Below are 144,179 nucleotides of genomic sequence, written 5' to 3'. Positions count from 1 at the left end.
AATATCGGTAGCTTAAAACTCAAAAAGCCACTACGATAGCATCTGAGTGGAAGGCACCTCTCTTCCACACAGCTGTTTAAGAACCCAGGTTGACAGTGGCCCTGCCAACTTCAACATGTGATCTCTGGGAGTCATCCAAAACCTTGCCATGTCAGTCAGCCAGTAGGGAGAAAGGGCATAGAGGGACAAGAGTGAGAGGCTTTTATGGGCCATGCTTGGAAGTGGCATGTATCACTTTAATAATATTCCACTGAAGAGAACTTAGTCACTTCTCTTCTGGGGTTGTTGAGAAGCGAAGTCTAGCTGTGTGCCCGGAAAGAAGGGGAGAATGGATTTTGGTAGACCTCTAGTAATCTCTATCACAATTAGCCCTTTTGGTCACCATCATCCCTTACATAAAACATGCATACTCTTTAGGGGAGAAAACCCAAAATTTCATCCAGTTATTATATCTGTCTCAAAGTCTAGGATCTCCATGTGATGCTCAGACCACTCCTTCAGATCCAGATATGGTCCCTCAAGGTCAGGCACCCTCTGTACCAAAAGATAAGTTACCTGTGCTCTATCTGCTCACTTAACATACAAAAGTGGACAGGATAACCATAATAAAAACCCTCAAAGCAATCCACAGCAATGATGGTCCACAGCTGGTCCACAGCAATGATGGTCCACAGCTGGTCCACAGCAATGATAGAAAAAGAACCCCAACCCTTAGAAGGAAATGTCTTTTAGACTCTGCATCTGTCCTTTGCAAGGAGCTTTCTTGTCCTTGTTCTTGGTGGCCCTAGTTTTTGCCCGCCTGGAGAATATTCTTGTCCACTGTGCTCATGGTCACCTATGGGGTGGATATCGGGGAGTATGTTATAAGCTGTACATCTTTCAAAGCCCACTTTCTGCTACTGTATGAGGGTAATTTTACAGACCCAAACTTGTAGTTTCTGGGTAGTACAGTTTGCTCAAAAACATGACAGGCTTCTGACCTACTTGCTTCCAGTCAGTTTCATGTAGAAGTAAATAAGCTCCAAATTCTTTTCTAGATCTGTTCTAAAGTCTGTTCTTTTGGTTTTTTTTGCTCAGCCCATCCACTTTGCCCTCATGGAATCTACACTGACCTCTGAAGCAATCGTCTTAGGTGGTAAGGCAACATCCTTGATATCATCTTTGCCACTGGGCTGGGTCTCCCCCCTTTTTTTATGACATACAAATCTTATCTTCTAGTATTTGAGGTACAGAAACCATCAGTTTTCTCAGCCCTAGGAAACCCTGAAGTTTAAAAGTCTTGTTATTTAATTCCACTTCAGCTGTCAAACTAGACAATTTTTGCCTGAGTTCATCTCTTTCTTGTAATACTTTGCTAACAGTGATAAATAGGAGCCAACACACAATAATATTCTTGCTTTTCCAATTGCTTTCCCTTGAGCTACAGGCTTAATAGGCTCTTGGTCTTCCTTCCAAGTCATCATAGATGATAATTTTATTAAGTTTTTTTCCCCCATGGATAACACGGGGCTCTAGCTTTCCAGTCTTTGATACCCATTTTCTTCCTTCCTTCGTTCTGAACACTCAGCTAATTCCATACATTTTAGGTGTTTACTATGGCGCTCACTTTCAGGTAATGATTTCAGGAAACTGAGTAGGGAGTATGGTAAACAAATAAACCCTTAAAGTTCAGTGGGTTAAATAGAAATGTGTCCCTCTCTCACTGAGGGAGTTTAAGTCAGCGGCAGCAGTGGCATAGTTTCTCAGGGATCCAGGTGTGATGGTGAGTCTGCCGTTCTCCGCACATGGCCACCAAGGCTTCCTATGGTCACCTTCCCAGTCACCCAGAAAGAGGAAAGCACGCGGAGGAGCACGAGTTGGGGGGAGGTTTCATGAGCCCTGGAGGGTGCATATTATTGCTGTTCACATTCCAACGGTGAGAACCAAGTCACCTAAAACAACTGCGAAGGAAATCGGGAAATCTACTCCAGCCATGGGTCCAGGAAGGAGGACAGAATGGATTTAGGTGGCCAGCTTGTGGTATCTGTTACACACAATAATCAGAGTGAGAACAAATAAATGGGACTAATTCTTCCTATAGGACGCCTTAATGTCTTTGAAGTGTCATGACTTCATGGGAAGAATTAGAAGAGGTTATAAGATTTCTAGAAGAAAACAAGGGTTAAATGAAGGGATTTTTAAAAAAATCAATGACAGGAATTCATTAAAACAAGTGCCTAATAAAGATAAAACTTTTTGATTTGATCTGGTTTGCAGAAACAGAGATGGATGGGAAAACTATCTTTTGAAAGTGGTTGGTTTTTCCATTTCTAGAAGTTGAGATTTCCTTTGTTTTGAAAAAAACCCTAAGAGAAGATTTGAGAATAAAAACCACAGCAAGGTAGCTCATTTTAAAGGAGAAAACAGGGCACCATACACCTCAATTATATTTCAGAATAAAATGACAATGCTTTGCTTATGACATGAATTAAGGTCAGCCTTAAACAGAGTATGCTTTGAACAGCTAAAGAAATGATTTTTTGAGACTTCCCTGGTGGTCCAATGGTTAAGACTTTGCTTTCCAATGCAGGGGGTGCAGTTTCCATCCCCCGTTGGAGAGCTAAGACCTCACATGCCTTGAGGCCAAAAATCTGAAACATAAAACAGAAGCAACATTGTGACAAATTAAACAAAGACTTTAAAAGTGGTCCACATCAAAAAAATCTTAAGACAAAAAAAAATTTTTCTTTTAACTGTATAACTGGACTCAAATGGTGGCATCCCCCAGGTGGTGTTATTTTATTGAATAACCCAGACTTTGAGAAATATACTAACAGTCATTATAATTCCTTTGCTGCCCTGAGGTCAGGTTACACCCTGTGAGTGGAGGTGAGAGAGCTTATGAAAGGAAACTGATGTTTCCACTGCCAGTCATTCTGGGGATAAGGATGAATGAATAGACTGGGGAAGGGTCTTATTGATGTGAAAGGGTGGGGAGAAGGTTAAAGAGGCTTACTACATATTTGGCCACGTTGGATTTGAACTAGTTTGCTCCCCTGAAACCCAGCAGGAGCTAGACAGGAATGCAAAGGTTAGATTTTGGCTTGCGATCCTCCAAAGTGATGAGTTTTAGGAACACTTAATCATATTTTGAAAGCTTATCCCCTAAGCAACCAATAAAGATAAAAAAAGTTTTTCACTGTTAAATGAAAACTTAGATACAAAAAACTCCATGATACAAAATTATACTTTAATGAATGATTAAAAGGCAAATAACTCTTGTAACCACTGCCAAGTCAAGAAATAGAACTTTGTCAGCTACCTCAGAAGCCCTCCACATACTGGATCCCTCTTCCCTAAAAGTAACCACTCTCTTGATTTTTATTGTAATCACTTTTGTTTAAGAGATCATTTTTTTTTCACCCAGTCTTGCAGCCATCAATGCTATAGTTTATTTTTTTCTATTTTTAGATTTGTCTTTTAATCTAATGTTTCTCCCCAGTTCCCACTTTATCCCTTGTAAAGCATTTGTTGAAGAATCTAGGTTGTTTGACCTGTAGAGACTCCCATAAGATGATTATGTCATCATGGTGTAGTTTAAGAGGTTCTTCTGTCCTCTGTATTTGCTATAAATTGATAATTGCATCAGATTTGGGTTTGTTTGTTTGTTTACTTGTTTTGGCAAGAGTATAGGGGTTTTGTGTCCTTTCATCAGGGGGCACAGATTGTCTGGTTTCGTCTCTTTTTGTGAAATTAGCAGCTATTTCTGATCAATGCCTAGATCAGTGAATTAAGTAGGGGCTGCAAAAGGGGAATTTCACTTCTTCTTAATTTATTGACTGGAATCTTCCTTTGAAGAGTCACTTCTCCTGATCTGCTATTTAGGTACAGAGATACAATTCATATAGGAAAGACAGGATGAGTGCTTGAGGCTTTCCCCTTGATTAGTTTTCAAGATAATAAGTTGGTTTCCCAAATCCTTCTCTAAGTATGACTAACCCTAAAAACTCATATATTTATTTAAGCACATTTGATATGTACTAATCTATTGTAGTTAATATCTTTATTAAAACTCAAATAGCCCCATATTTGGCCTTGAGGAGCTTCTTCAAGTTGGTTCCATTTAACATGACCCTTATGGGCTAAGAACATGGTCCAGGATCATCTTGTGTATTTCCTGCCACTGTCCTGAAATTAGTCACATCTCCAAGAAACCCTCATTTCAAATCATATTGTGGGTGTTATGCAGGCTCAGTGCTACTGGGTTGTGTCCTTGTTTCCAGAAATTTTCAGTGGATAGATTTAGGATCAGCCCATTGACACAGAGCATCCTTTGCACCCAGACCATGATCTTGAAATGAGAGCTTCTTAAATACATATATATATATACATACATACATATATATTCATAAATATAAATTTGAATTCTACTAATATACACTCATTCAATTCAAATTCAGGACAATTGAGTTTTTACTTACTCTCTTCTAGCTTACATCTGTCTCTTCTTTTTTCCATACTAAGAATCCTGGTTCTCCAGAACAGAGGGAATAATAGAATTAGAATAGGTCGTAATTACTAATTTGTTTTATCCTATGTCATACACAGTGTTGTCCCATAATACTGATATTAATACTATCCATCAGAGGATTATGAAAACAATTAAAAGCTTTTTTGTGATGCTCCCCCCAGGCATTTTTTAGTTAGACTGTGATTACATCGTCAAAACATATAACTATTACACACTATAATCTTGTCTTTTTACACTCATTTCAACTTAGTTCTATAAATAACTACATGCCAGTATTTATGACAAAGTCCTAGACATGTTGTGTGTCTGAAGGTTGATCTCTGGTAGATTCAGGAAAGGGTTAAGTATTGAATATTTAGATGTTGATACTAAGTTTAGAGCTTTTGATATTGAAAGTCAATTTGGCTGGTTATACAACCCTTAGAGCACATTCTTTTTCTTTGAGTGTCTTAAATATATTTTCATTTTCTTCTGGAACGTTGTTTTTGAAAATCTGATGACAAATTTTCTTTCCGTTATAAGTCACTTGATCATCTCCTCTAGGTGCTCACAAATAAGTTTTGTTAAATAGTTTGGGAATTATGAGAGGGGATCATGTCCAAGCTTAGAGGAATCTGATAAGGATGTGGAATGCTCTATGAGGTGGTGAGAGGGGCTATGCCTGCCTTTGGAGAAGCAGTGGTTCAGAGCATGGGCTGCAGGAACAAGTGGATGACTCCACCAACAGAGAACCATTTATGTAGATACATTCCTTAGAGCTTCTCCAAAATCTATTGGAAAGTGAAACCCTGGAGAAAAATAGATTTCTAGTAGTCCATGCAATAGGCCTAGTACTCTTTGTATCTTGAATACCAAAGAAAATAAAATATTATTTTGCAGTCACAGACTGCTGACTGATAATATGCTGGATACATTTTAAAGAGCTTAGCAAAGTGATTAGAACTGAATGCAAGTATGCCTCCTATATACCAGTATTAACTAGCAAGAATAGATAATAAAATAGAGATCTCATTTTACAATAGTAAGCAAAACAAAATTTTTTTTTATAAGTTTATTTTATTTATTTTTGGCTGCTTTGGGTCTTCGTTGCTGTGCTCAGGCTTTTCTCTGGTTGCCGCGTCTTTGTTGCGGTGCGCGGGCTTCTCACTGCAAGTGGCTTCTCTTGTTGCGGAGCACGGGCTCTAGGCGTGCAAACTTCAGTAGTTGTTCAGCACGCAGGCTTTAGCTGTGCGACACGCCGGCTTAGTTGTTCCGTGGCATGTGGGATCTTCCCAGACCAGGGCTCGAACCCGTGTCCCGTGCAGTGGCAGGTGGATTCTTAACCACTGCACTACCAGCGAAGCCCAGCAAAAAAAATTTTTAAAGGACTAATCCAAGACTTCTGATTTTAGAAAGCTGGTGGATCACGTTAATACAAAAACTTGCATAACATGTAGAAATTCAGGATACTATATATAATATATAGAAATTTTTAAAACGTGTGCTTCCCGGGCTTCCCTGGTGGCGCAGTGGTTGAGAGTCCGCCTGCTGATGCAGGGGACGCGGGTTTGTGCCCCGGTCCGGGAAGATCCCACATGGCGCGGAGCGGCTGGGCCCGTGAGCCATGGCCGCTGAGCCTGCGCGTCAGGAGCCTGTGCGCCGCAACGGGAGAGGCCACAGCAGTGAGAGGCCCGCGTACCGCCAAAAAAAAAAAAAAAAAAAAAGTGTGCTTCCCAGTTTCACATGATAGAAAGAAAATCGCAGAAGTGAGAAATAAATAAGGAATGAAAAAACAAGCATAGGTCCAGATGATGTTATAGGCAAATTCCAACAGTTCTTCCAAAACCAATTCTTATCTTATACAAACTGGTCTAGAAAATAGAAAAAGAGGGAAAATATTCCATCTCATTTTATGACATATGGTAATCTCTGCAAATTCAGAGAAAGCATTCATAATGCTAATACTAATTTATAATACGAACTTATAACAAATTTTTTAACCTGAGAAAGGAAATCACAAAGAAAGCCAAGAGCAAATATTACACTTAATAGTAAAATCTGACAAGGATGTCTGTTATGCCAGTTTTAATCAACATTATTATGAAGGACCTAGTTAGCAGAATAATATATGAAAATAGATAAAAGTTAAAATGATAGGTAAAGAAAAATCAAATTGTCATTATTTGTGAGCAAAATATTAATTTCTACATAGGGAACTAAAGGAATTGAAAGGCAAAAACTAGAGCTACTAAGAGACTTCATCAAAGTTGCTAGATACTAGATTACCTTATGAAAAATGAATTCATTCTTGTGCATCAACCACAAACCACAACCAATGAAAGGATACATTTTTAAAAATGCCATTTGCAGTATCAAAAACTTGTAATAAAATCTAGAAGTGACCTAGCAATAAATCTAATATAGATGTCTAAGATCTTTATGGAGAATATTATAAAACTTTATTGAAAGCCATAAAAGATTTACACAAAATAGAAACATATGCTAACTTCCTGATTGAGAAGTCATAAATATGTAAAATGTCCCAAAATATACCTGTAAAATTCAATGCAATTCTAACGAGCATTTCAACAGAGTCTCCTCACAGAACTTGATAAATTGGTCCAAAAAGCCCAATGGAAGTGAAATGGGCCAAGAACAAAAAAATTCTTGAAGAACAATTAGTCAAGAGGGGGAGAGTCTCCTTACCAGATATAAAGATTTATTATAAAGCTATATGGTAATTAACGCAGTGTGGTGATGGTATAAAAATAGGCACAAAAGTTCAGTGAAAGAGGAGAGAGTGTAGATACAGACTTAGGTTCACACCAGAATTAAGAAATACGGGAAAAGTGGCATTGTGTCATACAGGAGGGATGGCCATTCAATTAACAGTGCCAAAAAATCGGCTCCCCATGTGAAAAAAATAAAGATATTTTAACTTTTATACACACACTACTCATTGAACTAAAGTTTCAGATAGGCTTCTAAGTAATAATCATAGACTCCGCAACCGAAGAAAGTGGCATCCTTATCCAACTACGTGATGATTTATAACTAGGAACATGAAGAAATGGAGCAAAGATGGTCCCAGGCTGAAGGACCAGCATTTGCCCTGATGCAGAAAGGAGCAAGGCGAAAAGCAGGAGGCCAGTGCGATGGAAGCTTGGAAAGGGGATAAGTGGCCAGAGTTGAGATCTGATATATCGTTAGGACTGTGTCAGACCACAAAGCTCTTGTGGACCATGTTATGAGTTTTAGAATCTGCCCTAAGAGCAGTAAAAGCCAAGAGAGTTTTCAGTGGGTTGAGTCCCGATCAGACTTCTTAGAAGATCCCTCTAGCTGCTGTATGAAGAATGGATGAGAAGACGCAGGAAAGACCACGCTGGAGGTTCTACCAGTTGTCCAGGGGCTTGAATTATGGAGGGGGCAGTATTATGAGAGAGACATTTTAGAAGGATATACCTAAAATGGGAAAAAGGTCACATGAACAAAAATGTATTCTGTTACAGTTCTTCCCATAATTTCACACAGGGAGTCTAAAGCCGCAAATGAAATGAACCTTTCAAACACCGCTAAGGTCAACAAAAATGTCCTGCTTCTCTATGTTTAGAGCTAAAGGACCAAAGAAGGAGAGAGGCCTCATGTTTGGGTGGGGGAGTGGAGAGATGGAGAGAATGCTAGAATCACATGGAGAGCTTTGTTCAAGTTATATACATCCTGGCCACGCCAACCTTCCAATTCAGACATCAGAAATTCTAATAGGGAGACACAATTAGGTGAATCATTGAGAATTTAATATGACAGCATATGAAAATTCAAACATATTGTTGTCTTACTACTTCTAAGGAAAGTTATGCTGACCATTCTTGGGCGATGGGACAGAGATTGTTGCTCTGGTACAGACTGAGCTCTTCACAACCCTCAGAAAAATATTTGCTCCACCGTGAGAGCTCCAGTAGTCCACAAGGAAGTAAAGGGCAGAGGGAAAGAAGGTATCAATATAAACTTCAAGTCAGGGACAGCTGCAAGGGTGCAAGAGAGGACTAAGCAGGCGTGGAGACACACATCCCTGGACACCACAGCTGAGCACAGGAGCATCATGGCTGGACACTCATGTGAGTGGATAGCAGCATCGCGTGGAGACTCAGGGCCTGGGCCCCTCAGCCTTTTCCCAGCGTCGTGTAACCTTCAACAGAGTAAGAAAAGGAGCCCTAGGAATGAGTAAACCTTTCTCAAACTAAGCATCTCGTTATCTCTACCCCCAGGCCCACAGAGAATAACGGCTGTAAAACTTCAGGAGCCTCATTGTTAAGAAGGGGTCTTTCCTAAGGAGGGCCCTTTTTGTACATTCCAAGTTCTCCAAGGTTTTCTCCAGTCACTTTGGAATGGCTTACATTTATTTTCGTGCAGTTATCCAGATACGCCTAGATTCAAACTGGAAGAGACCTGCAAGAGCATCTAAGCCCCACTTTACAGATGAGACAACTAGGCATTTGGCCAAGGTCACACAGCAAGAGTATGTATCACTGGGACAAGAATTCAGGTCTCTTGCCTCCCGCTCCAAAGCTACATCATCACACTCTCTCCACTTCAGTAAAGGTGACTTGACCCAGAAGCACAAGCTGTTTCTCACCTCCCGCTCATAAATGTGAACTGCTTCTTGGTTTGCAGTCGACTTGTGGAGTCACATCATGAACGTACGATAGGAAAACATTCAGCGGGATGAATTCTTTACTTTCGGGCTCCCTACTGTTCTCACGTATATTACTTCAGCTCTCAACAGGGAGTTGCAGTTTCAAGGAGTCAGTGAAATAACTATGCAGAGCCATTACCTCATGTACAACCAATGGGGGATAAGCAACCGTGGAATACACAATGCCTCGTGCAGGATAACAGCTTGTTTTTTGTTTTGTTTTGTTATTTTTTCCTTGGACAAACATCTTTATTTAGGATATCAAATAAATATGGTAAAAAATTATGCTAACAGCTTCACACAAAGATACAAGACCAAACTTAGAATTACTTGCTCAGGTTACTCAGAATGGAACAAACTTCTTTCTGTGCTCGCAATTAGCACAGAAAATACCCAGTTATATTACTTGCTTTTCAATGGACATTTACTGGTTTACTGTAAGATCCCACGCCATTACAGTACAAAAGAAGTCACTCCCGCCCCCTCCGGTATGATATACAGCCTAAACAACCAAGAGCGCAAGGGTTAATGTGATGCAAGCTTTTCCTTATTTACAATTCTAAAACTGCCGTACAACTTTTTCCTAGTACAGCTATCAACGGGTTCACTTCATCTTTAGTTTACTGTCTGAGGAAAGGAAACATAAGAACATAACCTGTCACTTTGGTCCTAGCCTCCCACTTGACAAACATGGATCCAGGATTCTAGGATTACAGGAGGATCGCCGTTCCCAGTCTCCGACAGGGGCAGGCCTGTGGCATTTGGCACCGCAAGGCTGTCTGCTCTGGCTTCTTAGTGTACATATACTACTTCTATGTATTCTACCTATACGTTTTCATAACATCTCAGATGTATAGATGAGCCCCTGTATGTGCTATCAACTTCATCCCCTACTGCAGAAGCTTTTGGGTTTAAATCTGCCTACCAAATCTTGACCATGACATTTGGAACGAGATCAAGCTATCTGAATGAGGAAATTCAAAAGTTTATTCTCAATTTTTAAAATAGAAATATTTCAAGATTACCGATAAAGAACGCTTCATAAATAACACTGTTCACAAGCAAATATCAATCTGTTGATAATCGTAAGAAACTGAATATACTATGTTTAAATATGAAAGCAATTGCATTAGGTTTCGATAAATTGAGACTACAACTAAAACTTTTCCATGCTGTTTAATCAAGTTACTTACAATGTACACATTCCTGAGTATACCCTATTGTAGTGACACTGTTTACTTCCAAATTTTTTGCATTCAGCATAAAAGGTGTTTCTTCCCAAGAAACTGAACTTTTCTGTCAAATGTGCTTGACCAAATAGGAGAATTGGGTTCATAAAATGGATTCATTTCAAGTTTTATGTATAAATCATAGACATCGATAAAGGAGTTTTTTATTCCGGCTTCTTGCCTGACGTCATGCAACATAATAAATCTCATATGACCCGCAGTGACGAATGCTGAAACAAACCATTCACTGAACTCGGCCCCCGTCTTCAGGTACATGTTGTTTGACAGCCACATGTTCTGTCTACGAGGTCGATAGCAGTGTGAGCTACGAACTCGTTCAGATGGCGGTGATCGTCTTTGGATTCTGCTTTTCCAGCTGGCAGAAACTCCATTTCAAAAACTGGATTATCATGGTGACCAACAATGACAACGTAGAAGCTTCCAGACATTGTCTTCAATAGATAGGCCCTGTGGCAAGACACCAGTAACGGAAATGCCCAGTGAATTCCCGTGGCCTAACAGTTTGTTTTGATGAAGGCTTATTTCTAGAAAAATGAAAAACAACTTACTTTTGTTTCTGATTTAAAAAGAAGACAAATTTAAAATGTACAAGTGCATGTACTTATATCTTTTTGTCTCTGTTCATTTCTTGCAAAAATATCTATTTGTCATCAGTCATTCATACATAGGCCTGTAGGAATGTTTCCCAAAATGACTCTCAGGGAATTGGGGTCTTTGAGGTATTTCATGAGAACATGCAGGAGAGCTGCAGTCTTGTTTCCCCTCTTGGACCCTCACCAGGCTCATTTAGCAAACTAAAGGCTTTGGAAGACCTTTCATTTAGCCCTTCTGACCGACGTCTTTGATCGGGAAACCTTGTATATTTTTTTCATTTAACGTCCGTAGAACTCCAGTTCCACAGAACACCCTTTGGGAGGTGCTGGTTCATGATTACTCTCAAGAGCTTAGCACCCTGGAGGGGCATTTTTGGTCCCACTGGCTCTCTGTGGAGCCTCATAAGTGTAGCACTAGCTGTGAGCCCATCATCAAGGTGATCTCCTGACATCAGCAGGTTCTTTTCTGTCACAATGGGACAGACAGCATCTTTCAACTTCTTTTTGCAACTCCTGAATGTCTAAAATTACTCTCAGTGAATATTAGCTCTTATCACATTGAGACATAGACCTTGGGAGAGACATTCCTGACCATCCAGCTCCTGTTTTCATACTGACCATATCACCTGGGCAGAAACCTTAACACTTACTATGTCAACAAGGTGTCCTAATCCCAAGCGCTGGGAGTTGAGTCGTGGAAGATCTGGAGGCTCACAGCAGGCTACTTTGTGCTTTATTCTTTCCTGTCCCTCTTCCTTACATTCTCTTTCCCAGTCCCACAAAGGCCATCCAATTCCTCTCCTTGTCATATGCCTGCGATTTTTGGAAACAGTTTTGTTTTGAACATGCCCTTGGGAGGACTCACCTTTTACCCCAAGCAACAAATATACGTATTTCTACCAAACTGTTGGCATGTTCCTTCAAGAAGAAATCTTTCCCATATCACTGTTATTGAAACTGCATATATATATATATATATATATATATATATATAAAAAGGGAAGATGCCAATGGTAGTGCTTGCTCAATGAATATAAGTCACCCTCCACCCTCCCCTCTCTGTTGGTCTGGAAGTGCTGTCATCAACCCTGGCTGCACATTACAACCATGCGAGGAGCTTTTAAAAACACAGATATCTGGGCCCCGCTTTTAGACATTCTGATTTAAATGATGGAGTCCATATATGCATTGATTTTTTTTTAAGCACTGAGGCAATTCAGTTGTACACATCAGGGTAGAGTTTCACTGATTTAGAGCATGGAATCAATGAAGGTGGAAAATGCCATCAGTTACCGAATCATCAGAAAGAAGAAATGCTGAAATATTTCACAGGGAACGAAGACACCTGAGCACCCACAGCACCTATTCAGCTATCCCCCTGATCACCAACCGCTTTCCTTCCATATGTTCAGAAAAGTGTGACAACATAGTAATTTATCCCACTGCACTCCCAGCTTGTGAGAATGGGAAAATGAATCTAGAACATTTAGGCACTTTCTTTATAGCTGTCACTGGTGTGATGTCACAGTTAAAATTCTGCAACCTGGATGAATATTCAACCAACTCTGATGCACCCAGTGCAGGGTAATAGTAACTACCACTAGTAATCTAATTTGAAAATCCCATTCTTATGGTTTGACTTCTAGGGTCACTCCTGATGCCAACCATTTAGCCTGGGCTCCCTTGGAAGCACAGCTTAAAGGCTTGAGAATAATCCCAGAGATCAGGGCAAGGGGAAAGTAGATGTAAGGAGAGCCAACGTGAGGATTCGTTAGCAAGCAGGCTGCCACTAGGTGTGACTGATCGCTCAGTTCTGTGTGTCCATCCCCTGAGAAGACATAAAAGCTGCATCTTAGACCTGTCCGTTAGTCAAGGGAGAGATAGGACATTACTCAGTAAGAAAGTGATGAACAGCAAGCTTGGTTACCCATTTTGTAAGGATGATTGATTGGCCTTGCGTCTGGAAGGAAAAGGACTGGAAAACTAGGGACAAGCAAGTCTGGGGAAGAGGTATGTACACTCGCCTATAGGAATGGGCACAAAGTGTGCAGATATTACTGTCCCCCAGGGAACATCCACTGCAGAGGGGTCTCTCAACGACCAGTGGGGAAGGATGATTCTGTGCTGCACAAAAGGCGCAAGAACAGAGTGGGTGTGTGGCAGAGGCTTGATGGGTCCCCACTGATCTAGCTAATGCTGCTCTTGAATGCCCAACCTGCCAGCAGCGGAGACCAAGGAGATCAGCCAGCCTTTTGGTAGCAGGCTGTTTACAACAGACATCTTCCACTCTGGGGAGACAGAAATTTGTCCTTACAGGAATTGATGTTTCATTTGAATATGGGTTTTCTGTATGTAGAATTTAAACATAGCTGTATTGCAACATCTATGGCCCAACAAAGGCAAGGAAAACAAGGGCTCAGCTTCCTCAGAGGTGAAGGTCAGTGTCACTGCACCACCACGCCAACCCAGACCAGTGTCCTCTGGGACCTGGAGTCAAGAGTAATCATCTTCCTAAAGCACAAATTTGATCGTGTCATTCACTGGCTTAAAAATTTTAATAGCTACTTATTGACCTTAATAGAAAAGTCCAAATTATTTAACGGAGCTAAGAGACTCTCAAGATTTAGCTTCTGCTTCTTTCCATTCTTTATCTTTTGCCACTTCCTCCCTCACAGTGCCAACAACGCTGAACTACTTTCATTTCCTTAAAATGGAGCCAGGCTTTTGTCTGTGTTGCACCTCAGCCTGAAACACCCTCCCCCAGCTTGATTAAGGCCTACTCAGCCGTTAGATCTCAAAGGAGACAGCAAGTGTTCTTGGACGTTTTCCTAGACCCTCTGAGACTGAGTCAGTTGTGGTCATGCCCACTCACCCTTCTTACTTAACTCTTACTGTAATACTCACTATATTACATTGCTTGTCCCTGGATCCCCTATTAGACTAGACGTTTCCCAGTACTCCTGGAACCCAGCAAAAATTAAGCACTTGACAAAAATTCATTAAAAGAATTAATAAATGAGTTGAGTGTTTTTCTTTTCTTTCTATTAAACTGTTCACTATCTCTTATATCATTTAAAAAGATGAGTGTTCATTTTTTCTCATATACTTCTCCAATGTGCTTAAGAAGTAAAAAGAAATGGAATATGGACAGCGTGAAATTGATGGGGAGATTCGGCAAGGTAGAGTTTATATCATTGGGCTTAACCTCTTAGAGCCGTCATTTAGGAAAAATAGATTAAGTTCCATATATAGATTCTCAGTCACTGAGCATTCTCCTACATTTTTTACATTAAAAAAAATCCTGGGCTTCCCTGGTGGTGCAGTGGTTGAGAGTCCGCCTGCCGATGCAGGGGACACGGGTTCGTGCCCCAGTCCAGGAAGATCCCACATGCCGTGGAGCGGCTGGGCCCGTGAACCATGGCCGCTGAGCCTGCGCGTCTGGAGCCTGTGCTCCGCAACGGGAGAGGCCACAACAGCGAGAGGCCCGCGTACCGCAAAAAAAAAAAAAAAAAAATCCTGTGTTATGTTTTTACCACAATAGTATATTGCAAAACTGAGCACTCTGGCTTTTGACCATTTGTCTTGCAGATGGCCTTGAATTGTGATATCGCAATAATTAGAATCTAGACTTCATGGTGACTAACAGAGAACAGCAACTCAATACAGCTATTCCCGTCTCTGCTGTTAACATAGGGTCCTCAGGGGATAGTGGCTGTCCCTTTCCCAAAAAAGTATCAGTGATGTATCTGCAATGGGTACGTAAGTGTCTTCTGAAATGAGAAGAATAAAACTCCCTCTGCATCTTGACCCAAGTAAGACCCATTCTTCTATGAGGATCAATCGGATTTTACTATAAGAGAGAAAGAACAACATGGAAACAGATAGGCTATAAAGTATGGTGGTTAGGGTCACAGGCTTTGGACTCAGACATTTGGATTCAAATTCTTCTGCTGTAAGCCTCTCTAAGCTTCAGTCCTTTCACAATGGAGATAATAACACCTACTTCATATGATATTGGGGAGATTAAGTAAAGTATTGGATGTAGAGTTCTTAACACATAGTATACTCTCAGTGCACCCCTGGAAGCTGTCACTGATGAGTTCTCATGAAACTGGGACAATAAGGGAATCTGATCAAAAGAGTCTTAGGAACCAGGATATTCATAGAGGGATGGGGGTTAAGAAAAAAGGGGGGAGGTAAGAGGGGATGAGGGGAGTGTTTCCATTTTCTCCAAAGCAGTTTTTATCAAACCACAGCTTCCAATCTGGGGTTTGAAAATCTAGGCAATTGTCCTAGGAGCCAGCAGTGCAGAAATACATTGTGATAAGCCTAGTTATATTATGGAAAATATCCTCAGCAAGCTGCAGGGGAGAGTTAGCCGGAAGATCCATGGCTAATGTACAGTTTTTAAAGGACTCGCAGAACTCACTGGGACACAAGGATGTTTTGTGCTTTTGTCTACTCATAAACAGATAATAAGCACAGTGGCTCACTTGTCAGGCAGAAAACTTGATTAACCTTGTTTATTTTTCCCCCAGCAATAAGCAGAATCCCAGTAAATCATCTCCTCAATGCAATCCTGGAGTAAACTGGAGGTTAATTCCTCATTAATTCATTTCAAATTTCACATGGTTAAAACATACTGCCACATATAGAATGCATGAAATGCACTTTAGAACTTTTCCTGATGTAAGAATTACCAAACTGCATAGCCATAAATAAAACATATTATATTACCTATGCTCACATACAAAGGCTGAAATGATCAATATGAAATTTGTACTTTGTCATTCCCCATACACTTTTTTTTTTTTTTGCGGTACGCGGGCCCCTCACTGCTGTGGGCTCTCCCGTTGCGCGGAGCACAGGCTCCGGACGCACAGGCTCAGCGGCCATGGCTCACGGGCCCAGCTGCTCCGCGGCATGTGGGATCTGTGGGATCTTCCCAGACCGGGGCACGAACCCGTGTCCCCTGCATCGGCAGGCGGACTCTCAACCACTGCGCCACCAGGGAAGCCCTCCCCATACACTTTTATATCTAATATTTCATTTGTACTGAATGACAGATACCATCAGATGGGTAAGGGAAATATTATCTTCATATTGAAGATGAGGAAACTCTGTCTCTGAGAGATTATCTGGCTTTTTCAAGGCCACAAAGCTAGCAAACAAAGGAACAAACACTCGAGCAAGTCTTATGACCCCAAACCAAAATGAAGCCCCAGTGGGCCTCACTGTGGCGTTGTCATGTATGTTCACAATCCCACATGTTTCAAAGGATTTCAATTATAGATGTTTAGCGGGCAATGCTGCAGTATAGGAATTTAGACAAGGGCATACAGTCAGACATCTCATGGCCCATGATAGAGTGCACATGTAACTGAGAAAGTGAATACTGTCTGTTCCTCCTCTGGACCCAATCTTGATCCTTGTCTGTCCAGCATTGTGCTCTGAGAGGCTGACCTTATGATCCACAATGATGAGATTCCTGCTTCTGGCCTTCTGATGTGTCACCCAATAGAGACCTTCTACAGAAAATTTGATGGAGGGAGGAGAGGAAGGTTTGGGAATTTGTTGTTTCCCCAGCTCCCATTTTGAGGCTGTATCCTCACTAAAGATCACAGCTTCAGTCCAGTTGCCCTCTCCAAACAGTCCTCTGTGCCTCCTAGTTTAGGGGTCACCCCCTCCTCTTGCCCCTTCAGGGCCAGGGGGGTCAGGGAACCCAGACGTTACTACCCTCCAGGTACTGCACCATCTTTGTACCTCCCCTACACCCTTTGCTTTTGTAAATATCTCTTTATTAAACTCTCTTAGATTATCTGAATTGGAGTGAGCCCCTGTTGCCTGCCAGGATCCTTCCTGACATTACCTTCCAGAGTGAACGTTGTGCAAGGTGTCTATTCTCTATAAAAAGAAGACCATTTTCTCCCCTTTCATAAGATTAAATAAACTAACCTTCCTTTCAATTGAGAATAATACAAGGTGTGTGTCTGATGTCACAGGTGTATCTGGACCACACAGCCTAGAAGGATGCTGTCATAGAAACAGACTCTTTTCCCTCCTCCTTTTGGTAACAATATTCTGATTTTCCATTGAGAAGCCACTCTCTCTTCTCCTTTCAGTCTCTGAGCTTAGGGTGTGACTGTCTTATACTCCAGGAGCATGTGTCATCTATGAGAGAAACTCTAACCACAGTGACTGGTTTAAAGCAGTGAACAAAGGCAGGGGAACCAGCATCTTGAGTCAGGAAAGAGACTCTCTCTTCCCACTGGATTTTCTAAGTTGTGGAACCTTAGGCTGGAGGTGCCAGTAGCCATCTTTGACATGACATAAAAGCCAAAATAGCAAAAGGTGGAAAGGAATGATGGTGAAATATGTCTTCCTTGCAAACTGAGTTGAGCATTTGAATTCAGCCATACCCGAAATTGCCCCTGGACTTTACTTCTCTGGGCCAATAATTTTTTTCCCCCTCTGACAGTTTGATTTGTTGCTTGCATCCAGAGGAGTCTGCAGTAAAGGAAAAACCTGACCTGGGAGGCTTGAAAATTATTCCAGTCTCTGTCATTTAGAAGTTGTGTAAATTATTTTACCTTTGTGAGCTCAGGTTCCTCACCCATAATAGGAGGATTTTGTTCTAGATGTTCTTCACATGCCTCTCTAGAGCAGAATATGGAGAAGGAGAAAAAGAGGCCAACCTACCAACTCAGTTGGAACTAAGAGGAAAGTCATGTCTCAAAGCGAGCTCATTCTCTGTTCCCAGCGCATCTAGGACAGCAGACAGGTAGCCCTGCTCTCCATCCAACAGCAGCTACTACAAAGCATGACCATACCCAGCCCTTGTCAGCTCCATGGATATTCCTAGGAGCTCTCATCTTGTCTTCCCTTCTTTAAATCAACCAAGTACACCACGTAATTTTCATGATATCTCTCTTCAAATCTAATTAGCACATCGAATGACCAAATAAATCTTCAATGCCTACTGTAAGTAAGCTGAGGTGCTAGGTATTGTGGTTATTAGCATTCTATCTTTGTGTGTATCCTCCTTGGGAGGGGCAATTCATTTCAACAGATGAATGCCAGAGGGGGGGAAAATGAGTTTTGAAGTAAAGAGGAAGGAAACTTTTGAAGAGTAGGTCATCCTCCTTATTATCTATCCATCCATTCTTGCCACACACAGTGTCCTGGATACTGTTTCTGGGCTGTTCCCAATAGCTCCATTTTCTGCTATTATTTTCCAGTGGAAGAAACTTCAGCTTAAATAAACTAGGCTTATACAAAATGAATGTAACAGCAAAATCCTACACACTTTGTCACATTTTTGTTGAGTTTCAAGGACACATTTTTACATGGACATTTGGATGTAGAGAAGAAACTATTATTATCTTCTTTCTCCCCCCATTCCCACTGAAGGTGGGGAAAAAACTGAAATTTTCACATTGAGGATATTTCAGGCTCTGCTGCTTAAACAGTCTTTTAGAGATTTGTTTAGTATCTTTTGGATAAATACTCAAAGTCAAGATTCCTGTTTCCTCTTAGGACTCACCTTAGATATCCACAAGATGACTCCAGGGTGGAAGGGAAGCTTAGCTGTCCTCTTTGTGGTGAGGAAAGGGGTGATGTCCACCTACGGGTCCTGATGCTGTCCCCTGGTCCCCTCTAGCCTTTGAGATGATGTCCTGTCCATCCACTGGGGATCCTCCTGGTAGAAACTGCTGACAGTGCAGTCAGCATGACTTGCGATGTGGTGGCCTACTGGGGTCCAGGATTTCTCCGTCACCTTGGTCCTCACTAAAGCTGCAGATTCTCTGGGTCTCAGCCACCTCCCTCCATCCTGGGTCTATGGTTTTCCACCATATAGCTTCTGCCACAGGGTCAGTTTCCCCCTGCTCTTCCCACCGCCCTCCTCACTCTTCCACACCTTTCCACCTCTGGGAGCATGTCAGAGTGTTTGGATACCTACCCTGCCCCACATGAGCTGACCGTTCCCAGATACCTTTTTTTTGCACCCTCATGGCATACTACCATGTCTATTTTTCTCTTCTGTTGCCATTTTCTCTTTCTATTTTTTGCAGGAGTTCTCTGAAGGTGGTCTCCTCCTCAGGCCCCAAACAGGAAAGTCCCCTCTGCTTCTGCCTTTCCTCCTTGACCTCTCTTGATTTGACCCCAGGGGCATGTCCTCTCTCTTGCTCTAGCTTTCTCTACCTCATGGCTTCCTCCTAGAATCAGAAGGTATATCTGCTTCAGCTTTCTACCCAGTGGGACATCACTTAGTAATATCTTCTTTCATGAACTATGACTCTTTGATACCTCCCTCTTTTTTCCTGGGCAGTAAACTGAGCTTTAATGATGGATGGGCTTTGAGAGAACATCAGTCATATGAGAATAGAAAGTGTATCTGTTTAATATCTTCTAAATGTGATTCCTGTTACATCTAGAATGTGCAAAACTTTATGTTCATTTCTAGCAAGGGAGCTGAGCACGGGCTTGGAAGAGATACAGAGGTGAATAAAATGTGGTTTCTACTCTCCAACAGCTTCTGACCTGGTGGAAGAGATACAGGAGATCACTATTGGCAAAAGAACCAAATGTAGCCTCCACTTCAGTGCCATGAGACCAGAGAGGTGAAAGGCTATACAGCCCTTAAAACCCGGCAGCTTTCAGTCTAATTGCTTCTGTTCAATTCTGCGAGTTAGAAACCACAGCCAGAAACCTACCTGGACACAGTTTTTGAAACATAATGATTTCTGTCTCTTAGTAAACTGCAGGTAGGGACTGGCCTTGGGAGTGGGAGGGACCCACAGATATACTCCCTGCCTGCAGGCTGTATACATTTGTACCTTCACTGTGGGAGAGGCAGTACTTTTTCTCTGGTAGGTGGTAATTGACAAAGAAGATCCTGGGAGAGAGTGGCATGAGATTAGAGCTGGGGTCTCAGTGTGTAGCTCGCCCACATCAGGGTTACTGGGAAACTTGTCAGAAATGCAAATTCTCAGGCCCCACCCTAGCCCTCCTGGATCCGAAGCTCTGGGAATTGGGGCTTTAAAGAAAAAACATACCCAGTTTTTCCTTTACTATGTGTGTTCCATGTGTCTTCTTTAGCACTCACACAAAACACCACTTCTGACACTTCTGGTCACCAAATGTGTGGAGGTTTTTCCCCACACCAAGCAAATCCCGGCAACACCAGCTGGGTGTCCTCCAGTTTAACTCAATTCTGATACTATCTACGTGGAGAGGGAGTCAGATCCCACACGTTAAGGGGTCAGTCCCAGAAGACGGCTCCTGCCTCACTTCAGAGGCCAGTCACAAGTAGCAGGAGCCCAGGTTACCCACAGCTTCTGTCCAGTTGGACTTCAGATCAGAGGTTCCTATAACCCTTCTTCAGGTTTGATTAATTTGCTAGAGTGGCTCACAGAACTCAGGGCAACACTTAGGTTTACCAGTTTACTAAAGGATATGAAGAAGGATACAGATGAACACAGGTGAAGAGACACACAGGGCGAGGTCTGGGAGGGTCCTGAGCGCAAGAGCTTCTGTCCCTGTGGAGTAGGGGTGTGTCACCCTCCTGACATGGATGTATTGCCCAACTTGGAAGCTCCACACCCCATACTTCGGGGATTTTTATGGAGGCTTCCTCATGTAAGCATGATGAACTATGAACCCCATTTTCAGCCCTTCTCCCTTCTCAAGAGAAAGGAGGGTGGGGTTGAAAGTTCCAAGCTTCTAATCATGGCTTGTTCTTTCAGGTGACCAACCTTCATCCAGGAGCCATTCAGGAGCCCACCCAGTCACTTCATTAAAATTCCTATCACCAAGGAAATTTCAAGGGTTTCAGGAGCCCTGGTTCAGGGATGGGGTCAAACGCCAAATATTAGAACACGAGATGCTCCTGGTGCTCTTGTCACTTAGGAAATCACAAGAGTTTTAGGAGCTCTGTGCTAGAAATGAGGATGAAGACCAGATATTTCTTACTATAAATCACAATACCACAGGGGCCCAGCACTCTGTTTCAACAAGCCCTCAGGGTGGTTCTGTTGCACGTGAAAGTCCGAGAACCACTTTCTAGACTCTAAAACTGTGCAACTCAACACCCGGACCCAGGGCCTGGCAGCATTGGCATTACCTAGGAATTTGTTAGAAATGCAGTATCTCACAGTCCACCTAAGATTTACTGAATAAAAATCTTTTAAACCAAGATTCCCAGGTGATTCTTATAAACATGAAAGTTTGAGAACCATTGCACTTGTGATTGGACCTGTAGTCAACCTGACTTGTAGGTCACAGGTAGACAGGATTATTTTAAAGAAAGGTATGTTCTCCTCTCTCTCTGTTCCAGTGGGCCCCCTTTAGTCAAAACCTGGGCATCTGAGAGACAATGATCACGCTGGTCTGAATCACCAACTTGCTGGATAGCAGGGAGCAAAAAATTATTTTCCTTGTGAATTAAAGATATATCCACTTCTTCCTGCTTAAACTGTCTCATTGGGTTAACTCAGTTACTTTGGAGTAGATGTTCAATCTTTCAAATATACTCCACCTCTCCTAGCTCCTCCCATGAAGGCTGTGTGAAATGGAAGATGCTTATATAATCTTGTGGTGCCAGGGGAAAGGCAGGGTTAAGCTACTCACATGGCATTCTGTGCAAATTAGAAAAAAATGAGTCTTCCTTAAGACACTCTCCTTCCAGTGTTGGGACATTGTCACACTGATTTTGTTAGAACTTGTTGCTGCCATATGCTCTAAAACTGCCATAATAAATGTATGAATCTATGATGTCTGTGAAATGAGTGTTGCCCTACAGACATGGATTTCTTGTGCAGTGCTCAACCTGCACAACTGTAGGCTGATCTCTAGTTTTGTACCACATTGCTGTGTATCAGGATGCATACGGGACTTCTCCCAGAGACTTGCAGCTCCCTGCAGGGAAAGCAGATTATTAGCATTGACTATTCTCCCCTACACACTCTGAAGTTTCTGCTGCTCCTCAGGCCATGAGGTTCCACATTTGCCTCTGATGTCCTCATTGTAATTTTTACTACCTCCTCCCTACAGTCCACTGGAGTCAGGCGGCCAGGCTTTTCCATTTTCTTGCAAAACAGGAACTTTTGTTTACATCATGACTGCATCATCACTTCCCTTGGCTTAAAGAAAAATCCAAATTTAAGTCATCCAGGCCTGGTTCTTGGTATGAAATGGGAGCCCAAGGGATTTTAAAAATTCTTTTCTTTCTCCATAATGTCTAGCTTTTGAGACTCTGCTCTCGAGTGACTCACAATTAATATTAGCTTCCCTTTTCTAGCTAAAATTCCCCCTTTTCCTGAAGCGTGAAAACATATTGCTCCAGGGGATAGGCCCCTAGGGCAGCAATATTTTCTAGATTTGAAAATATATCAGGAAAGGTCTCACAAAAAATTGTGTTATTGTACCTTTCTCTTGTGGGACCTTATTGAGGGCTATAAAAAGAAGCCCAAAGACTCCAGTGTCTTGAGTTTTTCCTAACAATTCCCTAATGGGAGAGCCTTGGTAGGCATTTTCTGAGTCCCAGGACATAGCAGAAAACAGTTGATGAAGCAGTTATTTTGCTACCATTTAGTAACAAGGGCTGCCAACATCGTTCTCAATGGTGAAAAATTGAAACCATTTCCAGTAAGATCAGGAACAAGACAAAGAAGTCCACTCTCACCACTTTTATTCAACATAGTTTTGGAAGTTTTAGCCACAGCAATCAGAGAAGAAAAAGAAATAAAAGGAATCCAAATTGGAAAAGAAGAAGTAAAACTGTCACTGTTTGCAGATGACATGATACTATACATAGAGAATCCTAAAGATGCTACCAGAAAACTGCTAGAGCTCATCAATGAATTTGGCAAAGTAGCAGGATACAAAAGTAATGCACAGAAATATCTTGCATTCCTATACATTAATGATGAAAAATCTGAAAGAGAAATTAAGGAAACACTCTCATTTACCATTGCAACAAAAAGAATAAAATACCTAGGAATAAACCTACCTAAGGAGACAAAAGACCTGTATGCAGAAAACTATGACACTGATGAAAGAAATTAAAGATGATACAAATAGATGGAGAGATATACCGTGATCTTGGATTGGAAGAATCAACACTGTGAAAATGACTATACTACCCAAAGCAACCTGCAAATTCAATGCAATCCCTATCAAACTACCAACAAACTAGTTCTGTTTGTTCTACAGAACTAGGACAAAAAATTTCACAATTTGTATGGAAACACAAAAGACCCCGAATAGCCAAAACAATCTTGAGAAAGAAAAATGGAGCTGGAAGAATCAGGCCCCTGGACTTCAGACTATACTACAAAGCTACAGTAATTAAGACAGCATGGTACTGGCACAAAAGTAGATATATAGATCAATGGAACATGATAGAAAACCCAGAGATAAACCCACACACATATGGTCAACCTTATCTTTGACAATGGAGGCGAGAATGTACAATGGAGAAAAGACAGCCTCTTCAGTGAGTGGTGCTGGGAAAACTGCACAGCTACATGTAAAAGAATGAAATTAGAACACTCCCTAACACCATACACAACAATAAACTCAAAATGGATTAAAGACCTAACTGTAAGGCCAAACACTATAAAACTCTTAGAGGAAAACATAGGCAGAACACTCCATGACATAAATTACAGCGAGATCCTTTTTGACCCACCTCCTAGAGAAATGGACATAAAAACAAAAATAAACAAATGGGACCTAATGAAACTTAAAAGCTTTTGCACAGCAAAAGGAACCATAAACAAGATGAAAAGACAACCCTCAGAATGGGAGAAAGTATTTGCAAATGAAACAACTGACAAATGATTAATCTCCAAAATATACAAGCAGCTCATGAAGCTCAATATCAAAAAACAAACCACCCTATCCAAAAATGGGCAGAAGACCTAAATAGACATTTCTCCAAAGAAGATATACAGATTGCCAACAAACACATGAAAGGATGCTCAACATCCCTAATCATTAGAGATATGCAAATCAAAACTACAATGAGGTATCACCTCACACCTGTCAGAATGGCCATCATCAAAAAATCTACAAACAATAAATGCTGGAGAGGGTGTGGAGAGAAGGAACCCTCTTGCACTGTTTGTGGGAATGTAAATTGATACAGCCACTGTGGAGAATAGTATGGAGGTTCCTCAGAAAACTAAAAATAGAAGTACCATACGATCCAGCAATTCCACTACTGGGCATATACCCTGAGAAAACCATAATTCAAAAAGAGTCATGTACCAAAATGTTCATTGCAGCTCTATTTACAATAGCCAGGACATGGAAGTCACCTAAGTGTCCATCGACAGGTGAATGGATAAAGAAGATGTGGCACATATATACAATGGAATTTTACTCAGCCATAAAAAGAAACGAAACTGAGCTATTTGTAGTGAGGTGGATGGACCAGAGACTGTCATTCAGAGTGAAGTAAGTCAGAAAGAGAAAAACAAATACTGTATGCTAACACATATATATGGAATCTTCAAAAAACAAAAAATGGTTCTGAAGTAGCTAGGGGCAGGAGAGGAATGAAGACGCAGACATAGAGAATGGACTTGAGGACACAGGGAGGGGGAAGGGTAAGCTGGGATGAAGTGAGAGAGTGGCATGGACATATATACACTACCAAATGTAAAATACATAGCTAGTGGGAAGCAGCTGCATAGCACAGGGAGATCAGCTTGGTGTTTTGTGTCCACCTAGAGGGGTGGGATAGGGAGGGTGGGAGGGAGATGCAAGAAGGAGGAGATGTGAGGATGTATGTGTATGTATAGCTGATTCACTTTGTTATACAGCAGAAACTAACACACCATTGTAAGGCAATTATACTCCAATAAAGATGTTAAAAAAAAAGTAACAAGGGCTGCTAATTTCATAAGCTAGAGCTGTCCCCATTGTCCTTTCCTTCAGACCTCTTCAGTCCTATTTCTTCAACAATCTTAGTCTGTAACTTACATCACCTTCACCTTCACTTCCATGTGCACTTCCACATTCCATTAGGACCCTAATGGAACCCTTTGGGGTTCAAGAAAGGAAAAAAATCTGACTCAGACTGATTTACAGAATAAGGAGGCTGATGTGGTTCACATAATTGCCATGTGTGGAGAATCATTGTCTCAGAAGAACCAGCTCCAGTGCTCTGACTCCCTGAGATCTTTCTTCCGTATGTTGGCTATTTCATGACCACAAAATGGCCACGGAGATTCCAGGAAGCTCATCGTCATTTGACATCATCCAGAGTGAAACAAAGAGCCTTTGTCCCAGCATTCTAAGCAGGTTAAGCCACCTGGACACCACTGAACCAATCATAGTTCCAGGGAATTGATCTATTTTGATTGGCTTAACTTAAGTACATGCTCCACTCCTAAGAAACCACGTGGATTTTGAAGAGAATGTCGACCTGATGCACAGAACTCTGGGTCATTAGCTGGCTTCTAGTCAGTCTTGTCAATGAGCCCTGGTCCCAGGATAATCAGGGAGGCAGCAAAGAATAACTGAGGTTCAAAGAACCACTGAAAGCTTAGATAATGTCATTGTCAACTGTGATCATTAGAGACTGGAAATCAAAGGTCCCTCCTCCATTTTCTTAACATCATGTAAACCTCCCTGATTCTGGTGTGAACCTGAAAAAGGACAGCCCAGTAATGACTGAGATGGAATTTCCTATAGCTTGGTGGTATGTGGGCTGGGAGTTACATATTTTTTTTGTAGCACTGAGTCAGTGAATGGAGGCAGTCATGTCATTGTATAGTCTGCAACAAAATTTAGTCCATATATGAACAGCTGACTAAAAATTTAAGGGAAGAACAACCTAAAAAACAATTTTCATGAGCACAGAATGATAGATGTTAATCAATATAATACCTATTTTTACCAATTTAAAATGAATGTCATTGAATATATTTGTTTCTATTTTACTTTAACAAATGTAAGAAATATTAATAAAATCTTTCTTAAAACTATTTCTCCATAACCTCATTTTCCCATATAATCTTAAAGTTTTTCAACTGGAAGTACAAATAGTTCCAAGGGTTTCAGAAACTGAACTCTGGGGTTAGGACAAAGGGTGAAATTGTACCATTTTTAGTTCATTCCGTTAAAGAACTTTATTCACTTAACAAACAATTCCGATTACCAGTGAGAACACCCTTAATAATAGTCCTTTTAGGAGTCAGAACAAGATTTGTAGAGCAAGAATCTCTGCTTATTCCAGACCCTGATTTGGCTTGGCAATTCTTTCATCCAAGGGGAACTGGATGAGTGTTGAAAAGCATTAGGTCTTTCTGTCCCATCATCTTTTTTTCTTTTTTCAAAAAATAAATTTATTTAATTTTGGCTGCGTTGGGTCTTTGCTGCTGCGCGTGGGCTTTCTCCAGTTGTCTCGAGTGGGGGCTACTCTTTGTTGCGGTGTGTGGGCTCTAGGCCACTGGCTCAGCAGTTGTGGCTCGCGGGCTCTAGAGCGCAGGCTCAGCAGTGTGGCACACGGGCTCAGTTGCTCCGTGGCATGTGGGATCTTCCTGGACCAGGACTTGAACCCATGTCTGCTGCATTGGCAGGTGGATTCTTAACCACTGCGCCACCAAGGAAGTCCCTGTCCCATACTCTTTTTGAACATAGGGTGTCACATGCTCCTTTCTTGGGTGAACTGCCAGAGAAGCACAGAAGGCATTGCCCCAAAGATTCAAAACAGATTTCCTTAGCATCAGCGAGTGTCACTTCCATGAATGGGTGAGTGGTATGACAGAGGATTTTTTTTTGTTATTTATATATATATATATATATATATATATATATAAACATCTTTAATGGAGTATAATTGCTTTACAATGGTGTGTTAGTTTCTGCTTTATAACAAAGTGAATCAGCTATACATATATCCCTGGATCTCCTCCCTCTTGTGTCTCCCTCCCACCTTCCCTGTCCCACCCCTGTTATATATATTTTTAAAACACTAATAAAGCTTAACAGAGCTGGCACTTATCATGCACACGCTTCTAAGGTTGCCGGTACGCCGCTCTGTGGCATTCCTACAGAGGCACTTTTTAGTCCATTATCTCAATTCTTTGATTTGATCCATTTAACTATCAAAAGAAAACAGGGTTTCCAAGTTAATCTATTTGTTAGTAAGTGTCAGTAGTCTTAGAAGCAAGATCAGAAATTTTACAATAATTTTGAAAAGGACTCTTTTAGAAGGATGTTTACAAGTTCAATCACATTTGCAAGAAGGATTGATGAAATGCTGAGAACTGAAGTTAATATTTTTCATATCATGGGCAAGTCCAGTCATTGCAGAACAAGATTTCTTGATTGTATTTGATTTTGAAATTAACTGAACACACATTTCCTAGATAATGAAATTTGTATTTTTATTTAAAAGTTTGCACTGAACAATGACATGCAGACTTCCCTAGCCCATTTCTGTATTGGCTTGCTTTTTGAACACCTAATTACAACATTATTTGAGGAATCATAACCTATTTTTTAAATGTGTAAAAACCCACTGGTGCTTCATAAAGAGCTTAAGAAAATTATAGGCAGAAGAAAAGTAGATTATAAGCCATTAATGTGTTTAATGATATGCAAATGGTGTTAAACTAGAAGATGATTGTATTACTGTTCTTTGGGGAAGAACAGATTTAAACAATTCAAAATAACAGACGTAAGTTTTTAGTGCTGAGATCTAACAGTAATAAATTAGAAATGAAAGTCATACGTGTATTGAATTACATCTTGACTTTCATAGATTATAATTTCATCACAGTAGACAAAATTGCAAACCGCTTACAGCTCATATGTTTTATGTTTCTCTTCATGTGAAAGGTGGCCAGTACTTTCTTCTGTGGGTAAGTTAGCTGAATTAGAACAAGTCATCAGTGTTATACCCACGATCCTGCAGAAATGATATGATTTAGCCTACGTTCTCTCACATGTAGACTGACCAATTTAACCAACTGGAAAAAAAAAAATTAGAATGACATAGGGAGTTTAAACCAAGTGAAATTATCTGATGGTTACTGAGCTTTCTAGAAAGCAGAGAAATAAATAATGCAAACTGAATTTCAGCAGTTGCCCCTATTCATTTCCAATTCATAGGGAATCTTTCTTGTTTCTTGGATGGAAAAATGTCATTCTAAGCTCCTCTTTGCTTCTGGGGGGTGGCAGCTAGCCGTGAATTACAGGGTCCTGAATAGAACACGATCAACACCTAGTGGCCACAGACAAGTCTTGAGTGTGATTTTTCTTGGCCAGCAACAAGTGATGTCGTAAGAAAAGGATCTTTGGAAAAGAAGAGGAATCTTAGCTCCCACATCACTTTTCCCTCACCCAGGTTTGACCCGATGCTGCCATTGCCACCTTATTCCTGCAAACAAGGGGCATTCAACTAACGCAACTAACAAATGCTACCATCACACTGTCGTGATGGGTAAGCTGTATGAAATGTGAAAGAATAAAAGAAATAATAGGGGTCAAAAAATTTTTTTTTAACTTGAATTGAATCAAGTGTTTATACCATGAACGAAGAATAAAACAGGACATCCCTGCTTTCGTTTAAATTAACCTTATGTTATTTTCCCCCCAGGACATGTAAATAAAACATCTCAGTCAGAACTAGATTTTTCCAGAATAGTAGAGCAATGGAAACAATGCAGATACAAGTTTTCTTACCATGGCTTCCTTGGCAGCCACTTCTGGTTGAAGGAGAAAGAAGGGAGGAGGGAAGGGGAGGGAAGAATCTCAACAGTGTCTCCCAGCTGCTGACTCAGTAAACAAGAAAATAAAACACTCATGCGTGCATTATTTCAGAAGGCAAAGAGGTCATATGTGTTCTACTTGTTGCTATTAGACATCTTGCAAAAGAGTACAAACATAGGTTAAAAGGTCCCAAGGAATTTTTGTTTGTTTGTTTTTGTGAGGTGAGGCAGGTTGTTGGAGTCTATGAGTATGTGTTCTTTGTGTGTTGTAGCATCTATTGGATGAACAGACTTCTGATTCACAGCAGAGTCACCTGATGGACCTAGACAAAGAAGTCTCTAATCACAAAGGCCTTCACAGGTCAGGGTGTTATTGTAGCTGCTGTGTTTCCATAGCAACCTGTGGATGGGTTTCACCAGAAGAGAGGCCCACGTGTAAATGACAGAATGATGACAGTGATGTCTGGGCAAAAAAGAAGCCCAGGGCAAGATAAACATGTTTTAAACAGAAATGCCTACAAGCTATGTATCACAAATTCTATTTAAAAGTAGGTACTGTCTAGTTAAAAACAGGCGAAGTCAACAGAAGCAATTGGTAAATAATTATGTATTTGATCATAACATTAAGGATTGGAAATATAATTTCTTGGGGAGAACATTTAGCTTAAATTAAAAAGAGAAAAGGGAATAAATCAGGTCGGAGAGACAAATTTTCTCAGGATGCTCCTAGAGAAGTGATGCTATGTAATTTGAACAAAATGAGGTGATTTTTTTTATGTCTTTTAACTTCTTCACCCATGAACCTTCTCCCAGACTAGGTAGAGAAAAGGGAGGTTTTAAAAAGCTCTTCTCAGTCTCTTCACTGACCTATGCAAGATGTCTAATTGAGTTCATTCAAATAAAAAATAACATTCTGAATAAAGAACAAAAGGTCAAAAACTTAAATTAAAAATGGATCTCTACCTGTTTATGGTGACGTACATAGCATGTGTCTCCTCAGAAATGTGAACTCCTAGAAGAAGGCACTATTGAGAATGTGGAAGCAACAATAAAGGCCCTTAAGTTACCATAATGGACTTGTTGAACCATCTGGGAGAAGTAACCATAGCAGTGGTGTGTGAGAGCCAGCCCCTACTAGCTCACGCTGCTATATTCCTGCGCTCAGAGTGCCTCCAGGGACTGTTCTATCTTGTGGGTAGCTATCCACTAATCATGATGAAGATGAAAATAACTGATAATAAGAAACATTTAGAAAACTCATCATAGTTTACAAAGTGTTTTCACATCTACTTGTTAAAGGCAAGTGATGCTACTCTCCCTGCTGTTTATAGAAACTGAGCCTTAGGGAGAGCTGAACATTTTTTGAGATCAAACGGTTCATAAGTGGATAACTGCTGGTGTTCTAATCTAGGTCTTCTGACAAAGGCGTCCCAGGTAATAATAGCTACAAGGTCTTATTCCTTCCAGAAATCCTTTTAGTTTAATGGAGAACTGTAATCAGGAACCTATAAAGCCGTTCAAGACTAAAGGATTAACTTCCCAATGTTGGGATTGTCCATAATTTTAGATCATGTCTAGAGTGCTTTACCCTAAATCATATGAGCATCCTCCTAATGTGGGTTCTCCATGGTTGGCCCTGCTTATAGATTTTGGCGGCCTGGTTCATTTTGGAACTTACATGTTAGATCAATGGTTTTGCTGTTACTTATTAAATAGAACGTTCTTACTAAGGGGGCCACAAATTTGTATCTGCCACATCTCTTGATATAACCAACTGAGAGGTCAAGTTCTAACCAGTTCTCTGTAACAGATCAGCTTAATTGCTATCTATGACTTATTTTATTTCCAGAGGTATTAATTTATGAAATAACTCTCCTTTTCCTCCTTATTCTTATCTTAAATCCAATGACTATCTTGAACAACTCTCCATGTATATATGCCTTTTGCATCCCTAAAGAAAGAAATGGTAGAAATGTCAAAAAAAAAAAACCCCAAAACATAAATGCATGAAGGAGGAATAGCAACTCTGGAGGGAAGTCGGGGTTTCTGGGCTCAAGATGTGGCTCTGCTTCCAACGAACTGTGTGATCTCAGACAAGACAATCTGCATCTGAGTTTCCAATGTGGGCAAAATTGTTCCTGGATCTTTTACTTTCACACGTATTCAATGTAAGTGCTGCCAATAATTTATCAGGAAAGAATCGAACAGCCCAAACTATTTTAGTTCCTTTTCATTTCATTGGTGTATCTTTAGCCTTTAAGTATGTATAAGTGTATCTCAGGGTGCCCAGACTCAATCTATTAATTCTCCAGAAACTTTATGATGAGAAAAGTGCAAAGAGCAGAGAAAGCACATAGGGCCTCAAAGCAAGGTGGTTTTCTCTTGTGCACCCAAACTGTCATGGACAACTTTAATAGAAAATGGAGTCAGTTTGTGCACTAACTGAGTTTTTTCAGCGTATATCTAGAAATTCATTATTTGTCTTTTTTGTTATCAGATTTTTGTTTTCTAATATGAGGGCACAAATGATACCAAGACATTTACTATCTGATCAATTTGGGGGACTGGAAGGAACAGATAGTAAAGAGAAGGGAGAGAAGGAGAAAAGGAGAATAGGAGGATAAAAACATCTTCGAAAATCTTAAAAAATACTTTGGTTAAGAAAAATGTTTACCTGATGCCTACTTAAAACTAGGCGGAGTAATTTCTGTAATGAGAAAATATAAATATAAAAGAATATATTATATCAAGATTCTCTAAATACTCTAAACCCCCAAAGAAGTCTCTGAATGTAAGATTTAATATAATAAATGTCTTTTTTGTTTATAGTATATCTTTTTGTCTAAACATTAAACTTCTAATACTGTACTCAACAGCAAATTTTGAAAGAATCAAAATTTTAAAAATTGTGATTTTAAAGAAAGTAAAAAGTTCTCTGATTAACTGAAAGAACTTTCACAAAGCTCATGTCCTTTATATCATGGATGAGGCCTTCAGACTCTCACTCAGAGACTATTTACTTTTATTTTATAAAGAACACTTACAAGCTCAGTGGCTATGTTTCCAAACTGATATAAGCTTCAAAAGGCTTATGAGATCATTTCTGTTGTAACCCCAGTACTTACCACAAAACCTAGCACGTGGAGGGGGCTCAATAAGTGTTTGTTATCTAATGAGAAGATTAGAAGCAGTATTTAGTAGTTGGTGTTGTTGGCTGGGAGAAATGATAGCCTGAGATCCATAGAAAGAGTGAGAAAAATCACAACAACCAGACACGAAGCTCACCAATTTAAAAACACACGGTCTAGTACATCTTACTGGACTGAGCGATTAGAGCACAGATGCAAAAGCAATTGCCATTCTACAGTGATGACCCTGAGTCATTAGGAATATATTCAATTTTGTTTCATTCTTGTTTAATAAAAGTCAGGGAGCTATAGAGCACACGTTTGAAATATTTCCATCGGAGAGGATTAAAATAGTCCCTCAGTGGGAACATTTACTCCCCTCTCATGCTGAGATTTCCTTTTGAAAATATAATCTTGATGGTATAATATTGCATATCTTTAAAAAATTAGACCGTGGTTCTATTCCAGGATGTCTAATTCCACAGTATCTTTTGTAGACATAGAAAGTATGCTTTTTCCTTGTCCTTTTGATTTATTAAGCTTCTTAGTAAAGACTCTGAATACATTCCACATATCCGATCTTCCTGTTTCAGTTATGAAACAGTACAGAATTGGATCAGCAACACAATTTAAACTTGTTAATGCAACTGTGATTCTATAGATTTTATAACTCTGCTTCCCAGGCTTGTTATGGTCAAACATACGTTCATCTAAGCTCACATCATGCTCTAAAACGCTGCGAATCAGCAACATCACATGAAAGGGGGTAAAACACAAGATAAAAGTCAACGTGATACTAACAAGTAGTTTTATGATTCTCTTCTTTTCACTGTTTTCTGTAGCTTGATTTTGCTGCACAGCTTTGTAGACTTTCTGGTTGCAAGCCATTATGATGACCAAAGGTATCATATAGCCTACACACGTCCTAGCAAAGTTAAACCGGATTTGCCATTTCTCCAAAGGATATTTGTCATAGCATAAAGTAAAGTTAGACTTTGTGGCATCACAATATTCAACAGCTGTTTCATCTTCCCACAGAATGACAGCATTGAAGATGGTTTCCAATATCCAGATGAAAAGGCTCACCATGAACGCACATCTTCTTGACCTAAGAAAAGAAAACTTCAAAGGGTAGACAACTGCTAAATACCGATCAATCGCGATGCAGGTGAGGAAAGCTGTGCTACTGTAAAAGTTCATGTACATGAAGAAGGCACTCCCTTTGCACAGGGCAGGAGAGAATGTCCAGTTGTCTTTATTCCAAGTATAATCAATCCATAGAGGGAGAGTTAAGGCATACAACAGATCCGATAAGGATAAACTGAAGAGGTAAATGCCTAATTCATTTTCCTTCTTTGCTTGCAGAAAAGACACACATAGAGAACCGATGTTGGCTGGAATGCTGACTATTGTCACAAAGATGTAAACAACTGGAAACAAATAGTGATCCAAGTCATGCTGTTCTTCAATACATGTGCTGTTCATGTTTTCTTTTTTAGGTGCTGATTATATGCGTTCTTAGATGATAAGTACCAAGATAAGTCTTGTCTCTTGGTAGTTTGTTTTCAACACCTAACTCTCTTTCACTAAGATTTCTTCAGTTGTCCTTTGCTTTCAAAAGTTCTGATGGATTCATCAATGGTCTTAAAGGATGAGTGGAGATCAAGTTTCACACAGGTATCGATGGCTGGAAGTCAGGATCCAGGTTCCCGGCAGTTACTAAAGTGATCAGGGATTTTAATGTGCAGAAGTCCATGTGCTTATTCTCACAGCCTGCTGATGAAGAACCCTGGAGGATTCGCCACATTATCCATCAGTTTTCATAGAATGCTGTCTTCAGTTTGGTTTTCTTCGTGAAACTCAGAGGAGATTGGGGCGAACGTGAATATAGAAGGCTTTATTTTCACAAAGGTTGACATCTCTTTTTAAAATGGCTTCGTTTCTGTAATGAAAGACAAACTAGAATAGTTTGGGTGCTTAAAAGAGACATCATGAGTTTTGAAACAATCTTATTTTATTTCATTTATTGAGGATATCAAAATGCATGAAATTGCATACAATGAAGGTGTTTAAAAAGGGAAAATTGTCTAATTGACTTCAGTAAATGAAATCAGGCTGAGATATTTGACCTTTTTCAAATAAGAATTATCCAAGGGATGCCAGGTTAGAGGGAATTATATTGCTCACTAAACACAATCTAAGCACGCAAAACTAAAGTTAAAAGTCATTTTAGAAGCTAATTTAAAAAAAAGATGGTGGATTCAATTATTTGTTTGTAATCAGTAAATGCATTTGAGTGTATGGTAAACTGTATGATTATAGGATTTCAATTTTTTTATTTCGTGTGCAATCTATGTATAAGGCACTTATTTGCAAAATATGCTTATTAGCCAAGAAAAAATTGTCACAAGAAGTTTGATAAAGTGAAGCACTTGAAAATATAGCAGTTTGCTGAAACTTCGTAAATAATTAGACAACACTACCTCATTTGTTTCTCCTTTGCTTTCTTTGTGGGCTGATTTACGTTATCTTTCTCGTACTCTTGTGAAAGAGAGGGCAGAATGTGCTCCATTCTGGGTAAAATCTGTGGTCATCAGTTTCTACATTTATACCTGATTGTTTACTAGGTTAGCTTTTTAAAAATGTCTGATGTACATCCACGTAGGAACAGAGAATCCATCCTTCTCTCCATATTGGAATAGAGAGCTACTAGCTTTATTCCTCTGCTAGTGAGTCCTGTTGGTGCTTTGGATGATTTATCTGAGGGGAATCTTCACAGAAAGCTTTGTAGAGTCACCATGTAGGGGGAGGAAGACATGTCCTCTTCCTGTGTGCTGTGAGGCCTACAGGACCTCAAAACCGTCCCTTTCCAAGTGTCGACGCGCCCTTAGCACAAAAGAGACCTGCCACCACAAGGCACCAGTATTCTGCTGGGAGAGTAAACCATATCCAGAGCCCATAGGATATGTCACTCTTAACACAAAATGGAGCACTAAAATTCCTGAAATCACCTAATTTTTCCACACCTAAAAATATGAATAAACAGTCTTTTATTTTTTAAATTTTTATTGGAATATGGTTGATTTACAAATGTTGTGTTAGTTTCAGGTGTACAGCAAAGTGAATCAGTTATACGCATACATATAGCCACTCTTTTTTTTTTTTAAGATTCTTTTCCCATATAGGCCATTACAGAGTATTGAGTGGAGTTCCCTGTGCTATACAGCAGGTTTTTATTAGTTATCTATTTTATATATAGTAGTGTTTATATGTCAATCCCAATCTCCCAATTTATCTCTCCCCCTCTTAAACAGCCTTTAAATAAATAGGGAAACCTTCCAGAGAGGAAAAAAAGGAAGCAGGAGCTAAGATCAGAGAGGTAAGTGAGCAGTAAAGCTCTGGGTACCCTAAGGCATACGTGGATCTGGAGGAACTAACTAGAGCTTTCACTGCAGAGAACAAGTGACAGAGCATGGACCAGTGACAGAGCATGGGCCAGTGGCAGGGCATGGGCCAGTGGCAGGGCATGGACCAGTGACAGGGCATGGACCAGTGGCAGGGCATGGGCCAGTGGCAGAGCATGGACCAGTGACAGAGCATGGGCCAGTGACAGGGCATGGGCCAGTGACAGAGCATGGGCCAGTGACAGGGCATGGGCCAGTGGCAGAGCATGGGCCAGTGACAGAGCATGGACCAGTGGCAGGGCATGGGCCAGTGGCAGGGCATGGGCCCACACAGGTAGCATGGGGTCCTCGACATCCCACTCATGCTGGGATCCAGGAGCCTCAGCCATCAAAATAAACAAAATAACAAACTTTACAGATATTTGCAGACAGACAGCAGGGAACGTTGGCAAATTCCCTGTCTTACCTTTGTTTCTGTGAGGAGCTATCATAAAAAAAACAATCCCTGAGTACTCATGGCCTCTGGCTGGTCCTCACTTGGGAATGGGGTCTGAGTCTATACTATTAATCTGGTTCCATAAACTTCAGGCCAATAGTGAATTAATATTGGATCTATGTGCTCAACTTCACTAGTCGTCAGAAATCTACAAACTAAAACCACAGAGGGATACAACTACACACCCACCAGAATAAACGGAATGAAAAAAGATAGCAAATACCAAGTCTTAGTGAGGATGTAGAACACCTGGAACTCTCATATACGTTGGCTAGAAAACTGTTTGGCTCTTATGCAAATCATATGGTTCAGCAACTCTACTTCTAGGTATATGCTCAATAGAAATACATCCATGTGGTTCCCAAAAGACGTGTGGTAGAATTAGAATGTTCACAGTAGCACTATTTGTAATATCCCCCAACTGGAATGCCTATTAGCGTTAAGAGAGGTAAATAGATTGTGCTATATTAACACAATGAAATCTATACATTAATGAAAATGAACAAATTATTGTTACATGCAATAACATGGTTGAGGCTCAGAAACAATGCAGAGGGATAGAAAAAGGCAGGCAGAAAGGGTACATATTATCTGATGAAGAACCAGGTAGTGTTAATCTATGCTGTCAGAAATCAGGGTAGCAATCCATTTACTGAGGGCTTTCTGTGTGCTGGACTCCATATAAAATGGCGTGCATATTTATTATAATTTATGTTTTATTGTAACTCTGTGCTGTTTATTACAATCCTATATTACAAAGAAGAATTGAGCCACATATTAGGCAATTAGCCCCATATTGCCTGTCTAATCTTGGTAGAACTTGGCTGCAATCCTAGGTTTAACTCTAAAGCCTCTTGACTCAACTATTTTGTCTTCTGCCTTTTACATAAAAATGCCTTAGATGTCTGAGGTATTTTTGCTACGGCACAGACTAGCTTTGTTGAAAAGGAAGAGAATATTTTCTACTTTCCTCCTAAATAGTAGCACTGATGGATTCGTACAGGTCTTTCAACTCTAATGGCTCTTCTAATTAAAGAAAACAACGTGAATGAAAATTTCTGCAAACTAGATATAAAATAATCAGCCCTACATTTTCTAAAAGATGTCACTTTTATGTTCTCTATTAAACTGTGTGGACTTCAAATAAACTTGTGAGAATCATCACCTTACATCATGTTTCACACTCTGACAATGTGTCCTTATGTTTCCGTATATCTGTCAACACATTTTCTTTGGAAGGTTAAACACGTTCCTTTTCAGTAATTTATACAATGGATAAGGCAACATTTTATTTAGGCTTTTATTTTTCCTGTACTTGATTTTAGAAACAGATGGCTAAAAAGGAGCAAATATCCTGCTACCACGGGGAGGGCGGGAGCGGGGTGGGAGTGGGGGGAAGATCTCCCAGTTTTTTGAGTCAGGAGGCTGAATTTTGAAGGGTCTATTGTTTAGATCAGGAATCATCTGTGAATTGGTTTAAAGCCGAAATTAATTATCTTTCACCACTCACAATGTGGTAATAAAAAAATGTAAATAAGACCAACTGGAAGTGGGAAAACCATCATGCATTCCCGTTCTTCTCAACAAAGCCCACCTACATTGTTGCAAACAACTATGTAGAATGTCATATTAAATATTTAGTTATAAAAAACAGAGAAAGAGGGCTTCCCTGGTGGTGCAGTGGTTGAGAGTCCGCCTGCCGATGCAGGGGACACGGGTTCGTGCCCTGGTCCGGGGGGATCCCACATACCGCGGGGCGGCTGGGCCCGTGAGCCATGGCCGCTGAGCCTGCGCGTCCGGAGCCTGTGCTCCGCAACGGGAGAGGCCACAACAGTGAGAGGCCTGCGTACCGCAAAAAAACAAAAACAAACAAACAAACAAAAAAAACAGAGAAAGAGGAGTCAGATGGCTGTTATCTTTGGCGGGGGTGGTGGTGGTGGTGGTGGTGGTGGGTGAGTAATGACAGGAAGAGGGCACCAGCAGGATTTCTGAGACTTGGGTAATGTTTTGTTTCTTGATATGAGTGTTGATTCCATGAACAAGTTCAGTTTGTAAAAATGAATCATGCTGTACACCTAGGATATGTTCCTTTTTGCTGCATGCAGATTATATTGCAATTAAGGTTAAAAAGTGAAATCAAAAGGCTATGTGAGATGAGATGTAAAGAATCTTGACAACTAACATCTGAATAACCTGCAGATACAGCATATATGTCTTCCTAAGAAATGGTATGATTTCACTTCTTTCCTCACATATAAAAAGTAATTTATAGAAACACAACAAAACAAACAATAAACAACTTAAATAATCTGAAAATAAATTCACCCATAATAAATGTTTACCATATGAAAGAATAAGTATTCTAGGCACGTGGAAGAAGTAAATACAAACCATGCCTTGAGGGAAGCTCCCTCAACCCAGGCTTTAAAGAGTTCTCACAGATCTTGTTCTAACAAATATAGACTGATTAAAACCCCCCAACCCCAAACACACTCGATTTTAAAAATAGATGGATAAAAAGAACAAATATCCTGCTACCACACTAGAAGAAAACACACACACTTACACACATACAGAAATTAGCTTCTATGTGTGAGATTCAGCAAAAGCAAGAAAGAAGAGTACTAGAACCACAAAAGCTTTAGAGATAAAATTAATAGATATATAACACAAAACAAGTATGTTTAATACATTTAAAGAAATAAGAGAAGGAATCTGAACACATGAGTAAGGCTCAAGAGACTATAAAAGATGACTGGGCATATTTTTTAAAAGATTGAAATAGACCTTTCAGAAATTAAAAAATACAGTAATATAAAATTAAAAATTAACACAGGGACTAACCGACTGCCTAGCTCCAGCTGAAGAGAAAATTAGTATGTTGTAAGACAGAGCTAAAGAAATAACACAAAATTATCAGAGTGCTAAAGAGACAGGAAAATACCACAGAGACATGGAGGATAAAGTGAAAAGGTCAGCGTATGTATAATTAAAGTTCACAAGGACAGAAGACAGAAAGTAGGGGAGAGGCAATGTTAGAAAATATGCTGACTGAGAGATGTCTGAAAGTGATGAAGGACATGGCATCCTCAGATTTATGAAGCTCAGCAAACCCCAAATAAGATTAGAAACAAACAGAGCTGGAAATCTATACTTAGCCGACATTGCAATCAAGCTGCAGATCACCAAAGACTAAGAAAAAAAAGAGCCAGAGAGAAAAAATGGACTACCTACAAAGGATGAAATTTTGACCGACAATGACATTTTCAACAACAATGATAACATAAACCAGAAGACAGTGGATTGATATTTCCAAATTGTTATGAAAATATATGTCATCCTATAACTGAATACCCAACAGAACTAAATTTCAAAATGAGAGCACAAATGAGGATATTTTAAGATAAACTACCACTGAGAACATTGGCCCCCAAAATCCTCATTAAAGAGACTTCTAAAGAACATAAGTGAAGAAGGAAAATGACACTCGAAAAATGTCTGAGATGCACAAAATTTAATAAGATACAGAGGATGGAACTCTGACGGTTACGCAACATCATGTCTATCACTAGACTCATGCGTCTGGGGAAGAACACTTAAACCATGAAAATATTCTTCCTTAGAAGAAGGACTTGGGAGAACTGGGTGATGAGCAGGAAGGTGCCCCTTCCTGCTTTGTCCATGTTACTCAACAAATGCTCGTCTTAAAAAAAAAAAAGATAGGAAGGGTCAAATGGAAAAATAGTTTTGAGAGGACTTACAAAATTCTCAGTGGAATAAATTCCTTTCTCTGTAGAAATATTTCCTGCCTTAACTAAAACAACCATAAGACTGAATGGTTTAATGAAGCAGATACTGGGTGTCTTCTGGGTTGGGCAACAGAGGCAGTGTTTCTGGGGGCTTGTGGTTACATGTGTGAGGGCTCTGGAGACTCAAAGGTTCTCAGCAGCTCTTGGGGGATTTGTGACCATGTGTGTTCCGTCACCTCTCTAAGTTTCAATTTTCACAGGCGTAAGATAGCAACCATTTCACAGAATTCTTGTGAGGATTAAATGAGATAACACATGAAACTCAGTACTGAGCACATGGTAAGCCTTCATGACATGTTAACTGATATTGTTCTAATGACAACACTGGTAGCCTGTGTTGTCCCCTACATTTCCTGAAAGCAGATCATCTTTGGCCACCTATCCAGAGCATTTCACATATGATACCAAACGCTGCAGAGGAGAGCTGTTAAATTAATTTGTGTGAATCTGAGATTTTAACAGAATATATAATTCTTATTATTCATACATCTTTTCAGATATTATTTTGATCGCTTTAATCATATTTTGAGAAAACTGTTTTTAGATCCAGTGCTGAGAAATTTGGATAAGTTTTTAATTCTGATTTTAATTTTTACCTGATGCCCAAAGAAGATAATCCACAGCTCCTAAAACAGTACCAACCATTGATGGTTGGTAAAAATCAGAATTAAAACAGTACCAACCATTGATGACAATGATCAGAAGATAAAATGTTATAGGAAACATTTGCCTTCATTTATCAGTTGAATAGCTACTTATTAACACTCTACTGTGTGTCAATGTGATAGTCATCTCTTAAGAATTATTAATTAATTAATACATACTAGAAATATTAATTAATGCTGGAAATATTATTTTCAAATTTCACATAGTTTCTGATGGTATAAAAACATATCACTAGACCTTTATACTGCTGAGGAAGTGGTGCTAGATAGCTCTACAGCCAGGAGTTGGTACATTTCTTCCCTAACCACTTAATTTTCATTTTGCCAATATACTGTTTCCTGTAGAGGAAATGGAGCATAAGCATTCCTTTTTTATATTTTGATAGTGTTACCTATTTCTAAATGTAAATTTTGACATCCTTTACTACTGCTCAAAGTAGAGAAGCCATGTGTCATCCTCATTTCTCCCCGTCTTATAATGCTTTGCATGACCACATTTATACAGCCCAAACTAGAAAAAATGTTGCAAATATTACTGACAATCATTCAAAAGTATGTTATCTACTTAAAGTCTTATTTTTTAATCTTACACTTACCCATGTTTCTTGGGATGATGATTTTGTTGACCGAGGAGCCAGATAAATCTGCTTGCACCCAGAAGAGAAACCAATATTATTGAGGGGACAGGAAATTGCACTCATATTTCATCACAAACCAATGAGGAAGCAGCATATTAATGAGAAGGATGTACATTATCCAAGTTTGAGCAACAGAAGTCTCCTAAGTATTTTAAAAGATGTTTTATGTATTATTTACTGTAGTATAATTTTTATTACTCACTTTTCTCTTTGCATCTTAATTACAATTGTATATTGATACTATATGTGCTTTATTTGATAGAATATGTACTAGAATCTCATTCATTCATTCACTCCCTCCCTCACTCATTTGTCTGTCAACACATATATCTATCCTCCTCTCCTAAGAGACCACTGTGCTGGCAGATATATAGGACCTGACCCTAACCCATAAGGAGCTTATCACTTAGGGAAGGAGAAAGCGCTAATAACCGCAATGGTAAAAATAGTAAAAATGGATAAATACTCCAAGAGAGGTACAAAAAGATAGGATGAGTCGTTGGATGTATAGAATAGGAGAGGCTGTTGTAGATGGAATCAGGGTGATCAAGATCCTGGGAGAAAAACAACAGAGAGAGAATGAGGATGTGTGTATAAAGAGCATGTTCATTGCTTAATGGCATGATGGTGGGGTCAAGGTAGCCAACTAGGTAAAGTTTTTGTTTTTTTTTTCAAAGGGATTATATATTAGCTATACAGTATTTTATTGTAGAACCATTTTCTCCTTTGATTTTCCTCTTGGAAGAGAAGATTCCATCAGAAATTGCTAAACCATGCTAAAGCCACTTGAACTAACTGGCTTAGGCAAATCAATAATTTTATGAGACTTGAAACTTTATTTGAGAAAGACATGGGATGTTATAATGAAAATTTACTTAGTATAGTAACACCTTGACAGTTGTTGCCAAATCTGTAAGTGATCTTTTTTTTTTTTTTCGGTACGCGGGCCTCTCACTGCTGTGGCCTCTCCCCTTGCGGAGCACAGACTCCGGACGCGCAGGCTCAGCGGCTATGGCTCACGGGCCCGGCCGCTCCGCAGCATGTGGGATCTTCCCGGACTGGAGCACGAACCCGCGTCCCCTGCATCGGCAGGCGGACTCTCTACCACTGCGCCACCAGGGAAGCCCTGTAAGTGATTTAATGTGAAGTGAAATTAGCTCCTGGAACTTCTGAGATATAAAAAAGCCAGAGACTTCACTTTTGAACCTTGCTTTAATAAACTTTTATTACACACGAAGAGGAAATTTTTACTTTATAAGGACAGAATTAATTTGGGATGGAAAAATTTAACTTCATTTTAAAAACTGTAATCATGACAATTTGAGCCTGCCTTTGTAAAAGGACATTAGAAGTTCCTGTTGGTAGGGTTTTTAAAATTTCTCCCCAGAACTGGAAAAGATGATCTTGTGATATAACCAAGATTTTTAACCTTGAGGTTATTCAGGATGTAACAAGAGTATAATGGGTTTCCTATACTTCCTTTGTAGGTCTTTTATTGAAAATAATAAAAGTAATCATTTAGGTTTATAAAGTACATTTGCAAAGTAATTTAGCATATAGGAACTTAAAATTTCAGAATACTTTCTATTTTTACTGAAATAATAAAAAATTTAAGTACAATGTAGAAAATTAATAGTAAGACAAGCCTTTAAAAAAAAAATGAAAGTAATGATTTCAGTTTACTTGTCACTCTAATCCAAAATTCTCATTTTTGTTCGGTTTTGCACATCCACTTATCTGTGGCTTCTATACATGGGTATCTCATGACACTCACAATTTCTTATTTTACCTAAATAGACTATACTTCTGCTTTTAGGGAAATGGCATCTTAATATCCACATCAGATTTTTATGTATTTTGCTATTCAAAAGAAAAAAAGGATGTTGTTACAAAGCACAGGAAACGCAAACTTTCACTTCTGATTAATTAGGAGAAAAACTGTGGCTGCCCTATGCTGAAACTTTGTCAGTTCCACATAATAGGACATTTAAGAACCTGTAATAACTCTGCTTCTTATTTAGTCCAGAATATTTGACAATACTGTATTTTCAACTACAGTGCTAGCTGATGAAGAGATGGAAATTCCAGAGCTGTTGAGTCTCTGACATTTAAACAACTCCAAGGTGAGAAAAAGCCAATTAGAAGCATTCAGAATACTACCTTGAGGGGTTTGGTGTTCCTGGCATGTTGGTATCTGGTTTCCTGAGGCCACAGAATGGACACCCAACACTGGCCCGTGCAGGGCACTTGGGCTGCCCATGGGGAAAAGGGGAAGTGAATGTGGTCTTGCTTGGCTCCAACTTCTCCGTGGGGCAGACAGTGGAAGAATCTAATCTGCTGATGAAGGGTCCTTTGCATCCACATTTTCCACTTGCTGCAATTTCACTAGTTCAAGTAGCAGCTAAACATGGCAGGGAACATTCTGAAATACTGATTTATTTCCCCAGCCTTACTTCCTTTTACCCCATCCCTATTCCCCCCCCCCCCACACTCAATTAGCCATTTTGCATTTATTGCCTCAAGAGAAGGAATTCTTGGCAGAAAAATACGAGGTTGGGAGGAGAAGACAATCCTAGGTTTAGAGTTTCAAAGGATTCATGCAACTCAGGAGAATGAAAAGGACTGAGGTGCAGACAATCTGCTTGGAAGAATATCTGTTGAGCTAAAGCAAATCTTCCGGCCCCCAAGAACAGATAAAAGGTTTTTCCTGCCGGTGGGGCTGGGGCTTAGGGTTGTGAGAAGGGAAGTCATGAGAATTCAGATGTGGTTGCCTGATACAGGGACACTGCATCCTGACTGTTTGTACCCTCTCCCCTGCAATCCCTGAGGTGGGGGTGGGGTGACAGTTACTCTGATGAACTGCATGATGTGGGGAGGAGAGTGATCCTGTCTCTCATGTCCAGGGTGAAGTCCAGATAGGAGGCTATCTCAGGACTACATGTGTGAGAGGCCTGAGACAAACTTACCACATTCCCCTGTGCCCAGCACAGCGCTGGTCAGGGCACACGAGGGGTGCACAGAAGTGATGCAAGGCCTCAGCCCACCTCATGGCGCTTCCAATGGTCCAGTGTGTCACAGAAGAAGCCTTGTCCGCATTGATGGGGGACAACCCAGGTGAGTCCTGCATGGGCTAACTACTGAGGACCAGAAGGGAATGAGGACATCTCACGAGAGGCCAGCATGCACAGAGGGCAGCCTTGAGAATTGGGGCTTGAGGTAAACCTCTCCAGCCTTACCTACATACAAACTCCCTGGATCCTAGATGGTGTTATGGGCTGACTTGCATCCCCTTACCTCTCTGCCAAAATCCATATGTTGAGGTCCTAATCCCTAGTATGTCATAATGTGACTGTACTTGGAGTTAGGCTCTTTAAATAGATGACTAAGTTAAAATAAAACTGTTAGCATGGGTCCTAATCCAATCTGATCGGTGGTGTCCTTATAAGAAGAGGAGATTTGGACACACAAAGAGACACCAGGTATGCGCATGCACAGAGGAAAGACCAGGTGAGGACAGAGAGAGTAGGTAGACATCTGTAAGCCAAGGAGAGAGACCTCAGAAGAAACCAACCCTACTGACACCTTGATTTTGGACTTCCAGCCCTAGAACCGTGAGAAAATAAATTTCTGCTGGTTACACCACCCAGTCTGTGGTGTTTTGTAATGGCAGTCCTAGCAAAGTAAACACAGGCAGAATCCAGAGGAAGAAGACGTAGGATCCTGAATTGACTGTGATTAAGTGTCCACCAGTTTGGTAGAATGGGGTATTGAAATGGAATTTTAGTTGAGTTACAGAAAGATAAAGAATATTTTATTTCTGGCATCTCTGATTATGGCCTGAGATTGGAATCCACTTCATGTGTTTGATTTAAAATGTGTAATTCAACAAACATTTATTAAGCCTTTGAATAGGACTACTGAGCAAAAATATTTTTCTCATTACTTGTCAAGGAGCCTAAAATGTAACTATTAGATGACTTTTATTGGGGGGGGGGGGGTCTTGAAACTTTTACCAGCAGGCTTCCTTTCTAAGGATGCAAATATATTCCTTGTGTTCGGGCGGGGGGGGGTGTGGCGGAATATTAAGTTGTCAGATAAAACCTTACTTGGCTTCTACATTATGGCAAAGCTGCCTGAGATCCATTTACATCAATGGTTCTCCAAGTATGCTTCTTGGATTAGCAGCATCAATGTCACCTCTGAACATTGGAGAATTAAAATTCTCAGTCTCACCCCAGGCCCAGGGAATCAGAAGCTCTGGGGCTGGAGTTCAGTGATGTGTGTTATAAAAAACACTCCAAGTAGTTTTGATGCCCAAAGTTTTGTTTATTTAAGGAACAAAGTTATTTTTTAAAATAAACAAATAAATTTATTTATTTATTTATTTATTTATGGCTGTGTTGGGTCTTCGCTGCTGCGTGAGGGCTTTCCCTAGTTGCTGCGAGCGAGGGCTACTCTTCCTTGCGGTGCGCAGGCTTCTCATTGCAGTGGCTTCTCTTGTTGTGGAGCACAGGCTCTAGGCACGCGGGCTTCAGTAGTTGTGGCACGTTGGCTCAGTTGCCCCAAGGTTTGAGAACAACTGGTGTACAGGATGGTTGCCTGGGTAAGAGACTGTTGGGGTGGGTGGTGGAGAGGCAGGGAGAACAGAACCTCTAAAAAGGGAAGAGTATGGAAACACTTTATGTTCAAATTCTTGCTTGCTTTTGGTACTTTAACCCTGTCAGAAAGGAAGAAATTTTTCTCTACCCTTCTGTGTTCCTCTGGCTGGTCCAAGAATGAAATTGACATGAGACAGATTAACAGGAGAAAATAAAACAAAAGTTTAATAGCATGTATGCACTGGAGAGGCCCAGGAAAACTGAGTAACTCACTAAAATGGCTGAAATCCTCACCTTAAGTATTATCTTCAGCTAAAGACAAAAGAGGATGTTGGGGGTAGTTGTTCAGGACTGCAAAGAGGAGGAAGGCAATTCATATGGAGATGAAAAAGCAAATGTTTGGTAAACAAATGTTTGCTGGGTCGTGCAGAGACAATGGGGCACACAGAGGACTCTGATCTCTAGGCTCTGCTGAGTTTCCCCCATCACAGTCCACATTTGCAGATATCTCTGGTGATAGCTCTAATCTGGGAACAGGCCCTTTATCCAAATTCTCTTAGAATTTGGAGGTTAAGGGGGGAGGTAGCAAGAAAAACTTCCCAAGTCTTCTGTTTCTTAAAAATAATCAGTCTAAATCAATTCTCATACCAAAGAGACACATTTTGGGGTGGCAGATTTTGTTCCCCTACAGCCCTATTATCCCTTCATCAGTATTTAAATTCCATTCTGCATCATTGTACCATTAGTTCACTTGGCTCTGCCCTTTTCAAAACAGTTGAGCTAATACAGCCTCTCATTTCAGACTTGTAAATGATTTTAACTTAAAGCTTAAGTCTGAACGTAAGTATAGTAACAGTTAAAATGGAGATATGTTATCAAACTAAGGACTAGAGTCTTTAATATCTTAAATACCTTTTCAGAACATCTAATATGTATTTCATGATGTCTGTAAATTGCATAAATGCCTTTTAATTCCTTTGTTATATTCATTTATTGAAATAACCAAATTTAAGAAGATTAACTCCAAATAGTTTCCTCTGATGTATTGCGGATGTGCAGACTGCTGATTAGCTTAATTTTTAAAGTCAGGATAAGAAGTGTAAGTCCTTGTGGAATTATCTGTTGAGTTTGCTTATGGTAGGGATAACCAGCTAATCGTTTAAGTTTTAGGATCGAAAAAATATTTCATGAACTTAGATTTAACCAAGACATGTACTAATATTTAAGGAGGTTCAATCCAAAGGATAGGGCAGAGAAGTAGAAATGATTGGCAAAAAATTGAGTCAACTGGGGCAGAGGGGCTAGGGACAGACAGGAGGGAGGATCTGAAGCCAGCTTAAGTGTTGTGGGTTCTATGGCATCTGGACTGGGGAAGGCAGGTTCTGTTACCCAAAGCTGTGGGTCATACCAGAATCCACAGAATGAGCAGAGCAGAGCAGAGATTATAGTGAAAACCCAAGAGTGATAGGAATACCTGCCATTTTACAGAAAATAATGCTAGAGTGTTTATTTTCCTTGGTGCTTTTTTAGAGGATGCTAAAGTATCTTTGCAAACGTGCAGTAACTGAGTAAATCCCTTATATCATTTTATCATACCCATTTCTATGAATAAGCCGTCAAAATATTAGTTACTGCAATATTTAATACTATATCATATGAGTGGTTTGCTGAAATGCATCATGGGTAAGTGTTGTGATTTTAAAATATGTTCACAAATTCCTTGGCACCCCTCCTTTCAAGAGGTAGAGCCCGATTTCCCTCCCCTGGAGTGTGGGCTAGACTAGATGACTCATTCCTAGAAAATAAAGCAGAAGTGATGGTGCACTATTTTGGAGACTAGGTCAGAATAATCCTGTGAATTCCTCCTCATGCTCTCTCTCTCTCTGCTCACTTGGTCTTGAGGGACGCCAGCTGCCCTGTCGTGAGAAAAGGTCCACGTGGTGGGGATCTGAGTGAGCCAACAATACTGAGTAACCATCTTGGAAGTACATCTTCAAGCCTCCAGATAATTACAGCTCCTGCTAACATCCCTACCGCAACCTCACTAGGGATTCTGAGCTAGAACCACTCAGTGAAGGTGATCCAGTATTCCCAACCCACAGAAACTGAGAGATACTAAATATTTGTTGTTTTCAGCTACTGAACTTTGGATACTTTATGACACAGGAACAGATAACAAATTCAGTATATATATTGTTGAGTTGATGTGAATGTTGTGACATGGAGAAATTATGAATTTGGGATTAATTCAGGCAATTGTCAGTGTTCAAGAAATTTTCCCTTTTTGTAGCCAAAATACTCTGTTAACTCTCTGGGTTTATGGCATATACTTAACTCATTTTAAACAAAATTTCCTAATAATCATGGTTACTTATTGCTAATTAAAAGACAACTGTCTGAAAAAAAAAAAAGAAATTTTAATCCTATGGTTTGGACATGCAAGCAGTACAGACAGACAGTAGGTGTATAAGTCAGCTCAGGCTGTCATGACAAAATACCGTAGACTGGGAGGCTTCAACAGTAGAAGCCTTGATTTTCTCATACTTCTTGAGGCTGGAAGTCCAAGGTCAAGGTATCTGCCATTCAGTTTCTGGTAGGGGATCTTTTTCTGTCTTGCAGACAGCTGTCTTCTCACTGTGTTCTCACATGGTAGAGGTGGTGGGGTAGAAGGGATGAAGTGAGAGAGAGAGAGGATGTGAGAGCAGGGGGCGGGGGGAGAGCCCACAAGAGCACACTCTGGTGTCTCTTCTTATAAGGACCCTAATCTTAGTGTATCAGGGCCCCATCCTTATGATCTCATTTAATTTTAATCACCTCCTTATAGTTTCTATCTCCAAATCCAGTTACAATGGGGGTTGGGGCTTCAATATATGAATTTTAGAGGGAAACAATTTAGCCAGTAATCAAAGTCTGAGATGGGGTGGGAAAGCAGGTTGTTGTCCAAATTATCCTCTCCTGATGTTGGGGAGAAGTACAGTGAGTGGGGGATGGAAACCAAACAGCATTTGAGGCTTCCATGGGGCCAGAATGCAGGAGGGGGAGGTCTTTCATCCAAACTGTTGGTGTCAAAATCAGTTAAGCAAAGTGAGAAGCCAGGGCTGCTGAAGTAGCCTGTGACTGGAGGGATAGAGCCCAAAACAATACTGGCAGTCAGAGTATGGAGACGGGAGTCGGAAATCTAGGGAGGAAGATCACAGCAGTGAATGTAGAACAAGTACTGGCAGGTAATTCTTACAAATAGGCATGAATGCACATGGTGGGGTTATGTTTGCTGCAGGCTGGTGCCTGGGACAACTGGCCACTACTGTTCTGTTTCTCCTTGCAGGACACCTCTGACACCCAGTGTGTGTGGGTTTTCCTTCCACCAACAACCAGTTCTCCAGTACTCCAGACACAAGCTAGAAGTCCTTCAATTTAGTTCACTTCTGACACTAATTACCTGGAGTACGCACCAGATTCCACAAGGTAAGAGCTCCATCCCACAGGGCTGTTTCCACTTCAGATGCTGGTCACAAGACCTCAGTCTCCAGTACTTTGGACCAACTGGCTGTCATTTGGGGGTTCCCACAACCCACTCCTCAGGTTCAATAATTTGCCAGAATGGCTCTTGGAACTCAGGAAAGCATTTTACTGACATTTACCAGTTTGTTACAACTGAACCACTGTTAGATATTGTTACAGGCTGAATTTTGTCTGCCTCAAATTCATATGTTGAAGCTCTAACCCCAGTGCCTCAGAATGTGACTGTATTTGGAGATAGGGCCTTTATAGATGTGATTAAGTTAAAATGAAATTGTTAGCATGGGCCCTAACCCAATCTGACTGGTATCCTTATAAGAAGAGGAAATTTGGATACACAAAGAGACACCAGGGATGTGCATGCACAGAGGGGAGACCGTGTGAGGATGCAGAGAGATGGTGGCCACCTGCATGCCAAGGAGAGAGACTTCAGAAAAAGCCAAAGTTCCCACCACCTTGATGCTGAATGTCAGAACTCTGAGAAAATAAATTTCTGTTGTTTAAACCACTGTTTTGTTGTATTTTGTTATGGCAGCCCCAGCAAAGAGTGGATATCCTTCAATCTCATCTTTAGCAGCCAGAGGCAACCCAGGGCCTGGCATACATGAGATCTGCTCAGTTCAACCCCAGCACCACTGGCCACATGTGGCTATTGTGCACTTGACATGAGGCTAATCCGAATTGAGGTGTGCTATCTGTGTAAGACACACTCTAGATTGTTGAAACCTTCGTATGAAAAAACCCCCACAAAATCTTTTATTAATATATTTTCATACTGATTACATATTTATCAATAATATTTTGGATATCTGGGGTTAAATAAAATGTATCATCAAAAATTAATCTCACCTGCTTTTTTTTTTAACTTTAATGTGGCTACTAGAAAATTTCAAATTATGTATGTGCTTTGCCTTACATTTGTGGGATGGAATTATACTAGATGTTTAAAAAAAATCTTTTGAGCCATGGGAACCTCTTGTACTCTTATTTTCTTCATGCCTAAGACTTGAAATTAGGTGGACTCTAGAATTCTTCCCCTGGTAGGAGTGCAGAAAATGGTATTGACGATCCAAAGAAGAATAGACATATCACAGGTGAAACAGGAGGACAGCAAAACTTCCTGGAGTTCCTTTATTGGAACTAATCCATGCATTAACAATTACCAACAGGGACTTCCCTGCCGGTCCAGTGGTTAGGACTCCACACTTCCACTGCAGTGGGTGTGGGTTCAATCCCTGGTGGGGGAACTAAGATCCCACATGCTGCGCAGTACGGCCAAAAGAAAAACCAAAACCCAAAAACAACAACAAAAAACCCAAAAAAACAATTACCAACAAAAGAACTACAGGTGGTGAAGGCAGTGTTTAAAGTAGGGTTAATGCAGACCCAGAGGCTGAGAATTCTTTGCAGTGATCACAACTGGTCTTGATTATTACCTGGTGTATCAGTCAGGGTTCTCAGCTGCAGACAACAGCACCATCTTTGGCTAACCTGAGCAAAAATGAAAGACTTAGAAATCAAGATAAGGCACAGAATTGCTGCTGAGGCTGCAGAACCTGTCTTGTGAAATGGGCCAAAGGACTAGAAAGACAGCCCAGGTCATCCTGCCTGAGCAATAGGTTAGGATGGCACTTCTCACCCTACTGCTCCTGGCACTTGAAGCCCATCTGGTGGAGCCTCTATGCCACCACCTCCTCTGCGCTCTGACACTGCTCCAGGGTGCTTTCTCAGCTGCCCATACATCTAATCACTCTTCCAAGATCAAAGTCACAGGTTTGGGGAACTGACTGAGGGAGCTGGGTCACTGGGGCTCTAGAGCCCATGCTGCTGGGGGTGAGAAGAGGGAGGATGTGGCGCCTTAACTCCTGAAAGAGGTGGAATCTGCCTCCCACCAAGACTCACATGAGGGGAATCAGCCACACGGGACATGGATTTGGATGAGTGTAGACAACGAAAACAGAAAAAAAAATTCAGACCAGTACAAAGACAGGAAGAATCCTTTTCCTCAGGACTGTCTTAGTTTTGTGGAGAGCAATAAACTCAAGAGCTACACTATAGTTAATCTGTATTCTATTTATGTTATTATTTATATAATAAACCCTTTCATAGCATGCAGTATGATTATATATATATATAAATATAAATATGGTGGTCACTCTTCTAAATGTTTCATAAATATTAATTCTGCTAACCTTCATATCAACTTCTCTATCATCATCTCTATTTATGGACGGTTAAACTGAAGCCCAAAGAAGTAAAGTAACTTGGCCAAAATCACACAGCTAGTAGGTGGTAGGAGAGATTTGAAGCTATGTAGTCTGGGGTTCCAGGGCTGATCGTTTAACTACTATACCACACTGCTCCTTACTATAGCAATTTTTATCTGTAGTTATGCTTAAGAAGATGTTTAGTAAGCAATATATAATTTATTCCGTTATGTGGGTTCTATCCTTTGAACCATTTTTACTGTCTTTATATATAAAGCCCTGAGTTTACAGAGAGAAGTCATTGAATAGCGGGTGATGTAATTAACAACTGCAATCAAGCAACTTACGTACAAGTTGTAAAGATCAGATAAATGACAGATGTTACAGGATAGTTCATGATAAGAAAATACTTCATACTTTTGGCCACAGAGGACTCTTACTTTAAGAAATGTTTCCAACTTCTTTTATAAATAATTCTTTTTTCTTACCCCCTTATATGATTTTTCAGTGATTTTCTAAAAATCAAAATTTATTTTGTTGTGTCAAGATATTGAGTCCTATCCAGACCCCTGGTTATACAGGAATTTACTCATGTTTTCTAATAGAACTTGTAAGGTTTCATTTATTTATCCATTTGGCGGTTATACTTATGTGTGGTGTGAGGTATAGATCTAAAATTTGATCTTTTCCCAAATAGTTATCCAGCTGTCCCAATATCATGTTTTAAAAAGCCCATCCTCTTCCAGTGATTTAAGACACCATCACCTAATTCAGACTTCTAAAAGTAAAGCCATTTCTTAAAGTGAGACAACAGACTTTATCAATAACGTTTCATTAAAAGGCAAGATTGCTCACTTTTCTCAAGACCATCTGATTTTGATCACTTCAGAAAACTGAGAAATTTGCTGTGGCTGAAGTACAGCTGTGATACTCAGAAACGTTGCTTATTTAAGAGAAAAACTGTCCTTACTTTTTAAACTCATCTGACTTTTGAGAACTGAGACACGCTTCTTTCCTACTGTCTGGTGTATATCAGGGACCCTGAAACCACAGAAGCAAGGGAAGCCGAACACACAATCACTTGTCTGATAACGGCCGTTTCCCTTTATCTCATGTCTTGAGCACATCTGAGTGCCGTGCCCAGCAGTTCAAGGATCTCTCTTTCTCAGCTTGTATTTACTGCTTTTTTATTAGAAACTTTTTTTTTTTTTCCCCCGGTACGCGGGCCTCTCACTGTTGTGGCCTCTCCCGTTGCGGACACACAGGCTCAGCGGCCATGGCTCACGGGCCTAGCCGCTCCGCGGCATGTGGGATCTTCCTGGACCGGGGCACGAACCCGTGTCCCCTGCATCGGCAGGCGGACTCTCAACCACTGCGCCACCAGGGAAGCCCTATTAGAAACTTTCTCGTCTAATGGTTTCCTGAGCGTAGATTAGAAATTTGCAACAAGAGACATTTTCCCTGGTAAGGAATTACTTTGGTTATGAACTAATGGGAACTAGTGGTACATATTTACTGTTAAATATTCTGTTTCCTCTTTTACAAATATCACACATTGCACAAATATTTGTGGTGTGCCTTCCAAATACAAGGTGCAACAGTGTGTTACAGAATGACATATGCTGGGTTCTGGTTTCAACTTCCCAGTTTCGCTTGTATGGTATTTTTTCCTCTATTTTCTTCTAGTTACATGATTATGCAGATGTTACATGCATATCCCAGATATAAAATCTCAGGGTTGGTAGGAAGCTTAGCAGTTACTTGATTTATCAGCCACGTCTTGCATCCACTGGTGCTCCGCTCATGTTTAAAATTTTATTAGAACAGATGGATCAGAGTGAGTTCAGAGAAGGTACATCTATGGAACTTGACAAGTTACTGACTTGAATCACAGAATGGTGATTGTAAGGAAGGTAGTTCAGATAAGTGCTGTATGGGGAAAAGAAGAAATGGAAGAAAACAAGTGGCCAATATACAGGGAACTATATAATTTATCATACAAGCCAGAACATTTTTGAGGGTGAAAGGGATACTATCAATAATTATGTTAGGACAATAGACACAAGCTGGGACTGTCCTTGGTAAATCACAATAGACCTATAGTAATTTAGGAAGGTGGAAAGAGTAAGCATATTGTCCATTAAGAACCTAGAGATATCATAAGGGCCTGACGAGTGTGTTTACGGGACTGCCCAGATAAATTTTTCCTCCTGGTATAATCGTAGTCTTGACACTTAAATTTACGTTTGCAGTTAAGGGGCAAAACAATCAGACCTGGGGATCAGAGATGCTTTCTCTGCAGCCTCTCAATAGTCTCTTCAATTTGTTTCAATACCAAGGAAATCAGAAATCTCAGACCAATGCCGGATGTGGCAGGAATCCCAGGACAATCCACAACTTCCCTGCCAATTTAGGGTTATCTGCCTGGAACCATTTCAACTGGCAGCGGCAAGTACCTTATGAAGCAACCAGGATGAAGTTGTTACCAGGATGAAATTGTTACCAGGATGAAGATCCATGTCAACTAAGGCTTGCTAAGTGTGTCACGCATTCAGCTAAGATTTACTGCCTGTCTGTTGCCTTACTCGTATTTCATTTAATCATATGTCCCCATGCGGCTGCTCTTCTTGCTTCATCTTACGTAAGAGGAGACTCAGGCTCATAAAGCTAAGTGACTCCACCAAGGTGACAGCTGAACAGGGACTAGGATAGAGACTCAAGCCTACTCCTCTTTCTCGTTCTGCCACGTACTGGCAGGTGGCAGAAGCGCCCGGAGACGTTCGGGGAGGTCCATAATAGGCCACGCACTGCCCTGCTCCCTTGGCCTTGGACATCCACCTCCCCTTCGATAAAGTGCTCCAGTGGGTGAAGCCGAAGGAGAGGCAGCGAACGGATACACGCGAAGGCTTAACTCGGACCGTGAACTTCGGCCGAGTAGGAAAGGCTCGCTCCGCCCTCCCCCAACATTACGGCGGCTGCGTCAACGAGCTGCGGCCCACACTCAACATGGCGGCGGCGGCGCCAGCGGCCTCCTGCCCTTCTCCATCATGGCGGCAACCGGACCCGCCTCCGCGGGCGCCGGAGTCATGTGACCCACACAATGGCTGAGCACCTACTCCAGGCTTCCCGGCAACGCCAAGTGAAAGTCATGACGGCCGCCGCGGGTTCGGCGGGCCAAGCCGCGGTGCCCCTGCTGCTGTGCGCGCTGCTGGCGCCGGGCAGCGCGTACGTGCTCGACGACTCCGACGGGCTGGGCCGGGAGTTCGACGGCATCGGAGCTATCAGCGGCGGCGGGGTGAGCAGCGGGGGGTGGGACGCACGGGTGGCGTCAGGGCACAGCTCCGTCTCGCCCCACAAGCCCCCGCGGCGTAGCCCAGCGTTTCGACACACTCCCGTCGCGGCCCGGCTACCGGCGGGCGCCCTTCGCCTGGCTGTCCAGACCCGCCGTCACGGGGCTGAAACCTGCGTTTGCTGGTTTAAAATGAACCTGTAGAGCCAGTTAGATTTAACAGATCCGGGGGTCCACCGAGTAAGTGACAGGTCTAGATAGTGACAAGGCTGGAGCTCAAACCCTTCCTTTCTCTGGGCAGCGGGGCCTGTGTGTGTGTGGGGTCTCTTCGCCTTGGAGAGGGCACTCTGGGAGGGTCGCTCCAGAGACGGCCAGGGAGCCGAGGAGCATCCGTCTGCTGAAGAGGATGCCCCAGTGGGATGCTTTGGCTGTGCCTCTTCTTTTTTAGGGAGGGGGTTCGGGAGTCCTGGACCAGTACTGCAGGATGCGGTTGGGCTCTTTCAAAGGGTCAACTACCGAATAAGTTTTTTTTTTTTTTTTTTTGGCGGTACGTGGGCCTCTCACTGTTGTGGCCTCTTCCGTTGCGGAGCACAGGCTCCGGACGCGCAGGCTCAGCGGCCATGGCTCACGGGCCCAGCCGCTCCGCCGCATGTGGGATCTTCCCGGACCGGGGCACGAACCCGCGTCCCCTGCATCGGCAGGCGGACTCTCAACCATGGCGCCACCAGGGAAGCACCCGGATAAGTTTTTGTTTGGAGGCACAGCAGGTATCTCAAGGCCTCTTTAGGAAGGTGAGAGGCTAGAAACTGGGACTTTTTTTTTTCTTTTTCTAATGGCAGGCTACACCAGTATCAACTGATAGTTTAGGATTGTTTACTGTTGGAGGGTTTTTTTCCCCTGGGATGGCAAAGGCCTAAGGGGGTGAGTTGCCCTCTGGAAGGGGCAATGCCTCATTGGTGGCTATTTATGTGTGTGAGGAGAGGGAAACGATGGGTCACCAGTCAAGATAGTGACTCACCACCGTTAAGATGCGTAAGAATCACCTGGTCGTTTGTTTCCATGCAGACTCTGGCCTCCCCGCCAGCTCCCATTCTGACTTTACAGTTCTGGAGTGGGGCCTGAGAATCTGCTTTTTAACAAATGCGCCAGTGCCTTCTCATACTAAATGTTGAGAGAACTATTTTCCTGATTCAAGGATCTCTGGAGCAAGCGGTTTTCTGTTTTTTAAATAAAATTTTAATTTAAAGATAGTTTCTGATGTACAGAAAAGTTGCCTAGACAATACAGAGTTCTCATATACCCTGTAGCCAGTTTTCTCCTGTTATCAGCATCCCACATTAGTACGGGACATTTGTCCCAACCAATATTAATTACGTTAATGAAAGTCTGTACTTCCTTTCATATTTCCTTAGTTGTTACCTAATGCTCTTTTTCGGTTTCGGGATCCCATCCAGGATACTAATTGCATTTAATTTGCATGTCTTTTTAGTCTTTTTTAGGCTGTGTCACTTGGGATAAGTTTGTATTATCTGGGCATTTTAAAATACTTATGTTAAGGGAGACATGAGGGCCATTCCAGCTTAATGCAACATTTGTGTGGGCACAGCTGGTAATTTCCTTAGTTCCCTAGTCATGCTGATGGGTGGCTCCTAGGCCTGGGAGCTTGCCACAGTAGCTTGATTGTTCTTGGCTCCTGACAATTTACTTAGTCCTGTCTCATGCTCTTTGTAACCATTGTCTTGTCTTTGTTTTATCTCCTTGTGTTTGTAGCTTTTGGGTCCATGGGGTTTATGGTGGCAGATCTTTGGGTGAGAGGGATTTTCTTTTTTGTACCCCAGATCATAGCTAAAACTGATTTTATTTGAAAATGGTAAGGCAGAATTCTTGAATTGGTTGAATGGGTTGTTTGTTGGGTTGAGTCAGATTGGTGCTTGTATCCTTAGATGCAATTCAGAACCAGCTTGAATGCTTGCTTGCTGGGTGGATGTTTTGGGCTGGTCTCAGCCTATTGATAACCAGTGCTGTGGAGGGACTGGTCCTTGAGCTTCTTTTTATTCTTTTTTTGTTTTTCTAACGTTTTTATTGGAGTATAACTGCTTTACAATGGTGTGTTAGTTTCTGCTTTATAACAAAATGAATCAGTTATACATATACATATATCCCCATATCTCTTCCCTCTTGCGTCTCCCTCCCACCCTCCCTCCCTATCCCACCCCTCTAGCTGTTCACAAAGTACTGAGCTGATCTCCCTGTGCTATGCGGCTACTTCCCATTAGCTATCTATTTTACATTTGATAGTATATATATGTCCATGCCACTCTCTCACTTTGTCCCAGTTTACCTTTCCCCTTCCCCGTGTCCTCAAGTCCATTCTCGGGTAGGTCTGCGTCTTTATTCCTGTCTTGCACCTAGGTTCTTCATGACTATTTTTTTTTTTTTTTTTTTAGATTCCATATATATGTGTTAGCATGTGGTATTTGTTTTCTCTTTCTGACTTACTTCACTCTGTATGACGGACTCTAGGTCCATCCACCTCACTACAAATAACTCAATTTTTTTCCTTTTTATGGCTAATATTCCATTGTATATATGTTCCACATCTTCTTTATCCATTCATCTGTTGATGGACACTTAGGTTGCTTCCATGTCCTGGCTATTGTAAATAGAGCTGCAATGAACATTGTGGTACATGACTCTTTTTGAATTATGGTTTTCTCAGGGTATATGCCCAGTAGTGGGGTTGCTGGGTCGTATGGTAGTTCTATTTTTAGTTTTTTAAGGACCCTCCATACTGTTCTCCACAGTGGCTGTATCAATTTACATTCCCACCAACAGTGTATGAGGGTTCCCTTTTCTCCACACCCTCTTCAGCATTTACTGTTTGTAGATTTTTTGATTATGGCCATTCTGACCGGTGTGAGGTGGTATCTCACTGTAGTTTTGATTTGCATTTCTCTAATGATTAATGATGTTAAGCATTCTTTCATGTGTTTGTTGGCAATCTGTATATCTTCTTTGGAGAAATGTCTGTTTAGGTCTTCTGCTTTTTTGGATTGGGTTGTTTGTTTTTTTGATATTGAGCTGCATGAGCTGCTTGTAAATTTTGGAGATTAATCCTTTGTCAGTTGCTTCATTTGCAAATATTTTCTCCCATTCTGAGGGTTGTCTTTTCATCTTGTTTGTGGTTTCCTTTGCTGTGCAAAAGCTTTGAAGTTTCATTAGGTCCCATTTGTTTATTTTTGCTTTTATTTCCATTTCTCTAGGAGATGCGTCAAAAAGGATCTTGCTGTGATTTATGTCATAGAATGTTCTGCCTATGTTTTCCACTAAGAGTTTGATAGTGTCTGGCCTTGCATTTAGGTCTTTAATCCATTTGGAGTTTATTTTTGTGTATGGTGTTAGGGAATGTTCTAATTTCATTCTTTTTCATGTAGCTGTCCAGTTTTCCCAGCACCACTTATTGAAGAGGCTGTCTTTTCTCCATTCTATATTCTTGCCTCTTTTATGAAAGATAAAGTGACCATATGTGCATGGGATTATCTCTGGGCTTTCTATCCTGTTCCATTGATCTATATTTCTGTTTTAGTGCCAGTACCATACTGTCTTGATTACTGTAGCTTTGTAGTATAGTCTGAAGTCCAAGAGGCTGATTCCTCCAGCTCCGTTTTTCTTTCTCAAGATTGCTTTGGCTATTCGGGGTCTTTTGTGTTTCCATACAAATTGTGAAATTTTTTGTTATAGTTCTGTGAAAAAAATCAGTTGTAGTTTGATAGGGATTGCATTGAATCTGTCGATTGTTTTGGGTAGTATACTCATTTTCACAATGTTGATTCTTCCAATCCAAGAACATGGTATATCTCTCCATCTATTTGTATCATCTTTAATTTCTTTCATCAGTGTCTTACAAGTTTCTGCATACAGGTCTTTTGTCTCCTTAGGTAGGTTTATTCCTAGGTATTTTATTCTTTCTGTTGCAGTGGTAAATGGGAGTGTTTTCTTAATTTCACTTTCAGATTTTTCATCGTTAGTGTATAAGAATGCAAGAGATTTCTGTGCATTACTTTTGTAACCTGCTACTTTACCTAATTCATTGATTAGCTCTAGTAGTTTTCTGGTAGCATCTTTAGATTTCTCTGTGTATAGTGTCATGTCATCTGCAAACAGTGACAGCTTTGCTACTTCTTTTCCCATTTGGATTCCTTTTATTTCTTTTTCTTCTCTGATTGCTGTGGCTAAAACTTGCAAAACAATGTTGAATAAGAGTGGTGAGAGTGGGCAGCCTTGTCTTGTTCCTGATCTTAGTGGAAATGGTTTCAGTTTTTCACCACTGAGGACGATGTTGGCTGTAGGTTTGTCATATATGGCCTTAATTATGTTGATGTAAGTTCCCTCTGTGCCTACTTTCTGGAGGTTTTTTATCATAAATCGGTGTTGAATTTTGTCGAAAGCTTTCTGTGCATCTATTGAGATGATCATATGGTTTTTTTCCTTCAATTTGTTAATATGGTGTATCACATCAATTGATTTTGCATATATTGAAGAATATACATTCTTGCATTCCTGGAATAAAGCCCACTTGATCATGGTGTATGATCCTTTTAATGTGCTGTTGGATTCTGTTTGCTAGTATTTTGTTGAGGATTTTTGCATCTATGTTTATCAGTGATACTGGTCTGTAGTGTTTTTTTTTTTTTTGTGACATCCTTTTCTGGTTTTTGTATCAGGGTGATGGTGGCCTCGTAGAATGAGTTTGGGAGTGTTCCTCTCTCTGCTATTTTGGAAGAGTTTGAGAAGGATGGGTGTTAGCTCTTCTCGAAATGTTTGATAGAATTTGCCTGTGAAGCCATCTGCTCCTGGGCTTTTGTTTATTGGAAGATTTTTTTTTGTGTGTGGTAGCGGGCCTCTCACTGTTGTGGCCCCTCCCGTTGCGGAGCACAGACTCCGGGCGCGCAGGCCCAGCGGCCGTGGCTCACGGGCCCAGCTGCTCCGCGGCATGTGGGATCCTCCCAGACCGCAGCACGAACCCGTGTCCCCTGCATTGGCAGGCGGACTCTCAACCACTGCACCACCAGGGAAGTCCCTATTGGAAGATTTTTAATCACAGTTTCAATTTCAGTGCTTGTGATTGGTCTGTTCATATTTTCTGTTTCTTCCTGGTTCAGTCTCAGAAGGTTGTGCATTTCTAAGAGTTTGTCCATTTCTTCCAGGTTGTCCATTTTATTGGCATATAGTTGCTTGTAGTAATCTCTCATGATCCTTTGTATTTCTGCAGTGTCAGTTGTTACTTCCCCTTTTTCATTTCTAATTCTATTGATTTGAGTTTTCTCCCTTTTTTTCTTGATGATTCTGGCTAATGCTTTATCAATTTTCTTTATCTTCTCAGAGAATCAGATTTTAGTGTTATTGATCTTTGCTATCGTTTCCTTCATTTCTTTTTCATTTATTTTTGATCTGATCTTTATGATTTCTTTCCTTCTGCTAACTTATGGTTTTTCTTCTTCTTCTTTCTTTAATTGCGTTAGGTGTAATGTTAGGTTGTTTATTTGAGATGTTTCTTGTTTCTTAAGGTAGTATTGTATTGCTATAAACTTCCCTCTTAGAACTGCTTTTGCTGCATCCCATTGGTTTTGGGTTGTTGTGTTTTCATTGTCATTTGTTTCTAGGTATTTTTTGATTTCCTCTTTGGTTTCTTCAGTGATCTCTTGGTTATTAAGTAGTGTATTGTTTAGCCTCCATGTGCTTGTATTTTTTACATACTTTTTCCTGTAATTGATATCTAATCTCATAGCATTGTGGGCAGAAAAGATACTTGATACAACTTCAATTTTCTTAAATTTACCAAGGCTTGACTTGTGACCCAAGATATGATGTATCCTGGAGAATGTTCCATGAGCACTTGAGGAAAAAGTGTATTATGTTGTTTTTGGGTGGAATGTCCTATAAATATCAATTAAGTCCATGTTGTTTAATGTATCATTTAAAGCTTGTCTTCCCTTATTTATTTTCATTTTGGATGATCTGTCCACTGGTGAAAGTGGGGTGTTAAAGTCCCCTACTATGATTGTGTTACTGTCGATTTCCCCTTTTATGGCTGTTAGTATTTGCCTTATGTATTGAGGTGCTCCTATGTTGGGTGCATAAATATTTACAATTGTTATATCTTCTTCATGCATTGATCCCTTGATCATTATGTAGTGTCCTTCTTTGTCTCTTCTAATAGTCTTTATTTTAAAGTCTATTTTGTCTGATATTAGAATTGCTACTCCAGCTTTCTTTTGATTTCCATTTGCATGGAGTATGTTTTTCCATCCCCTCACTTTCAATCTGTATGTGTCCCTAGGTCTGAAGTGGGTCTCTTGTAGACAGCATATATACGGGTCTTGTTTTTGTATCCATTCAGCCAGTCTATGTCTTTTGGTTGGAGCGTTTAATCCATGTACATTTTAGGTAATTATTGATACGTATGTTCCTATTACCATTTTCTTAATTGTTTTGGGTTTGTTATTGTAGGTCCTTTCCTTCTGTTGTTCCCTGCCTAGAGAAGTTCCTTTAGCATTTGTTGTAAAGCTGGTATGGTGTTGCTGAATTCTGTTAGTTTTTACTTGTCTGTAAATGTTTTAATTTCTCCGTCAAATCTGAATGAGATCCTTGCTGGACAGAGTAATCTTGGTTGTAGGTTTTTCTCCTTCATCACTTTAAATATGTCCTGCCACTCCCTTCTGGCTTGTAGAGTTTCTGCTGAAAGACCAGCTGTTAACCTTATGGGATTCCCTTGTATGTTATTTGCTGTTTTTCCCTTGCTGCTTTTAATATGTTTTCTTTGTATTTAATTTTTTATAGTTTGATTACTATGTGTCTTGGTGTGTTCTCCTTGGATTTATCCTGTATGGGACTCTCTGTGCTTCCTGCATTTGATTAACTATTTCCTTACCTATATTAGGGAAGATTTCAACTATAATCTCTTCAAATATTTTCTCAGTCCCTTTCTTTTTCTCTTCTTCTTCTGCGACCCCTATAATTCGAATATTGGTGTGTTTAATGTTGTCTCAGAGGTCTCTGATACTGTCCTCAAATCTTTTCATTCTTTTTTCTTTATTCTGCTCTGTGATAGTTATTTCCTCTATTTTATCATCCAGGTCACTTATCCATTCTTCTGCCTCAGTTATTCTGCTATTGATCCCTTCTAGAGTATTTTTAATTTCATTTATTTTGTTGTTCATCATTGTTTGTTTGCTCTTTAGTTCTTCTCGGTCCTTGTTAAACATTTCTTATGTTTTCTCCATTCTATTTCCAAGATTTTGGATCATCTTTACTGTAATTATTCTGAATTCTTTTTCAGGTAGCCTGCCTATTTTCTCTTCATTTGTTACGTCTGGTGGGTTTTTACCTTGCTCCTTCATCTGCTGTGTGTTTCCTTGTCTTCTCATTTTGCTTAACTTACTGTGTTTGGGGTCTCCTTTTTGCAGCCTGCAGGTTTGTAGTTCCCGTTGTTTTTGGTGTTTGCCTCCAGTGACTAAGATTGGTTCAGTGGGTTGTGTAGGCTTCCTGGTGGAGGGAACTAGTGCCTGTGTTCTGGTGGATGAGGCTGGATCTTGTCTTTCTGGTGTGCAGGCCCATGTCTGATGGTGTGTTTTGGGGTGTCTGTGACCTATTATGATTTTAGGCAGCCTCTCTGCTAATGGGTGGGGTTGTGTTCCTGTCTTGCTAGTTGTTTGGCAAAGGGTGTCCAGCGCTGTAGCTTGCTGGCCATTGAGTGGAGCTGGGTCTTGGCGTTGAGATGTAGAGCTCTGGGAGATTTTTGCTGTTTGATAATACAGTGGAGCTGGGAGTTCTCTGGTGGACCAGTGTCTTGAACTGGGCTCTCCTACGTCAGAAGCACAGCCCTGATGCCTGACTGGAGCACCAAGAGCCTGTCATCCACACAGCTCAGAATAAAAGGGAGAAAAGAAAGAAAGAAAGAAAAAGATAAAATAAATAAAGTAAGATTAAATTAAAAAGTTATTAAAATAAAAAACAAAAAATAATTATTAAAAAATTTTTAAAGTAATTTAAAAAAAAAGAAAGAAGAGAACAACCAAACCAGAAAGCAAATCCACCAATGATAGCACGTGCTGAATAGTTTATTAAAAAGAGAAAAGAAAATAAAAAAAAAAAGGACAGAACCCCAGGACAAATGGTAAAAGCAAAGCTATACAGACAAAATCACACACAGAATCATACGCATACACACTGACAATAAGAGAAAAAGGGGAAAAAAAAATCATTACTCCCCAAATCCACCTCCTCAATTTGGGGTGATTCATTGCCTGTTCACGTATTCCACAGATGCAGGGTACATCACGTTGATTGTGGAGATTTAATCCGCTGCTTCTGAGGCTGCTGGGAGAGATTTCCATTTCTCTTCTTTGTTCGCACGGCTCCCGGGGTTCAGCTTTGGATTTGGCCCCGCCTCTGCATGTAGGTTGCCGGAGGGCGTCTGTTCTTTGCTCAGAGCAGACGGGGTTAAAGAAGCAGCTGATTCGGGGGCTCTGGCTCACTCAGGCCGGGGAGAGGGAGGGGTACGGATCCGGGGCGAGTCTGCGGTGGCAGAGGCCACTGTGATGTTGCACCAGCCGGAGGCGCGCCGTGCGTTCTTCCTGGGAAGCTGTCCCTGGGTCACGGGACCCTGGCAGCGGCGGGCTGCACAGGCTCCTGGGAGGGCAGGTGTGGATAGTGACCTGTGGTTGCACACGGGCTTCTTGGTGGCTGCAGCAGCAGCCTTAGCCCATCTCTGGGGTCCGCGCTGTTAGCCGCAGCTTGCGCCCGTCTCTGGAGCTCCTTCAAGTAGCGCTCTTAATCCCCTCTCCTCGCACACCAGGAAACAAAGAGGCGAGAAAAAGTCTCTTGCGTTTTTGGCAGTTACAGACCTTTTCCCGGACTCCCTCCTGGCTAGCTGTGGCCCACTAGCCCCCTTCAGGCTGTGTTCACGCAGCTCCCTCCCACTGGTGCAGGTCCCGTACCTATTCTTTTGTCTCTGTTTTTTCTTTTTTCTTTTGCCCTACCCAGGTACGTGGGGAGTTTCTTGCCTTTTGGGAGGTCTGAGGTCTTCTGCCAGCGTTCAGTAGGTGTTCTGTAGGAGCTGTTCCACATGTAGATGTATTTCTGATGTATTTGTGGGCAGGAAGGTGATCTCCACGTCTTACTCTTCTGCCATCTTGAAGCTCCTCTCTGTGCTATTTACTATGATTGCAAGATGCCCTCAGTGATAACTGTCAGAAAACCTTGAAAATAAAAAGTTTATTACTCACAGGTCCTGGAAAGCACATGGCACACCTGGGCCACACAGGGAGGTTGTAGGTAGAGAGGGGGGTGTGGGTCTGGGGTTCTGCTTTCATTAGGGTCAAGGGTGAGGCCTAGGGTTTTGTGGGCTCACTTTTTATTGGTGAGTTCAAAACTTAAGAGTAGAAATTTAAAGTGCAGGAAGAGAAAAAAAAAAATGACCCTAATGATGGTCAGTTATCGAAATCAACCAAGATCTCAAACAAAGAATCCCCCCCACCCCCTCCCACCAACCCCAGCCTGGCTCTTTATCTAGTTCTGTGGCTGGCAGTGTGTTTATTTGAGATAGCTATCTCTGAAGTGGATAACTCTGGAGTGGATGCCTTGCAATCAAAGCTTAAGTCCTGCCCTTCCATTACAAAAAAGGAAAAACCAACTGTTGGGGATTACACTACAATCCACCCTTCATGCCTAGGCATCAGAGTCAGTGGTGAGGACGTTAACTGCCTGAGTAGCTGATTTACTAAAAGTCAGGGATAGGGCATGTTGTAACCTAGAAAGGATTTTAGTAGCACTCCTGTAATAATTATATCGAACAAGCAGTAGTCCTGAAATCCAGCTGGTAGCCATTGACCCAAGCTTAAAGGGTCACACCTTGAAACGAGATCAGTGATGTTGGGGCCCTAGGGATCCATTCAAAGATTAGATAATGTTATGATTAACATCTGGGGACATCTGGTGTAAGTAGGTTTGAATCTGTGCTGAGTTGGTGGATTGCTCCGTATCGCACCCAACCACTGTCTTAGAATAGGTCAGTTCAATTAATGGATTGTGTCTCATTTGAGGAGGCAGCGATGCAGGTGTGTTTATAAAGTTAGGCCTCTATGGTGCAAATATTTGATTCAGGTTATTTCATAAGAGGCACTTCTACGGAAACAAAAGAAAAACAATGGTTAGTGTTTGGAGCAGATTATAAACCTAGTCTGAGGCCTGAGGGTAGCCAGTTGAGATTTCTAGATGTAGGACTTGAAGCATATTCAGACGGGGTGGGGACAGATGGTGGCAATCATAGATTTTCCTGGTTTGTAGTCTGAATATCTCTGGTGGTGGGGGGGTTCTTTCTGAGTGGTCCATGCAGCAAGAGGCACAAAGATTGTTCATACATGAACTGTTGTAGTGATTTCTCTGGAGTTTATATCTAGTTGTCCCACTTTAGCTTGCATGGCTTCAGGAAAAGGGCAATTTTAGTTCTCAATAATTCCAAATCAGAAAGGTGGGAAAAAGTTGGAAACAATATCTGGAGAGTTGTAGCCAGATATTAGAGGAAGTGAGAAGACTTCAGTATTCAGTCCAGTTTACAGGTAGAAAACAAACCTCAAAGGCAATTAACAGGACTAAAATCTGATATCCACAGGGTGTCCTATAGTTTCCCTTTCCCCCCACCTTTTATCAGAGATAACCCAAATAAGGCTAATTTACTTGCAAAATAAGTCTGGCCTGATTATTTAATAATTAATTAATTTATTATTTATTAAGTGCAACAAGAATAGTGATAGACCATGTAGGCTCTTTCAAGTATACTCTGCTGGACCTTCACACAAGGAATCACAGATTGGACTCTTAGAAGTCTCTCTTAAGGTAGGAAGCCAAGCTATGAGCTTACCATCAGACTTTCCCTGCAGTACTGATAGATTTGGGTGAATTCCTTTCTTCTCGAGGTCCACCAAATATCCTGAGGTTCCTACATCTGCCAGGAAGCGACCTTCCTTACTCACCTGGTAAGGCTTCGGTAAGCAAGTTGCCAGGCTGATTTTTCCAAGGAGCTTTATTGGCTCCATAAGTCAAGCTTAGTTCCTTAAATCTGTCTGGTCATATCTGAGTCTATGTTCATCTCTCTCAGATATGACATTCCAGTTAAAACCTTAGTAATACAATCAATGTTTCCAATTGTGTCCTGTTACAAGGAGGACAGATTCTTAGGAACTTATGCAAATAAATATATTGCTATGAAAATGAGAATACTCACTAAGAGTTTCTAAATTCTGAAGGGATCAGGTAGGGAGAAATTCGTTTTATCTTTGTTTATAAGGGTACACTTTACCAAATTGCTGTAAGTCATAGACAGCTTAGGAAAAAGGGTTTCCTTAAGTCTGGGGGAAAAAAAAAACCTTTCAAGAACTAATAATGTTTCAGATAAAAAGTCATAAAAATTATAATTATCCTCATCAGTTCATTCAGTTTCTTGTAATTAATTCTGATTGATCTTGATCTTTAGTTAACAGTTTTATGAATTTTTTTTTTTTTTCGGTACGCGGGCCTCTCACTGTTGTGGCCTCTCCCGTTGCGGAGCATAGGCTCTGGATGCGCAGGCTCAGTGGCCATGGCTCACAGGCCCAGCCGCTCCGCGGCATGTGGGATCCTCCCGGACCGGGGCACGAACCTGTGTCCCCTGCATGGGCAGGCGGACTCTCAACCACTGCACCACCAGGGAAGCCCTGAATCTTTTTTTACCTTAGAGTTCTGTAAATTCTTACCCAGTTGAGCAATATGATCTGAAAATTATCAGAATCCTGTACTTTAAGTTAGAGTCCTTTTCACAAGTCTTCTTGAAGATGAAGCACTTTTCAAAGAACACTTTTGCAAAAGCATCAGAGTAAATAATTGTCTGTAAATGACAAAAAGACTTAAACACGACCATGTTAAAGATCTGATAAAGTTTATTATAATGCAAATGACAAGGAAATTAGGTTATTTCTGTGACATACAATATTTTAAGTTAATAACTAGAATTACAAGTGATAACATTATACCAGGATATAGCAGGTATCTAGGAATTTCATGTAATTTCTGGAACACATATATTAGTAACATATATCAATACAAATATAACCTAAAGAAGGTTTAGCATTATGTCTTTGACAGTGCTTCCCATGCAATTTAACATACCAAATAAGCCTAATTAGTTTAATGTCTGTCTTTTTATAAGGAGAAAGACCACATCTTTTGAGATGTTCCAGGGCCCATCTGGAAAATCTCAAAGTTATTTTGAGGTCAAAAAGACTTCATTTAGAATTTGATTTTGGGAAGTTTGTCAAAATATCAAAAGCTGTTAAAATACTTGATTAAATAGGATTGTTGGTCACTGTGAAATAATACTTAGTTATCCATTTAACCAAAATGACAAGAACTTCACGGGCAAATACATAAAGTTACTTATTTTAATCCCCGTTTAACCCCCCCCCCACCCCAAACACACAACCTTAGCTCTTTTAATAGAGAAGACTCACGTTTTTTTTTTTTTTTTAAGTAATTAAAGATTCAGTAAAGATAATGTGAAGCATAGAATATTATTTTGATAAAACACAGAATCTTTATTTCCTAGGCAGGTTACTTAAAAGGTAAAGAAAAACCTTTCACAGGCTTATCAAGAGCAGACCAATAGTCTAATAAAAATTTGTCTTCTTAGCAGATGAAAGATAATTAAGTTTTAGTTTTTACATAAGTACACTATTAAAGTTTATTTAAAAAAATCCTTATAATAAATTTATTTCATTTTTAGCTAGCTTGACTACACAGGTAAAATTCCCTCTCTTCTTCTCTCTCTCTCTTTCCCCAGCTTCTATATCCATTCATTTTGTCTACTTTAGGACAAAATTACTTTCATTTCCCTAACAAAAATACATCTCCCTACCTCATACCTTTTCTTAGCCAAAATACATCCTACTTTCCATTTATAGAATTGTTTCCCTTATTATTTCCAGTATTTTAATTACATATATTAGTTAGAATGCTTGACTCTTATAAACCTTAATTTCTAGTGAAAACTAGGAAGTAAACAATTGTGAACTGTTATACCAGTATTCTGTAGGTTGGCAAATTTATGAATATATTTTATAATTTCTAGAAGCATATGCTTCTTTTTTGGTACAGTTTTTCATTGTAGCACAAGACATGTTTTCTAACAGATCTAAATATCTTTTATTTGTCTGTGATAAGAAACCAAAAGTAGATAAACCTATGTTCAGTAATTAATGTTTTAGCATTTTATATTATTCAGAAATTATCTATATATTTAATTAATTTCCATCATTTAACTTAGCAAAACTCTAAGGTTTCAAGTTACCGACGAGATTTGGGTGAACATTTTTAAGTAGACGTACCAGAAAACATAATTATTTTTGAAAAGTGGATGCCTTGGTGATCAGAGATTAAGTTTTGCATTTGCATTACAAGAAGGAAAAGCCAGTGGATAACTTGGTCTGTAGTCTGATCACAGATCTGACCTTCTACTGTGGGAAAAAAAAATCTTTTCCCTAACCCAGCTGATTTTTACATTTTTATTTTCTAATGTTGCAACCTCACTCATACGTGCTGGTGCATATTTCAAGGTAAACAGTAGACTAATGGGCTAATGTATTTATTCTTTACTACTACCATTCTCCTTTCTATTTTTGTGGTTTAAACCTGGAATAGCCAGTATTTCTTAAAATGAGGACTCATAATGTCCTAATATCTTTACTTTGATATTAAATCCATTGTTTAACTTGCTGAAAATGGAAATGTTTTGTTATTTTATGTTTATTAACTCAGTTTAAAATTATTAAAATGAGAAGAATTGTTTCGTAACTCAGAATAGGAGACTGTTATCTATTCTAATAGTGTCCTTATGTGTAATGCATCACTCATCTTAGGAGTTCGGTAAATACGATTGGATGAAAATGGTTGCAAGACTATATTTGTACACCACTTTAAACTTCTTTCTGAAGTCCCTGGTACCTAGCAAAGTTTGTGGCAATAAGTGTTAGGAATCTTCATATTTGATAGGGAAGGCAGTATGGTGTACATGGACTGAAGAGCAGATTGCTAGGGATCTGTTCTGGGCCCTGCCACTCACTGTACAGCCTTGGGCAGGTTATTTAACTTCCCTGTATCTCAGGTTTTTTTCTGGGGACACAGTGATACCTACCTGGTAGGAACATTGTGAGGATAGATGTCAAAGCACAGGATGGCATCTGTCACACGACTAATTTTGGTTAATATCATTCTGTTTCATAGATTAGTGGGGAGGAAGTTATTCCAAGGATTTTAAATGAAAAACGTGTTCCAGTTTGGGTATACAATGCCTGCCATTTGTTGAGAGCTTACTATGTTCCAGCTACTGTGCTAAGGCTTCCTGGGCTGCTTGTAAAGAGCTCCAGGCCTTATTCAGGGAGCGTGATTAGTAATTTGGTAATTTGTTATTGCTTCATGGTACGTTTCAACGTTTGGCTGTACTGCTCCTAACTGACTATTGCCATTGACTAATGCTTTTGCATTCGGTGTGACTGTAGGCTTGCAATAGAGTAATGATGTGGTGTGGTTACTCAAAGTTGGCACTTTCTGTGTTAGCGATAGAAGAGCACAGAGAGAAAAATAACCCCCAAACAGTGAAACACACTGTTCTAACAACAATGTATATCGTTAGCATAATGCAGAGCAGGCAGCTTTGTTTACCTTGGGTCAAGGATAGGTTAGTGTGCATATACAGCATTCATTCACTTTAATATTTGAGCCTCTGCTAGTCTGTAAGCTCTTTGAGAAAGTGACTCTATTTTTAAAAACAATTTGTGTATACAGTGCCTGTCAATTCTTGAGAGCTTACTATGTGCCAGCTACTGTGCTAAGTCCTTTACATATACTTTATTTTAGTCTTAGGACAGCTGAATGAATAAGATAACCCACTTTATGATAAATTGCCCTTGGTCACATTGCTTGTAAATGATGTAATCAGGATACCAGCTTCATGGACGCAAAGCCTATATTATGTTGCCTGTGCAGTGCAACAAATGATAACATAAAAGATATTAAATAAATGGTTATTGAATAATAGAATAAATGGGGATATGAACTTGAATAAGACACAGTCCTTGTCCTCAAGGAACTTAGAGGTGAAACAGAAAAGTAAAGCAGTGATGAGGGTGCAGGGATAGAAGAGTTATGGTAGCCATGTGGACCTTGTGCCGAGGGAGTCCACAGTCCAATCTGCGTCAGTGGTCCCCGACCCTTTTGGCACCAGGGACCGATTTCGTGGAAGACAATTTTCCCATGGACCGGGGGAGGGGGGATAGTTTCGGGATGATTCAAGCGCGTTACATTTATTGTGCATTTTATTTCTATTATTATTACATTGTAATATATAATGAAATGATTATACAACTCACCATAATGCTGACAGGAGGTGGAGCTCAGGCGGTAATGAGAGCGATGGGGAGCGGCTGTAAATATAGATGAAGCTTCGCTCACTCGCCCTCCACTCACCTCCTGCCGTGCGGCCCCGTTCCTAATAGGCCACCGACTGTACCGGTCTGTGGCCTGGGAGTTGGGGACCCCTGACTTACGTCAAACTTATGGGGAGAAGCAGAAGGTGTTCTTCCTTGAAGAGGTGGAGTTTGACCTGAAAGCTGAAGGATGAATTGGATTTGGCCAAATGAAGGTGTAGAATGCATTCCAGACAGAAGAAAGAGAAAAATTAGTTTGTTAGACCTAGATAGATGGTGTGAGAGTGATAAGGGGTAAAGTGTCAGAGTTAGAATCCAAATAATTAAGGGATTTGGGTATAAAACTGAACAATCTGAACTTTATCCTGAAAGCTCTTGGGGGAGGGAAGTCTTGGCATGTTTAAACAGAGTAGTTTCATGGTTAGATTTTTGTTTTGTTTTGTTTTGGGAAGATTAATCTGACAAGTAGTATGGAGGATAAAATATGGGGAGGCAGATGGGAGACCCTGAAACCATTTAGGCTGTTCTAATAATTGAGGAGAGCCTAGGAAGGTAGTGGGGTTGAAGATGAGGGGATGGATTTGAGAGATATTAAGGAGGTCTTGGTGACTGAAGATAGATGGAAAGTTTGATGAAAGGGTGACCCTAAATTTATGGCTCAGACAGGTGTTATTCTTTACTAAGATAGCAAATACATGAGAAGGAAACAGATTTAGGAAAAAGTGCTATGTTTGGTTGGGGATGTGTTGAGCTTGAAGTGGCTAGAGAGTAGCTCCATGGGCCTGTGTATCAGTGGCAGGGGCTGAGACACCAGTGGTAGCATATATGAGAGTAAAATAGAACATCAAGCCCCATGGAAGTCAAGTCTTGCCCTTGGCATACACCTGGCAAGGTGTTGGTTGTTTCATGTTAAAACCTATCTCTTTATTCCCCTTGCTACTGTTGCCCCCCAAAGTATACATACTTGGTGGGTTATTGATTTTGTGATTTCTCTGTTCAAGCAGTCATCAGCCATGGTTTAGGTATGATCAAGTGTTGTTTCCTGCATCTTCCACCTCTCTCTTTCTATTCTGATGGAAAGTCTTGTGTGAGGTTTCCTTAGTACAGCCTGGCCTGGGGAATCACTGTGTGGTCATTCTTAATAGCAAGAGGTAGCACCTATAAATCTAATAAGAATGAGGAGAGTGGAGGTTCCTTTAAGCAGTGCTGCTTGTAGTATTTTCTTGCAAGACGTTGAGGGGAAAAATTACCTGAGATTCATTTTTCCCATTCTGGCCCCCAGATGTTGTAGTTGACAAACAGCCTTAAGACAGAGAAACTGTTTCATTTCTTCTAAAAACCACTCTGTGAGTCAAGGTCCTCAAGATAAATTTGTAATAATGAGATTCATCAATAGACTTAGCAAGCTTACCTCCCAGCCAACCCTCATCTCAGTAGAAGAGAAACCTGGTTGTTGCTTGGAACCTATGTTTTAGCTATGGGACAGACAACAGCCGTATTTGCCCAATGATGGGCAAAACCAAGACAGGCAAACAGATAACCTGGGAAACGACTTTCCGCAGCTCAATGCTGCCCAAGAGCTGGCTAAATACGGGCATGCTAGATGGCATGCATAAGCACTCTGAAAAGGTGTTCATTATTGGATTTGTTTTATTCATACTTTTGAAAACTTTTTATTTTTTAGGCAACCTCCCGACTTCTAGTAAATTACCCAGAGCCCTATCGTTCTCAAATACTGGATTATCTCTTTAAGGTAATGAAAAAATAATTATTTAATGCTTTCTGTGATGTCTTAGAAACTGTGGTGAATGTCACTAATAGTCTTTAGTACCTTCACCATTCTAGTTTTTAAAAAACTAGGCAAATTACTTTTGGAATAAGTTGCTGTTTATTTGAAGTTTTGCTTTGGTTTTCTCATCTGCAAAACCAAAGGCAGTGATTAGTAATTGTCTTAAAGTGTTTTGTCCTTCATACAATGAATCACAGTGTTAATATTGTTACTTCTTTCCCCAGCCGAACTTCGGTGCCTCTTTGCATATTCTAAAAGTTGAAATAGGTGGTGATGGGCAGACAACAGGTAGGAGTATTTGTGGAATGGCATCGTTTTCCCCCAATATTTAAACCTATACTTAAACTTGTGGACTGTGGTTTCAGAATATAAAGAATGCCAACATTTTTGATGTTGATTACTGCTTAGATTGTTCTTTATTGTTCCTTCTTCATTCTAATTATTTTTAAAATATTATATCAAAATATGCATTTTTTCCGTACAAAGCAGCTTGTGGACTTTAGATTGCTTATTTAGTTGAAGTACTAAGCAGTAAACAAATCCACAGTTTTTTATAAACTAATATTTACTAGACAGAGCATAGGGAGAGTTTGGAATTTTACTGAGAAGTTAAAAAAAGAAAGATTTTAATGTATAAAATATGTAGGATGTTATTAGCTTTAAATAAAATATGTGGCAAAAATATAAGTAATTTCAGAGATATTTCAGAGATATAGCTTTTTTGTCTTTTAAAAATAAAATCATTTTCAACCACTAAATTTTCAATCTTCCTTGGCATAATTTTGGCTTTGTGTAGTACATGTAGTCAATTAAAAAATTTATAGGTCTCTGGTTTTCAGGAAGAAAATTCTCTCAATGATTGTATATAACTTATTTTTTATCAGTTAGATTCCATTATAGTGAACCTTAGAGTATTGTCTATATGCCCATGTACCTGTTAGTGACTTGGAAGTGGCTTTTGTTAAATAGATATATCTGTGTAGTGGAATTGGTATTTAATTCATGCTGAAAGAAACAATGCAAATGAAAAACAAAAGAAAATCCCATAACAAAACTATCCCCAACCTATTATAAAAGACATGCATTTTATTGTCAAACCCTATTTTGCAGAAGTGATAATGACTGGCCACCTTCATTTGCTGAAGCTAAATTAGAGGTAGAGATACAGAAGCAGGTAGTTCTTGTGAATTCTGATGTTCACCTTTAAGAAGAAAAGGGCTAGGGCCCCTCTCCTTCTGAGGCCTTTCTTAACAAGGGCAGATGTTTGTGAAATGTGGTAACATGTGAGGACTGATGTCACTTACCTACCTTGACACCCTGTAGAGGTTAGTATAGAATTTTCTTACAGTGGGAAAGTGTACTCGTTTCTTTTTTCTCAAAATTCTGTTGTCTTGATTTAACAAGGCATGTTACAGGCTCAAGGCCTGGGGTATGGAAATTGGGGCTTTGGAGCCCAGGATTCACATCTAGGATTGAGAAGCTGGAAGCTGAGGTGATCTGAACTTAAAGGTGGACATAGGGATTTGAAAACCCCAGAGAGACCAAATCCCAGCAGAATATAGTCCTAGGAATTTTCAATTATATGAGTTGATAACAACTTTTCTTAACACTGCTTACAATAGAAAGTTGTGGTTTTATAATTTAAGACCTTTATGTTGCTTATGGTAATGAAAACATGAAATAATATGCTTTGATCATCCATCCTTAAGTTATATAAGATTATTCTTATGTGCCCTACGTCAGGATTGGATCTGGAATACTACTTCTCTGAAATGTGTGTATGTGTGTAGGGGAGAGTGGCCTACAAAGCGCCATTAACAGATAGTTTCCTTTCTGTTTTGCTCTCTCCCATGCAGATGGCACCGAGCCCTCCCACATGCACTATGCACTAGATGAGAATTATTTCCGAGGATATGAGTGGTGGTTAATGAAGGAAGCTAAGAAGCGGAACCCTAAGATCACACTCATGGGTAAGAAGTGAAGTTTGATGTACTTTTGTAGTCTGTTTTCCTTTAATTTTTAAATTCTGAATCATGTGTGTGGAGTATCTATTAATACTGTAGTATTAATAATGTTGTTAATACTACCAGTATGCTACCAGCAGCAAAGCATGTGCCAGGCATGATTCCTTCTTTGCTCATATATATTGTGTCTGATATTTATCATACCTCTGGAGTAAGACACTACTCTTCTCATTTTACAGAAGCAGTGGAGGCTTAGAGAGCTTATACCACTGACTTAAGGTCAGAAAAGTAGTAAATGTCAAAATCAGGTTTAGAACCTTATTCTGTTGTTTTCGATTTTTTGTTTTTTTCTTTTTTTTGTGGTGCTATACTAATTTCCTCAACAAAATTTCTCATCAAAATTTGTAAAAGGGCAATACTATTTATAAAATTGTATACTGTATGCAGCAGTATATCCCAACTATTTGCAAAAATTGTGTGCTACATGCAGTAGTAGACCCCATTTCTAGATGAGGTACATACAAAAGTTTTTTTTGGTTTGTATGTGTGTTTGTTTTGAACCTCGAGGATGTGGTGGTCACTGTTCTAGGCACTGGGGATGCCTAGAACAATCCAGCCCCCAATTCCTGTCCTCATGGAGCTTAGATTCTAGCGGCAGGATGGCTTCTTAAATGGGACTGTACTCCTCGCACTGTTCTCCTGTAGCAGTGCACAGACCTATAAAAGATTTCAAACATACACAGTGGTGACATACTTTTATCATTTGAAATGAATTTGATTTTTTTAAACAGGCTTATACATTCAGGCTAAATTACATGAGTTGAGATCCATTTTATAGGACTTAATTTCAAGTTATTTTAAAAATCATTTTCAACCATCCAATTAAAGGACAAGCCTAAGTTTTTCTAAGTTAAAAAAAATGAGGAGGTCAGTGTGTTCTTTCTAAATGGACTTTTGTAAGAGATTCCAGAAATGTTTTGAGCAGTAAAAAGCATCATTGACTTCAGCACATACTTGCCCATTGTGCTGTTTTCAAGGTCAGTTCTAATTTAAATGCAGAAAATCTGGCATGCTGAACCATGTCCTAACAAAGACTTCACATTGTGGGCCTTCAGAATGTATTTGGCATTTCATTGTTTTAAAACATTCCATTATTTTAATGTCACATTTATTATTTGGATACACTTAGGCATTCTTCTAGAGTTTAGAAAAATAAGCATTTTGTCACTTTGATTTTAATTTTTTTCAGTGGTGAACTAGATTGGTAATATATATTAACAGTTAAGGAACTTAATGTTGACCTTATTTTAATATTAATATATTAGTAAGAGAATTAGGATTTAGAATCTTAATTAGTGCTTCTCTACTCTTCTCATTTTTTTTTTGATTAATAATAACTGGGGTATTGGAAGAATGTGGATTATTTGTTCTATATCATGTAACGAAGGTATATTTCCCTATTGAGTCAATGGCATTTGTATTGACATAGGACAAACTAGTTTTGTTAAATTTGATTACCTGACTAATTAGTCTTTAAATAGCTTCAGGTTGTAAGAAGATGTACTAGTGAATAAGGAATTTGTATTGTACTTACCTCACAGAAATAGTTAAGCATAAGCCTTTCAAAACTCTTTGATTTGACCTTAGAGAACAAAAATTGAACATTGTATATCTTTTTAGCAGGAGGTGTGGAAATTAAATTAAATTGTAGGTTACATTTCTTTATATTGGTAAGTATCATTGAGAGAGGTGTTTGTTTTTGTTTATTTTTCTTGAAAGAGCATTTGGAATTATGGAACCTGACTCTCGGGGTCAATAAGGAATTACTGTGTTCATAAACTGGAAGGGATTTTGAGAATTTGTGCATGATGTGTAATCTTTCCTTTAGTCAGATCTTTATTGGCTCTTTGCTTAGCCTGTGTTTGTTCTTTTTTATTTATTTTGCTTTGTTTTTAATAGTGCCAGCACTCTTATACCTACTCCAACTTTGCCTCTTCCTCTCTGCAGGGCTGCCATGGTCGTTCCCTGGATGGCTGGGGAAAGGTTTCAACTGGCCTTATGTAAATCTTCAGCTGACTGCCTACTATGTCGTGAGTTGGATTGTGGGCGCCAAGCATTATCATGATCTGGACATTGATTATATCGGAGTATGTAATATATTTTTTAGAACATGATTAACCTTTGGACATTTATTTATAATTTTTAAAGTAATTTGTGGCACTTTGTTGACTACTTTGTGTCATGAGACTAATTTGTTCTATTGGTGTCTATTAACAAATTAACTACATGTCACCATTTATTCTTTCTCTCTGCCCATCCAAATTCTTCCCACTTTAAAAAACTGTACTTAGTATATGCCTCCCAGAACTATTTCTTTGTTTTTGTTTTTGGTACTACCCCAGGTCAAATTCTCCTGCTTCCAAGCTTTCCCTGGTTTCTCTAGTTCTTACAACAATATTGTGTTTACTATATAGTTTAATGAATGATTAATCTCATGTTGCTCCATGAGTCTTCTGTGGTCCTAAACCAGAGGGCGACCGACTTCTTAAAGGGCCAGAGAGTAAATATTTTAGGCTTTGTGGATCAAAAGGCAATATTAAGGATATTATGTAGGTAATTATATAATCATTTAAAATGTAACCACTTAAAACTGTTAAAATCCATTTTTAGCTTTCAGGCTGTAAAAAGTACAAATGGTGGGCCAGATTTGGCAAGCTGGCAGAAATCTGCCTACCCTTTTCCTAAACCGTTATTTAACACCTTTTAATGATTTAAAAATGTAAAACATGATATCTTGTGTTTCTAGCTGGTCTGTTGGCAGGCTGGAGGGATACGTCACCCTGCACTGTACCCCATAGAGCCTCACACACACTCATAGTGGGTCTCTATACACTTTTGCTTGTTAATATGCTGTCTGTCAAAACTGATTTTAAAAGTTTTCATGCAATTAGCAAGCAGTTATTGAGCTTCTACTGTGTTGAGGCATTGTGACTATTATGTTTTAGGGATACCAAGATTAATAAGCTCTTGAGGAGTTCAGTGAGAGAGGCAGACACTGGAACAGATAAACTACAGTATCACAGGACATGATATAGGACATGAGGATGAGCCAAGGGCTCTAGGAAGCCAGAATCAAGAATATGCTTGTTTTTGTTATCCTTCCCAAGATTACAACAAAATTGTTTGAGAACTTTCTTAAACGTCAGGGTATGTTTAACCCATAGTGAAACTAAATGTAGGTTTGGGTCAAACAGCATTCTCTTATGGTAAAGTCACACTTAGAAAATGTTTCTGGTAAATAATGGGTTATTCACATCTCTTTTAGACTCTTGATAATCACAAGCTATGGTGAGGAAGCTTCTTTGATAAGAACACTTTCCAGTATCACTGGAGGCTGAAAAGAGTACCTGGAGGCTAGGCCCATCTCTCAGCTACAAACTGAAAGTCGTGGAAGTTCTCTTTTAACTCTAAAACCTCCTGCTACATGATTCTAAGCCTGAGAGATTTGTGCATGTTCCATTTATCTGTCTTCATTAAGAGTTTGCTTTTGTTATGTAGCACATCGTTGTGATTCTCTGTGTGCACTAAAAAAATTACTCCTGTACATTGTCCTTATAAATACTTGGCTTTGTATGTAGGGATCTTATAAGAATTATTACAACAATCCTGTGTCTGTTAGGTCTCCAGTGCCTGCTATAGTCCTCGGCATACATTGCCTTGTCAATCTTTGTTGAATGATTGAATGGATATTCCATTTTTAGAAATCTCTGGAATTAGGTGACTTTCTGAAAAATACCCACCAAATATTTTAAGGTTTTTAAAAATAATATTTTAATTAAAAATTATGTTGTCTTATAAATATCTATAAATTTAATAACAGGACATTCCCTTAAGTAAGAAAAATGGATTTTCAGATGATAAGAAAGATGATGAGAGATAATATTAATGGAGAAAGGTTAATATTAATGATAATATTTGCTTTCTGACACAAAAACTTTCAATTCTGACATTTTGACTTTCTGTTTTGCAGATTTGGAATGAGAGGGCATTTGACATCAATTATATCAAGGTCTGTACAACTTTAAAGTCTTTTTATTTTTAAGTTATTAGTGAAAAATTCCTTTATGGTTCCATGGAAATTAGTAGTAGGAACACCATATTTTTTATAGCACAGTTATTTATTTTGCTAGTTATAACATAAAATTCAAGCAAAATGTTAATAATATTTATATTCCTGATTAAGGCATATGTAATTCCCTCTATGCCCCAAATTGCCTTTGTCTGTAGAGTTGTGTTGAGTTTTCCTACTTAAATATTCATTATTTGTGGAATTATGATAATCGCTATAAAAACAATTGTATCATTTTAGATTTTTAGGACTTCAAGAAATGTAGATTTTTCTTTCACCGTCATATATCAAAATTTATAGTATATAATCTCATTCTTGTTTTCTTTGGAATGCCTATTATATTGGAGTGTGTTACATGTTTCTATTTGTGATTAGCAAATAGGTAGCAACTAACATTTGCAAAGTGTGTTACTTTTTGAGCCACTTTTCCTAAATATTTATCTCTATTTAATTCTTAGTACCTCCTTTATGAGGTAACTCCTATTATTTCTATTTTTCAGAAAAGGAAAATCTGAGAATAATAACCCCTTCTGTCATTGGAAAACAAATGGCAGTTTAACTTTTCAGGTGGAGATATTCTTTAGTTTACTTTATGGTTATATTTGTCTTGTTTTATGTGTCTTTTCTCCAAGAAATATAATTTTGTGGTTATATTTTCTTTCAGTTTTAAAATTTTTTTTCTTTAAATTGAGTGTCTTATGTTTTTAAGCAGGTAATATCCACTAAATTTCTTTCATTTATTTATTCATTCAGTCTGCCAGGAAGCATTTACTCAACACCTAGTTTGTCAGGCATTGTGTACATGCTTGGAATACAAGGATAAAAAGTACTGTTTCTGCCCCAAAAGAGTTAACATCTGGGGACTGTAGAGTCCCATATGAATAACTAAGATATCAGCTATAATTTCTTTGGCACAATAATGCACAGGGTTGTCAGAAGGTACAGAGAGGAGGTGACACCTCTGCATGAGTGGATTTGGGAAGTCTGTTGGAAGACTAGTTGGAATCTTCAAGGTGGGATGGATAGGAACTCCCCAAGTTGCTAAGGCAGGGCCATGCCTTTGAGAAGTGAAGACTGGAAGGTAAAGGGATTTGGGGGAAGAGCAAGTGGAGAAAGATGGATTAGACAAGTGGGGGCACTGAGCCATCAGTAGGCCATTATGTTCACTGCAGTAACAGCACAATTTAATCACTAGTTGTGGGGAGGAGAAGGTATAGATTTAGAGGACTGAATGAAGCCAGAGCCAGGTAACTCAAAGTTAACTCCATGCTGTAGGCATTACCAGTGAAGTGGTGAGAGTGTGGTGGTGTGGAGGTGGGACAGTGGAACTAGTGTAAGATTGAAGCACAAGAGTTGTTCATGGAAAGTTATGACTGCTGTGAGTGCAGGTAGGTCTGATGAGAGCAGCAGGGGGACAGAGCAGAAGCCAAGTTAGTGGCTGTGTCCTGTGTAACCCTATAGTCAGGTGGACCATGTTGCTGCAGTCATGGACTTTCATCTTCCCAAATTTGACATTTCATAGTTTTTTTTTTCTCCTTGGGATTATACATGTCTTTTTAATTGTGTTCATTTCATTTGATGGAAGAATTAGAATTTAGTTTCCTTTTTCTTTTAAACTAATGGTCTGCAACTAAGGTGGTTATTTTATTTATTTATTTTTTTACTATTAAGAGTCTGTTGCTGATTCCATTGCATTCTAATTCAGCTTACCTGATTTGAAAGACTGTAATTCTTGTTCTAGGACTCATCATCAGTGTTTCAAACAGTTCAGACTTCATTTCCTTTTCCCTGAAACTTTAGTTTACCTGCAGTAACATGTCTCAGGAAATAACTTTTAGTTTGCATTTGCCATTTTTGTAGCAAGATTTTATTGGAATCTGCGTCCTGTTTGTTAAAATGCCTATTGAAAGGGTTCAATAATGGCAGATGAATGTAGGTGTTCAGGTTCAATAAGCTTAATGAATATATATTCCGTATAGTATAATAAGATGGGCCCTGGAAATAATGAGGATTTGTTTTTAAGAGTAGAACTAAATACAGTACAAACAAGCAATGTATGTAAAGGTGGCAAGGCTATTATTTCTTTTATTTTTGCTATTTACATTGTATTTATGGTTTACTCTGGTTTTCAGTGATGTTTTAAAATTGTGTCTGAAAATCCCATCTAGGATCTGAGGGTGGTGGACGGAAGTGGATGTGTGAGTCTCTGAACTCTCATTCAGTCCAATCAGAACAGCTTCCTTTTCATTTCTCTTATAGGTAGGGTTTCTATCTAGGCTTTTTAGGGGGCAGAAAGGGATGGGTTCCACAGCAAAAACATTTGGAATACATTAGATAAAACTTTGCTCAAAGAATGCTGCTATTCATACTGATTTTGGCAATCTATTATAAAACATAGCTTATAGGCTTGTATATTTTGGAGTATTATTTGAATATATACTTACTTAAAAGTAAGCAATCTTAGAGGTGATGGTCTAGGAATAGCACTAGAAAAACTAGATATAATATTGCGATAAATGCAAATGTGACTAAGTTGTTCTCCTTCCTCTCTGTAAGAATAAGAAAGAATTTCAGGGTGATGAAACTCAAGATTGGTCTCCTAATAGAGAGCTTGGGAGTCTCAATCCTACTGAATCTTGAGAGTTGGTCTTTATTTACTATTAAGGATCTGTTCAGATTTCTTCCAGAGTGGAATTGATTCATTATTTGCCTCCTAAAAGAGCACATTAATTGGAAATTTCTTTAGTTCAGAAAAGTTAGAAAGTGAAAAGAGAGCTTGTGAAAATCTTTGTTCTTTCTTATCTTAATTAATTCAACCAATGTTTATTGAGCACCTGCTACTATGAACCTGACAGTTCAGAGTGCTTGGGGGTATAGCAGTGGGTTTATGCATACCCATTCATCAAGAACTACTTCTGTTTTGAAACTAACATGGTATTGTGAAGCAATTATACTCCAATAAAGATCTATTTAAAAACAAAACAAAACTAGTTCTGTTTTGAAATCTGAACCTCCTTCTCCTAGGTGAAATAATGTCTTTTCTCTTGTCTTGTTTTATATTTTGGCAATCTATACATTTCAGTATACACTAGTCTCTGATTTTCTAGGACATTCTGTTAGTTTTAGTGTCCTGGTGAGTGTGTTTGCCACCTAATGGTGAGGACCCCATCTTGTGCTTTTTTTAGAGTCCTCATGGGGCCCAGATACAGAACTAAATACCAGAGTAGGCACTCTGTGCTTTGTTCATTTATTTCCTGTTACAGTTAGCTTGTTACTTTTAATCTGGTGGGTAGATAGTCCTACAGGCAGATTTTATTGCCTGTCCTGTGTATACCTATTAAAGACTTGAGGGTAACAGCAGAATATTTCTTATTTCTACTTCTAGTATGGTACAAAATACTAAGAACTGTAATCTTTTCAGTAATGGCAGAATATTTAAAGACATTGGAAAATACTCAAAATAAACTAAGTTAAAGCATTTTATTTACCAAATGGTGTATTTAATTTGATCCGAATTTATTGTGTCTGCGTAAGAGAATTAATGAAAGAATGCATACCAGGGTAATAGTGGTTATTTTGTGGGTAGTACTGCTCTGATTTTTTAAAAAATATTTCCACCCTTGCACCCAAATTTTCTATGGCTAAACATAATTTTAAATTCAGAGGGAAAATCCCTCTAAAACATTTTTACCTCTTCGTTTTTTTTTTTTCTCCTTACATTCCCATGAAGTGGATTATCTTAGTGATAATGCTTTTTTCCCCCCACACGGGGCACATTTCTATTGAGAAATAATATTGACACTATCATCCAGGATGCTGAGTTTGAAGACATTTTAGCTTTCTTCATTGTAATTCAGCCGCTGAAAACTCATTTTTAACCTTTCCTATGTTCTGCTTCTCTCTCTGAAAGGTGTTAAGAAGAATGCTGAACTATCAAGGTCTCCAGCAAGTGAAAATCATAGCGAGTGATAATCTCTGGGAGCCCATTTCTGCTTCTATGCTGCTTGACTCTGAGCTCTTGAGGGTGATTGATGTCATAGGGTAAGGAATGTTTTACTTTGAAAACTAAGTTTCTGACTGCTTGCTGTGGATATTGACTGTGCCTTTGTTTTTGCCTCCTTCTCCCCATTTGATTATATTTTCAGAAGGTAGCTTTCTTGTATTTATTTAACCAAAGCATGTATAAATGATATTTCATTCCTTTTTTCTTTGAAATGTGTATACTTTGGGAACCTTTCTATGACAATGGAATAATGTACTGGTAACTTAAATATTGTTTTAATGTTTGGAGTAATAAAACATGGCTTTGTTTAGATTAAGGGGCAGAGTAGTGTTTACATTTTAGAAATTATAAAGGCAGTGCTGTGAAATTAGTTCCTAACCCTAGACTTCCTGTGCTTGGGGGTTCATGAACACTTAGGTAAATGGTATGATATGATCACTGACCGTGACTTTTGTCACATATCCTTAGCAGTATGGCTTTGACCCTGCTCCTTAGTCCAGTTCTGCCTTTCAGCCTTTGGGGCCTTGACCTCACTGGGTTCCAGCAGTATTATTTTTTTTTAAGTGTATTTGAATTTTGTCTATCATGATAATGTATATAAACATTTGAAAAATAGAATACATATATATGTGGAGTTTGTTCTTTATTCAGTGTGAAGGCTCTGCTTGAACTATGTGTGCTTTTTTTTTTAACGAAGAATTTTCAATGTGCACAAAAGTAGTCAGAATAATATGGTGGATATTCATGTTCCCAACATTCAGCCTCCATAACTATGAACCCATGAACAATTCTCCATTCACATGCCTATCCATTCCTCTTTTCTTCCTCCTCACATTATTTTGAAGCAAATCCCAGACATTATGTTATTTCTTCCATAAAAATTTTACCATTTATCTCTCAAGATAAAAACTCTTTCATTTCACCATAAATAATACCATTATCACAAGAAACTATGTGATGGTTTCTTGATATTATCAAATATCTGTTATTGTTATTTTATAGTTTTATTTGATTGAATCTGGATCCAATTTAGATTCATACATTATGATTAGTTGATATCTAAGTCTCTTCTAATTTTTTGGTTCTTGCTCCATCTCTTTTTTTTTCCTTTCATTTGTTGAAGAAACTGGATTGTTTGTCCTGTAAAGCTTCTCACAGTCTGGATTTTACTGATTTCATCTTTGTAGTTAAGTTTAAAATGCTCATCTATGCTGTTTCTTGTTAGAAATTGATAGAGGGGTGATTAGATTAGATTTAGGCTTATTTATTTATTTATTTTTTGGCAAGAAAAGTAAAATGTATTTTAATATTTTATACATTGAAATTAGAATGTAATTTTTGCCTTTATTGTTAAAACTTGCATAAATAGCTCAAATCTTGAAGGAAAAAAGTTGTGTTGATCTTGAATATATTTGGCTAGGAAAAAATAATTGAAAGTGTGGATTTCACTGTATCTTCACGAAGAAGTTGGATGTTTAATTCATTTTATCTTTATTGATGTTGGTATCTTATGCAATGAATTCTTCTTTGAGCACTGCTTTAGGTCTATCTCATAGAGTCTGTTTTTTTTATCATTATTTTCTAATTTACTGCATTGTGGTCATTTAATGCTGAATGTATTATTTAATTTTTTTCATAAAATTTCCCAAGGTCGTCTTTTTATCTTATTATATTAGGGTATATTTTCTATCAGGATATGAGAACTGAGTGTATATTATCCACCTTACTGATTGCATTGTTTCGCTATTCTGTATTCTAATTATTCTGTTCGCTTAAACTATCCAAGGTTACTAAGAGTGTTAGTTTCCTCTTATTAGTGAGTTTCTATTTTTCCTTTCAATCTCATGAAATTACTGCTGTTTGAAAGTTGTTGCTGTGTTATTTGGTACATAGGTATTAGTAATGTTTTATCTTTATTATGGTTTGTAACTTATTATTAGAAAAAGTCATTCTTTGTCTCATATTATGCTTCTTGGTTGAATTTCGCTTTGCATGTAACTAAGAGAGAACTCTGCCTTTTTTTTTTTTTATTTGTATTTGCCTGATAGAATCTTTGCCCATACTTTTATTCTTTACCTTTCAAGGTAATTTTGTTTTAGGTGTGATGCTGCATATAGCATAGGTTTAGATTTTGTTCTGAAAGTCTTCATATTTTAGTGAGTTTAACTCATTTATATTTATTGACATACCTGAAGGTTTTGTTTTCTTTTCTACTGTGTTTGTCATTTAATGATTTGTACCATATATATATTTATATATATATATATATATATAATACACCCCCACACACATTCTTTTGCTATGTGATTTGTTTTCTTTGCTCTTTTTAAATGAAGTGTCTTTTTCGTTATTTAACAAGTTTTGATTCTATTGATTACATTTATGCTGATACCTTTATACCAGTAGTTCTCAACTGGGGATAATTTTGCCTCCTACAGAACATTTGGCAATAACTGAAAATATTTTTGACTGTCACTGGCGTAGGTGCTACTGGCATCTGATGGGTGGGGGCCAGGGTTGCTTCTCAGCATCCTCCAATGCACAGGATAACTCCCCCACAACAAAGAATTATCCAGCCAAAATATCAGTAGTGCTGAAGTTGAGATCTGCTCTATATTAATAATCTTGGTTCTCTCTCTATTTAGATATTGTCTATTCGTTTACTGTAATTAATATTAAAATTATTTTATAACCACTTCTTCCTCCCCCTCTCTCCTACAATGGAATTTTAATTACCAGAGTTTCTTAATCTTTGTGCTCTTACATGAGCATAAGCTTGTATGATCTTGATTTGTCAGCTGCAAGTTATAATCTTTTACTCCCAGCTAACTGGCAAATTTAGTTTACATTTCACTTTCTTTCCTCTTATTTTGTGTCAACTATATTAGTTATACATTATTAGAAAATGTAATGTTTATATACTATTTAATTACCCTTTCTTTTAGTCAAGCTCTACTGTTAAGCATATTCAGTGCTCACCCGTAAGTCTTTTACTGAAGTATCTCCTTTAGTCTCTTGAGTGTCAGAAGCATAATATCTGCTATATTTCTCAGAAAGTGCTAATGGAAACAATATTTCTTGAACTTTTACATGTTTATTACTATATATCTGTGGCCTTTAGACTCAAAGGACAGTTTGGCTGGGTATAAAATCCTTGACTCATATTTTCTTAACTCTTGAGTATCATAAAATTTGCTCCATTGGTTACTTACATAAAATGTTGCTGTTGAGAATTCTGATGCCAGACTTATTTTTTCTTATAAATAACTTGGCATAATTCTGGTATGTCCAAAGAATATTTCTCCTTAACTTTAGAGTCTAGTACTTTTATACTGTTTACCATTTCCCAGTAAGTATTGTGCACCCTTTGAATATCTATATTTCAGTATTTTCTTTTTTCAGTAAGTTTTACTTAAATCTTAATTTAAATAATCATCCTGCTCCATTACTTTGGTTTTCTTTGTAGAAAGCCCAGTTACACATATTGAATCTCCTTTGCATATTGTCTTTATTCTATATTTCTCTCAAATTTTTTTAATCTCTTTATTTATTAGACAGTGTCTAATCTGTGTTCCTTCTACTTTAGTCTTCATTTCTAAAATGCTTTTTCTTTTTAAAATAATTATTCTGTAATTCTCTCACTTTAGTTTTATATACCTCTGTTGTCTAATAATTTCATTTCCTTACAAATTATTAAGTATAACATACAAACACACACACATACATACATATAGAAGATCATAAGAGTATAGCTTAATGAATTATCATAAAGTGAACATACCTATACAACTACCACCTAGGTCAGGAAATAGAAAATTATCAGTATCTGTGAAGCTCTCCTCTTGGAAATCTTTCTAAGCAGTAGCCTCTCATTTTGCACCAAAGGCAACTACTAATCTGACCTCTATCATCATAGACTAATTTTTCCTGTTTAAAAACTATTTAAACGGCATCTTAGAGTATCTGTTGTTTTGGTCAACACTATATTTATAAGATTAAGTCATGCTGATTTTAATTACTGTTTCGAATTCAATTGTAGGAATATAACACAATTTATCCATCTAGTCTTTGTTAAAGGTCATTTGGATTGTTTCCAATTTTTGGCTCTTGCCGTACAATGGAATTTTGTTCAGGAGATGTTTATTCTGTGGCTCCCATCTCCATAGAAAGAGTATGCCTCCCTGCCCCATTCATGTTGTGCTTGACCTGCGCTATGTTTGCAGATTTTTGTTTTGCAGTTACAGTACTTTCTGGGGTCTGCTTCCTCTGGGCCCCATTCTCCCTACTGTGTAAATGTTGTCTCTCCCTCATCCTAAGTGTTCCTGTCTTATTCAATTTGGATTCTAATTTAAGCAGCTTATTCTTATGGTGAGACTCTACCATTGCAGAAAGGATTGTTTGCTACCTATTTCTGAAATAGTTAAGGGTTTAAGCTTGTATTGCCCAATATGGTAACCACTAGCCACTTGTGTTTATGGAGCACTTGAAATATGGCTAGTCTGATTTTAGGTATGTTATAAGTGTAAAGTATGCACTGGAATTTAGAGATGTAATATAAAAAAGTAAGTTATTAATAATTTTTATATTGATTTTATGTTGAATGATAATATTTTGGATATATTGGGTTAAACAGTATATAATTAAAATTTCTCTTCTGCTTTTTAAAAAATGTAGCTACTGGAAGATGTAAAGTTATCTGTATACTTCACATTGTATTTCTATTGGACAAATCTGGTTTAAACTGTCACAGTATTGTGTTTGATCTCTTAGTGAATTTACTGTTTTTGGCACTTGGCCCCAATTTCAAGCCTGTAAAGACATTTTCACTTTAGCCAGTTGTTCTCAATTCTTCCATTCAGGATAGAGTCTGCTGCTGGGGGGTGGTGAGTACCTGTTAGTCCCCTTTCACTTCCACTGTTTCCATATTCTGTCTGTTGATCCTGGCCAGTCCTGATGCTGCAAGGCTCCTGGGGATTTCCTGTCACCTAGATTTGATGCGGATATTGTCTGTGGGTTTTTACTTTCTGTCATCAGGTTGGTCTGTTTGGTTTCAGGAGGAGTACTGGGGGAGTTTCAGAAAGTGGGCTACCATGGTCCACCTCATTCATAAGTTCTATTTTTCTTTTAATACACATATATTTTTCTGTTAGGATAAACCTTGGTTTACTTTCATTGATTTTAATCTTGTCATTTAAAGTTTGAAAAATCATGCCATGAAATGATAGAGATGTTTTTGCCTAATTATATGCATTTAAAAATTATATTCTTAAAGAACTTATACATTTTGTTGAACTATGGTTCTGGACATTGGGAGAGACCTGGATTTTAGTATCAGTTCTGCCCCTCTTTTCTCAGATCATTTGATAAATCAATCAGGTTTAAAATGTAACAGTTTCATTGTTTTTTGAATGAGGGATATGATACCTATTTCTGTAACTTTAAAAGAGATACTTTTTTAGATTTTAAAAATAGTGCATGCTCATTATAGAAAATTTGGAAAATGTAGAAAGCCATAAAGATAGAGTTAGAACTTACTCAAAATCTAAATATCTAGAGATCATTAATAACATAATGGCATATTATTTTCCAGGCTATTTTTTTTATATAAGTACTTTTTTACCAGAGACACACCAAATATACATTTGGCTGAGTGATAACTAGATGAGTCTTAAAAATAGTATTTGGTTGAGGTGTCAAAATCAAATATCATGACCATAGAATGAAGTTCTGGGATATAGAATAAATCTAAAATGTAAAAGTTTATTAAAATTATATAATTTCAAAGAATAGTAGTCAGATTATCCAAGTTGGGAATTGTAGTACCAGAACAATAATTTCTTAACCCTGTTAGGTGCTGGCTTGCTCTTGGGGTCTCTGTTGTATATGTTTACAATACTGAATAGATGCCTGTTTTCAACTGAGTTCAGTGACTCAACAAAACCTTGGTGGAATCTCACTTTTTCCCTAATTCTTTATATTCTTTATTATTTATCCATTTCTTCCTTATAAAATCCTGGAATGCCAAATTAATGTTGTGCCTTAATTCGTCTTTACTAGTATAATTAATTCCCAAGTAGGATATTTTTTTCTTAAAAGATTCATGATCTAAATGGATTAAATAAGTAAAAACTAAAGGTTTTCACAATCATTCTTTTAATGTTATGAATACTACTACACCAAACCACAAAGATTAGAATTATGATATAATCCAATCTCTGTTATTCTGCTTGTATTATTGTTAATTTATTTGTAAATAGTTGTTGGCCTAGAAAGTATACATTCTTGTCCCTAAAGTTATTTGGTTCATGTGCTCTCTAATTCTTATACTAACTGTTGGTCTGTTTTCTATTTTCCATTTGAAATTTCTTAATTGTTTTTATATTCAATAATCAGTCACTTCCACAATCATCATTATGGCAGTATTTTACTCTTAGAACAATAAATATACATTTATATTTAGGCTGACTCCTCTCAAATGCTAGAACAAGAGAGGGGTTCATTAGTCTGGGGCAGGGTTTCTCAACCTCTGCACTACTGATACTTTTCACTGGACAATCCTTTGTTGTTGGGACCTGTCACGGGTGTTACAGGATGTTTAGCAGTATCTCTGGCCTCTACTCAGTAGATGCCAGTAGCAAATCCTGCCCTGCCCTGCCTTCTCCACCAGGCAAAAAGCATTCAAGTTGAGAACCACACTGCTCTGGGATAATAACTTCTAGTTTTCCCAAGATTTATTCTTGTTATTCAAAGAAGAATTCTCTGTGCATTTTTGTTTGTTTTAGTGTTTTTGTTTTTGCCTGGGAATAAACAATAAATGCCTCTCTGTCTACAAGGAGTGGGAGCAGGGGAGGAGATACTACATTACATAATAGACCCATTAGTCTTATTTTTCGTTTCTTTCTTACTCCTTCCTTCCTACTGTCCAAGCTCTCTGTTTCCCCTGGGAAGTCTGAATCCTGTCTCCACCTCATTCATCTTTGGAGTGTTCTAGGCCTCTTCTGCTGCCTCTACCTGTCAACATCCTTCCCTCCATGTTATGGTTTCCAGAAAGAAATTTCTCATCCATTGCTATCTTCCTTCCCATTTTGTGTGTTATAGGTTTATCTCATTCTAAGGGTGTTCTGAGACACAGAGTGGGAAGAGGATGCTTACAGTCTGACAGCAACCTGGAAGCTGCCCATTATTTTAAAATAGAAATCTTGGAGAAGATGTGTATTTTTATTCACTCAATAAATAGATATAAGTGCCATGTTCTGACCTTTTTACATTTTCTCCCACCCTTTCTTTTCCAGAGCTCATTACCCTGGGACCCGTACAGTAAAGGATGCTAGGTTGACTGAGAAGAAACTTTGGTCTTCTGAAGATTTTAGCACTTTAAATAGTGATGTGGGCGCAGGCTGCTGGGGTCGCATATTGAATCAGAATTATATCAATGGCTACATGACTGCGTAAGTTATTAGAAACTTTTAAAGGTTTTTATTTTGAAAAATTTCAAAACACGATAAGTAGAAAAAAGTACAATGGACTTCCGTAGTCTCACAACCTAAATGCAATGATTTTAAACATTTGCCTTATTTCCTTCATCTATACCTAAGCTGTGTCAACTCAAAAAAAAAAAAAAAAAGCAAGAAGCTGCAAGTAATAGAGCTTATTTGGGGTCTGATATATTGTCTCAGATATGGTTATCTCCCTGGCCTGATAATAGCTGTTTGTTCTTATGTTCTTTTATTCCCTTAAAATCACTTACTACTGAGACTGTTCTGTAAGGGCAAGCATTGTGGCCAGGCTTAGATCACAAAATGGCTTAGGCCTAAAATGGCTTCTCTTATGTCAAGAAAGTTATGTCTGGTTCTCTTCCTCTGCGGAACCCTTACCCTATTTGCCTACGCCATCATTTGAACCCTGGCAGTCTGACTCTAAGAGTTCTCATTTGTAAAACTTTGCAACAGCTCAGAGTGAAGTTCATAAAATTATGTCTTGAAACTGGGGCATTTAGAATGCTGACCGTCAAAAGGAAAGCAAGTATGGATAAAGCCTTTATTTGTATTTGACTCACATTTGTGACATGTCTGGTACTGGTAGGTCATGATTCATCTTCTGGTTACACGATTCGTCAGTAAAACTGTACACCTCATGTACATTTGTATTTTTTATTATATGATTCACCATTAAAAATATTTAGATGCATCCAATACTTGATTTTTCAAAGTGTGGGTGAACTTTAGGCAACTTATGTTTTCTTGTTTTGGGTGGTAATTTTTTGTCATTTACATATGTTTGTGTAAACTCTGATAAGGTCTTTTTTACTATAGGCTTGTAGATATTTACATTTTTATTACAAGCTGCTTTGGTGTTTCATTTTTATCAAACAAATCTTTTAGCACAATTGCTTGGAATTTGGTGGCTAGTTACTATGAACAGTTGCCATATGGGCGTTGTGGACTGATGACTGCTCAGGAGCCATGGAGCGGGCACTATGTAGTAGAAGCTCCTATCTGGATATCAGGTATGGTTCAGATTCCATCTCTCAATCCCTAACTTACTCTCTAAGAGACAAAGCAGAAAACACTTAGAGGGGATTATATGAACACTGTGTATGTGTGTGTGTGTGTTAGTTTTAAGTGTGTCTCTGTTTCAAGCAAGATTTGTCATAGTGTTTTGTAAGAACCTTTTGGGTAACTGTATTCCATTCTCAATTATTCTATAACTAGACTACTTTCTGTATTCCATTCTCAATTATTCTAAGACCAGGCTTTTTTTTAGTTGATATATTTTTCTCAGAGTTTTGTAGTCATGACATTATGTAACCATGACATTATACTAAACTCAGGTTGTTATTTCAAAAATATGGAAATATTAAGTTGGATTTGTATATCCTGGTTGGTTAACCCCTTAAATGTTGAAATAGTTGGTCCCACATTATCTATGTGAACTAATGTACTTTTCTAATTTTGTCACTGGTTAATTGTGTCAATTAACACAATTAACCTCCCAAAATGGACAAGGAATATTGCTCAGTACATTTTCAGGACCAACTTTGGAGGTGCCCAATAAATACATATTGTGGAAATAAACTTGTTTTAAACCATAAAGCTTAGTTTTTGGAATATTTTGTTAACTTTTTAAAAACCATATTCTTTGTAGTTATATTAGGATGGGTTAAATAGAGATCATCAAAAGTTGGGAGGGGATAACTTTATTTTTTACTCTTGGTTAAAAAAGATCTACTCAGTAGTCTTGAACTGACAGAGTGTGGTTCATTTATTTTCACCAGTCATTCTAAGAATATTCCCATAATTGTACCATTTAACTAGAAGTTGAAACATGAGACTGGTGAATATTCTTCTCCAAAATAGAAAATGGCTGTTAGACTCAATCAGACTTGGGGTGGAGAAGTTTTCCTTCTACCCTCCTAGGTTCTTTGGCTAATCTAATAATTAAATGGCTATAAGACAGATCACCAGGAAAAAAAACACATTTAATTTTGTACATAAAAATATGAGACTAGGGCTTCCCTGGTGGCACAGTGGTTGAGAGTCCGCCTGCCGATGCAGGGGACACGGGTTTGTGCCCCGGTCCGGGAAGATCCTACATGCCGCGGAGCAGCTAGGCCCGTGAGCCATGGCCACTGAGCCTGCACGTCCAGAGCCTGTGCTCTGCAACGGGAGAGGTCACAACAGTGAGAGGCCTGCATACTGCAAAAAAAAAAAAAAAAAAGAGAGACTCAAATTTGCAGTCAGGCAGTTGAGGTTTATAATGCCATCCTGAGCTAAGGAATGGGATAGGGACATGGAGCTTCAGAGGGGAGGAAGACAGTTCATAGGAAGAGAAGAGCAGATGTTTGCCCTGCCATGCAGGTGAATCTTTCAGATACAAAGTTGTCTCTGGTAGTAGCTGTCTTTCTGTGCCAGGTCCCCTATCTAAATTCTTTCAGGCAGTTAAAAGAGAGAGAAAAGTTTTTCTTTTGTCTGCTAGGTCTTGATTGCCATCAGCTCAAAATAATCCACATGCTAAAGTGGCACATTTTGGGGTGGCATGTTCTGTTTTCTTTCAGACTCAAATCAGTAAACAGCTTTTTATTTTTTGACGGAATCCTATTATCACAGTTTAATCTTATTTGGGTCTTTCTCTGCTTGTCTATAGCTCATACCACTCAGTTTACTCAACCAGGTTGGTATTACCTGAAGACAGTTGGCCATTTAGAAAAAGGAGGAAGCTATGTAGCTCTGACGGATGGCTTAGGTAACCTCACCATCATCGTTGAAACTATGGTAATTCTTTGTTGTTTTTATTGGATTAATTCACTTTGTTAGTATTGGAAAATATAGCATAAAACACAACTGAACACCTTCTTAAAAAAAAAAAAGAAAACAGGGGAGCTATTCTCCTCTGCATAGGATCCCAGGACTGGGACAGCCAGTCTGTGGCTTGACCTACTCACTCTCCAGGTTGAGAGCAAACCTTCTCTTCCTTTCAGATCCCTTCCAGGGGTGGAGGACCCAACCTTATGCCTTTTTTGCCATTCTACCCAGTTACGTGGAGATCCTTCTTGCAGCTTTGATTGTATAGAAGTTCTTCTGCCAGTTCCTAGTTAGTTTTCTTTGAGAATTGTTCCACAGGTAGATGTACTTTTGACACGTTTGTGGGGGGAGGTGAGCTCCACATCCTCCTACTCCACCATCTTGATCCAACCTCCTCTGTTTGTTTCTTTGAATCTAAGTTGTCTTTCTTTTTGACAGCATATAGTTGGATCTTGCTTTTTGAAATATTTAGTCTGGCCTTTTGATTCAATTGCTTAATCTATTTACATTTAATGTTAATATTGATATAGTTGGATTTACATCTTTCAACTTACTTTTTAGTTTCTATACATCTCATTATTTTGGTTTATCTATTCTTCTGTTACTGTTTTCTTTTGCAGTAAGTCAATATTTTGTGATGTAATATTTAAATTCTTTTAATTTTTTTTTTACTATATTTTAGTGAGTTATTTTCTTAAGTGGTTGTTCCAGGATTTAGTGTAGAAATCTTGACTTATTCGAGTCTACTTCAGATTTCTATTAACTGCATTCCAGTGAGATATTCATTTTTCAAAAGGTAGTTTTGCTTAATATAAAATTCTAGGCTGACAGTTTTTCCTTGACTGTGCTGTCTTCCATTGTTTCTGGTGATAAACCAACTATTAATCTTATTGAGGTTCCCTTGTAAATGATCTTGTTCCTTTCAAGATTTTCTTCTTTTCTTTGACTTTCAGCATTTTTACTGGGTGTCTGTATGTGCATCTCTTTGTATTTATTCCTCCTGGAGTTTGTTGAGCCTCTTGGATCTGTAGATTAATGTTTTTCATCAAATTTGTAAAGTTTTCAGATACTTTTCTTTGAATATATTTTCTGCTCCTTTCTCTCTCCACTGTTTTCTACTGTCCCATTGTATATATGTTGGTGTACTTAATGGTATCCCACATTTCTCTGAGGTTCTGTTCATTATTCTTTATCCTTTGTTTTTTTTTTTCCCCTCAGTTCCTCAGGTTGCACAATTTCTATCGATTGTTTTCAAATCCTCTAATTCATCTGCTATTTCAAATCTACTGTTGACCCCTCTAGTGAATTTTTCATTTCAGTTATTATATTTTTCAATTTCAGAATTTCCATTTGGTTCTTTTAAAATTTTTTTGTCACTTAATTGATATTGTCTGCTTGATGAGACATTGTGATTATATCTTCCTTTACTTCTCTAAGCCTTGTTTCCTTTAGTTCTTTAAATGTATTTATATTGGTTACTTTGAAGTCTTCAACTGTTAAATCCAGCATCTGGTTGCTCTCACAGGTGGTTTCTGTTGCCTAGTTTTTGTGTATGGGCCACACTTTTCTGTTTCTTTGAATGTCTCCTAATTTTATGTTGAAAGCCAGACCTTTTATATAATATATTGTGGTAATGCTGGGTACTGATTCCCTCCTTTCCTGGGGTTTGTTGTTTGCTTGCTTGTTTGCTTAGTGATTGGCTGGAGAAATTTAGTGAAGTTTATTCCCTCCACCCACCCCCTCCCCCGCACTGAGAGGCCTCAAATGTTGCTTCTTAGACAGTGCAGCTTTGGGCAGGTGCACCTCTCTGTTATTGCCTCACTGATTACTGGTGGATTGCTCTATTGTTTTCAGCAATGCTCAGGGGCTTAAATTGCTCCATAAGCTGATCCAATTAAATTCCAGCTTATTTGCAGAGGTGGATTTTGAGGTTAGTGTTTTAGGTTTATTCTGACATCAGGAGGGTTCTTCTTAGCTTTCTTTTTTTGTGGTTCTCCCTGTCAAAATAGCTGGGCAGTGGTTTAGCTTATGCATCTAATGAAGCTGACAGTCTCTTTTTATTTGCTTGCCACCAAAACTTCCATTATTTTTAAGAGCACCCTTACTCTTGAACTTCCCCATGCTCTGCATTAAGTACAATCAATTTCTTTGGGGAGACTTTCTGAACTCTTTGTTTTATAACCTGTCTCTCTCCCTGGACAAAATCCCTGAGCTGAAGCTTGGAGTTGGGGATGGGGACAAGGGTGTGTTTCTCTCTTAGTGACACCTCTGATTTAGGAGTATGGTGCTGGGTGGGGGTTTGGAACCCCCATATTCTCAGTGTGCCTTGTTTAAGGTGAGTCTGTGAATGGAACCTGGACAGAGGAAGGGAACCCTCAGCCTCTTGGCCACACTCATGGCTACTTGTCCTCAGCATCAAGTAGCTGAGGGGAAGGGGGGTGAGAAATGCTGATATTCTGTTTCTCTCACGAAGATATTGTTGTCTTCATCTGGGAGCTGGGAGGGAGGGAACCCTGTGTTCTTGGCTGTACCTACTTGGCATGGAGTTTCTGTCACTCTAGGCTGAGAGGGACAGGGAGGGAGTCGATCATGGTTTAAATGCCATGAGTTTTAGTAGATTTTATTGAATAAATGTTTCTATATTTGTTGCATGGCCTTAGGACCATTTCCAGAGACTTTATTGTAATTATTATTTAAATAGTTTTCATCAGGTTCACTCGGAGCAGGTTCATGGAGCTCCTCCCATTGCCATTCTGGAAGCAGATCTCTCCTTTATTCATTATTCATTCAGTGTTTTGAACATATTTAAATACCTGATTTAATGTCTTTGTCTAGGAAGTCTAATATCTAATAAGCAATGACTAGGGTTTCTCAGACATAGTTTCTGTCAACTGCTCTTATGCCTGTGTATGGGCCTTTCTTTCCTGATTCTCTGCAAATCTCATAATGATTTGTTGAAAACTAGACACATTACATAAAATAGCATGGAGACTCTGGAGATCAGATTCTTCCTCCTATCTGGTATTTGTGGTTGTTGCTCTTTGTTGTGGTTGTTGCTGTTTATTTGCTTTGTGACTTTCCTGAACAAATTCTGTAGTTTGTTAGCTTTATCGTTTGTGGCCACTGAAGCCTCTGCTCAATTATCTTAGTGGTCAGATCATGACTGTACAGATTTCCTTATGTTTGGAACTAGCAAGTGTCCCAGCCTTTGCTGATGGGCTCTGTGTGTACAGTTGGGGCATGCCTCAATACTCAGGCAGGCAGTTTACAACTCTGCCTTAGCTCTTACTTCCTGTTTGAGCAAAGCTCCCAGGTTGACTTGAATTTCCCAGTAAAGCCATCTATCTGGGACCACAATTTTCTCTGTGGGAAACTTTTTAACTACAGTTTCAACTTCCTTTACAGATATCGGGCTATTCAGTTTGTCCATGTCTTTTTCATTGAGCACTGGGTTTTTGTGTCTTCAAAGAAATTTGTCTTTTTAAGTTGTTAAATTTCTGGACACAGAGTTATTGATATTATTCCCCACTATTCTTTTAATATCTATATACTCTGTATTGATGTCACCTTTCTTAATGTTCATAATTGCAATTTGTGTTTTCTTTTTATCCTGATTTCTTGATTAGTCTGGCTAGAAGTTTATTCAATTCTGTTAATCTTCTCAAAGAGTCAACTTTTGGTTTCTCAATTATTCTCTCTTGTTTTTCTGGTTTTTGTTTGATTTATCCTTTCATCTCTATTATTTTCTTTCCTCTGCTTACTTTTTTTAAATTTAATTAAATTTTTTTATTGAAATGTAGTCAATTTACAATATTATATTAGCTTCAGATGCACAGCATAGTGATTCAGTATTTTTATAATTATGCTCCCTTTAAAATTATTAAAAAATAATGTCTATATTTTCCTGTGTTGTACAGTATATCCTTGCTGCTTATCTATTTTATACATAGTAGTTCGTGTCTCTTAATCCCATACATACCCTATGCTTACTTTGGTTTTAATTTGCTCTTCTTTTCCTAGTATCTTAAGCTAAAGTCTCAAACCCTTTCTTCATTTCTAATCTGGGTGTTCAGTGCTATACATTTTTTTCTAACTACTCTTTTATTGGCATCCCACAAATCCTGATGTGTTGTGTTTTGCTTTTCATACAGCTCAAAATTCTTTCTAATTTCACCTTTTATTTTACTTTTTTTCTTTGAGGCATGAATTATTTAGAAATTTGTTATTTAGTTTCTAAATATTTTGGAATTTTTCCAGAGATTTTTGTTATTCATTTCTGATTTAGTTTTATTGTGGTCAGAGAACAGACTTTCTGTGACTTGAATCTTTTTGAATTTATGGAGACTTCTTTTATGGCTAAGAATATGGTGTACTTCAGTAAATGTTCCCTGTGCACTTGACAGGAATATGCATTCTGCAATTGCTGGATGAAGTGATCTATAGATGTCAGTCCAGGCAAGTTACTTGGTAGTGTTGTTCAAATCACCTGTGTCTTTGTTGATCTTCTGTCTAGTGGTATATCAGTTATTGAGGAAAGGTATTGAAATCTCTAACTGTAATTGTAATTTAAAATTTTCCCACAAAGCCTGTCCCAGAACCTTATATTGTAAGTCCTCTGTGATTGTTGAATCCCCTAAAGTCGGGATGATGTCTCAGACTTCTTTTGATCCCAGCCCATTGTACTGATTATTTTGAAAAAAATGTTGCTGGCAGTGAGATTTGTTATATGTATTTAGCTGACCTCAGTTGTGTATTTGAAGGTTGTATATAGGTGAGATGCCTTTTCAGTGAAAATGTCCCAAGATTTACTTTTGTTTTGATGTATATTACTTGGAAAACAGAACATAAAAGTTAATCTGTGTGCCACAAATGACTGGAATTCAAAGTTTGATTCAGTCAAAATGCCATTGAGTTTTACTTTGACTAGGCATACACACAATAGACATTCAATAAAGGTTTTTAAGAAAAACGTCTTTAAAAGTTTGAAATAAACTGTTATTTGTCACCTATTATGTGTCATTTCTGTTAATCTATAGGCATTAAATGTCTGTTTGTTTTTTCCCCCCCATATGGCTTGTATATCATTCGGATAACTTACATGATTCTTTTTTTTTTTTTTTTTCCTACTCAGAGTCATAAACATTCCATGTGTATACGGCCACTTCTTCCCTATTTCAATGTTTCACGACAATTTGCTACCTTCAGCCTTAAGGGTTCTTTTGTGAGTAAATAAGTGGAACTTTTATTTTGATTTGAGAATTTATATATTTTATCACGGGCTAGCAGTTCTTAAGTGAAGTCTTACAAGTGATTAAGAGTTTGCATATGAATGGGTAAATGCCTTGGTGTCTTATGTCTGCTGACTAGTTTTGGTCAAACATACAGAAGCCACTAGGAGGTAATGCTCTTTGTGGTTCTGAAGAATCCTAACAAAGGTCACTTGCAAGAAAGTTGTTCTTTTTGGTAGAGCATCATTTGTGCAGTTGAGGGAACTTTCAAACATTGATCTTTACAGTACTCTGTACAAAAAAAAGAGACAAGATTCTTGTTATTTCTACCTATTGTTAGATTTGAATACAGAAATACAGTGCTCTTTCTACTAATCGTGTAAGAATTGTTTTTTAATGCCAGAAAATTCTTAAAGAACTTTTTACATAGGTATAATAATGAGTATTTTTGAAGCAAAGACACTAAAATCTTTTTGAACATTTGCCAAAAATCTGCAGTATTTTTAAGAAATAAAGTATTTGCTTGAATAATGTCTTCCTACTTTCAAAATGTTTACTATTTAAGATTTAAGGTGGATCTTTGGTAAATAGAAATAGAATGCACCTTGTCATTGATTCATTCTTGCTGGTACAGATTTTAGAAATCCTCAAAGAGGAGATGATGAATCACTCAACTATGCTTTCTTTGTGTTTCCTCCTTAGAGTGAAATACCGGAGCTGCAGGTGTGGTATACCAAACTTGGAAAACCATCGGAGAGATTTCTTTTCAAACAACTGGATTCTCTATGGGTAGTTTTAAATCAATTCCTATAGTGTGAGCATTGCAACAGTAAAGGGAACAGAAATTTGATTAATGAATTAATTTTTAATTTCATAACTGATTTTATGGCTGAAGCATAATAGAGGTAAAGTTTGCCCCCATTCTTTTAAATAGAAGTCCTCTTCAAGGCAGTATGGTTCGGTAGATGTGTTTGTTCTTGGTATTTAGTTTGTCTTGGTGAATGGTAGCAACCATCACTTGGTTGCTCGTCAGAAATTTGAGTCTCATTTGAGACTGTCATTCCCACTCACCCTTTGCGTACCATCAGTGACCAAGTATAGACAATATCACCCACATATCTCTCCTACCCACGCCTTATTTTCCATTCCCACGGCTACTGCTTGTTTCAGTTCCTCATTATGTCTCTCTCAGATTTCGGAAACTATCTCTTGTTTTCTCAGACTCCCCGCCACCCATCACACTACTACCAGAATGATGCATCTAAATGCAGATCTGATTTTTGTCAGTCCCTGCTCAAATGCCTTAGTGATTTTTCCTATAAGTTCACGTTCCTTAGTGTGGCGTGTGACCCACGTTATCACCTCATGAGGTAAAAGACTGCTTTCCTTTCTAGATGCATGTCCTACTAAACTGACCTTTCCTCACAGTCTAAACATCTTGCATTTTTCAGAGCATGGCATGCCAAGTTAATTACTTCTGTGACTTTGCACATGCCTTTTCTTTGTCCTAGAATGCCTTCTGTTCATATCATTGTCATCCTTCAAGACTCAGCCCAAGTGTTGCTTCCTCTGAAGCCTTCCCCACCAGTCTTAGGTCATAGCCACCTAGGGATATGTACTTACCTAGTAAACACTTTCCCAACTACATTGGATGCCTCGAGGATTGGGTCCCAGCCTTTTATACCTTTTTTGTCCCAGGTGCCTAGTGTAGAGCTTAGCAAATGGTGGTTTCTCATGAGTAAATGTTTCAAAGAATGAATTGGCCCATGCAAGCACATCGCTTCACCTAACTGACACAAATCTGCTACTTTTTATGGTAATTATTAAAGTTCTGTGACTCAACTAGTCAGTATCAATAACTGAACGCCCACTGTGTATTAAATTTGAAAAAAGGAATAGTCTCTAATTTTTGCACAACACATTGCTAGAAATAGCATAATAAAACTGATTTTCCCCATAGGAAAAATAATATCATTTGGAGTTCTTCCTAAGCCAGAATATGGTATTAGATATTTCATAGATCTGACCAACAATTTATTAAAGCAAAGGTATGATATAAACCTGTAATATAAAGTAGAAAAAAAGAGCGACTCAGGTTTCATAAAGTGGACATAATGTTTAGCGCCTGTGACAATTATGCAAAGGACTGCAGTGTCTTCAGAGGCCTGCTTTTACCATAGGACACCTATGATGTAGGGAAGGTTTCTCGTAGGTCACTCACTGAGCTTAGAACTTTATAAACATTTTCTCATTTAATCCTCACAATAGCCCTATGAAGTATGTTTTCTTCCCCTCATTCTATAGATGAAGAGATTATGGCTTTATATGCCAAGGTCATAAATGTGACCTAAATGTAATTTGTTAATTGAAATACGTATTGAACATGTAATGAGTAGGACTTTTTTTATATAGTAAACGTTTTCTGTGTTTAACAGCTGAGTCAACAATAAGATTTTATGGATTTTTCTACCTTAGCAAAGTCCTAAAAAATAAATAAGCAGATCTCTTAGTTGCATGTATTGAATTATACACAGGTGTTAAGGATAGTACAGTCTAATGGAAAAGACAGAGTAATGGAAATAGATTTGGGGATCATCTAGTCCTTCTTCCTTCTGTGAAAAGAAATTCTTTTAATATCCTTTCTAGAACGTTTAATTGTATAAAATCTTATAAATAACTTAAGAAAAATGATTCCAAGGGCCTTGATATTGAGTGTGTCCTTCACAAGTAGTTAGGAAATTCTAAAAGAAATGAGTTTGGCTTATCTTAAGCTTATTTTTTAAAAAGCTATTTGACCCAAATGAGATGAGCCAAAGCACTTGGCCTGAACACAGCATCGTTTCTTTCTCAGCTCCTAGACAGCGGTGGCAGCTTCACGCTGGAACTGCAAGAGGACGAGCTGTTCACACTCACCACGCTCACCACCGGCAGCAAAGGCAGTTACCTGCTGCCTCCGAAGTCCCAGCCCTTTCCCTGTGTCTATAAGGATGACTTCAATGTCGGTAAGTTTTTGTACTAAAGCTTAACTTGGTTTCCAATTTCAGCAGTAGTGGATAGATTCCTACCTGTCAAACCGGTGCCTGATGGAGTGGTTGTGAGAACTACATTAATTTAGCTCTAAATCTCTACGTGGTAAACGGGAACTAATTTTTGTGTTACTTCAAGATAAATCGCAACTTGAGGGTCCTGTAAGTTTCAGTGCCAGAAAAAATGTAGAGGTTATTGTTGGAATGAAAGTTATACAGATCTTACTCAACTTTCGGTGGGGTTAGGTCCTGATAAACCCATCGTAAGTTGAAAATATCATAAGTCAAAAATACCAAACCTCATAACTCAGTCTAGCCTACCTTACATGTGCTCAGAAAACTTACGTGAGCCTGCAGTTGGGCAAAATCATCTAACACGAAGCCTAATAAGGTGTGGCATATGTCGTGTTGTTTATTGATGACTGTACTGAAAGTGAAAAGCAAAGTGGTTGTCTGGGTACAGAATGGCTCTGAGTGTATCTGTTGTTCACCCTCGTGATTGCGTGGCTGATGGAAGTGTGGCTCACTGCAGCCTGCTGCCACCACCCGGCATCACAGGAGGGCATCCTGATCAAAATTCAGAAGTTGAGGTACAGTTTCTGCTGAATGCATACTGCTTTCGTACCTCTGAGAAGCTGAAAACTTGGTAAGTCAGGGCCGTTAAGCAACTTGCCTGGGGAACCGACTGAGCTAGAATCCGAACCCAGGTCTGCTTATTCCACAACTCATGATCTTTCCTCTTAAGCAGTTGCATGGATTAAGTATGTAAAGTCTGTAGGTCAAACTGATCACATTGATGCTTAATAAAGATGATGTAAAAGTCAATAGCTCTTTAGTAACCTAAACCCTAAACTTTGACTGTTTATAAGTATCATTTACTTATTTAAAACTTTTCAAAAGTATATCAAAATGGACCAGAAAATATCAGAGAGGAGAGATTCTGTAAGATTTGATACTAAACAAAGAATTTATTGTGTTCTGAACAGATTACCCATTTTTTAGTGAAGCTCCGAATTTTGCTGATCAGACTGGTGTATTTGAATACTTTATGAATATTGAAGACCCTGGAGAGCATCGCTTCACGCTGCGCCAGGTTCTCAATCAAAGGCCCATCACTTGGGCTGCTGATGCATTCAACACCATCAGTATTATAGGAGATTACAAATGGTATGTAAAATTGACATCCTTATGTAGATCTGGCTGCAATAACCTTGTGATGTTGTCAGGTACATTCTGAAGCCAGGACTTTTCAACAGTTCTTCTGTCCAAGAACCTAATAGGTGTGTTATAATTGTTGAATATCGTGGTGGCCATAAACCAGCCAATTGTTTTATTGCCTAAGTGTCCTTCCCTCAGATTTGCCCAATTTAATAGTAATTGTTGCAGGATCAGATTGATTTTAATATAAAAATTGAGGACTTTTGGACCCAGTGATAATTCAAGATTTATTTATAAGCAGACTTTGTGATTTGCGTGTTGTTTTTTAAGTTTTTGTTTTTGCTGGAGAGTTGATTTGTTGAAATGGTGTTGCCACCTGCTGGATTCATACTTGAATTACATTGTTTTAGCTTTTGTGGAAAATCTATTTACCAGGTGACAGTAGATGGCAACAGTAAAAAGCAAATCAGCTTTTAGTTGGCTAGAGAATTCCACTCTTTTATTTAGGCATTTGATAAAGAGAGAAGATGTATTTATTCTTCACTTAAAATATAATGGCCAAAGCAAAACTGAGAAGTCAGTTATGGAATTCCAGTGTACTGACTAATTATAACTGTTTTAGGTGTTTCTTTTCTATTTTTTCTTTTAACTAGTATAATGCTACTGTGAAACATAAAACACAAGCATTTCAGGCTTAGTGATAGTAACTATTAATGTCAAGTCACCAAATAGCCATATCTGTAGCTTGGAAATTGGGCAGGGAAGGGAAGATAATTTGGAAAAGAGCTTTGAATTGTTTATCTGTAGAATGCTGCAGAAAGTCTCTATCCTTTCTGTATTGCCTTACTCCCTGTTATAAATCCCAGTTCTAGTCCCAAGCTCAGATAGTAAGTCTTAAGAAACTCCTATCCAGAGCTTCTAGAACCCTTACAGCTCCTTGGAGAGTTACTGGGGGTAGAGTAAAGAATTCTTGCCTAATTTAGAATAACTTCAATGGCTTATCTTCTTATACAACAGAAATACTGTTTATCCCAACATCTCTGTACCAGACACTTTATCTGGACATTCTGGTCATGTCAGCGGGGTTTGTGATTTCGTCATTTGTTACTAATGGTCTTACAGTAAGACAGATGGCTGTGTTTAATTGTCTAAGGGATGGTCCCTGTTATTTTGATCACTGGTCTGGAAGCCAGCCACCATAGAAAACCTTTAAGTTTCTGTGACAACCCATATCTCCCACGCTCATGAACACTACATAGGGCTCTCTCTGAACCCCAAATCTATTGTTTCTGGCTGGGACTCCAGAAAAACTGGGAGACTCTTTCATTGTAGTAGAGAAATGACGTAGAGCACCACCTACAGATTAAACAAAACTCTTCATACCTTTGAAGGTTTTGCAGTATTTAAATAGCAATACTCAGTCTTTACTATTGCAGTGTGTAAGGAGGTGAAGAGGAGGATGGGGGAAAGTGGGGAGAGAAGGAAGGAGTGACATATTCTGAAAGAAAAAGAACCAGGAAATGGCAATTATGCATGTCAAGAAAGGACTATTTTTGTCTTTCTTAAGCCCTGCTTTCATCATGTTCTTTCACTGCTCAAGAATATGCAGTGGGGCTTCCCTGGTGGCGCAGTGGTTGAGAGTCCGCCTACCGATGCAGGGGACGCGGGTTCGTACCCCGGTCTGGGAAGATCCCACATGTGGCGGAGCGGCTAGGCCCGTGAGCCATGGCCGCTGAGCCTGCGCGTCCAGAGCCTGTGCTCCGCAACGGGAGAGGCCACAGCAGTGAGAGGCCCGCGTACCGCAAAAAAAAAAAAAAAAAGAATATGCAGTGACTCTTTCCTGCTACTGAACCAGATCTGCACTTCTATGCCTGACTTCCAAGATCTTTTAAAATTTGGTCTCATCCTATTTATTTTGTGTTATTTCCCATTATCCTATCCTGGATTCAAGGGAGCCAGATCTGTTTAGAGATGTACACACATCCCATGTTCATTTCTGTTCTCTGTCTGTGATGCCCATTTATTGCAGGGAAAGGAGAGAATGAAAACTGGGTAACACTAAACACTGATATGAGCTTCCCATAGCTACGTTTTGGCAAAGGTAGCATCCTCTTAACCTTATAGACTGGGAAACTGAGGCTTTGGGGTGAGATTTGTTCAAGATCCCATACTTTTAAATTCCAGAACCAGGGCAAGAGGCCAGGTCTGTTTGGTGCTTAGCCCATGCTCTTGGACTATACCTCACAGCCTTGTTTTAATCATTGTCTTCTTTCTGAGAGGAGGAAAGGGAAAGTTAGTAAGTTAGTGGAGTTTATCCATAGTGCTGTTCTAGTAAATCGGCTCTATGTGCGCACAGTGCCATCAGTTCTTAGAACTGTGTTTAGGACAGACCTTCTTTCATATTTAGATTTAGTTAAGTATCAGCACAGTTATTTGACTATAAATGGTAGGCTTTACCAAAGCTGTTAAAAACTTCCATCTTGTTAGTAAGCTTTGGTTGGGATCTGAGGACAATCACAAAATTACCTTTCGCTGCACAGACCTGAATTCTGCATCCTTTTGATCAAATTTGCTTAATTATGTTGGCTGGTTTTTGTTCTCTCAGCACTTCCAAGAGATTATGGCTGTGGAAGACTAAACCAAACTTTTATTCTATTTTATTCATTATCTGTAAAATTGCCTGTAAGCTGTGATGCAAGAATCACTTATTCTGGACTGTAATGTATAAAAGGAAAACGTTTGATCTTCTCTCACTCTACCTCTAAATAGAATAAGTTTTTGGTGCTGACAGGATCTGTAGCACTTTCAAACTTCTGATGAGCCAGCAGGGAGGTAGGGGATGTAAGGAACAAGGCTGATCCTTGGTGGGTTCATGCTGGTGGTAATCTACAGAGAGAAAAACTCCCTCTGCTGTGGGAGGACATACAAGAGAGACTGGGCTTTAGTTACTTGGCATTTGATTTTCCCGTAAAGTAGCCCAGCTTTAATTAAATGATTAAATGTAGATTTTCCTGATGGTTGTGTACCTGCTGTAGGTGCTTCTTTTTTATGTTTTCCTTTACAAAGTAAAATTTCACTGTGCAAAATTCACTGACAGGAAACTCTGAGAAATGTAAAAGTCACATAATTTCTCCCCATTTCCAAAATATATTTCTTGGCATTCTTAGTTTTATTTTAGATAAATTGCTTGCTTTATTACATGACTGTGTGCAAGCTTTCTAATTCTTTTCCATTTGCACTTAGAATTTGAGTGGGAGGGGAATTATTTTCAGAGGTCGTATTGGATTGGGGTGGTTATTTCATTGCAGAAGGAATCCGGTAGCATTTGTAAAAGGAAGCCTGGAGGAGATGTCATTGTTAAAGCTCTGGTAGTTCCTGGTTGGCCGAACCTTTCTTGTCCTTTGATCTCCTGTCAGTGATACCAAAACCAGGGTTTTACTGCCTCTGCACAGACTTAGGTACTCTGTAGGGGAAAACGGTCCTCCAAGTGAGATTCCTGGACCAGAAGCATCAGCATCACCTGGCAATTTGTTAGACATGCACACTCAAGGGGCCCACCCTAGACCTACTGAATCGGAGGGGTGGGGCCTGCAGACTGAACTGAGTAAGCCCTCCAGGGTGATTTCAATACTGCTCAAGTGTGAAAAGCCCTACTGTAGAATCAACATAGAGTTGACTGTGTCTTGTTAGGGTTAAATGTAAAAATTAGCCTCAAAAGCAGCTTTTGTTCTCCCAGAGGTTCCTAGCAGTCTCCACTGCTTCTCTTTGCTGATGGAAATGTAATAAACCTTTTTGTTCAGAACGATGTGGAAACTTATCTTTTACGTATTCCTAGAAAAAATGGCTTCTCCTTATATTCTTAGAATGAGAAGTTATTTTATTATAGAAAGACAGGAAATATATTCTTAAGAAGCTTGAAAACAGTAAATATTATTTTCCAACAGTAAGTCATTAAAAGAGGCAATGAAATGACTTGACTTCCATCATGTAAAACTTGAAACCATCATCAATGAAGCCCATCCCTGGTATAAGTGTGGACTTAGCAAATCACATACCTTGATTAGAAGTTTGGAAGCATGTGACTGTGAAAAGAGCCATTTGTGCTACATTTGAAATGACATAATTAAAAGCACTAACACTTTGATTTTGCAGGTCCAATTTGACTATAAAGTGTGATGTGTACCTAGAGACCCCTGAGAAGGGAGGTGTATTCATTGCTGGAAGAGTGAATAAAGGTGGCATTTTGATTAGAAGTGCCAGGGGAGTTTTCTTCTGGATTTTTGCAAATGGAACCTACAGAGTTACAGGTGATCTAGGTAAGTGGCTTCTTCTATAGCACATGGTTACTATATGATATGTTGCTGTATCTGTCTGTTACTTATGGTAGTAATGAAGGAGCTTTATACCTCATCGTGTTCGAACATCTAATTGAGAAGAGATTCAACACGTGTAAGCAAACGCCAAACGATTCAGAATTATAGTGTTAATTAGTACAGACAGAGGCAGCTCAGTGAAAGAGAAAATTGTTCAAAGCTTATCGGCTATTGTAGAGTTGAGCTAGGCTGTCAGAGTAGGATTACCAGAGATTGGGGTGTGGTGGTAGTAGTAGGGAGAGAATACTCAGGAAACACTATAACTAAAAGCAAGACTATAAGAATGTTGCTGGTGTGCTTATGGAAATACAAAAGGAAGGATTGATTTGTTTAAGATGGAGAATTCCTATTTCTTAATTTAGTCAATAATTTGAAAACAGCTGGACTTTTCTCATTCATCTTAACAGTCCTTGTCTTATGTAGAATAGTATTTTATCCAGAATAGGTGCTTAGAATCCGTTCAAGTTGAATCCCATCCTCTTCACCTTGGTTTGGGTCCTCCAAGTGGTTTGGGTCCAACACCGCTCTGTTGAAACTAGACCTTATTGGTGGTGACTCTTCTTGATTCATAGTCTCTTGACTTTCATCCTGCATTAATAAAAAATCTTTTCTCCTACAGTTTGTTCCCCTATGCCTCTTCCTAAGGTGAAAAGGGCTCCAATAATAAAATAAAAATTAAAGATGGAGTGGGTAATGAGGACATTAGAATAGGAATTGCATAATCATAGCATGACTGATCTGGAAGGTACCTTGCATTTTCCAATCCAAAAGAGAGTGCCAGAGAAGTTAATTGCTTTATCCAAGGTCTCAAAATGAGGTAGTGGCAGAATTGGAACTAGGGATTTAAATCTCTGACTTCAGTCCCCACTGCTCTGTGTCTTAAACTGCACACTGGACATCTCATCCTGGCTTTCTCTCAGGCATTCAAATATAATACGTTCAAAAATTAGCTTATTATTTTCTCTCTCATTCTCAGCGAGTGCTATTACCATGTAGCCAGGTACACTAGCTGGAAATCTTATGGTAGGTTTTGACTCTTCCTCCTTATCCTTCATATTCAGTCCAATCAGGTGTACATGCAGACCTGAACTATACACGCTAGTGCGTCATTGTACCATGCTTGGTTTGTAAGTTTATTTTGCTCGTTCTCTTGTGAGCTCACATATGGCTCAGAGTAGGATCTCTCTGCATGCTGGATGGATGCCTGAATGAAGGATGTTTTGTTTTAAATCAATTGTAGGAAATGTCGATCTTTATTAAGGCTGACTTTACTACATACAAATGCGCCTAAGAACCCCCACTGAGTTATGGGATTCTGTGATTTAGATTCTAAAAATACATCAACTGGGATAATTTCTTTGTGTTACAGCTGGATGGATCATATATACTTCAGGACATGCTGACGTTACAGCAAAAAAATGGTATACACTCACTTTAACTATTAATGTAAGTATTGCTGATCAGAATGCCTGAGGTAAAAATATTCTTTTCTTGTGCTTTTCTAACGTTTTCTGTTATCAAAGGGGGAAAGTACGATAAATAGTGGAAAATAGGCAGAGAGTCTGCCGTGATACCAGCAAACCACCAGTCCCTGGGATGATAGTGTGTGTCTGGGTAAACCCACCCGAGAACCATCAGCAGCTGACTTTATCACCCCCAGTATTTTGTTTTCTTTTGTTTTGTTTTTTAAACGCAGGAGTAATTGGCAGAATCAATAATTGAACTATTTTTTTTTCAAGTTTTCTTAAACCAAGATTCTTATTGGAGCTAATAGGTATAAGCAAAGTCACATAAATTTATTTTTTGATGGTTAAGAATGATTTGGTTTTCAGCTATAAGCACACTTTTTTAGAAGTTAGTTTCCATGACTCTTTGTCAGAGATGATACCAGATTGACGGTAGTATCATGGAAATCTAAAAATATTTGTCAGAATTATTGGTTGATCATGAGCTATTGATTGACATGCTTCCACGGGATACTGTGTAGAGAAATTCTTCTGTATAATATACTGCTCTCTGCCAACAGTCCTGTCATAATTTTCTTTAGGTTACAATAGAGATAAAACATGGAATTCAAATAACTTTTTGAACTCGTTCTCTTCTCTTACTCAACCACCAAAATTGACAGTACTAATTTTTCTGGCAGTAACAATATTTACTGAAAATCCAGTTTGGGTGTGATACAGTTTATATAACTAAAACCACACTTGATGGGCGTAACCTCGTTCCTAGTTCTTCCCTATTGCAGTGAACTGAGGCAGTAAGGGCTGGCTTACCTGCAGATAGAGGGGAGGCATCTTTTATGTGCCTTTGGTGTGAGGTGGTTCCTGCTGGAACAAATAACAGTACACATGTGCTGTTATTTGTGTAGGCAGATACTAGGTCTTAGAATTGGATTTTAAATTTTAACAGATCCTGCCCCTATTGCTAGCCAAACTATATCAATTTTTATAGCAGTTATAATAATATTTGATATTACTGATTTTAAAGATTTTTTTCAAATTAATAGACATGATTTTTATTTCCTTGATAATTAGGGAGGTTGCACATCTTACTATGTTTATTGGCTGTTTGTGTTTTTTCTTCTCTGAAGTTACCCATTCACACTCTTTCCTCATTTTCCTATTGTGTTGTCTTTTTCTGATGGATTTGTATGAATTTATTATATATTCTGGGTAGTAACTCGTCTGTTATATGTGTCACAAATATTTGCTTCTATTCTGTCACATGTATTTCAATTTGCTTATGGTATATTTCGTGAATAGAAGTTTTAAACTTTGCTACTGTCATATATTTCACTTTTTTTCATTGCTTTTATGTTTTATTTAAGAAGGGCTTCCCCTTTCTCAAGGTCAGGAACATTTTTTCCCCAAAACCAAATAAAGTTTAGGATTTTTTAAAATGTTTAAGTCTTTAATCCATCTGGAATGTATTTGTGGTTCATAAGGAGAAGAGCCCAACTTAATTTTTTAAAAACAAGTGGATAGCCGTCATATTTAGTACATAGACTGTCCTTTTGCCCATGATTTAAAAGCCATGTTTTCGACATAACAAATCATCATGTGTACGTAGGCTTATTTCTGAGCTTTTTTTCTGTTTAATTGCTTTGTTTGTTATTATCCAACATCCCACCTTAAATTGTGTTTACTTTCTAAAATCTTTGGTTACATGGTTTACTTCCTTCAGAGTTCCTTCCTGACCACCTTCTATAAGATAGCACCCCATCTCACTCTCTGCCCCTCTTCTCTTCCTTAATTTTTCACTGAAGCTCTTGTTAACCTCCTGACATCTTACATGTTCTGTTGATCGCTGTGTGTTTGTCCTGCTCCATTCACTAAAACCAAGCTCCTTTAATGACGGGCGTCTGTTTTATTCATTGCTGGCTCTCTGGCACCTAGAAAAGTGCCTGGTGCACACACAGTCAGAGCAAGAACCCTTGTAGAATGAATGAGTGGATATCTGGTGAGGCAAGTTCCTCATTATTTCTTTTTAAAAATTATCTTTGCTATTTCAATAGTATATTTACTCTTCTATTTGAATTTTTAAAACATCTTTTCAATTCCATGAAAAATGCTACTAGTATTACTCTGAATTTATACATCAATTTGGGCAAAAGTAATATATTCTTTTAGAATAATGTGTTTCCAGGGACTTCCCTGGCAGTCCAGTGGTTAAGACTTCACCTTCCAATGTTGGGGGTATGGGTTCGATCCCTGTTTGGAAAGCTGGGATTCCATATGCCTTGTGGCCAAAAGGCCAAAAAACATGATAGAAGCAACATTGTAACAAATTCAGTAAAGACTTTTTTTCTAAAAAAAAAGGAATAGTGTGTTTCCCCATTCAAGAACATGGTAACAAGAACATGCTGCATCTCACCATTTATTAAGATCTCCCGCTGTGTCCTTCAGTTTTATTTTTATAGTTCTTCCACATTACTTGTTAGGCTTATTTTTAGTAATTTTATGAATTTTTTGAAATTTTGAATAGGATTTAAAAAGGTAAATTTCCTGAATTTTATTAGCTATTTTGCATACATGTTTAAAAAAAAAGGGCTTATCAAAAACACCTGCCTCCTTCCTCACTGCTGTTCCTGCCGCCTCACCCCATTCTGTGTTCTGCTCCTCTGACACAGCCACTTTGAACTATTTCAGCTGTTTTCTTCTGGTATGTCTTTTATATAATGTGATTTACTACTTTTAGAAGTTAGCTCCAGTCTTGCTACTGGGATGGGCGGGGATATTGCTGACTTACACCTGCTCCACCCCCTACCCCATTATTTCTTGTTCCACCAACTCTGGGCACATAATCCAGAGCGGTCTCTGAGGCGCCCATCATCACATCAACCTGTTTTAATTCTTCACAGGCCACTTATCTCTTAGGTATCATGTGTGTTTGTGTGTCTCCTTCTACTAGAATGTAAGCTGTATAAGAGCAGGGACCTTGTTTTTCTTGTTCGTCCTAAACTCCCAGTGACTTAAGCAACATTTGACATATAAATATTTGTCGCATACATGAAAAACAAAACAAAACAACATCTTTTATGATGTTCATTTTCCAAATTACTGCTAATATGAGGATTTTATGATTTTGAAATTGGCCATTTTTGAATTCTTCTCAGCACACATCAGATGCTTTATCTTAGCGCTGTTGCATGGGGGTTAGAACGATAAACTTTGAAGTCTATTAATAGTCACTTGCAGATATTTTATGTTGCTCTGCTTCTGTTTTACCATCATAATCTCATGAAGACACACCCTTATGCAGATTGAATGGTATCATATATAAATATATATATATATATATGAAAGTTTGTTACAGTACCCAATATATGGTGAGCACTTTAATGAGTCAAGTTAATATTCTTAGGAGTAGGTGTGTTAGGAACCAGACAGGTCAGCATTCATATTTCCTTACTGATATATGCTGAGACTTCCAGGAAGTTATTTCACGTTTTTGAGCCTCTGTTTCCTTATCTGTAAAATGGAGGTAGGCTCTGTAGGTTGTTTTAGAGTTAGATGTTTTTTATTTTTCACTCGACACATTTTTATTAAGCATCTGTTACATGCACTGTTCTAAGTACTGGGGATACAGCAGTGAACAAGACAGACAAGGTTCCAGCTCTCTCAGAGCCTGTATTCTTCTAGGACAGGGATTATTAAACTTTTTTTTTCTTTAAAGAGCCAAAGAGTAAATATTTTAGGCTTTGTGAGCCCTTTGGTCTACATTGCAGTTGTTCAGCTCTGCTTTTGTAGTGAGAAAGGAGCCATAGACTATAGGTAGATGAATGGGGGTGCCTGTGTGCCAATAACATTTAATTTATAAAAATAGGTGGCTGGCCTGTGGGCCACGGTTGGCTCACTCCTGCTCCAAATAAACAAATAAATAAAATTATGAAGGAAAAATGAGATATTGAGTTAAAGTAGCTTCCCTGCCAGATTCTCTAGATAGAGAGGTCAGGGAAGGCCTCTTGAAGTGGGTGATGTTTGAGCTGAGAGCTGAGTGGTGGGAAGAGCAGTCTGAGCACAGGGCACTGCTGTGACTGGTCTTGTGTGACGAGCTGCCAGAGGATAGGTTGGCTGACACCCAGGGGGCGAGGGGCAGGGGGAGGATGAGCTTTAGTGCTGAATATAATTTGTGTACATAAGCTCCTTGGCTCAGTGTTAATATTCACTATCCCCTATGTGGCAGAAGATGTTCAGTAAGCACTTGCAGAGCTGAAGGTAGCTGTGCAGGTGTGTAGTAGCAGAAATGTATGTGGCTCTGAATGTGGAGTTGGGCAACTCAAATTCAAGTCCTAGCGTTGCTGGTAAATCTGTGACTTTGATTTTTAGTCTCATTAAGTCACCGTGTCTCCATGCATAAAATAAAATAAGTAAATGAAGGCCCATTCCAGTATAAGTTTATGACTTCAGAGCAGATTTTATTTTGATCCTTGGCCTAGTGCTTTGGATCTTTTGCTCTTCACTCTTTGAAATTAGCTACTTTTAAATGTAGCTGGAATGAGTGTGCTGTGGATATATGCTCATAAGCATGCTATAATAATGATAATAAGAGCTGTGTGCCAGCCACTTAGCTAAGTAGGAATGGCAGCCGTCTGAGGAGGATATTATTTTTATCTTTCTCTGTCAGTGACTAGGAAGTTGTTCCTGTGGATATTTCTCTTCTTCCATCCACTCAACCCCCTGCCTCTCCCCAGTCATCAGTTTAACTGATGGTTACTGTTTTTCTAACTTAAGTGTAGGCTCTTGATATAACTTTGAAGTGGTATTCTGTACATGAGGATAAAGCAATAAAACGAAGGTTAATTACTCCTCTCCCAGCTGGGCTGAGGCTCCTTAATGAAGACCTTAAATGAACATTTTGAGGCACTTCCCTGGTGGCGCAATGTTTAAGACTTTGCGCTCCCAGCGCGGGGGGCCTGGCTTCGATCCCTGGTCAGGGAACTGGATCCCACATGCATGCCGCAACTAAGAGTTCGCATGCCACAACTAAGGAGCTGGCGAGCTGCAACTAAGGAGCAGGTGAGCCACAACTAACACCTGGTGCAACCAAATGAATGAATGAATGAATGAATAAATAAATAAATAAGAAAAGCCTTTAAAATAAATAAATAAATAAAACATTTTGACCCCAGCAGTCCTGTCTGAAGAGCTGGTGGCTGTAAGCTGTCAGTACAATGCATGTACATGCCAGTACGTGTAAATGACAAATGTTTTTTTATTTTAATGAACTTTTATCTAAAATTTTATCGTAATGTTATGAAAAGTATTACATTTCTGCAAGTTTTACAGCATTTTGTTGGAGTACAAGGAAATATTGAGGTATTCTTGTACCTTGGAAACTGTTTATATAAATAGATAAGAATTTCCTTTGAGAAAATTTTTTCTGTATTTCAAACTTTTGCTCAAACTTGTGGAATCATTTTGCTGTGGTAAATCTTCAGTGAGAAGGATATTTGTTGCACTAAGTAGGTGGGCCATCCATTAAGAAACAGACTTCAGAGGATCAGTTTCACGTGTCTTTAAGGGATGTGTTTCTCCCCACTCCAGGGTGGTTTCTCTTCTGGCACGCTGAATGGCAAGCCTCTCTGGAAAAACGTCTCTGTGAACTTCCCGAAGAATGGCTGGGCCGCGATTGGAACTCACTCCTTTGAATTTGCACAGTTTGACAACTTTCGTGTGGAAGCCATACACTAATACTCACAGAGTGCCATAGAACACTCTCTGGATTTTCTTTCTTTTTGGTTTTGGTTCATAGCCATTTCTGGTTTTGATGGATCAATATAGGAGCCTTTTGGAAGCTACAAAAAATGGAGAGTAAATGAGGAGGAAAATATATTTTTGCTTGACCATCTTGAAGATTTTTTTTTTTAGAATTCCAAGGGGAAACAGATGAATCTTTAATATAACCCGATACGTCCCGTACATAGGGCACTAGGTACGTTGGTCAAATCCTGCAGAGTCGTTTGGGTGTTCAGACCTCGAAGCCTTGTGTTAATGCTGAGGTAGCTCTCGTCATCTTATTTGCACATGATCATGCAGATGGCAGGGACTTGATCATCACTGTGATGTATCTATTCATGCTGACTGTGTGTCTAGTGAGCTGGTGTCCTCGTCGTGGGTAATGCTGCTGTAACAGGAAGCTGAAGAACACTGGAAATACTGCTTTTGTTGTTGTTGTTCGTATTACCTTTATTTCATTTTTATTAAAACAAAATTTTTAAACGTCTTTATTGGAGTATAATTGCTTTACAATGGTGTGTTTCTGCTTTATAACAAAGTGAATCAGTTATACATATACATATGTTCCCATATCTCTTCCCTCTTGCGTCTCCCTCCTTCCCACCCTCCCTATCCCACCCCTCTAGGTGGTCACAAAGCACCGAGCTGATCTCCCTGTGCTATGCGGCTGCTTCCCACTAGCTATCTGTTTTACATTTGGTAGTGTATATATGTCCGTGCCACTCTCTCACTTTGTCCCAGCTTACCCTTCCCCCTCCCCGTATCCTCAAGTCCATTCTCTAGTAGGTCTGCGTCTTTATTCCTGTCTTACCCCTAGGTTCTGCATGACCTTTTTTTTTTTTTTTAGATTCCATATATATGTGTTAGCATACGGTATTTGTTTTTCTCTTTATGACTTACTTCACTCTGTATGACAAATGCTAGGTCCATCCACCTCACTGCAAATAACTCAATTTCGTTCCTTTTTATGGCTGAGTAATATTCCATTGTATATATGTGCCACATCTTCTTTATCCATTTATCTGTCGATGGACACTTAGGTGGCTTCCATGTCCTGGCTGTTGTAAATAGAGCTGCAATGTACATTTTGGTACATGACTCTTTTTGAATTATGGTTTTCACAGGGTATATGCCCAGTAGTGGGATTGCTGGGTGGTATGGTAGTTCTAATTTTAGTTTTTTAAGGAACCTCCATACTGTTCTCCATAGTGGCTGTATCAATTTACATTCCCACCAACAGTGCAAGAGGGTTCCCTTTTCTCCACACCCTCTCCAGCATTTATTGTTTGTAGATTTTTTGATGATAGCCATTCTGACCAGTGTGAGATGATGTCTCAATGTAGTTTTGATTTGCATTTCTCTAATGATTAGTGATGTTGAGCATTCTTTCATGTGTTTGTTGGCAATCTGTATATCTTCTTTGGAGAAATGTCTATTTAGGTCTTCTGCCCATATTTGGATTGGGTTGTTTGTGTTTTGGATATTGAGCTGCATAAGCTGCTTGTAAATTTTGGAGATTAATCCTTTGTCAGTTGTTTCATTTGCACATATTTTCTCCCATTCTGAGGGTTGTCTTTTCATCTTGTTTATGGTTTCCTTTGCTGTGCAGAAGCTTTTAATTTTCATTAGGTCCCATTTGTTTATTTTTGCTTTTATTTCCATTTCTCTAGGAGGTGGGTCAAAAAGGATCTTGCTGTGATATATGTCATAGAGTGTTCTACCTATGTTTTCCTCTAAAAGTTTGATAAGTGTCTGGCCTTGCATTTAGGTCTTTAATCCATTTTGAGTTTATTTTTGTGTATGGTGTTCGGGAGTGTTCTAATTTCATTCGTTTACATGTAGCTGTCCAGTTTTCCCAGCACTACTTATTGAAGAGGCTGTCTTTTCTCCATTGTATATTTTTGCCTCCTTTATCGAAGATAAGGTGACCGTGTGTGCGTGGGTTTCTCTCTGGGCTTTCTATCCTGTTCCATTGATCTATATTTCTGTTTTTGTGCTAGTACCATACTGTCTTGATTACTGTAGCTTTGTAGTATAGTCTGAAGTTGGGGAGCCTGATTCTTCCATCTCCGTTTTTCTTTCTCAAGACTGCTTTGGCTATTCGGGGTCTTTGTGTTTCCATACAAATTGTGAAATTTGGAAATTCTGCTTCTTGAAAACCACTTCAACATGTTATGCTTACACTCTAAAAAGTATTTTTTTCTTTTCCTTTTTAAGATGAGGCTTTTGAATTATAGATATATGGAGTGGGATGATTTGAAGAATGCCCCATTAATAAACTACCTCTAACGCTATTTCTACAGTAATAAATATTAGCAGATTAATTGGGTTATCTGCATTTTTTAATTCTCTTGGGTCCGACTTTTAGTCTCGTGACCCTTATAACTCTCTGTGATCATTTTCCCAGGTGACTGGAAGGAGGAAGAAAACCCTATGTAGCCAATGCTGTGAGTGGGTCCAAAGGTAAAATTGTAGCAATTTTCTTGTGTTTCATTTCATTGTGCCTTTCATTGTCTGTCTTCTCTTGTGGCACTGGTGACAGACTAAAATAACTAGTGAATACTTTTATCTCCTCGTGCCTGGAAGAAAAGGAACACCTATCTACTTTATAGAATTGGATCATCCTCTAATATTTTGTGTGGTTAGAAGCATTTCTTTTGTTAAAGTACAAATATATTTAGGTATAGGTGAGCATATTTCTAATGCAGTATAATTTGTATCTAATCATTAGTGTACCTCCTAGAAGCAAATCAATCATTCATGTGGATAAAGTAAATACTGGAATTTTTTATAATGAAAGTTTAAAACTATTGAACTAATTCTACAATTTTGGAATTTGTAGTGATTTAATGTAGGCTAAACTGATATGAAGTTTTGTATTACTATTGGAGACAAGAAGCTAAATATTAGAGTAAATCAGATTACAGAGAAAATTTAAAAATTAAAACCAAGTCTAAGTGATTTCCAGTTTAGGTCCCTACATATTTTTTAAAATTAACTTTCTTGAGGTATAACTTACATACAATAAAATGTTCCCATTTTAAGTTTACAGTTCAGTGAGTCTTGATAAATGGATATAACCAAGATATTGAACATTTCCATCACTCCAGAAAGTTCTCTCGTATACCTGTGCAGGCGTTTCCCCTCATCCCCACCCCGATCCCAGGCAACCATCAATCTGATTTCTATTACTGTTGTTAAGTTTCCTTTGTTCCAAAACATAAAAGTGGCATCATACACTTTGTACCCTTTTATGAATGTTTTCTTTTACTCAGCATAAAGTGTTTGAGATTTGTTTATGTGCTGTGTATATCAAAGATTTGCTCCTAATTTCAAAGAGTACTCCATTGAAGGGGTATACCACGATTTGTCCCCCCAGTTTTTGGTATTACAAATAAAGCTGTTGTGAACATTTGTGTACAAGTCTTTGTGTGGACATATGTTTTCATTTTTTCTGGGTAAATACCAAGGAGTGAAATTGCTTCATGTTTTGGGGAAGTGTATGTTTAACTTTATAAGAAACTATCAAAACTGTTTTCCAAAATAATTGTATGATTTTACACTTCCATTAGAAATGTTTGAGAGTTTCCGTTGTTCTACATTCTTGACAATGCTTCCTATTGTTATTCTTTCTAATTTTAATGCTTTCTTGTGAGTTTGTAGTAGGTGTATTAGCTGCTGGGCATCTTTTCAAGGACTTATTTCTCATTCATGTATTTTTTTTGTGAAATGTTTGTTCATATCTTTTGCTCATTTAAAAAATGTGGTACTCTGTCTTATTGAGTTGTGAGAGCTCTTTATACATTCCAGGTGCAATTTTTCTTTTAAATCAGATATGTATTTTGTCAATTTTCTCCAAGTCTATATCTTTTGAGGAGTACAAAATTTTAATTTGGAAGTCCAATTTATCATGTTTTCCTTTTATGGTAGGTGTTTTTTTGGTGTCCTAAGAAATCTTTGTATGCTCCAAGTTCACAAGGATTTTCTCTTTTGTCTTCTAGAAGTGTAATATATTTAGCTTTTACATTCAGGTCTGTGATCCACTTTGTGTTATTTTTGTACATGATGAGAGGTGAGGATTGAGGTTCATTTTTTTCCTATATGGATATTCAATTTTTTCCAGCATCATTTGTTGAAAAGACCTTCCTTTGTCAAAAATCAATTGACCACATATGTGTACAACCAATAATAAACTCCCTATTCTGTTCTACTGATCTGTGTGTCTATCCTTAGGCAAATACCACATTGTCTTCATTACTGTAGCTTTATAGTAAATTTTGAACTCAGTTTAAATCCCCCAACTTTGTTCTTCAGAATTGTTTTGGATAATTTAGGTCCTTTACACTTACATAAATTTTAGACTCATTTCTGCAAAGGCCTTTTTGGAATTTTGATTGGGATCACACTGAAAGTACAGATGGGGAGAATGGATATCTTAATAATATTGACCCTTCAATCCATGAGCATGTTCCATCTCCATGTTTTTAGGCTTTCTATAATATCTCTCAGCAATTTCTGTAGTTTTCAGTGTACAGGTCTTACACATATTTTATTAGATTTATCCTTAAATCTTTTATTTTTTGATGCTATTGTAAATGGTGTTTTCTCATTTTATTTTTCAGTTCTTTGTTTTGCATACATCAAAATACAGTTGATTTTCTTTTGTCAACCTGCAGTCCTACTGCATTTCTAAATTCACTTATTTTAGTAGCATTAAAAAAAATCCTTAGAATTTTCTGCATATACAATAATATCATCTGTGGATACAGATAATTTTACTTGTTCCTTTCTGAAACATATAGGTGTTGTTTCGGGGGGCTCTGAAGAGCCCAGTCCTTTATGTCTCAGTGCAGAAAGAATTCAGTGAGAGGCAAAGTGATAGATAAGAAGTGATTTATTAGAATAGGACGCTTGTGAGGCTTACAAGTGGGCGGGCAACAGGGTGCTGTGCCCGAGAACTTGGTGGGCTGCAGCTTTATAATCAAAGGAAAAGTGGGGAGGGGAAAAGACCACTTTCTTCTTCATTCTGAGTAGACGTCATGCTTTCGTCATCAGCTTCTCCTCCAGGTTGGGCAGGGGAGTTTTTTTGTCCTTACATGGTCAAGCCAGGACTGTAAAAATTATTTCAGGTCTCTGTACAACGAGCACCTTTCCATAAATTATTGTTTTTTATGTGTGCAGAGAGCATGTCCTAGGGATCATTAACTTACTGAGCTCACTGGGCAAGATGTGGGTCTCATGCCACCATTGTTTTATTGTTTTGGGGCATGTCTCGTGCTTTTGTCGCATGGTTTTGCTGCTAGGCAGGCCTGCTTGGTTTTGTGGTTAAGTAAACCTGCTTTATTGAGTGATCATTAACTTACAGGGGCCTCCCATACTTTTTTTTTTTTTTTTTTACTTACAATACCCTAATGGGATTAACTAATTACCTAGTTTGTCCCTTTACTCTGTCCCTATCATTTTCAGTATGTCTGCTTTATTTCTGATGTTCTTGTCTTATTGCGCTGGTTAGGACTTCCAGTACAAGGCAGGGAAGAAGTGGTAAGAGCAGATGTCCTTGCCTTATTCCTGATCTTAGGAGAAAAGTATCTTTTGTCATTGAGTGTGATGTTAGCTGTAGAGTTTCTTTTTTGTAGATTCCCTTTATCTAAGGAAAGTTACCTTCTATTTTCAGTGTGCTGAGAATTTTATTACGAATAGAGATTTAATTTATTAAATGCTTTTCCTATACCTAATAACATAGTTATATGATTTTTCTCCTTTATTTTACTAAGGTGGTATGTCACATGTTTGATCTTTACGTATTAAAACAACTTTGCATTCCTGAGATATAGCATGACCAACTGGGGTTTATTACCCTGTTTATATAGTAGTGAATTTGATTTCTGGGTATTTGGTTAAGGGTTTTTGGTTCTATATTTATGTGGAATATTGGTCTAGTTTTTTTTTTTTTTCGTATAATGTCTTTGTCTGGTTTTGGTAACAGGATGATGCCTTATAAAATCAGTTGGGAAGTGTTCCCTCCTCTTCTTTATTTTTTGAAAGAGTTTGTGAGTTTCTTAAATCTTAGATGGAATTCATCAGTTGTATTGGTCAGGGTCCAGTCAGGAGGCAGAAGCTACACTAGGAAAAACTTAACATAGAGAGATACTAACTAGTAATAGGATTAACTACTAAGGAGTGAAGAGACACCTAAAGAATACAGAAATGGCAGATGTAGAGACCAGCTACTTCCTTGACTGGGGAGAAGTGCTCAAGGAAGGAGCACATTTGGAAGAGGGCTTCCTTGCAAGGCCGGGATTCAGATCTCATTGGAGGTGGTTTGGCTGTGGCACTGTGGATGGCATAGGACTTAGCTGGGATGGTGAGCACTGGGTCTGGCAAGCAGGAAACTGCCTTCCGGGCTGTATTTGAGACTCATTGGGAAACTGCCTCCCAGGATGCTGCTGAAACTCTCTACAAAGTTACCTTTTGTGGTGCTGGTGAAACTTTCTGGGAAAGCTCTTGGAGTGTTGGTGAAAACTACTGGAGGGTAAGTACTGGCTGTCCCAGCCCTCACTGGAAGGGGTGCATCACAGGGTGTCCCCAGGGCTGCTATTAGCCCCACACCACAGGAGCAGGAAGAAGAAAGCACATGGTCTCAAGGATGAAAGCTCCTTTCCTCTGAATGTCCCTGCAGTACCCTCCTTGCTCTCCGGCAAAAGAGAAGTGTTTACAGACCCCAGCTCCAGTATCACAAAGCAGGTCAAAGAAGAGGAGTTGGGGCTGAGAATCTCTAACAGAAGCAGGGTTCTCCAATTTTTAAATTTCTTATGTCAGTTTTGGCAATTTATGTTTTTCAAGGAGTTTGTCCATTTTATATAAATTGTCTATTGGCATAAACTAGTTTACAGTATTTCCTTTTTATTGTCTGTAAGACATTCCTGATATGGCCACTTTGTGCTTTTTCTCTTTTTATATTTATTAGTATAGTTAGAGTTTTGTAAATTTTATTTATCTTTCAAAGAACCAGATTTTGGTTTCTTAGATGTTTTTCCTTAGGTTTCTTTATTTTCTATTTTATTGATTGCTGCTTGTACCTTTGTTAGTTATTTTCTTCAGCTTACTTTGGGTTTAATTTTCTCTTTTTCTAGCGTCTTAAGATGTCAGCTTAGATTTTTGATTTTGGATCTTCTTTTTCTTAGATATAGGCATTTAATACTAAAATTTTCTCTAACCACTAATGTAACTGGATCTCCCATATTTTGATATGTCATGTTTTTATTTTCATTCAGTTCAAAATGTTTGCTAATTTCCCTTGTGTTTTTTGACCTTTGTGTTAATTAGAAGCGTGGTGGTTAATTTCCAATTATTTGAGAATGTTTTAGATTTCTTTTTTATTATTGATATTTAACTTCATTATGTTAGAGAATATGCTTTGGTCAGAGAATATTCTGTTTGATTTCAATTATTTTAAATGTATATCAACTTGTTTTATGACCCAATTTATCTTAGTTGATGTTCCCTTGAAAAAGAATACAGATTCTGCAGTGTATGACTGTAATGTTTTAAAATATTAAGTCATGTTGGTTGATAGTGTTGTTTAAGAAGTCTATGTCCTTATTGATTTTCTGTCCACTTGTTCTATCAATTATTGAGAGAGGAGTGTTAAAAGTCTCTGAATACAATTGTGTTTTCTATTTCTCCTTTGAGCTCTGACAGTTTGATTCTTTTGGAGCTTTTAGAGCTTTGTCAGGGCAGATCCAGAGTAGCCTTTACTGCAGGTCTGGAGTAGCCCTGTTCTTAAAGCGTGGAATTCTCTGGGAGTTGAATGAGTTCACCACTATACAGCTCCACTATAGTTCAGACCTTGAGGATCTCCCAGCTCTGTGAGAATTTTAATAGTTATTCAGCTAATAGGTCCTTTGTAACTATTCTCTCCCTGGTGATGCTTTGCCTGGCCCATGGAGATTCACACTATGAATACATAGCTTAGCCTAGAGCCAAAGATGCAAATGGACCCCTCTGCAGATTTCTGGACCTCATTCTGCGTAGCTTCCTTCTCTCAGGTGCTCTGCACTGCAAATTTCAGGTGTCTCAGCCTCCTTCAACTCTGAACCTATCTCCACAGCTCTATAAGACCCCGCCCCCATACTCGTATTTCCCCTCTGTGTACTGGAATCTGATAAATTCCTCCACATAGAAATAGGAGATCACAGGGCTTGCCTCATTTATTTCCCTTCTTTCAGGGATCACAGTCCTGGGATGTGTTGTCTACTTTCTGAAACAGTTGGTTACAGCGGAAGGACTGGTCCATTTCTAGTTACTATTCTTTCATAGCTGAAAATGGAACTCTCCATTCGTTTAATTTAATATTTAGCCTTCATGGTCTTTTCTAAAATCTTTTAACACTAATAATATGAACCACATGTTATTATAACTTGGACGCTGTTTCAGGTGGCAGCTTGATCTTCTTAAGTAGCTTTTAACCCTTTGGGTAAAGAATGTCTCGTGCTTCTGCATTCCCTGTATTGGTGCACAGTATTAATAGGTGCTCAGCAAGGACTTGACTTCTGGTCAGGTTTGATTCGATACACTGTGTTTATATACGGGTACTGGGAACCATGAATTGTATTTATTAAAGCAGACAAACCAAACCTCTAGGTGAAAACACTTTGTAAACGGCTAAAGTTACTTCACATACTGTCTTAGCTTTTTGGCTGCTAGGACAAAACACCACACAGTGGGTGGCTTATAAACAACAGACCTTTCTTTTTTACAGTTCTGGAGGCTGGGAAGTCCAAGATCCAGGCAACAGCATGCTCCCCTTCTGGTGAGGGCTCCCCTTCTGGCTCATAGCAGCCCTTCAGTGAGTCCTCATACAGTGGAAGGGGCTAGGGATCTCTCTGGAGCCCTTTTATGAAAATAATAATCCCTTGACCTAATCACCTCCCAAATGCCCCACATCCCAATACCATCATATTGGGCATTAGGATTTCAAACTATGAATTTGGGGGAGACATAAACATTCAGATCATAGCACACACCTAAAAGTCACACTTGGAGGAGCGCCATGATAGCAGTATTGAACGTGAGTCCTAAGGTCTGGGTTCAATGCCTGCTCTCTTACTCATTGGCTGATTGAATCCCTTAAGCCTTCTGGACTGAAGCTGCTGTTCCTATAAGCAAAGAAGCGAGGCTGGTTGCTGAGACTCCTTCCAGCTCTTGCTCTGTAATTCTGTGGCTTGTAAATCTGCGTTTCTTTATTTAATTCAGAGTTTGCTTATCTGAAGAGGTAATTTCTTTTCCAAATCAGTACGGTTTGCTATCCATTGTTTCCCATAGAGCAGATGATCATACAATGCCTTGTACATTTTCACTGCAGCAAAATGGCTTCATCGAGTGAAATCATTTTGCAAATGGTATTTTACTTCATTCTAAAGTAATATAGATAAGCTTTGTGGCAGATTCCATTCTTCGAGATATGTGACCTGCTTAGAAAAGGCTAGTTTATCATTCTCACAGGACCATTAGTAATATTTCAAACTATCATGGTGTCCAAACATTGTGATAAGTTAGACTAGAGTCAAGAGGTAATCAAGAGGCATGATTTAGAAGCCACAGTTTTGCTCATAGGTGGATTCTTTCTAACACTTGATTTTTCTTTTATCTTGATATTTTTCTTTCACTTGAAAGAAGTACTTGTTTTCTCTGTATATATGTCAGAAATGTAATTTGGTTTTATTATTCTGAAAATAGCCTTTTGGCTTGATTCTAGGCCATGGGTAACTTGAAACTGTCTTAAAACACGTTCTCCTCCTCTTCCTTCTCCTCCCCCTCCCCTCCCCTCCCCCTCCCCTCCCCCTCCCCCTCCCCCTCCTCCCCCTCCTCCTCTTCCTCAGCCCACTCCTCCTCCCCTTCTCCCTTCTCTTCCTTCTCCTCCTCCTTCTCCCTCCTTTTCCACCTTCTTTTTCCTTCTTTCTCTCTTCCTCCCTCTTTCCTTCCTTCTCCAAAAAAATTGAACTTGATGCTCCATATAATTGATAATTGTTACTCAACTACAAAAAAATGCAAACACTTTGAGGAATTGTGGGGATTGTTGGGTGAGAAGCTTGAAGTGATTTCATTCCAACAGGATATTTATAATTTTCACATTCACTGAGGGAGGGAAGCATGAAATTCAGTGATTTGAAGATTATACTGGAAAGACAGTTTATTACTTTCTGCATCTGTTTGACAGATTGCACTGTTTAATGTTTTTGAATTGTGTGGTATGTATTGAACACAATGTGGGGAGTGTTTTTGAACCCGTGTTAAAGATTGATATGCAAGGTGGTACCATGTGCTTGTATGGCTCTTCAGTTTGGGGGACACAGTGGCACCCTCCCAGGTGGGGTCGCACACTTTCTGGCCCTGAAGGCTCATAAGATTTCTCAGCTGCTTGTGATACTGCCTAACGGGTGGGAATATGGTCAGATTGTTTACAAATGGGATTCAGGGTATCTCTACCCTCTTGTCTCTTTCCAATTGCTCTGGAGACTAGATGTGTGCCTGGCTACTCCTTTTGTGTAACTGGTAACAACCCCAGGATCATTTGAGAATTTCCTGTAAGACTGGGTAAGTTGAAGATCAGTTTCTCAGGTATAGCCTCCCCTGGCCAGTCCAGGCCACAGAGCCTCCCAAAGTCTCTTCCTGCGTACCCTCTGTGACAGATTTACATAAACTGTGATTACCTTTGCAAATAATTAAGGTTTGCAAAGAAAATTACCTAAGATGCTAGAATGTTTAATTTTATGTGTCAACTTGGCTAAGCCATGATACCCAGGTCAAGTATTATTCTAGATGTTTCTGTGAAGGTATTTTTTAGATGAGACGAACATTTAAATGAGTAGACTTTTAGTGAAGCAGATTACCCTCCATAACGTGCCTGAGCCTCATGCAGTCAGCTGAAGGCCTTAATTTAAAAAAAGACTGAACTTCCTTGAAGAAGAGGGAATTCTGCCAGTGGATGGCTTTTGGACTCAAACTGCAGCTCTTCCCTGGGTCTCCAGCCTGCTGGCCTACTCGGCAGGTTCTGGACTTGCCAAGCCTTCCCAGTTGTGTGAGCCAATTCCTTAAAATAGATCTCTCTCTCTAGATGTATACATCCTGGTGGTCCTGTTTCTCTGGAGGACTCTAATACAGATGCCTTTATCATAGAAGTGCATTTTGGCATTCTTTAAATGGAAGTAGATAAAATCTTTCATTTGGAGTACTGCATTACATTTTCTGATAAAAATGTAACTTAAAACCCAAGGGTTTTGGGCTGTTTTTTATAGAGGATAGAAGAGTGCATGGGAAACCTTCAATGACCATAAACATTTGTGAATGAAAGTAAAATGAAAAGCCTACAATTACTCTGTGATGACATTTCCCTCCCCTAGCAGTATAAAGGGTGTAAGAACCATTTACCTAATCCTCTAAAGAGAGTGCATATGGCTTGCTGGCTTATGGTGATGTTTAAGTAAAAAGCTTGCTAAAAAAAATTGACTTTTGAAAATTACTCTTTTGCATGTTTCAGTAGCATTTTTCTTCCCATATATGCTTCTTTTTGACTGCTCTTCCTGAGGGGAAAAAGGGCCTGGCCCTTTGCATTTGAGAAGATGTACTGGAAAGACCAATTGACATGTCATTGACTGGAATTTAGTAACATTCTAGCCAGAGTCACCAGAGAGGCTGGGAATTAAGGTCTTTTAGCTGTGCACGTTGGCACTCCAAATAAAATTGGGTTCAGTTGCTCAGGAGAAAGGGAAAGTGAATACTGGGGCCAACAACTACCAGCCTCTGCCACCTGGTGCTTGTCTTTGTTAGTGTTATTTAAAATCTCAATCTGTGGAAAAGCATTTTGCCTGGTGGTTTTCAGTCCTGCTACATTAAATCTGGCAGACCTGAATCATCATTGTTTTTAGGGAAAAACAAAAGCCACATACACACACTTAAAATTACTGGAAAATGTTGGAGCTGGCAGGGATCTTAGAGTCTGGCACATTATCTTCCTTTGGCGGAGGAAGAAACTAAAGCACAGAGACGCGAAGTGACTTAAAAGTTACAATGCACTGCGAAGACTTCTTGGAAGCAGGAAGTTGGTTGTCTCAGCCTGTACCTATACCCACCCCACCCCTCACCCCAAACCCTGTCATTTCAAGTTAAATCAAAGTCACAAAGCTATCCAGCCCTTCAGGGCTGCATTTGTTTCTTTCCATGAAACTTAACTCTACAAATACCTGCCATCTGGGAATAAGCAAGCCCAAGTAAAAAGCTGCAAATTCTTGCTGTACCGCTCACACTATTTATTTTTAGCAGCGAAAGGATCATTCCCACTCTTAGCATCTTGAAATAATAAAAGCCGGCATCTATTGAGAATTAGTTTGTAAGCTCCATGGAAGCAGGGATCAAGTTTGATTTTCCTCATCACTCTATCCGTTGTGCCTAGCCCAGTCCGTGATACGTACTACAGAACACAACAAATAAATAGCTGTTGGATGAGTGGACGTAGTGTTTACAAGGTGACAGACAATGTGTTAAGCACTTTTCGTGGGTTATCTCATTCCATCTTCATAACTATCCCATGAGGTAGGTAATATTTAAAACTAAAATTTGAAAGTGTGCCCAAGCATACAAACATAGTGAGTGTTAGGACCCGGACTGCTCTGTCTGACTCCATCCTGAATTACTAGGGAGGCTGGAGGTTTCAGGGTTGCCACTGATTATCATATGAAATGTATAAAACTACTGTTAGATTAAATATGGGGAATTTTAAAAACCTGACTAGCTGGCATGTTATCCAGCACTAAAGATAAGTTACTGAGCCTTAAAAAATAATGGAAGAATAAAATAGGAAAAGACTGACCTGCTGGATTAGCTAAAGATGGTTGGGTATTTGGGGAGGAAAAGAATGAGGTTGAGTGGAGAATAATTACGCAATAAAGTTTCTACCTTATCTTGTTTGAGAGTCCAGGGACTCTCTTCTGAACCGTACATTCCATTTGAAAATGCCATCCTGTGGTGTATCACTTCTAGATCATAGATGAGAGACATTGAAATCTTATTTCCAGGGTTTATTCCCATGATGCTAAACCTTTCAGAGGAAATGGTGCATTTGCACAGACGCAGAGGAGAGCAGTGAGCCCCAAGAACTGACTCTGGTTTCTATGCCTCAGGCACTGCTCTTCCACCTCGTTGGGACAGAATTTTTCTATTTTTGTGTATGGGATTTTTTATTTTCCCCCTGAGGCATTACTAATGCCAGAAGTCTGTGTTAGGCGGTGAGGATGAGATCCTGTTTCTCAGACTCCTACAGCCAGACCTAAGCCATTGTGTCTGGAACAGAATCCCTAAAGCTGGTCCACGGGACTGACTTCATCTAGGGCTCAAGTCTTTGAGTGGATGTGGGTTGGAGACCATGATGCCACATTCCTTTAAAGGTTTTATTTTTTCCCTCCCTCCATATTTCCAGAGCCTGGTTGTTCTCGACCACGGGTGCACATAGAATCATCTGAGGAGACCTAAAATGTGGATGCCCAGGTTCCACCCCTAAGGGTCTGGTTTAATTAGTTTGGAGAGAGGTCCAGGCACTGGCATTTATTTTAAAAGCGTCCCAGGTGATTCTGCTGTGTAGTGGGCGTTAAGCGTCATTCTTGTAGGCTCCTGCCCCAGTGACCATTGTTTTTCTTCGCCTTTCTCCCCTTCCTGTGTCCTGGCTCATGCAGCCTGGGGGCTTCTTCTCCTATTGGATGGCATTTGTAAGGACTGTTAAAGACTGTGCATTTGATTGGGGTGGGGAGGACAGGACACGGAAGGCTTCTATGAAATCACAGAGTGAAGTACATATAACAGTGGACTATTTTTTCTTTTTAATTAAAAATTAATGAATATCCCACATGCAGCGGAGCGGCTGGGCCCGTGAGCCATGGCCGCTGAGCCTGCGCGTCGGGAGCCTGTGCTCTGCAATGGGAGAGGCCACAGCAGTGAGAGGCCTGCGTACTGAAAAAAAAAAAAAAAAAAAAAAAAAAATTAATGAATAAACCTAAGGAAAGAAATAACTAAAACTAAACAAATGTGAACTAGAAAAATTTTATGGCTTTTCTGTAACCAGTAAATCTGAGCACAGATTATCTTCTAACAACTGGAAAAAAATAGGCTAAATGAATGCTTTTGTAAGAAATGGCCTTAATAAAACTGACTCAAGATGAATTGAAAAGAAAAAAGAAAGCGATCAATTATCATGGAAGAAATTGAGCCATTTGCTGTAAAACGTCAGATACAAATAGTGTCCGCTTGGATAATTTTAAAATATTGAGGACCAGATGGTTCCAAGGCTGTTTAAAAGTGTTCTAGAACAGGGAAAAAGAAGTAAAGCTTCTGAATTATCTTTCTGAAACAAGCACACCATTGGTATAAAATAATGGGTGAGGGTAGTTCTTAAAAACAGTTAAGGGATGTGTGTATATGTGTAGCTGATTCACTTTTTTATAAAGCAGAAACTAACACACCATTGTAAAGCAATTATACTCCAATAAATATGTTTTAAAAAGAGCAAAACAGTTAAGCAATTTAATCTTTCCTAAGAACATTGATATAAAATTCCCAAATAAAGCATAAGCAACTAAAGCATAGCAATGCATAAAAGGTTAGCACCATGGCCTAGAGAGGTTCATTTTAACAAATCAAAGATGGATCAGTAGGGGAAATCTGCTAAAGTAATTGTCTATTTTGATGCATAAAGAAGAGGGAAAGGTATGGTGATTTCAATAGACGTGGCAAAGGCATTTGATAAAAGTCAATATATATTCTGGATAAACAAAACAGTAAAATAGTAATAGATCATATTAGGGAAATTTCAATAGGTTTTCATTATGCCTGATGGTGAAACACTAGAACCAGTTTTTAAAGTTAGAAATAGATGGGATGCCCACAGCAATAACCACTATGATTTAACAGATGTAACAACAAGTTTAGAGCACCAAGTGAACAATGCTTTCTATGTTCCAGGCAAATCACTGAATTCTCCCAACACCTTGCAAGAGAAATGCTACTATTCACATTTTACTGGTGAGAAAATAAAAGCACAGAGAAGTAACTTGCCCAAAGTCACACTGCCAGGAAGTGATAGAACTAGGACTGGACTTTGTGCCTACATTGCCTCTTTAGGAACAAAATTCTTTTTTTTTTTTTTTTTCGGTACGTGGGCCTCTCACTGTTGTGGCCTCTCCCGTTGCGGAGCACAGGCTCCGGATGCGCAGGCTCAGCGGCCATGGCTCATGGACCCAGCCGCTCTGCGGCACGTGGAATCTTCCCGGACCGGGGCACGAACCCGCGTCCCCTGCATCGGCAGGCAGACTCTCAACCACTGCGCCACCAGGGAAGCCCTAGGAACAAAATTCTTGACAATAGGAGACTTGAATAAATGGAGATTGGAAGACAATTTTGTAAGGATGACATTCCCTCTAAATTTATTAATGAATGAAGCAATTCTCTGATCGTAATTCCAATAAGATTTTCTTCACTTGAAAAAGCAATTCTAAAGTTCCTCTAGAGAAATAGATATTCAAGAATAGCCAGAAAAGATCTGTAAAGAAGTATAATGAGAAAGAACTTTCAAGTTGTAGTCATGCAGTGCGCATGATAATGGCCCAAGAATAAACAAATAGGGGATGTAGAACAGGGGTCAGTAATCTTAAGACGAGCAGGCCAAATACAGCCAAGCCCATCCATTTACATATTATCCATGGCAACTTTCATGGTACAAAGGCAGAGCTGAGTAGTTGCAACAGAGACCATTTGAGCAGTCCCAAAATTATTTACTGTCTGTTCCTTTACAGAAAAAATTTGCCAACCCTTGTGGTAGAATGAAGTGTGCATTCAGGTGTCTATGGATGACATTTAAAAATCACGGGGATTATTTGATTACAGCAGTTGTCATAGTTCTTGTGCCCCTTTCTCCTCCAATACACACATACAAATTGCGAATAGTAATAATTGTACTGAAAGAAAATATAGCGTTTATCAACTTGCCATGGAAAAACTTTTTCCAGGGATGCCATAAATGAAGATAAAGAGTTTAAAAATATGACTACAAACAAAATATTGTTTAAATGGCAAGGGAACAGCAGAAACAGTATTGTAAGTTAAATGGAAAACTTGGAAAAATATTTTAAGACACGTTTAGCATGGTTTAACATTTAGTGGTTCAGTTGCAGCTTATAGAACCCACTCTGGCTGGTTAAGCAGGAAGGGATTTAACACAAGGAATTAAGCTGTTCCTGAATTGTTGGGAGGGCAGAAGGAGGAGATCTCAGAGCTGGCCTGCCAGGGCAACTGCTGCTCTGGTTCACCCAGGATGCTGCAGAGGAAGCTGCTGTCTCCTGCCATGGTCACTGGATCCCAGGGTCACCGTTGTGAGCCAAAGATCAGGAAGCTTTAGCCAGCACTGTTGACTCACAAGCCCCATGGAGCCCAGTGACCCCAGAGCAACAAACGTGAATGCCACATGTGCCTGGTGTGCTGACCCAATTTCTCAAGTTTCCTGCCAGCATGTCCCAGGGGTAGAACGATAGCACATTTGCAATCTTAGCTGCAAGGGAGTCTGGAAAGTATGGTTTTCAGCGCTCCCTGAACAGGAGGAGGTTAGGGTAGGTGCTGAAGGAGCCAATCTACTGCCCATAATTGATGCCCCCTGGCAAGTACACAGTGAGAGCTGTGAGAAGCTAACCAGTAAAAGATAAGGGTGCTAATTTAAAAAACAGGCAAAGGAAAAGACATGTAACTCAAAAGAAGAAAACCAGGAGGTCAATAGAAATGAAAAGCTGTCAACCTTATTACAGTCAAAAACTGCAACTGAAATTACCAACGACAAAATTGGTATTGGCCAGGATGTGGGGGGAAGAGGCACCCTCATTCCGCTGTAAGGTCAGAAAACCTTTGTAAAAGCAGGTCAGTCCCCTGATTTAGCAATCCTGCTTTGAGGAGTCTCTGCCAAAGAAGGAAATCATCTCATGAAGGAAACAGGAGGCATATCCAAGCATCAGAGTACTGCTATCAGAGTGTTGCTCTCAGTTGCAAAATATTGCAAACTAAATGCCCATCAAATGGGGACTGAGGAAATAAATGGCAGTACATTTACACCACAAAATAGCCTTTGAAAAAGAGGGGCATTCGCAGGGACAGTGTCATGTGGCAATTAAGTGCACAGGCTTTGGAACTAGAGAGCCTGGGTTTGAACCCCGATTCTACCACTTACTAGCTTTGAGATCTTGGAATGTACTCAGTTTTGCCATTTGGAAAACAGAGATAATAACAGCAAAGTAGACATAATAGATAACTTTCTTGGCTGGGGTTTTATGAGAATTAGATGAATTAATACAATGTCTCCTTTTGAGTTCTCAGTGAATATTAGACGTTATTATTTTTGTTGCTCAAGATCAATGACCATCACATGACATTTCAAGTGATAAATTAAGGTTTCAAAAGATCAAGTACATTATGATCCATTTTATGTAAAAAGCAGTGTACCTGTGAGCCCACACACATTAAATAATAGAGGCAACGAGAGAATTTTCCAGAGTATGTTCACCATATTAACAGAAGTCCTCTTTGAATGGGAGTTCTGGTGATTTTACTTAGTTTGCACTGTCTTGTATTTGTGTATGTGTATGTATGTGTGTTTATAAGGTACCATGTAGTGTTTCAAACAGAACCCCAAGGTCCCTGAAGAGAAACTGGGAGTGTCAGCCATGAACACGCTGGACCACAGCAGGGAGCCAGGGTCTCATAGCAGGAGTCAGGCACCAGCTCAAATCACCATGGCAACCACGATGGAAAGTTAAAAAAAGCAGTTTTGCGGGAAGAAAGCGCCTCTATCATTAGTGACATAAAAATAAGAAGTTATATTTTTAATATTTTTGACAGCAGCCTTCTTTCCTCCATCACTGAAGCCTCAAAGCAAGAATTCCAGTCCTTTGGCCATAGGTGCAGACAAATAATGAATAATTTGACATATAAGCTCTTTTCATAAACTGTGCTCTTTGGCGGATTTTTCCTGTTCTGGTGATCTGTGGACTCTAGAGATTACTGTTCAATACACGTGTTGGAAATGAGGCATCCAAACGAGTGGTACTCTCTTCAGAACAGAATCAGCAAATCTTCGAGTTATTTGAAAGGTGCTTCGGAGGCTGGATGAGAGGAGAACCCCCGCTTCTGCAGCTCTGACCTGTGGTGGTTTAGCTTCTGCCTGACCCCTCTAGTGATAGGTGTCCCTAGTTGCCTAGAGATGTCTTCATTGTAGGAGAGTTACAATCATTAGAAATTAGCTGTTTTGAGCCCCAAATCTGCCTTTCTAGAACGGCCACCAATTGTTTCTAATTCTAGGTCAGAATCAACTCCCAGAAAGTTTAATTCTTGTCCCACTCCAAAGCTTTTCAAATACAGAAAGGTGGCTGGCATGGACCATTTTGGATAATGGTATCCATTTATTGTCTGTGGAGGGGATTTCCGGGGTCCTCAGGTCTTGGGCATGTGAAGGTGAAGCAGACACCCCCTTATGGTCTTGTTTGAAAAGCTGATGTATTATCTCCTCATCTCATCTCCTCCTGACATTTCCCTCTTGATCTAGCTATGCTTCAAAAACCAGGACATTTGCTATGCCTCTGAGAAGGTTTCTTGGTTCTCTCGGGAGCTGCCAGCCTCTGCTGTGGCGCCTTCCCCTATGGCGAGGGGGTTTGTTGTTGGATCCATTTCCTCCCTAAGGCTCACAGTCACTCAAGGTGGTGGTGGTGGGGTGCCGTCCATCTTTGATTCCCAAGTGCCCATCCGACTCTGGGACTCGATAACTGTCGTATGTTCGGTGTGGCTGGCACTGAGAACAGGGGGACAAGCCCCCATGTCTGGTGCCCCTGCTGGTGCCACCTAAGATGACATTCCTGTTCTGTTGGTTGTTAGTGAGTGTGTGGTTGAGCTGCTGACAGATGAGTTGTCACCGACTGAGATGTCACCGTGCTTTGAGGGCTCCAACCAGGGAACCAGGGGGTCCTCCCTGGGGCTTTTCCCATCTTTTCAGTGTGGTATGTTTGAATTCTGATGCTCTCACCCATTTGGTCTTGAGCTGTTAAAATAGTGTAACAGACTGGTGTTGGCCGTGGAGTGCAATCATCTCTCCCTAGAATTGCCCACAAAGCCCCACGGCTGACACCCAATGATGCTAAGGACCCCATGTTCCAAATTCAGAGAACTGCTAGCAGGTGGACCCAGCCCCTCTCTGCAGGGCTTTCCAAGAGAACACCAGCTGGAGAAGTGGCCTTATCCTGTCACCCTAACCCTCTCCTGGTGGAGAGGGGCTGGGGGCAAGGAAGAGGCAGCCTCTTGATGTGTGTATGTGTGTGTGAGCATTATTGGTGAAGAGAGACTATTCCTTTTGCTCTCTTTCCCAAAATAAGGGGAAGGAGGCTCCCAAATCCAAAGAAGGCGTCTAAACCATCCCGTCTCCCACTAGTGTGGGAACTAGTGGTTCCCTGCCTGGGTTCCCAGGCTGCTGGGCTGTGTAGGTGGACTTCCCAGAGATAGCTCCACTGACGCTGCACAACCTCTGTGGGCCTGGCAGGGGCATCCTTTGTTCTAGGACATGCCCCAGAAGGGGTGGCTGGCTGCCTGTCTCAGATCTCCCTGAGAGAGAGTACCTGCTGGAGATGGGTCCCTGCAGCCTCCCCTGGGGTGCCTCCTCTGGGGGTGCTGAGGGAGCTGGGATAAGGACAGACCCAGCAGGGCTTCCTGGGGGGAGAGACCCTGAGGACTCCTCTCCCTCCCAAGAATCCCCAAGTGTGCTCCTGAGACTCCATTTTGAAGCCCCATCCCACGGAGATGACTGATGTCTCGTCAGACTTTGACATAGAAACAGGGGCCACCAACTGAGAGGGTCTTCGGCCCCAGGCAGCTCTCTGTCTTCCTGTTCCAACACCACAGCAGTAGGAAACAGAAAAGAGACAGAGAGAGTGAGGGGGGACCCACAGGGCAGAGGGTCTAGGCTGCCTTGCAGAGAGGGCTTAGAATCAAGTATGAGTTTGAAGAGTTAAAATGAAGATTGAGTCTTCAGGAACTGGAACTATACTGTTCTAATAATTGAAAGTGACCAAAAAGTGATGGAATGGCCTGAGATATTATTACAATCCCCTTCTCCAGCAGGGAGATATTTGCAGAGCAGATTCTTTTGGGCAGAGAATTTACTGGAGAAAATAAGTCCATTCCATGTTCGTATCACCACTGAGTGGGACCACCAGAGAATCAGCTTCTTTGGATATATTTATAAAACAGTTAATGAATCCATGGAACTGTACCGTCATGGTCATGGAGGATTCTGGGAGGCTGGATCATCTTCCCATTTTTAGCAAGTCACCTAGAAGTCCCCCGGTCTGGTGAAAGAGGTTGGGAAGAGAAGACCTCTCTTTACTGTACGGGTGTGGATGGGTGTGGTGACATGACTGTGTGCAGTGGGCCCTGGGGGCCTGCAAAGAGTGGGGTCCTTTTCCTGATCAAAGGAAGGAGATTGATTAGGAATGTAAGATGGAGTTACCCAGCCAGTTAGCTATGAATAGGGCACGTTCCTTAGACCAGAAAATCACAGTGGGTCAGATGAAATTAGGAGTGTGGAGAAGTTGCAGAATCCATTCTCTTTTCTTTTCTTTTCTTTTTTTTTCTTTTCCCGTACGCGGGCCTCTCACTGCTGTGGCCTCTCCCATTGTGGAGCACAGGCTCCGGACGCGCAGGCTCAGCGGCCATGGCTCACGGGCCTAGCCGCTCCGCGGCATGTGGAATCTTCCCAGACCGGGGCACGAACCCGTGTCCCTTGCATCGGCAGGTGGCCTCTCAACCACTGCGCCACCAGGGAAGCCCTCTTTCTTGTTTCTTCATTTCTTACTCCCTTCCTGCCTTCCTCTCCATCTCTCGTCTCTCTTTCTTTCCTCCTCCCTCCCTCCCTCCCTCCTTCCCTTCCTTCCTCCCTCTCTTTCTTTCATTGTGTTTCCCTCCCTGTGCTTCTCCTTTGTGGAATTTACAAGCACATAAACATTTGTTTAATTTCTGTTTTTTGTCTGCCTTCTCCTAGACCACAAGCTTCTGAAAACACAGCCATGTCAGTTGGGCTCATTATTCTATCTCTGTTACCTGCCCAATAATGGGCACATGGCAGGCACTCAATCAATATATATTGAATGAATAAATACATGAATACTCGATGGTGATCATTAAAATAATAACCTTTAAATTACTAATTTTATTATAAGCTAAATGTCCTAGTCTCAAAGGTATGATCCAAATAAGGTCATGTTTTCCTTTTTAAGTACCTGCACTGTAATGTTCTGCGTCTAAGACATAGGCGTCCCCTCCCCAGGGGAATTCTGGGGGTTGTGTGAGGGGCTGTCTGTCAATATATTTATGGTGTGTGTAAATGGTCAGACCATAAATATTTTAGGCTTTGCAGGCCATAGGTCTCTGGGTACAACTGTCAACTCTGCTGTTTCTGCACTAACGCGTCCACAGATAAAATATAAATGAGTGGACATGACTGTCTCCAACAGAACTTTATTTATGAAACAGATGGTTGGCCTGGGTGTTGTAGTTTGTTGATTCCTGTTCTAGACAATAAAACAGTTATTTAACATGGCAGGTATGACAAAGTGCTAAGAATAAAAACAAGACATGGTGGACAGCAGAGGACAGATTGTGCGGGAAGTTATGCTGAGTAAGATTGGAAATCCTTGGACGATTTAAACAGGGAAATGGTCTGCTCTGACTCCCAGGCCCAGTGGAGTACATTGCAGAAAGGGTGGACACTTGGAGACCAGTTGGAAAGTTATTGTGATGGTCCAGATGCAGAGGGGTGGAGGTTGGTACCGGGATGGGAGTGATGAGGTGGTAACAAGCGGTTGCATTCTAGGTAGACTTAGAAGTTGACCAATAGACTTTGCTCATGGTCTAAATAAAAGAGGGACGTTCAGGGATGACTCTAAGATTTTAGTCTGAGCAGTTGGAAGAATGATTTTTCCATCTACTGAGATGAATAAGAGGGGAGGAAGTATGGGTTTTGGTCAGAAGACCAAGAGTTCTGTCTGGGACATGTTAAGTTTGAGATGACTGTCAGACACCCAAATAAAGCTGCTGAGCAGGCAGGTGGATAGATGAGTCGGGGATTAAGGGGAGAGTCATCAGCATGTGGATGGTCCTTGCAGCGTGAATGAGATCAGCTAAAGAATGAGAATTGCGTGGAAAAGAGGTCCAAGGATTGAGCCCTGGGAGATTCTGAGTTTGGAGGTCAGGAAGAGGAGAGCAGGGAGAGGAGAAAGCAGTCAAGGAGGCTGAGGGTTGGGCGGGGGTGGGGAGGCAGCGTGATAGCAGAGAGGCAAGGGAGAGCCGGCTCAGGGCGGGGGGGCATGAGTGGCATGCCCACATTTGCTCCTTAAGCCCTGCACCCGGGGCTTCCTGTGATTAGATGCTGGAGCTCAGCTGGAGAGCTCTTTGCATTGCCTCTTGGACCCTGCATTTCATGTTCCCCTGTGGTTCTGGCTGCTGCTTTCAGCGAACTCCCAGGCCATCACTCTTCCCTGATCCTTTTATTGCCTCACCAGTTGCATTTTCTTTGCAACTTGGCAGGGAAATCATACCTCCCAAATTGCTCATAATCCTTGGCTAAGCTGACTCCTTTTGTACTGAAAAAAGGAAGCCAGCAGAGCCAGAGAATGATTTCTGGAACAAAGAGGAACATTTTCTAACAAAAATACAGGCACATCATATACCCTCCACCCACCCCCTTTCCCTACGCCCTGGGGCAGGATGAACTCTCCTGGCCAAGAGAGCAGCTTTCCCCTTACAGCGTGAAAATGCAGCTCCCCTGAGGGCTGTGGGAAGCATCCTCAGTTTCCCATGGAGGCAGGAGCAACAGGAATGGTCTTTTCTGAGCCTGTGATTGTGTGCACAGAGCAAACGTGGGGTGAGAGGGAGGGTGGACAGAGGTGAGAGAGAAGGGCCCGGGGGCCCGAGGAGGCCGCCGAAAGGAGAAAGACCCAGGCAGAAACCCTGAAACTGGAGGCAGCAGGCTTTTTGTGTATCATCTTGAGTATCTGTGACTGAGAACTGGCCCCATGTTTAAGGTCATGGATCCAGGGAGTTGGTCCCCTCCTTCCTCTCTCCTTTTTCCATCACAACAAAGATGACACCTGGCATTCTGAGCTCACATCTGCTCATGCTTTTGTTCTATTTTTTCCTACTCTGTTCTATTCGGGTGTCTGGCATGAGGGACTGAGGTTTGAAAGCAACACTCCAGCTGTCCCCTCCGTGCCCACTCCTACTGAATTATCCTGAAATCCCTCCTGCTGGCATGATCCCCTCTGGTTCCCCCTACGAAAAGTCTGGGGCAGGCTTCTGTTCTGACACGGAATCATGCCCTTGGCACTCCACGCCCCCAACAGTCTTCTTGGATTTTTTTTGTATTTAATAAATGTAATTTGCAGGCATTAACCTAGGGAATTATTTCTGTGTAAACAGAGAAGAGTTTAGGTCTTTGGTCAGAGATGTAGAATTCACATGTGTTTGGGGGCAACGTTTCTGACAATAGAATAGGAAAGGAAAAAAGCATAAGCTCGCTCACAGAAGATAATCACGTGTCTTCTTGTTTAAAACAATCTCTTCTGTTAAATTCAGTATTTCGGGCTATTCAATTTATACCCAGTACACTTACTTTTGGCATACTTATGAAGAAGCGAATGTAACAGATATGTGTTTCTTTGGCTGGCAAGTTAAAAAAACAAATGAAAATTGGAATTTTATCTTTTAAATCATTAAATAAACTATTACAGGGATGCTTTTTTTCCTCCCAAATTAATAAAACTAAATTGCTTTCTGGAAAGAAGATTATTTTTAAACCTAATGTATGAACATCCATCATCACAAGGTAATATTTTTAATACTACGAGCATATTCTTAATTTATTTAAAAAATTTTATGCTGGTCATTTTGTTAGATTATTACTTCTTACTTATGTTTCAGTTCCTACTTTTAGAGAAACATCAAACATAATTTGTATTCTTTACCAGATATTTCTAATACCTGAAGTCCTTTTTAAAAATTGAAATATAGTGACATATAATATATGTTAGTTTCAGGTGTACTACATAGTGATTTGACATTTGCACACATTATGAAATGATCACCTAGATAAGTCTGGTAACCATCTGTCACCATACAAACTTATTACAATATTATTGAACACATCTCTTATGCTGTATATTACATCCCTGTGACATTTATTATAAGCGGTTTGTACCTCTTTTTTTTTAACATCTTTATTGGAGTATAATTGCTTTAAAATGTTGTGTTAGTTGCTTCTTTATAACAAAGTGAATCAGCTTTATGTATACATATATCCCCATATTTCCTCCCTCTTGTGTCTCCCTCCCACCCTCCCTATACCACCCCTTTAGGTGGTCATAAAACACCGAGCTGATCTCCCTGTGCTATGCGGCTGCTTCCCACTAGCTATAGGTCTTACATTTGGTAGTGTATATATGTCAATGCTACTCTCTCATTTTGTCCCAGCTTACCCTTCCTCCTCCCTCTGTCCTCAAGTCTATTCTCTAGTAAGTCTGCATCTTTATTCCCATCCTGCCCCTAGGTTCTTCATGGCCATTTTTTTTTTTTAGATTCCATATATATGTGTTAGCATACGGTATTTGTTTTACTCTTTCTGACTTATTTCACCCTGTATGACAGTCTCTAGGTCCATCCACCTCACTGCAAATAACTCAGTTTCATTTCTTTTTATGGCTGAGTAATATTCCATTGTATATATGTGCCACATCTTCTTTATCCATTTATCTGTCAGTGGACACTTAGGTTGCTTCCATGTCCTGGCTATTGTAAATAGAGCTGCAATGAGCCTTGTGGTACATGACTCTTTTTGAATTATGGCTTTCTCAGGGTATATGCCCAGTAGTGGGATCTCTGGGTCATATGATAGTTCTATTTTTAGTTTTTTTTAAGGAAGCTCCATACTGTTCTCCAAAGTGGCTGTATCAATTTACATTCACACCAACAGTGCAAGAGGGTTCCCTTTCCTCCACACCCTCTCCATCATTTACTGTTTGTAGATTTTTTGATGATGGCCATTCTGACCAGTGTGAGGTGATATCTCACTGTAGTTTTGATTTGCATTTCTCTAATGATTAATGATGTTGAGTATTCTTTCATGTGTTTGTTGACAATCTGTATATCCTCTTTGGAGAAATGTCTATTTAGGTCTTCTGCCCATTTTTGGATTGGTTTTTTGTTTTTTTGATATTGAGCTGCACGGGCCGCTTGTAAATTTTGGAGATTAATCCTTTATCAGTTGCTTCATTTGCAAATATTTTCTCCCATTCTGAGGGTTGTCTTTCATCTTGTTTATGGTTTCCTTTGCTGTGCAGAAGCTTCTAAGTTTCATTAGGTCCCATTTATTTATTATTGTTTTTATTTCCATTTCTCTAGGAGGTGGGTCAAAAAGGATCTTGCTGTGATTTATGTCACAGAATGTTCTGCCTATTTTTTCCTCTAAGACTTTTATAGTATCTGGCCTTAAAAGTCTTTAATCCATTTTGAGTTTATTTTTGCGTATGGTGTTAGGGAGTGATCTAATTTCATTCTTTTACATGTAGCTGTCCAGTTTTCCCAGCACCACTTATTGAAGAGGCTGTCTTTTCTCCATTGTATATTCTTGCCTCCTTTATCAAAGATAAGTTGACCATATGTGCGTGGGTTTATCTCTGGGCTTTCTATCCTGGTCCATTGATCTATATTTCTGTTTTTGTGCCAGTACCATTCTGTCTTGATTACTGTAGCTTTGTAGTATAGTCTGAAGTCCGGGAGCCTGATTCCTCCAGCTCTGTTTTTCTTTCTCAAGATTGCTTTGGCTACTCGGGGTCTTTTGTGTTTCCATACAAATTGTGAAATTTTTTGTTCTAGTTCTGTGAAAAATGCCATTGGTAGTTTGATAGGGATTGCATTGAATCTGTAGATGGCTTTGGGTAGTAGAGTCATTTTCACAATGTTGATTCTTCCAATCCAAAAACATGGTATATCTCTCCATCTGTTTGTATCATCCTTAATTTCTTTCATCAGTGTCTTATAGTTTTCTGCATACAGGACTTTTGTCTCCTTAAGTAGGTTTATTCCTAGGTATTTTATTCTTTTTGTTGCAGTGGTAAATGGGAATGTTTCCTTAATTTCACTTTCAGATATTTTCATCATTAGTGTATAGGAATGCAAGGGATTTCTGTGCATTAATTTTGTATCCTGCTACTTACCAAATTCATTGATTAGCTCTAGTAGTTTTCTGATAGCATCTTTAGGAGTCTCTGTGTATAGTATCATGTCATCTGCAAACAGTGACAGCATTACTTCTTTTCTAATTTGGATTCCTTTTATTTCCTTTTCTTCTCTGATTGCTGTGGCTAAAACTTGCAAAACAATGTTGAATAATAGTGGTGAGAGTGGACAACCTTGTCTTGTTTCTGATCTTAGTGGAAATGGTTTCAGTTTTTCACCATTGAGAACGATGTTGGCTGTGAGTTTGTCATATATGGCCTTTATTATGTTGATGTAAGTTCCCTCTATGCCTACTTTCTGGAGGGTTTTTATCATAAATTTGTGTTGAATTTTGTCGAAAGCTTTTTCTGCATCTATTGAGATGATCATATCGTTTTTATTCTTCAGTTTGTTAATATGGTGTATCACATTGATTGATTTGCATATATTGAAGAATTCTTGCATTCCTGGGATAAACCTCACCTGATCATGGTGTCTGTTCCTTTTAATGTGCTGTTGGATTCTGTTTGCTAGTATTTTGTTGAGGATTTTTGCATCCATGTTCATCAGTGATATTGGCCTGCAGTTTTCTTTCTTAGTGAGTCCGGCTAATGGTTTATTAATTTTGTTTATCTTCTCAAAGAACCAGCTTCTAGGGCTTCCCCAGTGGCACAGTGGTTAAGAATCCACTGGTCAATGCAGGGGACACGGGTTTGAGCCCTGGTCTGGGAAGATCCCACATGCCATGGAGCAACTAAGCCTGTGCGCCACAACTACTTAGCCTGTGCTGTAGACCCTGCGAACCACAACTACTGAAGCCTGTGCGCCTAGAGCCTGTGCTGCACAACAGGAGAAGCTACCCAATGAGAAGCCCACGCTGTACAATGAAGAGTTGCCCTCGCTCGCCACAACTAGAGAAAGGTCGTGTATAGCAATGAGACCCAATGCAGCCAAAAATAAGTAAATTAATTTTAAAAAAGAGGAAAGACAGATACTGTATGATTCCATTAAAAAAAAAAAGAAGAACCAGCTTTTAGTTTTATTGATTTTACTATTGTTTCCTTCATTTCTTTTTCATTTATTTCTGATCTGATCTTTATGGTTTCTTTCCTTCTGCTAACTTTGGAGTTTTTTTGTTCTTCTTTCTCTAATTGCCTTAGGTGTAAGGTTAGGTTCTTTATTTGAGATTTTTCTTGTTTCTTGAAGTACGGTTGTATTGCTATAAAGTTTCCTCTTAGAACTGCTTTTCCTGCATCTCATAAGTTTTGGGTTGTCATGTTTTCATTGTCATTTGTTTCTAGTATTTTTTGCTTTCCTCTTTGATTTCTTCAGTGATCTCTTGGTTATTTAGTAGTGTATTGTTTAGCCTCCTTGTGTTTGTATTTTTTACAGATCTTTTCCTGTAGTTGATATCTAGTCTCATAGCATTGTGGTCAGAAAAGATACTTGATATGATTTCAGTTTTCTTAAATTTACCAAGGCTTGATTTGTGACCCAAGATATGATGTATCCTGGAGAATGTTCCATGAGCACTTGAGAAGAAAGTGTATTCTGTTGTTTTTGGATGGAACGTCTTATAAATATCAATTAAATCCATCTTGTTTAATGTGTCATTTAAAGCTTGTGTTTTTTTATTTTCATTTTGGACGATCTGTCTATTGGTGAAAGTGGTGTGTTAAGTTCCCCTACTATGATTGTGTTACTTTTGATTTCCCCTTTTATGGGTGCTAGCATTTGCCTTATGTATTGAGGTGCTCCTATGTTGGGTGCATAAATATTTACAATTGTTTTATCTTCTTCTTGGATTGATCCCTTGATCATTATGTAGTGTCCTTCTTTGTCTCTTGTTATAGTCTTTATTTTAAAGTCTATTTTGTCTGATATGAGAATTGCTACTCCAACTTTCTTTTGATTTCCATTTGCATGGAATATCTTTTTCTATCCCCTCACTTTCAGTCTGTATGTGTCCCTAGGTCTGAAGTTGGTCTCCTGTAGATAGCATATATATGGATCTTGTTTTTGTATGCATTCAGCCAGTCTATGTCTTTTGGTTGGAGCATTTAATCCATTTACATTTAAGGTAATTATTGATATGTATGTTCCTATTACTATTTTCTTAATTGTTTTGGGTTTGGTTTTGTAGGTCTTTTCCTTCTCTTGTGTTTCCTGCCTAGAGAAGTTCCTTTAGCATTTGTTGTAAAGCTGGTTTGGTGGTGCTGAATTCTCTTAAATTTTGATTGTCTGTAAAGATTTTAATTTCTCCTTCAAATCTGAATGAGATCCTTGCTGAGTAGAGTAATCTTGGTTGTAGGTTTTTCCCTTTCATCACTTTAAATATGTCCTGCCACTCCCTTCTGGCTTGCAGAGTTTCTGCTGAAAGATCAGCTGTTAACCTTATGGGGATTCCCTTGTATGTTATGTTGTTATTCCCTTGCTGCTTTTAATGTTTTTTCTTTGTATTTAATTTTTGATAGTTTGATTAATATGTGTCTCAGTGTGTTTCCCTTTGGGTTTATCCTGTATGGTACTCTCTGTGCTTCCTGGACTTGATTGACTATTTCCTTTCCCATGTTAAGGCAGTTTTCGACTATAATCTCTTCAAATATTTTCTCAGACACTTTCTTTCTTTATTCTTCTTCTGGGACCTCTATAATTCGAATGTTGGTGCATTTAATGTTGTCCCAGATGTCTCTGAGACTGTCCTCAATTCTTTTCATTCTTTTTTCTTTATTCTGCTCTGCAGGTAGTTATTTCCACAATTTTTTCTTCCAGGTCAGTTTTCCATTCTTCTGCCTCAGTTATTCTGCTATTGATTCCTTCTAGAGCGTTTTTAATTTCATTTATTGTGTTGTTCATCACTGTTTGTTTGCTCTTTAGTTCTTCTAGGTCCTTGTTAAATGCTTCTTGTATTTTCTCCATTCTATTTCCAAGATTTTGGATCATCTCTACTATCATTACTCTGAATTCTTTTTCAGGTAGACTGCCTATTTCCTCTTCATTTGTTTCATCTTGTGGGCTTTTACCTTGCTCCTTCAACTGTTGCATATTTCTCTGTCTTCTCATTTTTTTAACTTCTGTGTTTGGCGTCTCCTTTTCCCAGGCTGCAGGTTCATATTCCCCATTGTTTTTGGTGTCTGCCTCCAATGGGTGAGGTTGGTTCAGTGGCTTGTGTAGGCTTCCTGGTGAAGGGGACTGCTGCCTGTGTTCTGGTGGGTTTGGCTGGATCTTGTGTTTCTGGTGGACAGGCCTGCTTCTGGTGGTGTGTTTAGGGGTGTCTGTGAACTTAGTATGATTTTAAGCAGCCTCTCTGCTAATGGGTGGGGCTGTGTTCTTGTCTTGCTAGCTGTTTGGCATGGGCCGTCCAGCACTGGAGCTTCCTGGCTGTTGGGTGGAGCTGGGTCTTAGCGTTCAGATGGAGATTTCTGGGAAATCTCTCACCGATTGATATTACATGGGGCCAGGAGGTCTCTGGTGGTCCAATGTCCTGAGCTCAGCTCTCCTACCTCAGAGGCTCAGGCCTGACAGCAGGCCAGAGCACCAAGACCCTGTCAGCCACATGGCTCAGAAGAAAAGGGAGAAAAAAGGAAAGAAAAAAAATTTTACATGAAAAGAAAAGTAATAAAAATTTAGAGCAACAAAACCAGTAACGAAGTCCACCAGTGATAACAAGCACTAAAAACTATGCTAAGGTAAACATAAAAATCAGAAAGAAATCAGTCACAGACATCAAACCCCAAGTCTACAGTTGCTCCCAAGGTCCACTGCCTCAATTTGGGGATGATTCATTGTCTATTCAGGTATTCCACAGATGCAGGTACATCGAGTTGATTGTGAGGATTTAATCTGCTGTTCCTGAGGCTGCTGGGAGAAATTTCCCTTTCTCTTCTTTGTTTGCACAGCCCCTGGGGTTCAGCTTTGGATTTGGACCCACCTCTGCATGTAGGTCACCCTCAGGCATCTATTCCCACCCAGACAGGATGGGGTTAAAGCAGCAGCTGATTAGGGGGCTCTTGCTCATTCAGGCTGGGGGGAAGATGGGGTACAGTAGTTATAACTGGAATGCCTGTGGTGGCAGAGGCTGGCGTGACATTGCAGCAGCCTGAGGTGCGCCGTGTGTTCTCCTGGGGAACTTGTCTCTGGATCATGGGACCCTGGCAATGGTGTTCTGCACAGGCTCCCGGGGGGGTGTGGATAGTGACTTGTGCTTGCACACAGGATTCTTGGTGGCTGCAGCAGCAGCGTTAGCGTTCCATGCCCATCTGTGGTGTTTGAGCTAATAACCACTGCTTGTGCCTGTCTCTGGAGCTCGTTTAGGCAGTGCTCTGACTTCTGTAGGCACACGGGGAGGAATCCCTTCTCCTCGCGCACCACAAAACAATGGTCTTTTGCCTCTTAGGCAGGTCCAGACTTTTTCCCGGACTCCATCCTGGCTAGCCATGGTGCACTAATCCCTTCAGGCTGTGTTCATGCAGCCAACACCAGTCCTCTCCCTGGGATCTGACCTCCAAATCCCGAGCCTCAGTTCCCAGTCCCCGCCCGTCCCAGCAGGTGAGCAGACAAGCCTCTCGCGCTGGTGAGTGCTGGTCGGCACTGATCCTCTGTGCAGGAATC

At 39.4% G+C, this 144,179-nt stretch overlaps 2 protein-coding genes and 1 pseudogene across 10 annotated transcripts; 1 reads left to right on the top strand and 2 right to left on the bottom strand.

Moving 5' to 3' along the window:
- Positions 1-10,438: 10,438 nt before the first annotated feature.
- Positions 10,439-10,903, bottom strand: LOC132596716 (trafficking protein particle complex subunit 2-like; annotated as a pseudogene).
- Positions 10,904-32,059: 21,156 nt separating this feature from the next.
- Positions 32,060-33,416, bottom strand: GPR65 (G protein-coupled receptor 65). The gene has a single exon (XM_060295149.2). It carries the CDS (start codon positions 33,362-33,364, stop codon positions 32,339-32,341), a length of 1,026 nt encoding a protein of 341 aa, XP_060151132.1. The 5' UTR covers positions 33,365-33,416; the 3' UTR covers positions 32,060-32,338.
- A 5,809-nt stretch (positions 33,417-39,225) lies between these two features.
- On the top strand, positions 39,226-117,441 carry GALC (galactosylceramidase). 9 transcript variants are annotated; one of them, XM_060295144.2, is made up of 20 exons: positions 39,226-42,019; positions 42,950-43,014; positions 43,795-44,005; positions 48,815-48,954; positions 71,704-71,772; positions 72,033-72,096; positions 73,665-73,778; positions 75,780-75,919; positions 77,803-77,841; positions 81,812-81,942; positions 89,197-89,352; positions 90,286-90,410; positions 92,048-92,175; positions 97,337-97,426; positions 98,136-98,222; positions 100,285-100,435; positions 101,446-101,626; positions 105,770-105,933; positions 107,360-107,436; positions 113,040-117,441. In XM_060295144.2, the coding sequence occupies exons 7-20, from the start codon at positions 73,685-73,687 to the stop codon at positions 113,184-113,186; spliced, it is 1,710 nt and encodes a 569-aa protein (XP_060151127.1). In that variant the 5' UTR covers positions 39,226-42,019; positions 42,950-43,014; positions 43,795-44,005; positions 48,815-48,954; positions 71,704-71,772; positions 72,033-72,096; positions 73,665-73,684; the 3' UTR covers positions 113,187-117,441. The 9 variants fall into 9 exon arrangements, 8 of the variants coding, with proteins under 8 accessions (XP_060151127.1, XP_030739524.1, XP_030739522.1 ...); XR_004045083.3 differs by lacking the exons at positions 39,226-42,019; positions 42,950-43,014; positions 43,795-44,005; positions 48,815-48,954 and adding an exon at positions 54,206-54,510 and having other exon boundaries at positions 113,040-113,427; positions 115,639-117,441; XM_030883662.3 differs by lacking the exons at positions 39,226-42,019; positions 42,950-43,014; positions 43,795-44,005; positions 48,815-48,954 and adding an exon at positions 54,206-54,510.
- The last annotated feature ends 26,738 nt before the right edge of the window (positions 117,442-144,179 follow it).

The sequence above is a fragment of the Globicephala melas genome, chromosome 2 (assembly GCF_963455315.2).
Source record: "Globicephala melas chromosome 2, mGloMel1.2, whole genome shotgun sequence".
NCBI classification, from domain to species: Eukaryota; Metazoa; Chordata; class Mammalia; order Artiodactyla; family Delphinidae; genus Globicephala; species Globicephala melas.
This window is presented reverse-complemented; position numbering and strand designations above follow the sequence as displayed.

What these genes read in the sequence shown, in the direction of transcription:
- GALC (XM_030883662.3), top strand. Translation starts at nt 54,316, where the DNA reads ATGGCTGAGCACCTACTCCAGGCTTCCCGGCAACGCCAAGTGAAAGTC. An exon ending in TTGACATCAATTATATCAAG is followed by an intron (nt 77,842 to 81,811) that starts GTCTGTACAACT and finishes TCTCTCTGAAAG; the next exon opens with GTGTTAAGAAGAATGCTGAA. An exon ending in TAAGGATGACTTCAATGTCG is followed by an intron (nt 100,436 to 101,445) that starts GTAAGTTTTTGT and finishes TGTTCTGAACAG; the next exon opens with ATTACCCATTTTTTAGTGAA.
- GPR65 (XM_060295149.2), bottom strand. Translation starts at nt 33,364, where the DNA reads ATGAACAGCACATGTATTGAAGAACAGCATGACTTGGATCACTATTTG.